General features: G+C 40.8%; 1 protein-coding gene across 1 annotated transcript; it reads left to right on the plus strand.

Moving 5' to 3' along the window:
* The first annotated feature begins 54788 nt into the window (after positions 1–54788).
* LOC137913938 (glutamate receptor ionotropic, kainate 3-like) lies at positions 54789–115087 on the plus strand. The gene is made up of 16 exons (XM_068757561.1): positions 54789–54903; positions 84962–85135; positions 85332–85589; positions 85677–85858; positions 87712–87765; positions 89964–90134; positions 91235–91378; positions 92861–92968; positions 95421–95534; positions 98359–98562; positions 104543–104766; positions 107943–108061; positions 111695–111912; positions 113318–113543; positions 113765–114015; positions 114893–115087. The coding sequence occupies exons 1-16, from the start codon at positions 54789–54791 to the stop codon at positions 115085–115087; spliced, it is 2757 nt and encodes a 918-aa protein (XP_068613662.1).
* The last annotated feature ends 29092 nt before the right edge of the window (positions 115088–144179 follow it).

The raw sequence follows: 144179 nt of genomic DNA on the forward strand, positions 1-144179 counted from the left end.
GACGCTTGCTCACAGACTCTCTGTTCAGCACCCCAACCAATCTCAAAGCCGGATATAATAATAATAATACATATTCTATGCAGTGTGACTGCAAGTCATCAAATTCTCCCAGAGGTCAGCACTTTTGTATTTTCCCCCCACTATGAGAATGTAATTAAACTGCGACTCAGAAACTTACTGCTCTGCACTCATGAAACCTTCTTGCTGCGAGGCGACAGCGCTAACCACTTCTACATATAATTTCACCTCATGTAACCAGCTGGTATAATGCATTTGATAACTCACGCAGACTTTGCAGCTGGATGTCTCTCTATCCTGAAACCTTGAAATCGGCATGGTGTTCCACCTCACACTGTGGACTCCTTGGTGTTTGTTCTGCTATCTGTAATGTCTATGTTGGATAAAATGCTGTTAATAAAACCACACTGTTCCCTTTCTTTTTGCTGTCCGTGCATTAGGCCTTACTGCTGAGATTTTTTGCTTTGAGCCCATTTAATCACATCACAAAGACAATTTACTCCTTCTTGCTCTCACCTATTTTTTTTTTTAATTCCCATTAAACCCTAGACAACAATGTTTTTTCTCAGCAACTTCTGCCTGCACTGAAGTAATAGGTTGGTGTACAGCTGTATGGATGCACATGTGAACACAGCTGGTGGTGTGATGTCGGCTGCCAGGTGGACATACTGTGGTTTTATACATAAAGTCAGTGGACTGTAAACTAGGCCTACATGGTGTCTCCTGCATGCAATTGCTTACGTTGCCTAGCAACAACATAGGTGATCCTATCACATCTGGAAAGAAAGGTATATCAGTAGCCTAGACAGATAATGCCATCAATTATTATTAAGGTCCCATTTGAAGAATTATTATTACCGCACGCCATCATCTCATTAATCTATGCTGCTGCTGCAAACCCAGTAACAGGCATAAATAATCTCCATTAATTCAATCTCTAGGGAACAAACAGTCAATTTACAAATTGGTCCATGCTTCCGTGGTGAATCTCACCGAGGGTTATTAGCTCGATCACTGAATTCAACCTTCTTCACCCCCCAATCTGGCGTCACAGCAGATGGGTGGAGGTCTGTGATCTGTTAAGGCAATTTTGTGCATGGTTGCCATGGCCTGTCCTGGTGTGACATCTCCTGCTGCTAGTCAGGCTGTACCTTGACCTTCACACTGGGCTGCCTCGGAAATGCACACACACACACACCCACACACACCTACACACACACACACATTACACTCTTGCAATCCATTGGGAAAAGGGACAAGTTAAACTGGGAGTGCAGTTTTGGTGTTATGTGTTATTTAATGCCCAGCTAGAGCAGGAAACTAACTGGCAGGCTGTTGAAACAAGGGTCAAATGTGGCACCCAAAATTAGGGTCCACTTGGTGTATTGGTATTAATGAGTCGTCCCTCGTTTATCGTGGGTGTTGCGTTCCAGGACCCCCTGCGACAGATGAAAATCCACAAAGTAGCCACACCATATTTATTTTACTTGTATTTTTAGCTTAATGACCCCCCCCCCCCCCCCCCCCCCCTTCTACTGTATGACCCTTTCCCACACACCTACAAACACTTTTTTACAGTATTCTAATAAGTATCAGTAATAACAGTAATATTTTTATGCTCTTAAACACTGTCAATGCTACCTGCACTCTTAATCCCTGCATATGAGTTGTAATACGTGTTTAAATTTGAACTAAAATAATATATTTTTACTTTTTTATTCTTCTTTGTCTAGAAAGTATTTATTTCATAAAAACAATAATGAACATAATGTACAAATGTATACATATCGCAGAATCCCGCTCTATATAAATAAATGTGCTCACGAGAAGCAGTGATGCCGCGGAAGGTGAGCTGCGATATAGCGAGGGACGACTGCACATGTGAAGCGATTTCGACTTTGGAACATGCAACCCCCCCCTGCCAATCCACAACCCAATTCCTATTTGTCGGGTTAGTGCAGGAGGACAGGCCATAAACCCAAAGAGACACTTTCTCTGTGGGGAGAAATCTTCCCTCATTACCAGCAGGATTGACACTAGGTTTGGCCTGTCCAGAGGGAGGCCTAAGCCAATAAGAGCGTAATTGAAAGAGGCGCTTGACTTCCCGTCTGTAACAGTTTACAGGCCAGCCCTGATGTACCTCTAGGAGCATGATGTTTAGAAAACAGATGGGCAAAGACAAACAATGTGAAAGTTGCCTCAAAATTACCCGGAAATAATAAAAAAAAATTATTCAGAGAAAGAGAGAGAGAGAGAGGGAAGGCATCTTTATCACTTTCGTAGAAGCGATAGCTCCCCTCAAACCCATGCCGATGTATCAAGCTGATATATGATTGACATTTTCTTTCCTTTTCCAAATGACTGCGCTTCTTAAAGCGCTGCACACACTTCTTAAAAAACATATACCAAGTACAAACAGAGGCGTTTCATAGCTTTTCAATATCCACAGAGCAGCTGTGGTCCTAAGCGTCAACCGCTGAAGCGAGAGTGTGGAGAGTTAGAGACTGTGTAGTCTCTTGTCTTACTAAGGTGTGTGTTGAGTCCCAGCGGCTAGACTTGTTACGGAGATGACAGCATGTTTTGTTTCACTACACAACCCTCGCACTGACAGTCTGAAAGCCTGGAGCCAAACAAACAGAGGCAGCCGCAATGCCAATGCCAGGTATCTCAAGATCTCCCACTCTTTCTGTCTCCCTCTCACACACAAACACACACATAAATATATATGCATGAAAGAAAGAAACATAACCACGCAAACACATTTCGATGTTCTACAAAACATCTGCATGGCTGCAGCACTTTTGAGTATTCCTCCTCATTTTATGCAACAAAACCTTTAAATGATGTGATTAAATAATCTCCATCTACTCATTCAGGAGCGATCGTATGAAATCAAGCAGTGAATTGCTTCCTGAACAGCTTCTACAAGTCGGCACAGATGAGCAGATGCAGGTTTATGCACCTTTTAAAGAACTAGACGCACCTGCGGGGCATCAATAATTCAAGCGTGCACTTCAACCCCAGGTATGGGAACGAGGCAAGAGAACTCGCACAGCTCTCCTCTGATTGACGCAACACTCAGCATGATCAAGAGACCGAGCTGCCAGAGTGAACGCACTTTACCAAAGAACAGAATGTTATTCTAAAAGTTGCAGAGCTCTACCCAGAAGCTCCTCAAAGTGCAGCTCTCTGCTATTGCAATAATGCAGTTCTTCTGAGGCGTTCCACTCAGAGGAAGGGAGGCAGCAAGTTAAAGGTTACACAAGGGGAAGTAAAGTTTGCAGAACTAATACATTCCAATGTTGTGAAGAGGGATTTTTCGTTTTCTTTTTTTTACAGCGTGTCCTAATTGAAGATTAATATATTTTATGCAAACTATTTGAGGATGCAAATACAGGGGCTCGTCGACTTATGACCGACGCGGCTTACGACAGTTTGACTATACGACCGCATTCTGTTGTTGTTTTTTTGTGTCTGTTTACGACGTGTTTTTACGACACGCAGGAAAGCAAGCGAGCGAATTGAGTGTACGACAGTTTCTGAGGTCTCACCCACGATGTCTACCGAAAGGAAATAGTCTCTCTCTACTCATTTACAGTATCATGACGCAGCATAATATACTTACAGTAATTGTACATGTCGGCTTACGACAAAACCCTCGGAACAAATTGCGGTCGTAAGTCGACGACCCCCTATCTGGCCCTCGTGACTTCCAGATAAGGCTCGAGAGCATAATGTCACGTTTGGAAGCTGTACTTCTTATGCAAAAACTATAAATGCAATCATATGAGAAGGCACATGAACGTGTGTGAGACGTGTGAGATGCGGTTTCTCACACATGAGGCGCGCTCGATCAACAGTTGCATGATGAAAGAGTTTTCTTTCCGTTCCCGCGATCTCATTCCTTTGACCGAGCCTTTCCTCCCCTCTGACTAACAGCGTCGCCGTAACAATAGCAGCTGCAGAGGAGGAGAATTAAATATTGATAGCATCGCATAATGAAGTCTTAATAAGAAGGATCCGGTCCAAACAATGAAAGAGGGATAGTCGTTCAGGGGTGGAGAAAGGTGTGACGCCCAGTGCAACATCCCTCTTGCTATTATATAAGGTCAACTCAATTATGTGGCAACAACAGGCAATTTATTAAATTGGCAAACTTAATAAACACAGGGAATGATGCTCCTGCCAGCGTCTGATCTATATTAAAAAAAAAAATTGATCTTGCAATTTATATTACGGACCCGACCCGGACAGTCATTTCTGACAGCAGGCAACAGGTAATGATCTACAGATTAAATGAGGCTGCCAAAGTGAAATAAAAAAGACAGACGAAGCTTGTAGGGGAGTTGGGAAATGGGAGGGGTTCTATTTAGCAACTTCTATTTCCACATTCGCTCAGAAAACAAAGGGAACAACAAAAGAAAAGTACCTCTTGAATTACTGGGGGAGCTGGCACACTTGTTTTCTGCAGTCTGTGTTGGAATAAAGGATTTGTCTGCAAATAATTTATTCCAGCACTCCCTTTGCCATTTCCCTCTCCTTCCCCCCAGTGATACACGGAGGATTTTTGTGGTAGAATTCCAAATGATAAATAGCGCACATTTATAAGAAAGTTGAGAGGGTGTATTTTAAAACACAGAAAGATACTGCATGATGCCTTTATTCACGTCCCTATGGGCGCCACAGCAACTGGGGATATGTTATGTAAAAGTGGTCAAAGCCATGCTAATGTGATTGTGAATGTATGACTTCATCATCTGTGCACCACACAGGTGTTGCATTGCGGAAAGGGCGCTTCGATTCATATGTCACCCTCAGCTAAAGGAGTCGGACCGAAATCAGGTCATTTTAAAATAATAACCTCGCTTAATGCTAATGGTTACAAATGTGAAAAAGAAAGGCTTTGTGTAAAAACAAAACAGAAAAAACCTCACCAGCAGACGATGTGGGAACAAGTTACAGATGAAATGCATTTTTAAATGTGATTAACTCGAGCAATTACAATTTGTGCTTTTACATTTTTCCGCTGCTCTAGCCTTTAAATCGAGCTATTTTGGAGCATAATGTTACAGCGTAATGCTTGTGGGAATGGGCTTGTCACCAACAGGGATGCTGTTGAAATGATGCATGTGGGTGTACACTTGGTGTATTGCTGTCTTCGCCTGGAGCAAGCGATGAGAATATCAGAATAAAGAGATGTCTCAGAACATTTTTTTTCTTCTCTCGTTCCACACTGACAAATACATACCAGAAGAAGGAATGACGAAACCAACCGCATGCAGGGAAACATACCCAATAGGCTGTGTGCATGTTAATACATAATATGATATTTAAATATGTATAATATATAATACTGCAGGATTATTGTGTCTTCTTTCGTATCTCCAGTTTTCTATCATAATGGGACAAAAACCGGCTGTTGTAAAACAGTATCACACCACTGGAGTCCTTGGTGAGCTCTGATCCGGTAGAGAAGCTGCACAGACAAAAATAAATGACTCATTGAAGGGCTATAAAGCATTGTGACACACATGGCTGTCGTAAACCAAGCATCCGTCCTGGGTGAGAAGTCACTGGGAGAGATACGGAAGTGTCTGCGCACTGGTAGCAAATGTAAAAGACATAATAGTCTGTTAAAACATGCAGTGAAAAGAAATGCCGGGGCGTCTGAATTGGAATAGATGTCAGACATGGCTAGTGGAGAGTTGTGTGACATGCCTCAGTATGACCGCATTGTCCTCCAGTCAGACGGCATGAGGATGCATAAATGAATGGCGTGATGACAATACAGTTTTTCATATCACGCCACACTCAGTGGAGTACTTTTTACTTTTTGGGCACATCAGCAGTCTAATGGATATAAAATTGAGCACTTGACAAGTTCAACAGTTTGAATTTTAGCTGAAAGAAAATCTGCCCGTGAGAGCCTAATAAGATGTTCTCCCAGCTCTTTTGACAACAAAGTGCCCCTTGATAAACAAGTGCCCGTCATCGAAGAATAGCCCCCAATTGGTGCAATTAAACCACTCATTAACACAAGATAGAAGGCCAGACAGAAACTGCTCTTCCTCGTTCAGCTGTGTAAATGATTAGTCAGGTTTAAAAAAAATACACAAAGCAGTGCCATGATAAAGAAAGACAGGAAGTTCATTCAGTGTCCATGGGAGTTTAAATTGAGTCAGTGACACAAATGCCCTCCTGTCAAATATACCTGCCAAAAGCTGTTGCTCTATGAGCAAACCAAGGAAACTTATGAGCCAATACGTTTGCTCCCTGGCCATCAGCAAGTTCACCTGCAAAGAGGAGCCTTCTCTAATCTGCATTTGTTTATTTATGATGAACAAACCGATGCCAAGGCAACGGTGCCAGCGAGTGATTTTAAATCGCAAGGGGGCGTTCCGCAAGCACAAAAGCTGTGATGTATAACAGGCTGGCCAGCCGATGTTCGGTGGCTCATAACAGAAATCAATAAATGTGTATGGAATCAGACACTGGAAACTTGAAACTTCTACTAATACTACTACAACTTCATTGTATTGTAAATAATCAATACAGTGAAGCCAGTCTGTTGACTGTAGATTTAATGCTTGGAATGATTTGTATATTTTGGACTCCACAGTTAAGATTCTGCAAAAGCAGAAGAAACTGAATGACTCAAGCCAATATTTTCACCTTTATTCCAAATATGGGTTATCGGCTCGTTGACAACTAGCAATCGGTATCGGAATTCATGTTACTACTGGCAATCTGCAGAAAATGAGCTGTGCAGTGCAGCGACCTGGATTAATAGAAACTTTTCTCATCTAACTTTGATGCTATCTGCCACACCTTTAGTCGTTTAATCTGGTGGCACCGCTTTAAATATTCATGACTCTGGTCTTTTGTCACAAGCATCAGGAAATCCCCAGTGATTCCTTTCCCCCCGCTTTTGTTCTGTGAATAGAGTCGATTCATGTCCCTTGGTAGTTACGAATGACTCCATTTCTTGTTGCCGTGCCTCCTCCTCTTAGCGCCATCATTTTCCTGTCTTTCATGAGGAGCCTATGAGCAATGGTATAATGAAGATATGGGATTCTCTAAAAGCACTTACTAGTAAATGAAGAGTTATTTAGTATTTACTATCGCTATCTACCTCTGATGCAGGTTTGTTGCGCTAATGACATGCTCTTTTTATTTTATTTTATTTTTTATCACCGAGCATGACGCCATCTCTCTCCTGGTCTTACTATCTACCCAATTTCAATTATTCCTTGCAGTAAAGTCCTCTTTTACAGGACTGGTGCCGAGCTCACACAATAGAGGATATTTCACATTACCTGAAATTCCTTCGGAGCCACAGAGCAGCTACAGCCTGGATGACAAAAGAATATTTTACCTAACAGATCAGCATTTGCTGAATTTCAAATGTAACTCAGTTTCAGGAATCTATTATCTGTTATCTTATTTATTTTGGCTCAGTACTTCACGCCATCAAGTCAATAGTGAGCATTTTGCCATCCATTCTCATTGGTTGTTTTTTTCAATTTCACCCCGAACTGACAATTTAATCATAATTCCCATTTTTCCCATCAACCAATGCGTTTAAAGAGTTTAAACCCACACAACAGCAGCCTCCCTCACCATAATGTGCTTTTTTACGCTATTGTCATCTCACCAGTTAAGTGCTCCAACTAATTTGCATGAAGGTTAGTGTGTCACTTGGGGGGCTGTGCAAACACTCTTCACCATTGAATGGGGGTGTGAATATGACATTTTGTTCTCATTTGTTTGCATTGTGATAATTTTGCATATGAGCAATTACAGCATCCGACTGTAGGAAAACCTCGCTGCGGCTCAAAACAGTTTTTCCAGCCTAATACAACACAGGATCAGTTATGAGCTCCCTCCTCCCTGACTCCTGCTTCCATTTCACAGGTGGGCTCCCCCTACAGCGGAGGCCGTGCTTGTTTTATACGAACACACCACTGACCCCGCTGACCACAAATCATGTTGAAAGTGAAGTGAGAGAGTCGTCTAAACCTACATCTCGGCAGAGGAAAGTACCTTTTAAGATCCGTCAAAGCCTTTGCTAATAGGGGCGATCCATCCTGGGCTTTCAGAATGTCACAACCCTGTCTCGTTCATTTGCATAACCTCTAAAGCATCCCAGAGAGTGTGCAGCGCATTGATTTACCCACTGGCTTGGGAGATGCTTCTCTTGTTGACACAGTCATCTAAGCGAGTGTGACTGTGGCACTCCTTAATCCACTAAACTGTGTGGAGAATAAGTACACTGCTGCAGTTTTACAACCGCATCATGAGTCATTGCCCCACACTCGGGCTCCCTAAGCTGCTGACTACTCTTGTGTAAATATTATTATTTGATCTTTGATAAATCATGAATATGTCTTGTTGCATCTCTCTGGAATGTTCAGTGCTCGGGCATGAAAGTCTGAACTGCGAATAGCTTTGAGACTTTGGGATCCAAGCTCAGTAATTTGTACGTCCATTAATGGAATATTTCCAAAAAACACTAGAGTGGGTTTAAGTGCGTTAAATATTATGTCTGTTTAAAAATAAAATAAAAAATGCAGTAGACTGATGGAAAGTGATTCAAAACGAAAGTAATTAACATGAATTTGCTCTTTTCTCTATTTGGACTGCTGGATTGAGCCAATGCCTGGCTCCAAGGTCAAAATCAGAATTTGAACACCAAGTTTTGAGTCAACATGGAAAAGATGAAGAGAACAGGGAGAACATTTGGGCAAATTAGAGCAATCGTTGCATGATTTTATTCACGTTGACAATTCTTTTAATTTTCAAAAAGCTTTTTATAAACAACTGCAGACTAAATCCTGTCAGGTCAAATCAGGTCTTTTCCCCCCCTGCCTCTTCAGCTGTTTCTTTTTGTATTTCATTGCTGAGTCAATAATTATGGTCTATAAAAGGTGACAAGAGACCAAATTTGGTCTTCACAGAAAATAAACCCTCTCTGCAGGAATCGTGAAATCTGATTCAAGTCTTATCTATAGCTATACAACTCAACCGTAATGACACTGATTGTATTTCAAGAGCTTTATTGTCACTCCTTCATGCATAACACATAAAAGACCGGAGAATAACCCTGCAGAGAGGGAGCTAGACAATATTGTTACCTTGACAAATATACTTGCTCTTAGGAATGCTTCTGCCTTACAACTCTGACATGCATCATAAAATCAGCCCGAGTTAGAAAATCCATGTTTCTGGTTTCTTTCTCGGTGCCCTGAAGTCTTAGAAAATAATGTTATCTTTGCGTTTGAAGTCACACATGAATGCTGCACTGACAGAACACACAAATCAGATTTGATTACCAAATGGAGAGTTGGATTTGATGTTCTAAATTCACCTCCACTGTGTGAGCTTTGCATAATGCTTAACTGCAAAAGAAGGGCGCATTAGTTTGAACATGAGGAGACTTTAGCAAAGAATCATCTCTTTCATTTTTTTATTAAAAGTTAAAAAAAACTCTTTTTTTTAGCTGACCAAAGACCAGTTTTTTGATCCAGACCTTTGTCCAGGAAAGTACAGTTCTGGTCTGGATCAAACTGAAGAGGCCAAATGTCCTTACCAAATGAGAGAAGTGTCAAAGAACACTTAGATGGTGCAGAGGGAAGCTCTTGCAGTTTGTATATTGTGATTTGATGTAGCCTGAAGTTGACTACCGGAAGTTTAATATATACTGCATTTTTCCAATACCATGAAAAGTCTCCTTCCTGGTTTTTCAACTGCTTGAAAAGTTGAAGTGGCTACCCCCCCAATGCCCCTCTAACAACCCTGCCTGTATTTAACTGCACTGTTTGCAGTGGAAATGCAAAACAGATCCAAGCTTTGTAGATATGGCTTCCAAACGTATTGCACTGAAGACTCTGGGGAGGAAAAAAAGGCTTTAGATAAAATCACCTCGAGGTGAGCCTCCCTGCCCAGAGAAGCCACAACAATGAGAATTCTATTAAAGAATCATGTTTTCTGGTCTTTCAACACCATCAGGATGTTGTTTCTGGCAGAGACAAGAACCAATGTATTGACACATTCCCCTGCAAAATGAAAAGCATTTTAAATCACCGAATTTGTTCCACTTCATCACTTCTTATTATCATATTACAAGCCGTCATTCCTGAGCGCGTCAGCTCGTCAGCGGTGATCATTTTGTTTTCTGCCATCAGCAAACGTTGTTGGCAGGTGAGTCTCCAGCATGATTAGTGTTTCGGGATGCATCCTGTTTTAAATTGTGTGGGTTTTTCACCGACAGGAAACACAACAGAGGCTACAGTAAGATAATGGAGCGGCAAAGTGCAGCATAAAGAAGAAGCATTTGAAGAACTTGTCTCAGACAGGACACCAGCAAGGCATCATTTATCAACACCTCCATCTGCCAAGTTATTAATCCCACAAGAAAGCGTTTTCACAGATAGCGATCACAATGACACGACAGTCTGGTCAAAGGAAATTAGAAAAGACACTCTGCTGGAAAGTTCAGTAAGTAAATCTGGCTTTTTGGCTTTACCTTGAAGAAAAAGTATTTTTCCTATAAGCTTTTATTTTTGTCAACGACAGCTCAGTCGCAACACTTAATGTCCGCATTGCAAACTGCAATGAAGACTTTTGACAATAACCTAACCATGCAATTCATTCTGCACGTCTCCATAACAATAAACCATTAGCATACACAATTGTGATGTATAATACTGAAATAAAATAGTGGCATATTTCATTTGCTTGGGGCAGCGGATCGATTGCGAGAGAGAGAGAGAAAGAGATTCATAAGGGGAAGGCGCTGGTCGGAGGTTTAAATGATGAAAATCAATTAAAGAAAAAACAACTGGGCAGATTATAGAGGTTATTAGGATGTGGAAAACGACGGGCTCCGTCCTTTCAGTACACATGGGAATATGGCAGGGGGCAAATGCTTGCAAAACACCTTAATGTCCAGTGCTGCGATTCATTTGCCGTACAGTAGGTTGTCCGCCATTCTTTTTCATGCAGTAGAGGGTGGTGTAATGTGAAGCCTCAAGGTTAGCAAAGCAAGATTGTGAGCAGGAGGTCACTTAATTAAACCTCTCTGGGTTCAGGAAGGCAGGGAATAATCTCCTGCCCCCCAAATACTAATTAGGTGCCCTTGAGCAAGGTCTTCAACCCCCCCAAGCTGGTCCAACTCATCTACTCAAGGGTACGGCGCATGAAGCTTCTCCCCAGGTCCTATCTGTGCGATGTGTGAAACTCAGTCCCCTGATTTCTCTGGGTAAATAAATAGATTTTAAGAAAATGACAGCAGCACAAAAAAATATTGGCTCCATTGTTGAACGCAAACAGCGCTGGTTTGGAAGAAATGCAATCAGAATCACAAACAATGGTGGGATATTAAAAAGCGAGCGCTGCTTTTGCCTTTCTTTATCTTTAAGAAAACATACATGCAGGGGCTGTCTGCAGATTAATTAAAAGCTTATGGAGTTGTGATTAAAATATGCACGGGGAGGAATTCCAACAAATAAAACGGACGGCTGGACCTTTTCAAGAAGATTCATCCGCTTTGAGGGAGTTATTTAACAGACAGGTGAAAATGGAGATAGCTGCAAAAAAAAACTACAATTAATCTTCTCACTGAATAAAAAGGTTTATAGTTTAATATACATTCTGCATGAACACAACAAAAGTGCCAATTGCTTTTGCAGAAAATATGCAAACTGTCCACTTAACTGTTAAATTATTATCCAAACGCTATATCTTTGAAAAAGGCAATCTTTGTTCTGAAACATGGTAGAGAATATCACACGTGGAACCAATGATAACATTTCAGATTAGTTGCACGTCAATAGGATTTTTTTCTTTCAGAGACATTTCACAATTGAGAGTCCTGGTTGAGAATTTCCATACTGTCCTTAACAGGTATCTTTTGTACATCTGATAGCGAGTAAGTGGCGACATACGCTGAATCAATAATGAGTGGAACTGGCACTCACCCGTGGGGCCAGGTGGAACTCATGTCATTTAACAACAATCAATTAAATTAGCATGATTACAGTAGCTGTAGCATAGCATTGCTGGCCAACCACCATCAAGCCAAGGATCAGGACAAGTTTGATTGTTGGGTCGAGGCGAGTTCATGCATTTCATAACAAGATCCTCTGTGGATTATGGCTTTACCATAAAAGAATCATCAAATCCTTTGATGAAATTGCAACAGCCTTGCACAGCTGGCTGTGGTGGCAGGAGTGGTCATCGGGGTGGGGATGTGGGGGGGTTGGGGTGGCAGGGATGAAGCGGGGGTGGGGGGGGACTCTGAGCTGAAAACACACCTCAGAGAAATCCATCTGTTCCCTTCATCAAGTCCTGATGGGCATGAATCCCTGTGCCAGGATCCTGCTGGCTGCCACTATTAGTGGAAAACACACACAGATTCACACTCCTACAGTAAGCATCACATGGCGACACAAGCACAAGCAAACATAAAAGCTCATTTACTGTACACAGATACACAGACGCCCTGCCGCTGGAATGGAAAATTTCACTCAGGGTCCAGCTTGATGGCAAATTTATGTAAGGACTAATTTTCCTACATCTCCATCTTTACTTTGATCAAGTGACCTAAAGACAAGCACGGCTGCCGCAACCCCGCACAGGAGGTAGCATCCGGCCTCCCAGCAGACAATGAAGAACCATTTGCTTCTGATGCAGCTTTGCCATGGTGCTGCAATGGCAATTCACCCAAATGAGAAAGCTTGAGATGATTCAGAGATGACAAGCAAAACTCCGCCTGTCATCTCTGGTGGAGGGAACACTTTCTGCCTCATCTTTAGTGGCTAAGAGGATCTGTCTCAGTGAGGTGCCTTTTGCTGCGAGTTTAAATCAGTGTTGACAACAGAGTACCTCCCTGGATTAGATCTCCAGTTTCATTACGACGGCCCTGATAGCATCTCCCGTGGAATTGATAGAAGGTGGCTTATTATTTTACACTAAAATGTTTCCCCTCCTTGCTGGAGTGGAATTCATTTCAAAGTTAAAAGAGACGTGTTGCCAGAATGTAGGACAGACCTAGATATTCCCTTTTGAAGCTAAGTGATGAAATGCTCCTTTTTAACTTACTTGTCAATCAGCATAAGTTGATGTCTCGTTTTTCAAAAGCACACACTGTCAGGGTGAATACCTTTGTGTTTATAGCTACGTGTTTGAAATATGTGGACACACACACACACACACCGCTTCAACACAGTACAATGAACGTACGTGCGCCCATGGAGTGTTAGATGGCTTATCCAGCCTCGCTGGTGTGATGACAAGTCGTCCCTTTATGACTCAAAGCACAAAGTTATTGCACTGATAAAAATGACAATTGCAAGAATTTTAAACCGATTGTCAAATATCCTTTTAGATAAAAAATAAATAAGTAATTCCTTCTATCATTTTCAGTTTAGAGTTTTTCAAACAATTTGGTGAGGAAAAGATGCTTGCTTAATGGCATTATACATAATGGATGTGTTAGTACAAACAAAAAGTGAGACTAAAAGTGCAATGTTTTAAATACACTTTTAGCCATATATAAATGAAAATACAATGAAGAATTCCATTGGCCAGCAGTGTGGCGTCTCACCTTAATGGCCGCATGCTACATACTGTACCAGGTAAAAGGCCTAAAGTGCAGCGGTTTGAGGAAATCAGTGAATTAATGAAGGTCGACCCCCTGAACCGTTCTGTAATTCACGGATTCAAAGCTCATTTGTGGGCTGTAATGGCAGGGATACCTGTCATAACACAAGTGTGACAGGGAAGCGCCTACGTCGGTTGGACCAACTCATGCTTGATAGTGCATTATCATTAGCAGGGAGCCACAGATTAATATTTCATTAGGACTATGGCTCGGCTGGGGCTTCCAGGCATACTAAGTGATGTGTTAGTCCATGCTTCACACCGATTACTCTCTCGCAGGGAGGGATGGGATACAAGAGATCTTATTATGATGGACAGAGCAGTGGAACAAGGTGTCGAGGAAAAAAGGAGATGTCCTTATTTAACGGTGAGTAAGCATGGCCAGCCAAACTGGTGTATCATAACTTTTCTGGGCATGGCCATAACAATCCATTATTGGGCTGCTGCGGATGGTGGGGAGGAGCACCAATCTGAAGGGGGTCACCCGTCATAGAGAGCAGCAATCCCTTTTGGATTAAAATCTGTGAAAAACAATGAAAGAACTGCTAATCCTGAATTTCCCCGAGGGTGAACACACAACATAAAAATAAAACAAGACAAATCATAAGCTTTGGTGATTATAAACTCCTGCACCAACTACTTACCTTTTTTTTTTTGGAGACTGTTGCGATTATGCAGCTGAAGGTCAGTCAAGTAATGCTAAACCTATTAGCTATTAGTTTTATGTGGAAATATTAAAGTTTTACATGGCTGCAGTTCTCTGGAGAAATGTTCAAGCAGATGGAGCGAGGGTTTAAACTCTAAACGTGATTAATGCACTTTCTTGGCAAAGCTGATTGCTACACTTTTCATGCATTATTGCCACCAACAAAAGAATAGCATTAACTGCAAAATGGCATGGATAGCAGAAACTGCAGAGTCGGATAAAACTGTAGAAAAGAATGCACATTATGTCCCCCACATTCTTGTGTATGCACAGCAAAAAAAAAAAAAAAAAAGCATAAAACAGGGCCAAAGCTTTTTGCTATATCTTTGCTGGAAGTCCTTTATGTAGAGGAGCATTATTGTTGTTTTGTAAATCTTTCTATGAATTTCTCCAATTTCCTTTGAAAGGCTGGTTTATTGTGACACTGATGGCGTCCGTAGGGTGCAGCTGAGATGTGTTCTGTGCATGTGGGTGGGGGTCAGGTAATACACGGAAGCCTTTTTTGTCCAGCATGTAAGGTGGAAAAAAAAAGCTAATTCCAAAACAGCAGCATGATAAAATGACAACAAAAAGAACCTTCCAATGTTGATGCGATCGCAATGAACGTCAAGAGCTGAAGCAATTCCCAACTGAAACAGCCGGCCCCTGCCTGCTGATCAAAAGGAATGAGTTGCCAGTGGCGACATAAAACAAAGGAGACAATGCAATAGCTTTAAAATAAAAAGTGAAAACTAGAAAAGCACTCGGAGAACGCAAACCTCCGCCAAACAGCTCAACCCCCTGATAACTGGAATTACACCATTTACATGGTGATGAAGTTTTTAAATACATCCACAGCTTTTCTACTTCAATGGTACAAACTTATAACGCACATTCATAATACACATTCATTCCATCTATAGGGCTGCGTGGCATCTTTGGTAGCTCGACTGATGCAAACACAAGCTACGGAACGCAGACAGCGGTTCTTTGATCTCGTGGTTTCTTGGCGGTACTCCTGGCGTCAGGCGACATCAGGAAAACTGCGACAAAACTTAAGCAAGTCCTTTCCTCTGCAAAGTGCTTGTATTATTTTTGACAGACTATATTTACACCCAAGTCTTCAAAGATGGCGTGTTTAAACCTCAAACTGTTTGAAATATCAAAGCACACTTTCTAAATGTCACTGTGGGCGATCTTCCTCTCTTTTGATGCTCTTTTCGTTCGGAACAGTAATGAGAGGTCTGAAGGTATTGCAGCGCTCTCATTTCAGAGGCAGTGTTCTAAACGTATGTCATTTCTCCCTCTTTTTGAATGCTCACTTTGAGGATATGGAACGGCAATCCTTATTTTCCTTAACCTGAATGCTTTTCATATTTAGAATGATGTAAATTCTTGGCTTACAGAGTAATTGTAGTTGTCGTTTCTTGTGAATTTCAAAAAGTCTCTCCCAGACATGTCTTTTACGGCAAATCATCGCGCATACAAGACTGGAGGATTCCGTTCCCTCTAAAGGAAGCTCATAACCCCGTTTATTTAGCAGATATTAGTGTAAAGGATGTCAATGAGGAATTGACACCTTTAAATCTCTTTTATCGCAATACGTTTTGCTGTCGCTCCGGGGCTGCTGCTGACAGACGGATCACAGTTATATAAAGCTGATGAGCTGAACAGCGGGGCGTTTCTGTAGAAATGCGAGCTGCACTAATGGCTGCCTTGACCCAACAGGGTGTATGGAGACACAAGGCAATCCATCCCAGAGCGATGCCAGCATTATATCATTTGGGGCTGAGACAACATGATTGCTACTCTGATGGTTATCTCTCTCACAGAACACTCCTGTCTCTTGCTCATTTATCAGTGTCTCCTCCAATAATTTATATTCTATACAGAGCTGATCCAACCCCCCCACCCTCGCAGAATATCTAATAGGCTTTAATTAAGCCTCCCTCATCTCCTCTTTACCCCTTTCCTGGCATCCGTTTGGGATGGCGAGCGCTGCAGATAAAAAACAGGGAGCTGATTGCTATGCAAACAATGACTTAAAGACCAGCTAATCATACCATCAATGGCATAATGAGCAGTTGCTGTGGAAATAAATATAACCCCTGTTTCCTCACCCAGAAAGGTAGGAGATTTCACTTTAATTGTCATGTCTCATTTTAAATTGGAAAATCCTATAATGTTGTCGGATGTGTCAGCCGAAGTCAGTACAATAAATAAGTCGGGAGGTCCAGGAAAATCAGCCACACAAATAATACTCCAGATGAGAATGAAGCAATGCAAATACACAAACAAATCCAAGTATATGAAGTATCAAATAACAGAGATGACTGGAGAACAAACAGATGAATGGCATACATGCACTATTCTCTGTGGTGTTATATCTGCCCCAGCATACTATGCATTATCAAAGCCAAGCTGACCTGCTCTGGATTCTTGTAATGCTGTATGAGCAAAAAAAAAAAGAAAAACCTCAGTCACAGGCCAGGGCAGCGGGTCATGTAGAACTGTGCTGCTGCCCTGGCCGAGCCTTCCCCTCAGTTTGACATTCAGCATGGTTCCCCCCCCCCATGCTCCCGACTCCTTGACCCTCTCGTATCCTTTCCCCCAGACATCTGGTGTCTCATTCTGACCTTGAGTTATTGAAGAAGACTTGCAGAATAACAGCAGGGAGGCATCCTCTGCTAACAACATCAATTTGTCATCTTCTAGTTGGACATGCCCAGAGAATGTGTGGGAAAGTTTAAATGATAATTAATTAATATGTAAATTAGGGAGTAATTAATTCACCTAAAGTGCATGTTTTTGGAGGCGGGAGGAAACCACGAACCCGGACACAAGGAGAACATGCAAACTCCGCACAGATAGGATTCAAACTCCGTACCTTCCTGCTGTGAGGCGATGGCGCTAACCATTACGCCAATTAAAAGTTTAATTGACTCTGTTAGTCTTCTAATCCGTATTACATTTGCTATTCTTCATTTTCTCACCTCCGACATTTTGGTTTATGTATTCCCGTTGGTAAAAATCACACAATTCACATTTAACCTGTCTCCAAATTACAATAGTTCATGTTTGTTTTTTTATCCTCTTGGCCCCCACCTGGCTTTGCCTGACAGCTGAATGGAAGTTATACCTGCATACCAACAGGTTTACCCATTTCATGCTCTTACAGAAAAAGGCAGCAGACGTGACATGTGGGGCTTTTCTCAAGCAACTTTTTCCTACATTAACACAAGCTCTTTCTACTTATTATCCCAAAGCCAGTTAAATTCCCAGGACAGTTCTATAACGCTTTCTGTGTTACTCTCTGCTTGGTTGATGTTATGGCTTCAAGAGGGCCCTCTGAAGTCCCATGCTCTTCAGAGCTGATGCAGTGCAGAGTTGAAACCATCAGGAAACAAAGGACTGAGGGAGCATAAGCTCCCATTTTCCAGAGCAAGTTAAAAGTAGTGCAACTCTTTCAAATGCTCAGAGGCCTATTTTAGATATAGCAAGCTTTTAATGTCTAATGCACACTGCTGGGCTCACTGACAATGTCGATGGTAAAAGATGAAGTTAAAAAAAAAAAGCAACAAACATGGAATGTTCCAGACTTTTAGAAAGAGAAATGTGCTGCCTGAATGATGCAAATGATGCAATTTGAGTGAAAGCACCAAAAAAAAGATCTACATACCTCACTCTCTGGTTTGCACTGGAATATTTCTTAAATAAATACAGCTTATTCTCATTTGACAAATTGTGTTGCTACACCAGAAAAAATATCTATTCATTTTCTATATGTGCTAAAGATAAAAGTGCCATGTAAGTACTGTACAGCAACATTCAGGGACTCTGCAGGCAAAAGAAAATTCATAATACGTTCTGTGCGTTGTATGCTTTTATTGGCTGGTCATAATAGAGGCATATCAAGAATCTGTGGGAGTGGGAAGCAAAAATATTGAACCACATTCTATTTTAAAGGTGATGACAAGATATTCTTTGCAAAAATGTCATCAAGTAAGACCAGTGTTTATAGCTCAGTGCAGCAGATTTAAAGGTTTTTCCAAGTTCAAGTGCAAAATTCTACTTTTAATTTTTATTTGCAGTCTCAAAATTATTCAATCACCTGATAAGCATTCCTCATGTAAAGCACATATTTGCAGACTTTGTTAACTATGTACTGTACAACAACCTTCCATACTAAAGCTACGGTGTTGAAAAATTCTGTTACATCTGTCGCTTGATCTGTAATGACAGGTCGAGATGGTTCTGACAGAGAGAGCTTGTTGTGATGAGCAAAACGGAGGCAAATTGGCAAATAGGTAATCTGTCTGGCCAGGAGAGGGCTCTGGATGTCAGGAAACTCACAAGGACTCTGCATAGCGGGGAACGTCGGCTGCATATAGGCCGCCCATCATCTTTATCATCCTCTCTTCCTTCCTCTACTTTTTCGGTGCGGTTTGTTCTTCTACACCGTCCACTTCTTTCCCCATTCACCTTCCTCTCCAAGCCGCAAACCCTGAACTGAGCATTAACACCCTGGTCTTGTCTCTGACTGCTGTTGAATATTTCAATATAGTTCGGCTTATCTGGCAACCCCTATGACCTGCCTGGATGAGCGAGGGACATGCTGAGATTCGCATGGCGAGCTGTGGAATGGATACTATACACAGTCATCTATAAGTGAAGAACATGCCTCGAGGTGAGCAAGCACTTGAATACCAGATCTGCCTGCGCTTTTATTTTTTTGTGGATAGTTACAGAATTTCAGCCTTCATTTTTGATATTCTTCTGGACATTATGTGGTGAAAACATTAGCTATTTTAGAAATGGAAGTTAAATGGTCATTAGCGCAAATGCTGCCTGTTTTTTTGTGCTATTTTTTGTGTGTATCATTGCGAACTTTGGAGGAAGACCTCTGAGAATAGGATGAAGGGCCTGGATCCCAGATCAAGAATGCAGCTGGAATATTTTTCTGGGGGGTGACTCCAACCAGTGGAGCAGAGTTAAGGATCATGGGACAGCAGCTCATGGGGAACAGGGAGGGTAGAGAACACCCTGCTGCTAATTGGTTTCTCCCCTCGGAACATTCATTGCTCCTCTACTATTGGAGAGCTGCTGTGCTCAGAGCTACAACTGAGAGCCCGGCAAAGCTGATTGGATTTTAGAGGGAAACTGTATCTGTTTCTTGCTGGGCTACAATCAATAATTCATAAGGCCTCTCCTTATTAGGGCTTCTCCTGACTGGGCTAGTCTTTCTAATGCCCAGCTCTGTGTCGGATGAGAAGGATCTTGGAAGGCAAAGCCGCACAGGAACTGCCAGCTCTTCTTCATTGCTCGTTGCTTATAGTCAGCCATTCCCGGGTTGAACGCCCACCCCTACACTCGCCGTTGACCGTTCCGCAACTCATAATTCCTAGAAGTTTTCAGATAATGAGGATGCTATAGTGCAATTGATATGTTAAGAGATGTTTGTTTTTCAGTCTAGAGATGGCGACAGACAGAAGATTGGATTTTGTTGCAGTTGCTATGAGTTTTTCTGACATACAAAGCACTTGACAGGACTGATTACAGATCAGCGTTTGTCTGACAAATGCAGAATCACACGGAGCTCATGGTGAGGTCTTCCCTTTTAGCCTCATTAGGCTGCAGCTGCAGCACATTAAGAGCCGATGAACTACTCATCTGCTGTCTGAATAGATCTAATCAACGACCACATAGCTCCTCTGGACTCATTTCTATCATTACCTCCGTCGAGACTTTTTTTTCTCCACACCTTGTTTGGCTCATCATGCCCTCATAAATTAAATTGTATGAACTTTACCAGCACCCAGAGATATTATTAAACCTTTAACCTGGTTGGGTTTGAATTCCTTAACAATTTTTTTTCCCCATTTAAAATGCCCCAGCGATTTAGTGATGAATGCAATTTTTTATGTAAAGTGGTCAATTTCAAAGTGGCATGGCGCTGAAGGTGACATACCAAGGCTGAATTCCCCGTGTTCTCTTAATGCAAGTAAAAATGACTGCTGTGCAGGTAGGAGCCATGATGCGAAACAGATAAACAGTGATTACGCTCAATGTGATAAATGAAAGGGCAGCTTGCCAACGTGGGACATTTTACTCACCATAGATCACAATTTGTAACTGATCCTTGCTCTGGATGCCAGAGTGGAGTGGAAGCCAGAGCGTCTTCATTTAATCAATAAGATTTTATGCAGTTGGATGCAACATTAAACAAGTGGCTGCAAAGCAAAATATCTGGCCTCTCGTGTGAAACTATTTCATTACCTTAATGATGGCAACTGTCATAGCATTGAAATAGGAATCACATTTCATTTCCATTCATCTGAATTTTTTTCTTGTATTTTTTTACAGAACCTTTTACACACAACAATCATTTACTAAAGTTGTGCCCTTTGGCATTTATGGATTTTTCCCATTTTTTATTTTTACAATTGCTACCTCAGTCTCCACCATCTTCCACCCACAAAATAAAATGCCGTTAGAATAAATTGATCTCCAATGGATTAAATCAATTTGTTCTAGGAAGAACTGAACAAACAATTGCGTTTTTCAAAAAGCTATTTCAATTTTTTTATGAAACTTTCTGGCCACATCAACCAAGTAGTGATAAAGCGGCTTTTGCTTACTGGAAAAAATATTGCCTTCATTTATTTTTTTTATCTCAATTTTTAAAAGTTGTAGTTTAGTTAATTCTGTGAGTGGGATATGTCTAATCTTTTTTTTAGCTTTGTGCAGTAATACATTTATGTATCATGGAATAAAAACAATATGTATATATATATATATGTGTGTGTGTGTGTGTGTGTATGTGTGGACTGATTGATGACCTCCTGCTTTCACAAATTGACACATTTAGGAAAAAAATAATAAAAGGCAGTATTAAATCCCAATCCCGCTTTAATTTTCATTTCACATTCATTTCATAGAGTCAAGTTTTTCCACCTCAGTGATGAAAACCACTGAAATAACCGCTTGTGGTCAATGCAAAGTAAATGCTCCATTTGCATAAATTTAGTGGGATTGTTTAGACATCATAAGAGTTGTAACTGTTTTATCTGCTCATCATCAATAGAATGCAAATTTAATGCCTTCATTGATTGCGCCTGGAATTAGATTTAAAATTATTCTCTTTTGCGCACCTTAAAGATATTCATGAAAGTGTCGAGGCCGATGATGATCACAGAGAAATCCCACTCCACTTACTGTACTTTGCCTGGCCATAACCGCAGCCTCTCTCTCTCCAAAAAGGAAAAGAGGATACAGCTTACTGCGAGTCAGCAATGAGGCTGATTTCGTCCTTATGGGAATAAATCCCGCTTGATTTCAGCGACAGGGGTCAGCTGTACCTGGAAATGCTACATGTCTGGAATCAAACATATTTATTGAATTCCTCACATAGGGGGAAGTAGGAAAAACTTTCCTCAGCTAAATGACAACTTGAAGTTTTAAGTGTGGAGTTCCAGCAGAATGTAAGAACGCAAAGGCACTTGCACTTCAAATGCACTATTTCTACTTTCTTTCTTTTTTTTTTGCCTTTTTTGCTCCAGGATTCTTTGTTGTTTCTGTCAAATGTAATGAAAACAATAGTATTTGTTGTTTTATTTCAACAAACAAATGGGGGGTGGGTGGTATGCATGAAAGGCTTTTTTTTTTTTTTGTGAAGATATTCCAAAATAATCTCAAACACGACAGGAGCTATTAGACGTTGTTTGCCATGGAAATTAATCAGGCTTTGTTTGTCGAAAGAACATTTTAATGTCTTATTCTCTTTGAAATAATGAACTGAAACAAGATGAAAACAAGCCAATTTCTAATTCATTCATTTTCCATTGGCCTATCACCCTAGAGTATTAGCAACTTTTTTAGTTCTTGTCAGTCCAGTAAACAACAAAACTGCTTTTGCTACTTACAATTATTTCTGTTTTTAAGGTTCTGTTGTTTCTGCACTCTTGTGTTTGTGTCATTATTTGTTTACAGGTGAACTCGCGCTGCATTTCATGATATGTAAACCGGAAACATCGATTGTGAGACTCTTGACTTTTTTTATCGCAGCATTCTTTGGCTATAATCACTTACATTAAATATGCTGATCTGCTTTTTTCTTTTTTGTTAACACCTGAGAAAGAGAGAGAAAGAGAGGGCAAGGGAGACAACGAGAGAGAATATTTCATAGTGTTCTTGGAACATTGCATATTGCATTGTGACAGCACTACATGACATTTAGGGAGAAAAACAATATGACAGTATGAAATCATTTTCATTTGTTGAGTCTGGTCCAAGCCTTCCTGCTGCAACAGATTAATACAGACAAATTACTGCAGGACACGATGCAAACTATTATGGGAAATCAACTGCAAAGACGCTTATGCTCACAGTAATTAAAACAAATATCGTGGGTGGCAGGAAGCGGGGGTGTAGTGTGACAGAAACAAAAACAGACATATTCTCCCTCACCCAACGGGGAGGGGAGATTGCTGCAGCTCCCTCTGCATCTCAGTGTGTGGCTGTCTGAAGCCTGTCTTTGTGGAATCTCCTCAGGACCAGCAGCAGCACTTTGAGCGCATTGAAAATAAAGAACGGGCAGCGTAACCTGCCCTCAATACGTGCAATGTCTTGCCTCACATTGCAGTAAATGCATAAATGGTTAAACAATGTATTTTCACTTAAAAATACATTATGGGGGTCGATCGGGGTAAGCGAGGTGGAACAGATTACCGACAGCCTGCTCAGACATTCAAGTGTACTTTGAAAGTAGCAGCTTAGCAATGAAGCAGGATAAAGAGATCTGATAAACTTGTGTTTTTGTCCAGACAATATTTATTTTTTGCCATTTGAACCAAATCAACTCAATATCACTCACTCTTGCGCTGTGAGAGGAAAAACTCGAGAAACACTTTCAAGCATTTCTTAGATTCCTATATGCAGCAGGAGAAATAAACTGCATTCCCATAGTAATCCCAAATCACCTACCTAATTCAGCACTTGAAAAAGCATGCCCTGTATGCAGAGGGACCTTGTGTCAGCTCTTTGAGGCTTTGACTTTGACAAATTGTTGAGCTTCTATGCCCTGACTGATCCATTGATTTCTCTCTATCAAACCGGGCAATTCACCCGTCATTAGCCTTCCATCATTGTTTTACGACAGTGGCTTTTCTCTGGCAGCGATGACAGAAAAAAAAAGCTCACGTTACACCCTGGCAGTATAAAGGTGTGCTGTTTAACCAGAAGTCGACTGCACATAGTCGCTTACTGCGTTGCCAGGAAGAGGTTTGTTTTGGTTCCCTTTTCATGTCAGTGCCTTTGCGTTGCTGTATGGTTCATCTCTGCTGTCACCTGGTTGTTCGGTGGGGGGGATTAGCGTGTATAAATAGCTTCACTTTCTGCAGATGTGTGTATTGTTAGTCAGTTCTGCTGTCAGAGCGTGTTTACAGACGCCCAACGCCCTCCTCCTAAAATCTGTGCTCCTCATACTGTCACATGTGATTGCCGTCTTCTGCTCGATGGCCCATTCACCCAACATGAGAGAGGGAGGAGTTGCGAAGCTCCCGAATCACCAGCAGTCACTGTCATCTCTGGGCAGAACTCTAGTCTAGAATAAGCGAAGGTAAAGATTGATAGGTGACATGAAAAAAATGTTGAATAGGGAAGATGGGGCTTCAAATTGGGAGAGGTCTGGATAGGGCTGGCATGACTTCAACCACAGATGACTAACTAGCCCAAAGGCAGGTAGAGAAAAGGCCCTGTCATAGTCTATTACTGTATCTCGCATCCGGAGGCAGCGTTACAGCTACGCAGCAAATGCATCTTTGCCTTCTGTGTCGTATTGAGCAGAGAGCGCTCCAGGTATATGCTACCGGACTTGAAATATGAGTTGTAGTGCTTTTGAAATCGCGTCGAGCAGCCGTTTATTTGTACTCCACGAGTAATAAGCACACCTCTGCACTTCTAAAGACATGTTTACTGTGGAAATAACTACGGAGCGCTACTAAAACCACTCGAAGTGAAAGGTGTCACATTATCGCTCCGAAGATTTCAATAGCTACACCAGCGCCCAAGCTGGATGTACTCATGGATGATTGAAAATACACTTGGAAAATCGGGACAAATGCGCAAAAACTTGGTCAGGGTCAGACCAATTTTAAATCATTGACCATAAAGCATTTTCAGAGACTTTCAATTGCGTGAGCCAATCTGCTTCAAGATATGCACCCTCCAATGCTGTGAGTTGCATCAATAGCACTCAGCCGATCACAACCCCCCCGCTGACAGAATTTGAGTGTTCATCTTGCTGCAAGGTGCATGTGTAATCCTCATTCAGCTGCAGCATTATTACATTCTAATCTTTGCTGTATGAATGAGGAAAAGTGTTTGTGCCTGCTTCTCCTAATCGCTTTCTACGACTCTCATTTTTAATTGAAAAAAAAAGTTACTTTGGCAGAAATGGGAGTTTTAGCAGAATGGGGTTGTACATTATTAAGATGTCCAATATGATAGAGTTTTCCAATTACTGAGGCTCTGTGTAGCCTAGGGTTCTTCAGTTGTTTGGAAATATTACAGAATCCTCTTTATGTAAATTCTGGATTCAACCGGCGTCTATTGGCATCGACATGGTTTAACGAGATTGCCACTCGTGGAAATTATTAAACCAAAGACTCTTTATAACATAACATGTTATATGATTTCATTCTCCGAAGTGGGCTTGGTCACCTCTCCTGCCCATAAGAATTATGTAAAAAAGCCTTTTTCATTCAACTGGGTTGACTCAGGACCTGCTACTAGTCTCCTTATCGAAGGGCGCAGTCAGTGGTGAGACACGCAACATAAAACACGAAGCAACTCTTTAGTAGACCTTTTCCAAAATGTCTCAGATTATGTTAATTTTAATTAACTTTGTATGTTCAAAAGTCATGTATTATTTTTCGTTCGGTCAATTGCCATATTAAACTCAGCCTTAAATGCTGTAATTTAACCAAGTTCTCCCATCCCACAGTGTCAGTCAGCTCTGATTGAGAGGGAATTTATTTGCAGTGAGCCTCAGTCTCAGTTCTTGGTCTTTCTCTGGCGAGAGCAAGCTAACTTCTGAATGCTAATTGAAGTTGCACACAGTTGCCAAGCAAATTAACTCCTGCAGTTAGACCACTTTATTTTCCGATGTCGTGCGCTGTTCACCAAACTTACATACAACACACTTACAAGCGACTCCCAAATTGTAAGAAAAAATACTTTATATAAGAGCAGGGCAAACATTACTTGAGCAAGCATGAAAATGAGCAACGTGCAAATAAGTAACCGGCATTTATCCTGCTTTTCGCTTAAGAGTCCTTCAAAAGAGGCTTAATCTGACAATATTAACCCAACGACACCCCAGACCAGGACTATAGCCACATTAGCCAACATTGCAACATGTAATTCTTCAAGATAACCTATAAAAAAGACAAAAAGTTGAAATCATGGCAAACTTTACACCACAGGCAATTACTAAACATCCATTCTTGAACTTGGGCCACTGCTGCCCCTTTGACAACAATGTCCATGCTAAATTTCACTTAGACCTTATAATGTCACACAGACACACACGAACACTTTAAATTAGACTTACTTTTTTAAATTTCCATTTCACACTTACAAAGGAACAGTGGTCCCTCATTATGAATATCTAATATCCTTTATGCTTGCACCTTAAGATGGGTGGGACTTTCACCTATACAGCAGGTGGTGAAGAGTCTCCTATTTGGCTCTGTATTTAATAGTGACAGAAATAAGCATAGGAAGGTAAAGGATGGACAAAGATGGAGACATTTCTGATTGTACCGTAATGTTTCAGATGTTTTCCATGCACAACATTTAAAAATAGAGAAAGGGGGACAACCCAAAACGCAGTATATGTCTCCTTTAAGGCATTTCATGAAAAATTGGCAAATCAATCATCCATGACCATCCAAGACCCAAATACATATAAAAGACAAAGGACTTGTGATACCCCACATGGGCACTATTACAGTCAGCTGTCTGTCTGCCTGAGGGTGTGCCTGGGGTGTAGCTCTGTATGGAAATGAAGGCCATACTTTCTGATAGTGCCGCTCTGGCACACTAGTTACCAATCAAACCTGGATGATTTTATCTAAATCATGTTGGAGGGGTCTCTCCAAACTATAAAGTGTCATCAGAATGAAACCCTTTGCATCAGCATGTGGGTAGCTCAGCTTGTCATTTAAAAAATGACACTGATTTGCATTAGCATGCTGCTGCATACACAGAATTATGCATGCAGGCTTGGCAAGACGTTCATGGAAGAAGAAAAATATTAGGAAACAAATGCAGAAAAACTTGGATAAGTTTAAAGTGATCAATGATACTGTGAACATTATTATTACACTGTCCACTGTCCAGCATTTTTTTTTATCCAGATGGGTGTGTTCACTGATCCATGAAGTGGACATTTAAGTGTCACTCCATGAATGGGAAGCTGATCAAGCAGAGGCTGTTGTCATGGCAACTGCCAGGAGAAAACGCATAGGGACACGGATGATTGCTTGAACTGAAGAGTGCTTGATTAGAGGTGGGGACCACTGTACAATCATGGCTTTGAGAGTCAGGTTCTCTGTGACAAAAACAGATACACACACACACACACACACACACACGCACACAAAAAACCCCACATGGGATGGTGCAGCTGCGAATCCCAAATGTACCGGCCATTTGTCTGATCGAGCCATAGAGTCGCCTGTCTTCACACATTTTGACGGTTCTATTTGAAATCTTAAAAAATGTAGATACAGGCGGTGTGGTGATCAGGTCTCACAGGATAGAAAGTAGACTTAGAAGCTGTTGAAAACAGTATATGATCGCGGAACGATCGTTTCCGGACATGGCATCTTTCTTCAAATAACTCTTTTACACAAGAGAGTTTTTGACACTCTTACCATTAACCTTGGACAAAGTGTTCTCCTAGACATTGTGTGAATCATGGAGGAAGACTCTGCCTCATGGAAGATTATGGCTCTAATAGTCCAGATGCCTGATTATTGATTATCACATTGAGCAAATAGTAGGCTTAATGTACCAAGCCAGTGGAGCAAAGCTGACATCATCCATGCGTGGCTCCCTTTCCGAGCGTGGCACATAGAGATAAATGTTCTCAGAGAGAAATATGCTTATGTTTGAGCCTTAACCCTGGCTAATGGATTAATTGTGGTAAATATAATTTTCTTCTTTTTATCAATTTCACACTGTATATATCAAAGCTGTACCTAAATCTGTTAACATCCACATGTCTAAATACCAAGATATGGAGCTTGCCTGTTATTACGCGGGGCCCGGCGTGAAGTCCACGTTGTGATGTCAGGTGTAGCCTGGGTAAAACCTGCACAACAGGCACTCAAAGTCAAAGGCAGCCTTTCGAGAAAGAAAAGTGGATGAAATAAAAGAGCAACGACAGCTGCTTTTGTCACAAGAGGTGTGAAATATTTTTGTCCATGGAAATGATAACAGTAAATCAACTCAATGATAGCAGAAGGGATGTTCTGTGTTGGTCTGTCTAGTAATAAAGGCTTTATTTACTCTCAAATAAGAAGATTATTTTTAGAAATTAAGGATTATGGCAGAAATGTAGCCATTATTCTGCCAAAATACATGTTGAGTAATATGAAATACTGACATAACATTTCAAGTGATTTGTCCTAATTTATTTGTCCAGGACTTCCCACAGATGCTCGATTGGATTGCGGTCCGGCCAAATCGACACTTTGAACTTGTTGTCTTACTCAAACAATTTTTGCACTGTGGTGCGCCATAATATCCTGCGGAGGCCACTGCCTTTAGGGAATACCTTTTCCCTGAAGGGGTGCACTGCAGCAGTGTTTTGTGGTATGTCAAAGTAACTTTCACATGAATAGCAGGACCTAAGAATTCTCAGAAGAACATTCCCCAAAGCATCTCACCTCCCCAGTTGCCTTGTTTTCTTCCCATAATGCAGTCTGGCACCATGTCTTCCCAAGGTAAGTGACTCACATGAACCTGGCTGTCTACGTGATGTGAAAAGAAATGTGATTTATCAGGCCAGGCCACCTTCTTGGCTCCTCCATTGCTGCTCGGTGCATTTTTTTTATTCTCCTGTGCTAATTGTAGGCGCTTTTGGTAGTGGACAAGTGTCTGACCAGTCTGTGGCTCCTCAGTTCGTGCAGCAAGACAAGATGCACTAACACCTTTCTATCAGAACCAGCATTAGCATTTTCAGCAATTTGCATGGCTCTTTCTGGTGTCTGACAATGCGGGCTATCCTTTGTTGTCCATGCACATTACTGAGCCTTAGAAGCCATGACCCTTCCACTGTAATAACTACATAATGCCAATTATAAACATCCAGATATTGCAATTTCGGAGACACTCTGACTGAGACGTCGAGATGTTCCAATTTGTCAAAGTAATTCAGATCTTTTCCTCCTTCCAACCAAATCTATCTAATTTCATTACACTATATGTATACATCCACATAACCATCGCCATATATATCTTGCTTATTTTTAATTTGTATTTTCTTTCTGCTCAGTCTCATTACATTGTCTCATATCTGCTAAAACTCTTGTGGTCCCTCTCTGTCTCCATCTAAATGAGTACAGGGAGTTGATGTATTGCATACACTATTCAGTAAAACATACAGTGAATGATCATGACTAATACATGAGCTTTTTCGCCAGTTCCTATACTAACTAATTTGTACAGGGACATCTTTACATCAAACTCTTGTTAATACTTTAATCCAATTAGTATTCACATCTAGGTATCGGCCTTGAATTGCAAATGTCTTAACCTTTACATATAAACAAAGGGGGCATGCTAAATATATTTCATCATCACATAGGAGCTGCAAATCAAATTAAGAACCTCACCACTGTATGCAACAGTTTATTCACAGTAAATTATTGCTAAATGAATTTGATTGCCGTTGTCCCTTCATAAATGTTAATTATTTTACTATTTACTGTCCTGGAATTTATTTGAGATCTTTTTAATCGGATATATCTCGGTTGTCAGTCATATCGTGGTTAATGCACATGCTAAATGTGAAAACAATTAGACATGAACATATTGTTTATGCCATTCTGAGCATGACACTGAATTGATATATATTCATAACTGCAAGCCTATTTTCATTCTCTGAACGTGTCGGTTGATCTTTCAATGTTTAATAAAATGCTGTTTGTTTATTTGAGACTGCAGAAGTAGGTCTTCTGTGTATTCATTTATTATCTGTAAATCCATTTTAATGAAAGTGTGATCGCACAATTACGCTAGCGGCTAATGCATCCCGAAAGACCATCTTCTCTGCAGGCAAACCCAGAGGTGTCAGACTTCATCCGCTCCTGTCCCGCTGAAGGGGACTTCACCTGCCTTGATAAATCATGGATTCCTGAAGGATCGGCCTCCAGTCAGTCGGGAGACAGAAAATAGCACGTTCCTCACATGACAAATGTTAGCCTACCCACGCACTACATTCGACCCTAGGAAAGATGGACAGCCTGCCCTGTTGTTATTTTTCCTTTGTTTTTTTTTTAAACAGCTCGCTCGACTGTCAGTAATGCTAACAATTACAACGTCCGCCCACCAAATGGGTACATTTCCAGGGGACAGATTTAATTCCTTTAACATGCGCGTGAATTGATTGTTAGCCTCAGAAGCATTCATTAAAGCGCGGGACATTTCCTGGCAAGCTGCACATTGATGGAGAGCAGATCATTAGCCCCCCTTTGGGTCCTTTTAATATACTCTTCCAACAGTAGGCAATTCTGCAGTGACTTGAGTAGGAGGACTGACTTGCAAATCAACCTTGTTGACCTGTAATTTGCTGTAAGGTGGATATAATCTGCTCTAAATAAAATGATACAGATAGATCTCATAACTTCAGGCTAAAACATATCATTAAAAGGTGTGAAAAGGGCCTTTAGAGAGACTGTCCTTTAAAAAAAAGCACTGCCCACAGAGACAAAAAATTAATGAACAGAAGCAATTGATTAGTAGACCAGGAACAGCAGGCCTCAGGTCACAAATCAAAAGAAACTCCTGATCACTTTTTCAACCAGTATTGATTTCCCATGATTGTAGATGGCCAAAATTCAATGAATGGCTTCTGATTAAACATCAGCAGCATGTTTGACAAAGTACGGGCGGCTATCTGCTGATTGCCATTTGTACTACTATGAATCCAGAGCTGATTTTAGTTCTGTGAATATTGTGAATAAAGTATAGAATACTGGTAGAGGCTATGATGAGGAGCTGCAGGTGTGAGGGTGAAAAGGGGTTTGTGCAATGTTGTGAAAGCCGAAAAACACCAATACAGTAGATCAAACCTAAAGAACAGGAAGGACTTGCACCATTTAGCATTGTACAGCGAGGACAGCGGCCAGTATTATTGAACACCTAACTGTCTAGTCGGGCATTTTTGCCCCCTCAAAGAGGATGTAAACGGATGGGGTGCAGTGGAAGAGTGGATTTGGGGGAGCCAACCGAGGCTGACTAATCAGAGGGTGTTTGGGAGAGCATTAAGACAGACGTGTGGAGGGGAAATGTGACACCTGGAAATTACACAATGTAATGGAATCAGCCAAGTGGTAAATGTAGCTTTTAAATAGGTTTTGTGTTCTCCATTAACTTGCCAGACACTGATTGGTCCTGACAGCAAGGAAAAGTGACGGTCAACTTGCTGCCCCCTCCCTCCAATACTGCCTCTACTGTGTGTGTGTGTGTGTGTGTGTGTGTGCGCACCATTACAACATGCACCCTTTTTTTTCTCACTGTGGAACAAAAGTCTTTTGTAGTTAGTGGCGACTTATGAGCCCAAAGGAAAGTCTGGTTGGAGCTGGGCAGGTGATGACATCATCGTTCCTGCCATTACGCTCAAATGCATCTCTTTTACAGCAGCTGCAGACTGCAGGTGGATCAGTTCCATTGTCTCCACAACGCTATTTAAATAAGTCTCCTATTATTCTATTAGGTATTATTGATTTCTATATCTATTAATGCACTATGTGCATACTGTTCATTTTGTATTTTGGATATGTATGTAATATGTAAAGCATCATGTTGACATTTAACACTTTCTATGTCCATATTATGAACAGCTGCCAGAAATATGAGTGGTGTTGGGGGGTCCTCCTTTCAATGCAAATTACAGAGGGAGAGAGAGGAGGGCTTCTTTGGGTATGTTTGAGTATGTGCCTCCCTGCTTTTGCATTTCAAATGAATAAATGATAAAAGCCCAATTTTTAGTCCGGTGGTGACTGCCCTCGCTCACTCTTTCTTCCCTTTCAGTTCCGTTACCCGCCCCCCCATTCCAGCTTTCCTCTCTTTCTTTCAAAGTTTGCTGTGTCTTTCCCCCGACTGGTTATTGCCCTTTTTATGAATCTACTTTTGCATGATATCAAAAGCCTGTATTAAATGGCTAATTTAAGTAGTTGTTGGAAACGTTGCTCTGGCAATTAACTGGATTTACTTGCCGCCCCTGATGATTTCATAGAAAATGCAGATTCTCAATACAGCTGACAATGATGTGTTCTTGGAAATCCGGGTTTTTACTGTGGATTCTGGGCCACTGTGCACGCCATTATTTCCACCTCTGCTCTCTTGCTTTGGTAGACCTGTGTTAAATGCTGTAGTAGGTGTGCATCAAAATAATGGCCCATTACAACTGTCTTTGTGAGAAACACTAGAGATTTGTAATGGTGGGATAGTGGGAGGGTGTGATTGAAAGCGTCCCCTACCTCGTGGGATGTGGGGGTGGAAAAGAGCATGTTGAAGTCAAACACCAATTACTATCGGCACTGAACTCAGGTTAATCCACAGCTTGATAAAGTTGTTTGTTTCAATACGTATTTATTCTGTAATATGTAAATGTTTTTTTTTTTTAACCCTAAAGATATGCTTTTAAACAAAACGAGAGACCAGATGAGAATCAACAGGAGTAGCTGGAGTTGGTGGAGTTTGTGGTAAGTTGTGGGTTGCTTCCGTAATAGACCAAATCTACAAATTCAAGTTGTGTCTGTGCACAATTCTATAGAAGGCAGAATACTAGCTGAAGACCAGCTGAAACATGCCTTAAAAAACATCACATTTATATTTTATTTTGCACTGACATGAAGGTGACACTAAAAAGAAGCTGATCGCTGTAAATCCTCAATGATACTTTATTTACAGTCTGTTCAGCCTCTGGAGACTCTGAAGAGTCACAGCATGACATCAATCTCAGTAACATTCTCTGATGTTAACTCTAGATGCAGTTCAGTGTGAAATATTATTTTGGGATAGTTCCCTGGATTTCTGTGGCAAATAAAACGGATAATATGGTGCAGAAAATATCAGTTTTACAATTAAAAAACATTATTACCGCAAAGTATATTTTGTAGCAGAGAGTAAACTAATTTATTTATTTTCATATATATATAATTTGGAATTTAACTTTTATCAGTTATTTCAAATAAGAATAAGCTTAAAATCCGGTTTGCAAACAGCAAAAAAAAATCTGGGACAAATTCATTCATTATTAATGCAGCTTTTATTTCCACATTTTCTCATTTGATGATCTGCTTCCTAAAATGGCAGCGCTCATTTGCCTTCATGTATTAATAATTCACAATTCGCCTGGGCATTCAAATGCTTCATAGTTGTCGTGTTGTGTAACATAACAGCAGTGATTTGTTTCACTGTCGCAGTCCAGAAATGTGTTTACTGCCCAAATCGGTTTTAGTTGTCGTCATGGAAATTTCTGGAAGCAACTGATAACACGAGAATGAAGAACTTTTTTGCGTTTAGAAGTTAATAACTGAAACACGTGAAGCTTTATGAGGATATAGAGATAAAACGTTAGTAATTTAATGCAAATATCATTCATTCTCGGTGGTTGGGTTCCTTTTAGTCTAAGGAAGCAGAGATCATGTACAAAAAAAAAATACACTCAGACTCGAACTGAAGTGGCTCATTTTATTTTCATAACTTTACAAAGCTATGCGAGTTGAAATTCTATTAGGCGCAAAGTTTAACACATTAAATCTTTAATGAGACTGGCTCAAATTTTTATCACATTTTCCTTTTTCAAAGCATCAGTTGAAAATCTATGAAGCTGTGATGTGAGACGAGTCTTATCGGGGAAGACAGATGGGATTGTTGATAGTTGACAGACATGCTGATATCGGATTTTGGGTTTTATCTTCTGTCCCTTCACAGGGTGAAAAGTTTGACAGGCTGCATCTTCAAAGCGACAAAAGGCCAGAAACACACCGTGCGCGGACAGATGGAGAGGCTGCGTTTTTAATAACCTCGGTGCCGCCGAAGGCCCACAATGATGCCAGAAACAGAGCTGCAGGTGAGGCACGCCACACCGCTGTGCCTTCTTGGCTCTCACATCTGTCGGGTGGCAAAGGTAAAACCATATTTTTTAGCATTATAAAAAATGCAGAACACATCTCACTTGGCCCTCCTTCAGGGGAATTTGCTCTTCTTGTTTGCTTTGAAGTGTTAATGTACCCTTTTCACGTAAGATTTAACAGCCATAAAGTCTATTGGTACAATCCCTTTATCTTAATAATCTGCTTATCTCTTCTTCTCCATCTTTTCATTGTTTGGGTCTCCAAATTTAGTCAACATCTTTTTCACTCATTCATTTTCTTCCGCTCTTCGGGTCACGGGACTGTGGGCGACAGGCGGGGTACACCCTGAATGTGTCGCCAGCACCACAGGGCCACACAGACAGCCCTCACACACTATGGACAAGTTGGAGTAACCACTTCACCTAAGTTGCATGTTTTTGGAGGTGGGAGGAAACCGGAGAACCCGGAGAAAACCCATGCGGACACGAGGAGAACATACAAAGTCTGCACAGATAGGATTCGAACCCTTAACCCTCTTCCTGTGAGGCGACAGTGCTCACTACTCCACCACTGTGCTGCAAACTTCGAATTCATCGTTCACCTTTTTAGCATCTTGAATTGTTATAAATAAATAAATGGATGGATGGATTGATTGGTCGATTCAGTTGAACTTGAACTTAATTTTTGTTGTTGCTTATTCTTCACTGCGGCAGAAAACAAGTCAACACATCCAACGTCAGGTCAATTCCATTTATCTTAAGTATCAAAACTCTGTCCATTTGACGTTCCCACAGTTTAACTTGACGTCTCACAAGCTTCAGCAAAGCTGCTCCAACCGACTCTGTGTCAGTTACAGTACGAGCCGCAGCTGACCGTGGGGAGATAATGTGAACGGATCTCGTCTCTTAACGGCGCACTGAATCCTAATGTCAACAGTCATGCTTGATTTTCATTAGCATTATGAATCACTGCCAGGGCTCGTCACAGTGTTACTCTAATGATTCCCCACTGCGTGGGTTAGCCTACTTAAGCGTAGCTGATCAGTCCCTTAACACAATCTGGAATCATGAAACGTTGTGCTTTTTCAATTTTTTTATCTTGATTTACAAGAGAAATATCTCACATACTGAGACACCCCGACTCCATTATGCAGCGGTTAAGGAGAGAAAGAGGGAGCCATGAGGAGGGAAGAACTGACTATTGACTGGCCGTTGATAAATAATGCATTACACAACAGTGGAATTTGCTGTGAATCGTAGAATGGCTGATATGAAGTTCTCAATGTTTAATAGGAACATTATTTAAAAGTGTTGATAGCGCACAGCTACACAAAATGTCTCGCAATTATTTTCAGCTACTGGGCTCTGCAATAATTTGCACACCCGTTAATGCACATAGGGATTACTGTGTAACACAAGTTGTATACTGTTAAATGCGAACAGCAACAAAAGGGAGAAGCCTCCAGCTTCATGAGCGAATCAATGAGGCTATACATTGGCTTAAAGGTGCTTGAAGCAAAATGCTGATGTCAGTATGCTAACACACCGAGCGTAATGTTAGGCAGGTATAAAATTAATTATGCTTAGGAATTTAGTGCATCATTTTGTCAAGCTAATGTTTGCTAATTAATCAACTGAAACTGATGGGAAGGAGGTTGTGTCTTCCGTCCCGTTGGTTGGTTGGTTTCTTTGTCTGTTTGTCTGCGTGGAAGTTGACAAAATGAAACTGTGAATGAACAGATGGAGCAGCGTTAGCGACTATACAGTCCAGCGACTCAGAGAAATAAAATGTTATTCTCCGGCTGATTCATGGTGGTTATATTATAAAGCATGAGTAAACACGCCTGCACACGTGCACGGCTCTGCTGAGAGGCACAAACTGGATTATGTGTTACGTTGGAGGAATTGCAGGTTTTATCCTGTCCCATGAAAACAAAGGACATGTAGACACACACACACACTGGTCACAAGTGACAATTATGACGACCATGAGATAATTCTAACACTTCTGGAAATCAATCTACAAATGTTTAGGATTACATATATATATATTATTTTCTTTTTTTTGAAAGTGTTGGACAAATAAATTCTGAGGGGATGGCAATGATGGAGAAAACCGACATTAAAAATAATATTTCCACCATGAACGATTCAAGTCACTCCATTATATTACCATATCAGCCAGGATCACAGCGATGACTAAAGACATCCACAGACACACTTGCGTGGCTACAAATATATTTGCATGTGTGACGTTCAGAGAGACTGTACTAGATGAATGAATTCATCTTTAATTTCTTCCTACATCCAACATGTCTGCAACACAGGCGTCTGCTTACTCGAGTGGGTGATGTGACCGACTTGTTAGCTATATTCTTAACACTTCCTGAAAGTATAAATAAGGACAATGTGGATGAGCGGTGGCCAAACTCAGGCTCATTTATGCACATCTAACAGGCAGGTTTGAGCAAAGAGCATGCTGCATTATTGATGACGTATCGCTTAAGGAGAAGCTGGAGGCCAAGCCTTGGGACGACATCTGCCGAACAGCAGCACATCTCTTTCTAGGCTTGGGTACTTCCCGTCCATGCTGGCGTCAAGGGATGCGAAGCCCGCCTATATTTATGAGGGGTTTCCTCGAAATTGACCTTCAATTTCCCTTAACTTTAATCATCGCCCAGTTGTCCTGTTAATTGTAATTAATTAATTACTATTGCTTCTCATGATGCCATTTTTATGCAGCTTTGTCGGAGAACACCCTGGAGGCTGTTTTAGAACTCATTATTTTAATTGGCAATAAACACCAATTATTTTTGCAGCTGCAACCCGTATTTTCGGCCTAATACAAACAGCAAATTGTGTTAACAAATGAACAAATGGCAGCGCAACCTTTCCTGGATTTCTCCCTCTCCATCCTCCAAGGTTGTAAGGAGAGATAATAATTACTGCTGAGGGGCAGGCAAGTTCATCCTAAAAGTCCCCGTCCACCAAAGGAGTCAATTTTGCCTTCCCTGCCTTAATAATAACACATTTCTGGGCTTGTATGTGGCCTTCCATGACTCAATAAAAAATAGATGAATAAATAATAAGCTCAATTGAAGGCACTTGGTAGACATTCATACTCCAGCTTCTTCTCTCTTACACAGCAACCTCCCTTTTCCCTGCTCACATGCATTATTCATATGTTTCGGAATGCAAGAATGTGGTGGGAAACTCAACTGATGATGGGGAAGTGTACACACACACCCACCCACACACACACACACACACAAAAGTATTGTACAAGTGTATAACAATTGTTTGACTAAATCCCAGCTACTTTGTTTGACTTTTTGCTGTTCATACATTTGATTCTATCATTACAATCACTTAAACACAAGGCACAAATGTTTTCATGGTGGCTAATAGTGCCTCAATTTCCACCTCCAGAAAATGATACAGCATTCTCCCAGTCATAAAGAAAATTAGATCGTCAGGGTAAATCGCATTAGTGGAGAAGGTGGACTAACTAAAAGATCAAACCTCACTGGAGGCTGGTTAATGGCCAGCAACCCACTACTATAATGTACCACAAAGAGACACGAGGTCTGGTATGTCAAGAGCTTGGTTAATTCGCTCCTGTGAACCATTTTTCTTTGTTTTTTTCATGTGCACATCTCTGGATGTGCATGTGTGAGTACATCTCTCATGCAATGGGACCTTGGAAAGGAGAGTAATTGATTCAGAGAATCTTTGAATCAATTCTTGGACAGCTGGGGCCGAGGAGATTAGAAGTGAAGCACAGGCGGCTCGGAGTGCAGTCAGACAGGCCCCAGAGCAAACAGTAATCTCAGGATTATAGACCTGGGGGAGATGTACCTGTTTTCTCTCATTTCATTCCCTCTTGCACTCCCGGCAGTGACAGTCTATATTCGCCGCTAACCACTCCCCCCCCTCTCCCTAAAAAATAAAATAAAATGCTGCACTCCCTTCTTCAATCTGTAGAGCTTCACAATAAAATGTGACTAAAAGCTCCTGCTGACATCGAGGTATGGTTGCTATTGGAAAATTGGACCATGAGGCAATCGGGGAGGATGCAAAGCACGGGATGATAGAAGATGTCAGATGACTTTTGACCTCTTTATTCTCTGCGTTTTACCCAGCTAAGGCACATTGCAAAAGTAGCCAAGTCAGAGGCAAGCGGAGATCATCTGGCCATCGAGCTCAAAGTAACCACTTAACCTAATGAAATAAATAAGGTAATGTGTTCAAAGGTCATTTGTATAATTGTTTTTGTGGGAATGAGAGCAGACAAATTATGCAGAATTTTCTCTGGTGGCTGGAATATATCTCATTGGCCCTCCCGATTGATTGAATTAAATCACAAGAATAAATCTTTCAGCTTAATAGTAGAAAACTGCCCTTAGAAAAAGGTAAGGAGGAGCAATTTTGAAAAGAGCTGGAGAATAGACAGCATAACATGCTACTTATTTGACTTGCACAATGTGCCATATTTACTGTTTCACTTCTGAATGCTTTTGTAATCCTGTCTCTAAGCAGCCATAAAAAAATAAAAAAACAGTCTAAAACCCCTAATTATCCAGTGCTTGCACGGTCCACTGAATGCATCTATACATTCTCACAACATGTCAAAATATTAGAGGGAAGGGAAACCCAAAATCCATTATGTCATCTCCAGTATTTTCCAAAATTTTAATTGTTTCTCAGGGGATTTTCTAGAACAATGCCATAGCAGAGGGTAAAATAATGGGCCATTGCACACGCACCAGTCACTCATACAAGGTATTCTCTCACCAAAATGAAACAAGGATGCAGGCATTTTTCAAATTACCACGTTTAATATTCTGGGAAGCCACAATTTGAATAAAGTATTTACAACTTTGGATACTATAATTTTGCTTAATAACCCCTGTAAAACAAGACTGAATATACTTTAGGGGTGTATTTTGCACCTGTTCATTTTAATTAATAAGCAGTCGGACAACTGTTAACCTCCAGAGCAGCAGCTCTGGAATGAAGAGATAACATACTCGCAAAGAATAACAGAATGCATAGCAGTACAATTTCGCTGACACAATCAAAAGTAGTATAGTCCTCTGGGACAAATCAGTCACCCACACTTGACGTATCCGTCTGCTCATCTAACTACCTCATGTGACCCGTCCCTTTTTGGCATCATCTACAATATTGAAGACATCTTTAATTTTGAACCAGTGGACATTGATTCTGATGAGACTTTGGACAGAAGTGACAGTTATGCTTTCTTCACTGATGCTGGAATTATTGTTCAATCAATCAATCAAGCAGTTGGTCAGCAGGAAAAAAAACAACATTCAAATGTGATACAATATTTTATCAAGCACAAAGGCCAATCTTTGCCCAAGCCCGGGTTGGTCAGATGAGAGGGTTTCCTGCGATTCTCTTTTGGATCATATTATTCTGACTGCTGGGTTTGATTTGAATTTGTCTCTTCGGCCTTTGGGACAACAGTCCAAAGTCATAATCCCTGTGGTAACCAATACTTCCAGCACCTGTATATATGAATCAAAAATCTATTTGAGCCATCCTGATCAGACCGAGAGGTCTTGACTGGAACTTTTGTGAAAGGCTCAAATGGAAAATGTTCTGCATGAGGAGATTAGAGGGGGGGACAATAGCTGGAGGAAGGATATCTCAGTCAGCATATTCTCACTGAAGACGATTTTATTTGAGGCCCTGTAACAAGATGAGACTTCTTTTCAGCTGTGTGGTCACATTGATGAGAAAGGTATCGCGTGCAACACACTGTCAAGAGTGTGACAGGCTCTTAAGGTGATTACTGGCTGATTAGCATTACAGTAATAACAAGATCATTACTGATATGGAGGAGACAGTTAATGACCTCATTTCTTGCCTGTGAATGAGATGAGGTTAAATGGATGATAATTCCCCTGACTGCTGAACTTACTTTGAAAAACTGTCATAACTCTATTTGTAGTCTCAGTCTGAGACTGTTAAATTACTGATGAAGGTATTTCAAAGCAGGGAGCAGATCTTTGAAAGTAATATGCATCATTGGTTTTATCCAAGAATTTTGCTTTATCACACCGAAATCTAGCATTGATCAAATTTAAAAAAGCATCTTCGGTAGAGCCCTGATCGTGGCTCTTTGAGGAAGTAATGCTGAATATGGATCTGTTGAGTTAAATATAGTCAGCATCTTATCATACCTCGAGTAACGATGCTGCCAGACTGATGTTTAGCTGTTAAACTGTTGACTAGATTAATCTTAGTTGAGAGTGCCAAAATTTAGGAATTCCACCTAAATCATTGATGGTTTTATGTTTTTTATTTCTTCTTTTATTTCTTGCGCCACCTACTGTATATTTTATAACTGTTCTTTAAAACACTTTGCAATGCTGGTTTTATGCAAATAAACCAAATTATTTGTTGATGATTTTTTTATCGGCAGAGGGCTGAGGGTGGCGGGAATTTCACAAACATGCGGACATGAACCAAAGTATTTAATAAAGGAAAACTATATTTAATGAATGTAGAATTCAAGAAGCTGAAATATCTGAAAGAGTTATCAGGGGAAAAGACTTTGGATGCATGGGCCATTAATGGCGGCTGCGGGAGCAGCTGGGGGGTTGAAATTCCTACCTCACTTCTCTAACATTGCCAGCGGCAGTCAAAAAAAATCTATAATTCCTAAATAAGATTCGCTGTTCTTCCAAATCATCGATGATAACTCCCACATCACCAATAACTACTGCAAACACTGTCCTTAGCCATACTCCCCGACATAAACTGATACAGTCCAAGATAACTCACAACTACACATGCAATCTATTTATACGCAGGAAGGAGTCTGGCCAAACATTGCTATCTACAGTACATGCCCATGTTTCCTGCTCTTTCTTGTTAACATGCTGACACAAATAAATAGACAGTGAATCTAGACACTGCAGATCGCTGCTGACTGCTGCATGGCTGACATTTGGCTCCTTTAATCAGTGTCTTGGAAAAGAGCAACTGCTTGGGATCCAACCTGAGCTGCTCCAGTCACAAAACATGAAAGGCAGGGTTTTCATCATGCAAAACCTCACAGGTGGAAATCCCAGATGATAGAGCATATGTTTAGTTTTTCTTTTTTCCATCATCAATTTGCATGGTTGTCCTTGCACTATTTTCTATTTAATCAGCCACCCCATCAGCAGATTGGTTAAATGAACTTCATACCGTACATGGAGTCACTATTAAAGTGTGATTTTTCCTGAGTTCACACAGGTCATTTGGACCCACGAGGTAAAAATCTCGCCCTTTGACTGTAAAAGATTTCTTCCAGAGTGACTGCTGAACATAAAGGCAACAAAGCACATTTAGAGAGAGAGAGAGAGAGAGAGAGAGAGAGAGAGAGAGAGAGAGAGGGAGAGAGAGAGAGAGAGACCTGAGCTCTCTGAAGCTCAGGTCAAACAGCAATACCTGATGTGTATGCTAACGGTGTAGAGTTATTTTCCTTTAAAACTCTATCAAACATTCGGCTGGACTGACAATAACCCTGTGTGGTTCACGGGTGACCTGTTGTTGTCATTGATACAGTAAATAGATTTCTTGTATAAAAAGACCAAATAAGGCACAGGCATCGTTAATGGACAAGTACTGTTATGTTTCTTGCTCCTTGTTTGTGTGCCAAATCCTCTCAGAAAGACTCTTATGAAACCCCAGTGCTTCTCACTACATTTCATTTCAGGAGTATGCATTCATGCAGCCCCATTTTTGTGTGCAATTTTCAGGATGGGGAGCACATTAGTGTAATTAGCAGGTGGCCCCCAGTGTTGATTAATGTGATTCGATACAGGGAGCAAATTCTGCCTGATGCCTAATATTTAGCTGATTCAAAAGACAATGGACATTAATTGTCATCGTTACTAATGCTTCTGGCAGAAAAATGTTCTCATTACCTATTCCCATCTAATTTACCACCGGGAGGAGAAAGGGGTGGGGGGGATGTGGAGGGGCAGGGGGGGGAAATATTAGAAGAGAGAACCGCCACAAACACAAACATGAATAGATGGATAGCTGGATTGACTGAGAGAAATAAATACAGGTAGATATAAAGATGTAGCTAGATATAGAGTGGTAGATTAAATGTATAAATGGAGGACCAGTAGAAATAATGATAGAGATGAAAGGTAGGCAGGCAGGATAATCTATATTTAGATTTAGAATGATCTGAGCTGTGAATCAGAGTGAAATTACACTGGTTCTCTTTGTCATGAGCGCAGCTTAATGACTGTAGTCTTTAGACTGGCAGAAATATTTTACATTCCAGAACAACAAGGTCTACATTTATCCATCATGATGCTCTTAACATTGACAGACTTTGTCAGTTCTTGTGGTTTCTTCCAGTCGGCCTTGAGATTCTCAAGATTGCACCACTCTGAGACATTTCAAACCCTTAAACCATGTTTTCTCTATGAAGCCTTCATATTTTGAGGCTGCCAGACAGGAACTTTTGTTCTCTTGAATTGAGATATCCAATCCCTATGCAGAGCTGCAAAGCTGCCTCTCCTTGAAATGATCGAAGAGCAGCACAATGTCTCGCTATCTAGCATTCAGTGGGAAAACAATAAACATGCCCTGGTGGGGTGGGGGGGGCAGAGCGATTGATAGGCATACAGTTTGGATCGCTCAAGCAGGAGCTCACTTTACCGGCTCTGTGCTTTATGCACTTTTGTGTTTATGAAATTTCGATTGACTGTTCCAGTTACACGCAAGGTTAGACCATGGCTGTCACACTTGATGCTCTGAGTCAACCTTTGTACAATTCATTTAAGTTGCAAGAGGTGAAAAATTGAAACACCTCTGCATTAGAAAAAAAAAGATGTAAAGGCGCCAGACAAGCGTTGGTGTTCATGTCGACTCTCGTCTATGGAGGTAAGAACATTCATGACTAGCCTGAGACATTCATAGACACCTTCCGTGCTCCATTCCATGAACGAACATGTAGAATTCTCAAGCTGAAGTCAGTGAATCAATAGCGACCTTGACTGATTGAGCAGTTCAGAATCTGACTGTAAGGACAATAAATTGAACTTTACTGGACTAAACTTAATGTTCAGTATCGGCATGCTCCTTAATGATACACAATCTTAAAGATGTACCTCATGAATATAAAAAAAAAACCCTGCTGCTAATTCATTTGTCCTTTCCCACAGCATGCAACACTCTCGCCCTCACCCTCTGTTTACTGAGCTAGCAATAAGGTGTTGATTGAAATCCCAATGACGATACAGTATACAAATCCCTCGCCTCTAATCCCCATTATTCAGACATATTGTATTGTCATCAGGCACTCACTGGCTGGTAAGTATGAATCCTTCCACCTTTAGCTTTGTACTACATGGATATTTGCTCTATTCTTTTCCTTAGCAGGATTCCCATGGGAAGAGCCAGGCACTACAGAGGAAACAAGTTCAGTTGTGCTTGACACTGTAATATGGTTGCTACAGTATGGAGCTCACTTGGCGAGCAAGGGCCTTGTACAGGTCTGGCATCGCTGACAGGGCCGACATAGAGGCTAATTAGACCATTGAAACATCCCACTGGTGAAACACATAAATGTCATGCTCTCTGAGTTGAAGCTCCAGTGTTTAAGGCTGCATCTCCGGTGGATCGGTTCTTTGTGGTTTATTTAAGGAAACGGAGGATGCACATTTGAAGATAAAGCTCAATTCCTCGGACAGTAGGCAAATGTGTGCAAATTATCGCCATTCCTGTTAACATGTCAGTGGTTAATTTTGAAAATGAATGCAACATAAAAATAAAAAAAAGCAAATTAATTAATCCATCCAAGTTTGACCCAAGTTTCTTCCCATATAATTTCAGTTTGGATTTTCATTGGGGTTGTATCGCACAGTCTCAAGAAAATGATCCCAGTAACTTTTTAATTTACTTTTTGGGGGGTGGGGAGTTCTTTAGATAGTTAGACAGTCCTGCAAGCAGAGCCAAATGGTCAGCAGGCCTCTTATGAAGCCAGCTCTCAACCCTCATCTCGGCGATACTGGCACAGCCGGACCACAAATTAGCCATGCCATGCTACCCTAATCTAAAATGACAGACTGGCAAAGTAAGAAAAACATGGAGCCTATCCCAGCTGGACACCCTGGACAAGTTGCCAGTTTATCACAAAGATACATAGAAGGACAAACATGGCCATGTTTATGGTTGCAGGATCATTAGGAACATGCAAACACAGGAAGAGCATGCAAACTCCACACAGAAAACCCCCAGGTCTGCAGATAGATTTGCATCCAGGACCTTCTTGCTTTGGGTGGACCAACGCTAACCACTGCACCACCATGTTTTTGTTTATACCTCATTTTTTAAAACGCCTTCCATAAACACAAGAAAATGCATTTGTTTTAAACTTACTTACTTACTCATTTTTAATCACAGTGCACACATAAGACAGGGAATGAGGATTGATGAATTGTAAATGCATGCATGATTGAAAGAGTGTCAAATCATGTTCAAGATAATAAAATGTAATCACAAGCAATGATGGATAGTCTTAAATGGTAGAGATGAAGAAATGAGAAACACCGCGCTTCATTAGGAAATTTGACTAAAACTCATTTCCATTCTTTTCAGGTCCCTCCCTCTTATTGACTATGCAAGTAAAAGAGTCAGAGACGCCATTTCCCTCAGGACCTTCAAGGGATGTTGCCATGAACAATAGAGGTTAATTATTTCTCATGAGACTTGTACTGGTCCGTGATGACTGCTCAGAGAGACTTATGTAGCTACAAAGAAGTGAGAAAACTTGGATATGAGGATTAACAACAGGAGCATCAGTGGAAGCACATGTCTTTGTCCATATTAAATAATTAATTAATTAAATACATATTTAATTAAGTTCCGTTCACTAAACACTGAATCACAAAAAAAAGTAGCAGATCCAGACTGTACATTTATGTACATGGAGGATTTTTACCTAAAGTGTATTCAAAATCAGTATCGCTAGTTTAATTGTTGTTTAATCGGACCAAAGACGTTATCTGAGAGTACCATGATAATTATCATTATCATCATTATTTGGCAAAGACTGGATTCAGGAATCTGCTGTAGAATTAACATCTTAGAGCTTTAAACCATCAGCAGTAGTTAACATCCTGATTTTGTCAAGAGCAAGAATTCTATGCTATCAATGTATGACGCAAACCTGCTGCCTACAAATGAAAAGACGTGATTCTCGCATCATCGTGTCGCAGCTGCTTAAAGCTGAATTAACAATCGATTCCTCCCTGAATTCTGTCAAACATTAAAGAGCATATGAAATTAGCTATATTTCCTATGAAATGGAAATCCATGTCTTGATTCTTCCGCTTGTTGTGATTATATTCTAAACCGACCGACAATGATAAACATAACTGGCAAAGCTGCTTTTTAAAATGCATTAATGTTTTTTTTTTTTCTTCTACTTCTGTGCTTTGATTTATTGCCGCTCCTTTAGGAGATGCTAAACTCCAAGTACATATTGGCTCGGACAAATAGCTTTAATGAACTTTATTAGAGTAGAGCAGATCATAAAACATCGAGCAATTAAGACGATTTGATTGAGCTACAAGCTTTCATTCATCAGCAGCACGGCCACAGATGGCACCGTCAGCGCTGCAGGTGGGTGACTTCGTCCAAGCAGAACACCTTTTCTTCAGAATTACATTCCAGGTCTCCGTTAAACAGCATCAACGTTAAATCTACAACCACACAGACAACACCACATGCTGTGACTCCTGCAACTCAATGCATGCAAATGTCAGCAAGGCGAGGTTCACTTGTAGCGATTATCCATGTACAAGATCTCTGATTAAACCCACACACTGCGCTGTACATTGATTAGAAGAGCAGAATTCAGAATGACCCCTGTCTCGCTTTACAATCTTTCTTCTTTTTTTAACCACTGATTGCTCCAGTAAATTTTGATGCCCATATTTCCAGTATAATTAATAATCAGTCATGTATGAATGTAATTATACATAAGCATCATATTGGTTGTCTTGATGGCATATATTTTTTTCAAGTCTCACTACAATGTTGTGTTTTACTTGTGCTATCTCAACAGAGGTTTCCCAGAGGTCTTTTTGATTCTCTGGAAAATTGGTATTCATTGGATTCTTTCAGGATATTAAGAAATTCTAGAGGGAAGAGAATGGATGAAAATGATAATGAAACATTGCACATTTCCTCATTCTTTGCTTTATCCACCCTAGTATCTGATGAAGGAGTGAAATAATTGAGTTCCTCTTGCAACATTTTTAATTGAACAAAATCTGATGTCTCCATGTATTAGGACGTGAGCGGCTTCAATAAGGCTGATTGGCATTAGCGTAAATGCGAGTTTGTGATTCCCAAAATGAAAAAAAATAAAAAATATACTTGTGTTAAATGTTGATCAAAACTGGCTGTGAAGCATTTGAGCCTTGACATTTTCTGCATGTGTGACAAGAGGCACTTGTCTGATGTGAAACTGAGTGACATGCAGCTGGCTGGTACAGTATGTGCTTCACTTCACACTCATCTGCTCCTACAATGATGGAAAGCACACACGCACACACACACACACACACACACACACAGACACACACACACGACATAAATGATCCTCGGTGCCTGAGGACTATGTTACAGTGGGTTCAGTTGTTCATGATGTCAGCTCTCCATCTATGCTATCATTCACTTTCTTTTTTTTCTTAAAAAGCCTCCCTGCTGCCTGCTGCCTTCTCTAAGCACTCCATGGCTTTACTGCACGTTATGTTTTTCCAATTCCTTATCATATTCAACACAAAGGATAATCCCTAACTCGCATCACCACATGCCACGATGTAGGTTTATCTTGTAACATTAATAAACATGCTTTTATGGTTTAAGGAAGCTTGTCTTTGCACAACAACATACTGAATGTAATCATGCAAGACTCCAGTGGAGAGATTAATTCAGGAAAGCATTTCCACTTTGTAACATAATTAAAAGTTGTCCAGGGGTAGGGACTGCTGCAGGGTGCAATTACTCATAACTGCCAATATGATAACATAAAGGTTTGTGATTCACATTATTGTGTGAAAATATAAACAAGTTCCAAATTTGTGAGCCTTTTTTTTGCACGGGTTATCTGCATGTGTGTTAATAACACACACATACATGCACGCACACACACACAGCTTAAGACATTACCATGCACTGATTATAGGTTGCAATCATGTGACTTTTGACTAATAGAGCCTAACTTTTTAAACCATTATGTCAGACAAAAATAACAAGCTTGATATCCAGTTAAAAAACACTTTGGATCCAGAGACAGTACAGAATTATATTTTGTTCTCTCTTATCTTAAAATATTTGACAAGCTTATGTCAATCTAACATTAACATTAAATCAGCGAAAGGCACACAAGGTTGCAAGAAATTTCACGGACTCCAAACATCTGTCGTTTCATGATATCCTCTTTGTGTTGCTCCATTTTTTTTTTAATGGGCCAATGATTTGGCAGACGCAAACGAAAACAAGGTGGAAATGCATTCTAAACCATTTATAATGCAGTTTTGAAGCCACTAAGCTCGTCCGGGTTGGATGCTGCATATAATTAATTCCTCATTGTTTGTGTTAGACAGGGTCACTGGGGTTAATTGAGTCTTACTTCAGAATTCTGGCTGAGAGCCCCACGTGCAGTCTTTACTGTATATTCATTTTTGATTACTATAAAGGGAGTAGACAGCCGGGCTTGCCAAGCCTAGCGATGGGCAAGCGCTGTGTAAACAACAACAAAGGCTGGCCTTGTTCAACTGCCTGCACAATTTTAGCTGACATAGCATCTAATCATGCTGTGGCTGTCAACGCTGCTCCCTTTTCGTCAATGGAAGATCGGCTACTTGAGTGAACTGAGAGGAGAGCGAAGACAACCCCTTAAAGAAACCCTTTTGCGTATTGACTGCTGGAGTATTTGCAAGGCATGTCATAATATCGTCTTCTCACTCCGTCTCGCTTTGAAGCGCCGAACGGACTCTCCGGAGAGAGGAAACATACTTAAAGGATTCTTCACTGATGAACTGCAAATCTATGAGTATGTTTTTATTCACACAGATTCACATTAGACAATCGTGCAAACCTGGGGCTTCACTTATGTATACTTTCTTTACACAAGTTCAGCGAAGCCACGGGTCCACGACTCAAAAGTGCAAGAGTCAGTGTGCTGAAAATGAGCAACATAAACTCTGCCTCATCAAACGTGCAAATAACACAATTTAGAATTCTTGGTGAGACAACAGAAGACTTCACAGAAGATTTCACCTGAGGGAAATCAATAATATACATTGATGATAAAAACAATATGTTAATAACAGTTTATTAAAAACATATATAAGAAAATGAATTGCTAGCCCGCTGATTATTCATGTTTATACCTTCGGGGTATCACTCTGTTTCTTCAACCTTTATGTTATTCTTTTATTTAAAAAGATGGATTTGGAGGATTATTTTGATTTGTTTTTATGAGCCACAAATTCAGTTGAGGTTTATGCTTTTCATATATTGCTAATTTTCACTTACTGAGTTAATAGAAAAGCTTAAAATGTGCAAATTCATATACCCTGAGATGAGAAAATGTGATAAAAATATAGGTCCAGAAAAATGACTATTTCCTTTTATCAGTTCATAAAATGTAATAATATATTGACCATTTCAACTTTCTTTAGCCATGGCCAGAGGCGATCCACTTTGTATGCACCTCACATTCACAAGAACACAATATAGCTCAGCAAATCCAAAGGAGAAGTGTTTTTTTTTTCTCTTCCCACTTGTGCGACCTGTATATATCCTGGTGGTCAAAGGTCAAGGTCAATGTGGACACACTTATCTTCGATAATTATGTAGGCCCCAGGATCACTTTGACCTCAGAAAAACATTTTAATCCATAATTCAGATTGCTAAAATGTAAAAATAAAAACTGATGACACCTGTTGGGATACCGAGTAGCTGACACTTATCTACACTACATCCATAAGTCGGTATGATGAATTCTATTCATCCAAATATTACATCTATTACCGTTTCGTAACCATATCATATGAGTCTGGACAAATGTAAATGCAAACTGAAGCTGGACTGGTTGGCAGATTGATCGCCACAAGACATTTGTTGTAGTTCCCAGAAGCAACCACTCACTTCACGCGCACACACACACACACACACACACATATATATATACACAGTATACACAAGTGTTGATTTAACGGTTGGAAAACAGCGACTGGGATTTTCTTTTACACATGCAAACAAATTGATTTACACTTTTAAGATGGCATTCACTAGTTATTGAAGACGAATGGTCGGGATGGTAAGGCTGAAAACTCGAATAAATCAATTGATGAATCAGGTTGGTCCGGAATCTATTATTACTCCGTACCTTTCTCATCTACAACCAGTGACTGAACCCCGCAAGCAGTCATTTCCCATCTCATAGACTGTCTGGGTGACTGATCAGCATTGTGATTGTCTACGCTTTCCCCAACACATCTCCACCGCATAGCGGCACATACATCTTGAGCGCTCAACGTCGAGTCAGAGCATCATAGAGCCCCAGTAAATGTTGCAATCGGCACAAGAATTGAGCCAATTCCTCATAACCTTGTCTGCAGATGGCACCTTGCCTTGAATCATAAGGCTGCAAGTTTAGCAAGTGTTCAATCAAACTGCAAAGCAGCCATGTTTCCACGGGTATGCATGAAGAATCGACATTTAATTATATTTGCATGGCCAGTAAAGCTGCACAGTTGTTGTAGGCCTCATGTAATGCAGCTGTCAGCAAACGCTGTCGTCGCAGCAACAGGTACAACCAGCAGCTTGTTTCAAAAGGTGTCGGCTGACAGATGATTTGGGATTATGAGGAAAACAAAAAGGCTTTTTTTTTTTTTTTTTACTATGAAGCCTTTACAAAAGATTCAGAATAAAAGAAAGATAACTAGATGGGTTTTTATTTCACTCATACTTAAATATAGAATATCTTTTTTTTATTCCAAACATTAATCTTCAATGTGCCTTCAAAATGATTTTTGAATTGACACTCTTTTCTTCAAAGCTATCAATACCACAGCTTTATAGTTTGAGAAGTTCACTCTGTGGCCTTTTTTTTTTATGCAGCAATCAACTTTTCCCTTTACAAAACTGAAGCCTCGGGATCACAAGAGTGAATCCAGTCAAAAAGATTTGACAAAAGGCATCTAATTTACACCCAGACTTAGACTTGAGTTACCACTGACTCGTTGTTGCAGGGAGATGTTCGATCTTCATCATTATTTTCTGTCTGGCAGCAGAGTTCTTTATGTTTCTTTTGAAGAGCAAAGTAAAATCGATTTGTGAAGATGTTTCAACGTTAGTCATTATTAAGGCTCAATCGAAGTGTGGCAATTTTTCCAAATATTATGAACAATCTGCATCTTGCATTGCCCATCCTCTCCAGCCAATCAGAGGCAAGCACTGAAAGGCAGTGTGGAAATTGATTGTCCCTTTTCTCCTCTTTATACAAAAGGGAAAAAAAAGTGCTGATCAATCAGACAACTAAGTACACCTCTTGTCAGGGTCTCCGGCTTCACAATGGAAACCTGATGTTTCTGGAGCTATTAGTTGTGGCCAACTTGCCAGAGCAGGCATCGATCGGATCGCTGGTCAGTTGCAAATGCGCCATAATTTCACAGGGAAAAAATAGAGCTGATTGTGCTGTTGCATAATGGAGGTGTGACCTGCTTGAAAAAGTGTCATCTTAAATTACTTTTTAATGCACTCCAAGCAGACAGACAACTTGAGTTTCAAAGGGTTTGACGCTGTTAGAAAACAATCACTCTTATGCTTGCCCTTGCATGATCACATCGTTATCATATTAAGAATATGGAGGATTCATATGATACATATAAAAAGGCCGGAGTGTTGGTTGGCTCTCTGCATTCTACCATCAGAGGGAGACAACACCACCATTTTATGTCTCCTTTTTTAGGGGATATACGAGTTTTAACAAGGAACTTAACCCTTGTATTATGTTGAAAAATAATTACGTTGTTTATGTTAGGGTCATTTTGACCCGCACTGTGTAAATCCACTCAAAACAGTAAAAAAAAACGCGTTAAATCAATAACATCTTCATTTTAGATTATATGAACATTTAGAAAAGAGACATACAATACATTTTTAATTCCAACACTATATTTAAGAACTATTTGAAGTTTTTTCCTCTTCATGAACACTTTTTTTTTTTCATTCAACTTGCTCCATTTCCTCAGATTTTCAATGTTCAACAGCTCTGGTGTCGCGGTTGTCAAATCGGATCACACGAGATATCATGTGAAATGTCTCCAGAGACATTGTTGCTCGAAGGATTGGCCTTCCATTCTCTTGATTCCACAGACTTGCAGTTGCTTCTCCCTTTGACCTGTAGACTCCAGCTAATACCAGAATTCCGATGTAAGCATGCAAGTCAGTCTGATCCAGTGGTTTCCATTTCTCTTGAAATACACGCCTTCCCTCCAAATTGGTCATGTCCAGTATAATCTTCTCTATTGGTGGGGATATGAAGAGCTGAAATGCTGATTGAATATCATCGACTCGTGTGACAGCAAATCTTGTAGGACCGGGAGTCCTTTTGATGACATTGGAAGATGACAGTCCACCTCGGCTTTGGTGTGGTGCTGTTGACCATTTTATATTACCAACTTTAGATGCCCATGTCCCCTCTGTGGATGATTATTGCTGCATTCCTTGGTTTTCATCTGATGGAGAGACAATGGCAGACTCGTCCTCTGAATCCTCCTCATTGGAGGAAAATTGACAATCTGGATCATCAATAACATTGTCCCCGGTCTCTGAAATCTCTTCCTCTGCATCACTAAAGCCAAAGTAGCATCAACTGTAAACCTTCTGGAGCTCATTTTTGGTGCGTTTGTCAAAGGGATGACATGAGAACAGTGACAAGGACAAGGGAGAAAAAGTTCCTCCTCTACTCACACCTGGGTCTCTGTGTTGAAATAGCTATTCAGAGGGAGTCAAAATACAAATAATTGGGCAATCTAAATAAAGGACATAAAAGACATCAATGTTTATTTTGGATCTGAACAGTTTCTTACCCTCATTAAAGTGTCCGGGTCAAAATGACCCCAACATCATATTCGTATACAAAGTCTGCACAGACATTATACTACACATCAAGGTGTCCAGATTTTACACACAAGTTCATGACCCAAGATGAGGAAAAGTCACAAAATTGTGTGACGAAAAATAAAGGATAACCAGTACTTTGGTCAACACGAAAACTGAAACGGGTCAAATTGACCCTTAACATAACATAAGGGTTAAGTATATATTTTTATACCTGGACCTCTTACACCCATGTCCCTCACAGTAGCCTGCCCCCAACCCTAGCTTTATTCCATCTCAACTCTAACACCAACTCATTTTCATCCCATCCATAAACATATTCCATCCCTAAACGTAACCACAACTCTCTTCCTATTCCATCCCTAACCCTCAGATTCAGCATCATAAAATGTGACACTTGTGACGTCAGCAAGGAGAAAAGACACAACTAACCAAATAACTGAAATGCAGTTTGTTTTAAAGGAGACATATTATGAAAAACTCACTTTTTCTATGTTTCTACATGACAATTATGGAGATTGTGGGTCACTACCAACCCCAAAACAGCAAAATAAACCATCAAGTGAAATCCTGCATAGTTTGTGTAGTTCTGTAATCACCTGCATCTGCCAGAAATCTTGCCCCCTGTGATGTCACATAGGGCGAAAGTGCACAAGATGTGTGTGCACGCAGCTGTGCGCAGGCAGGCAATAAACTTGGTTTCAGTTTCGTTTTCAGAGGCATTCTGACAGAGCTGTTTGAGACAGAAAAGAGGGAGACTGTCCTGCAGCATCTGTTTGCTACTTTGACAATACCCTTTACAGAAAAAAAGAGTATATTATGTGATCTTTAACAACCATTTAAAATATATTTAACAGAGACACCATACCCTGTGCTATACCTTTCCCCTCTTTGCATCACACTGGGGAGCTCTCATGCTCCGGGGTCTCATTCCCTCCACTTATCAGCCTTGGTGATTGAGAGCACAGACCACCATCTCTCTATAGAGGGCACCCACAGACTCACAACGTCTTGTTTGCTAGAGCTGTGTACATTTTGTATTTGAAAGAGCAGCAAGTCAATGAATCTCGATAATGCGAGAGCCAGGCCACATAACTCACGTTGATAGCCCTTACATTGTGCCAAGAGGCGATAAATCTGCTCTGGGAAACATGAATATGCAGTGGCAGTCGGTCTGGCTTGTTCCTGCTTGCATGCCCCCCCCTGATGCACAGTTTATTTCTCTTCCCTATTCTAAACAGGACAAATAAAACCAATGAGCCACAGCATTATCTCATCAAAAGTGTTCGATTAGGCACAAATGTAGAAACACTTTTATTTTAATATGCTAAAAAAAACTGTTAATATTCAACATGGAAAAAATAAATTTAAGGATTTTGGCTTATTAGGAATGTTAATGTGAAAGTATTCACTATTATCTATCTATCTATAACTTATTTTCTACCTTTTGTGATGCTTTAAGTTTCAGTTCTGTGGTTTAGCTGAAATCTGGAATACAAACCGGGAATTCTGTGCTTCCAGCTGCAGATTTTCCTCATCCACTGCAGCAGTGGTTAAGCAGCAATGAGCAGCACTCTCTTATGCAATTTTATATGTAACCCGCAGCTTGTATTTGACGCCTCTTTGAGAAAAATGAAAAATAGACAGTCAGATATAGGCAGCACACAGTCATGGTGGGAGGGCTTAATGTACGCATTGCCTCAGACTGAATGTCTCATATAAGCGATAAGAAGGCTGCTTTGTCAATGACCCGATCCCCAGATGACAGTTATTTCTCTCGTGCAAATAATTCATCTCATTCACGACAGCCGTTCACTTTCCGTTTTTCTTCCCTGAGGAAAAAAAGGAAAAAAAACCCCAAAACAATCGCAAATTCCATTTCAGTACAATAAATAAGTATTAGAAAGAAATCTCTGGCGCTCATGATACATCTAAACACTAAATCATAAATCTGAGATTAAATTAAGAGACGTACAAAGTGGACAACAACTGTAGATGCAGCAGAACCGGGTCATCATCGGGACTCCTTTCCCCTCCATAAAATAGTTATTGGACATAGTTGACAAGTATGCGTAACGACGCGTCCCTTCCGTGGCACCGTGGAAGGAGGGTCGTCAGACGCACGCAGCTGCACGGTTTTCCTGCACTACCTTTCCTCCCAGACAAAAACCCAACTAGATTGTAAATGAGCACTGCGTGACAAAGAGCCTTTTTTTTTTTTTTTTTGAAACAGATTTGGACGTTCCTCAGTCACCAGCCCCTTCCCAGTCGCCGTGCGTAACTGGAGAAACGCGTCGCGGAGAGTGGATCTCTCTTATCATTTCAAACAGTTTTAGCGTCGGAACGGGGAACAGGAGCGCTTTAACAGCTAGAAGCTTTTTCTGATTGTCCTCGGCGCTCAACGTGAGACGCTTTTTTTTTTTTTTTTGTCTTTCGGGCGACGGAACCGGCCGAAAGTTCCGCAGGCGCAGTTCTCCTCCTCTTCCTCCTCCTTCCTCCTCCTCCACAGCCGTGCGGGAAGTCGAGCTCGGCTGTTGCCGTGGTACTTGTCAGATAGATAGCATCAGCGGTAGGAGGCGATACAGAGGCTCCTGCAGGCTAATTGTAGCAGCCCGTGTTCGCAGGTGTTATCACCTATCCGCCCGTGAGGGACGGGGGGACGGGGGGGGCACGGGGGGGGCTTCATTCTGATCGAGCCGCGCTCTGACTTGTGCGCAACAAGGAACAAAGAGAGAATGTTGCAAATACAATGATCGCCTGTTTTTCTGAGACATCCACACATGCTCCGCGAGTTCAGTTTTTGATGAACATTTCTGAGTCGTCTTTGGAATAATAATAATAAAAAAAAGTGGATCCAGAGATTTTATCATCATGCGAAATACTTGGCTTCCTCCTCGGAGCGCGATTTGGGAATACTGGACATCGCTGATTGCATGTCTCGTTTGGATTCACAACAGTTATGGGATGCCTCACGTTATCCGAATAGGTAAGTTCACGCTTACATACACACACACGCGTGCGCGCGAACGCACAGGTCTATATTTTCACCTTGAAAGTTGCTCCACATTCAGCTAATTTCAGTGCGGGTCATGAAAACGATCTTTAAACGAGCAATCCCACCTCACTCGGGTTTATGTGAATTCTCAGATTTACAAACAAACAAACAAACAATAGCAGGGAACATTAAGAGGGCAGCGCGTAATTCCACACCGACAATGCCCGTTTCCAGTCAGGATGCGCGCAAATTAAATATTTGTTCCATTTTCTGTCGCCGGCATGTTGATTCTCTCCATTCAGGGTCACCGTCATGATTTATGGAAGCTATTTTATTTGATTTTTTTGTAGAGATTTGAATGACAAATTAAAGGCATATAATTATGTTACACGCATCGGAAAGTTTCGAACAATGTTTGCTCTTACAAAATGAGGAGGCGAGGAAAGTTTGGTCTAAAAATTCTATTATCCTCTCGCTGCAAACAAAACAAAGACGCCCACACTCGGAAAATAAAAGCGCTCTCCTTCATTCTGATCTTTCACACACGTCACTCAACAAATCTCTCACTGGGGGACAAAGTGAGAATTGTCATTCGGAACCTGGTCGTGCGTTGAAATATTTTTTCGCCGAAAAGAGACTAGAAGAGAAAGACGATCAATACGCTTTTTGTCACGAGGCAAATCATTTCTGACATTTGGCAAAGCGCCATAGAAGACAATTACTCAAAATGGCTTTGGCCCATACTAACACAACAGGCGGAGCGAGTCTTAATGGAGCTTTTTGTATTTGAGGTATAAATGATAGGTGAGGGTGGGTGAACGTTGATAATAATTGCACACTTTATATTCCTCAGTCGTCTAATAAAAAATAAAAAAAATTTAATAAGCAACAACACACCTTTTACTTTTATTATAGGCCAGCATATTATTTTTTTTTGGGGGGGGGGGGGGGGGGGGGTCAGGTTTAATCAAACTAAATGAAAGTTATGACTTTAAAGCTGTGGAGGATATCTCTTAAAAACACGAGTGAATTCTGTTAAGCTTTTTGTGGATTTAAGAGAAACACAGAATGAATACCCAAAACTGCAGGGCTGTGTTCGGGGTGCTGGGCATCATCTGCAGCTTTCTGGAAGGCCCAGGGTGTCCCTGTGATTGACTGCTGCTGTCTGACGAGCCATGACTTCTCTGACATTGCTGCAGACTTTGGTGATGTCTTAGAAAGAGCACATATCCTCAAAGCTCTCTTTCCACTAATATGAACTAAAATGCTTTGGTCAAAGGGACATGTTTTCCCCTCTTTAAAAAAAAAAAAAAAAACAGTGGCAGCAGCTCAGATGAAGACCTGAAATAGACTTGACAGGCTTTGTTTTTTTTTCAAAATGTCAAAGTGCTGAGACAAATTTACCTTGAAATGTGCTCCAGTTGCACTATTGCTTTTAATAGAATCTATCATGGCTTGCGATGCAGGAGCAGCTTTTTTTGTGTGTGTGTGTGTTCTTGAGATTGTTTTTTGACAAGCTGAGAAGAGGGACATGCAAAGAGAAGGTTGCTGAATTTGCCTCGCTGCCAAAAAAGAAAAAAAAGAAAATTCAAAAGGATTCATTTTAGTTCCTCCCCTAGAAAATAAATCCACTTGAAAATAACAAGAAACATGTGAGAATATTCTATAAGACTGCACTGCTACAGTTTTATTTTATTTTCATCGTGGGTCTGCTTGACGCTGTGCATTTAATATGTGATGTATGTGTATGTATAAGTATATTATGCTTACAGTCTGTGAGCTGATGTATTCATAATCTGCTGATTCACTTGTGCTCTTATTTAGGTGGATGTGTTGTAGACATTTTGCCCCCTCTAATATATATGTTTTTTATATACTTTGCGTGCATGCGTTTGTGTGTGCTCTGTGTCCCAGCCACCCTTCTAAAAACCAACAGAGGGCTCTCTCATAGTTGCTGCACAACGGCTCCCATCACTCCTCAGCACTGGTTACCAGCACAACCCAGTTAGAATCATGTAGGGGTGCAGCAGCGTTTGTGCGTGGCGCCCTCGTGTCTGTGTTGTGTCTTGGTTAGGCGGCCTGTTCAGTTCTACAAGTACACCATCTGGGTAATGGTGGGCATCCAAGGTGGAGTTGTTGTCATTGATTTTAGTGCTTTTACAGTGCATCGCTCTAAGTTGAGACCAGATGGTCACGCCGTCTCATTTTGCCACTTTTATTTGTCGGACGGAATTAAAGACCACTTTTCCTGTTTTTCTCCTCTTTCTGCCTCCCTTTAGTCTCCTTCCACCCTGCCTTTTTGATGTCCCCCCCCACCCTCCCCTGATATGTTTTTCCAACATCTTCGCTCATCTAGGAGCCATTTTAGCAGATACTACAGTGTTGTTATGATGAAAGTACTGGGGGACATGTGGATTTTCCTCTTGAAGATAATGCAATGTCTGTCGATAATTTGTCAGTTTATCAAGATGGGAATAACATGCAGGAAATTATTTTTTTGCTTTTCACATTTCATTACTTTCCTCTACATATTTTGCTTCCTCTCCGTTAATTTGATCGGGAGATCATGTATCTATTTCTATATTTTTTTTAATCCTCGACGCTCACAGTAATAACAGGTTATCAACCATTTTCTGTTGCGTGCCGAGATGGATAAAAATAATTCATCATTCGTTGTCTGCACACTCGCGCTCTTTCTGAGGTTATTCACTGCCTGCCGGGGATTTATTGAATAATCAATGACTTTATCTACCTAATACTTGAAACACTTAATCACTGCCAGTTAATCAATTTCCCTCACGATTTCATGTTGATTTCATTTCCTTATAGTTCCTCTTTCTGCCCTGAAAACACCTGGTTATAAGCATTTTATTACATTTCTGCAGACTTAATTTTTTTGTTTGTGTGAAATGGCCTCAGCATACCGTAAGCTGACAAATGTACAACACTTAAAGCTGTATACAGTGTGACCACTCACAGGCTTCAGTCGGATGCACTGGGATTTGTGGTCACCATTTTGGTTGAAGTCACAGAGCCACTTCAGAGGCTTGTCTTTATCCCCACACCAGCAGCAGAGAGAGACTGAGGACTTTTCATGTGATTTACTCTTCTGGGGAGCTGTGGAGAGTGCACTCTCCATAAGATCCTTCTCACTGGGGTTTGTGCAAATGCCTCATCTGAAATGACTCAGACATATTTCAAGAGTCTGCAAGAAAGCAGTAATGGGTACTTTGCAATACTTACTTTAAAAAAAAAGTCAAACCCAAAGAAACCCAAAGGGACACTCGTATCACGAATTACCCGCAGGAGGATGGCATGGCTGGCAAAAAAAAAGGAGAAGACAGGCGTGTTAAAGGAAAAAAAGTGTTTGGTAATGAAAAAGAAAAATGAGTGGAGATGTTGCACCGAAGTTCTATCAAATGAAGATGGCCATCGGTTGCTGAGTGCAAATGAATATTTCATTTTGATCTAAATTTAATCGCTCCCCAGACAGAGAGAGGATGCGGAGAGAAGCCTGCTGGCTGGAGGTTTGGGGAGTTGTCGTGGTGAATGTGAACAAAGGCTGGTAGAGGTCACAGAAGAACTTTATACAGGGGGGGGGGGGGGGGGTGCATTTGGTGTGTAATTCTATTATCTCTGAGTAAAAAGCAGAGATAGAAGGGTTAGGATTATGACTGCTGTTTTACCTGTGCTAACACCCCCCCCATTCATCCACTTGTACAAGCATGGATGAACAAATGTACTGCACAAAGAATTGGAAAGGTCTATTTTCTGCCTCTCCCACACTCAGGCATCTGTATCTTAGCTTCCCCACGCACACGCGCAAGGACACACACTATTTAAAGCCAAAAAAACATTTTCCAAAACATATGTCAGGTCTCACTGGGCCTCTTGTGCACAATCCAATTCCGCTCTCTCTGTCAGCACACTTGCGGCTCGTCATTAGCTTCAATCTCGCTGATGAGAAACGGCAGATGTTCGTTTTGTTGAGCAGAGGGGCCCGTCTCTTAACGTGCTGTTTCCGCACTGATCCTGTTTAGGCCCTTTAGACAGGAAAATTCCACTTCGATTCACAAATATATGCTCAAGGCCCGCTGGAGTCTGCGTTCTGTGATGATCAAGATTCTGTTTTTAAGTGTTGCTCATTAAGACGCATCAAACTCACTGTTTCCAGGTTAAAGCATTAAATAGATCAGATTTATGTTTCACGAAAAGGTGCAGCAAAGTCTTTAACACGACTTTCCATGTCAAGGAAGTGAAGGTGCTGAGCTTTGGTCGGTCATACATAATAATGATGATCCAATAATCCAAGCCACCAGGGGCTAATGGAGTGGATCTACCTACCAGTAAGATAATCCTGTGACACAACAGGGTCCTATCTATCCTCTGTTAGCTTAGCCTAGCCACTTCTAACACACCAGATGGTGTTTTCATATTGTACAAAGTGAAAGGTCTGCTGCAAGCATATGCTCATGATGCCTATTTAAATAAAGTTCAGAATGCCATATGGCTTCATATGTACCGGTATATCTATTGATTTTTATTAGTTGGTAAAAAGGAAATCAATTAGTTTGATAAATGGCTGATTTTAGTTTGTGGTCAACATTTCATTGGTTGTCAGCCGGAGTTAACCCTAACCCAAATTTATAGTAATACTGAATAAACAGGATAGATTGATTTGAAAAGACAATGCTATTGAATTTCTTTTTTGTTCCCAATATCAATTTTTTAATGCTGTGAGCACTGAGAACGAAATGGCCGTTTCATTCTTTGTGTTTGCAAACCGAGTGTGAAATCTCAGACAGATAATAATCAATTAAAATAGCTCAAATAGAAAATGTGAGCAAAAACCCACAAGAAAACCACAAATTATAAAACAATAGAAATAACTATTTTAGCAAAGACAATCAAAGGGAGGAAAGCCCAATTCAAAACCCACAAGTAAGCAAACAGTAAGGTTCTTTTCAGACACCGAGGTTAAAAAGAAATAAAAAAAATAGAATTTAGATCCTTTAAACGTCTTCACATGCTTGATGTAGGTACATAGATCAGGAGCAACAGGCTGATTGATTTCGCTCTCAATCTGCCTGAGTCCTCTTGTCGACCCATGAGGGACAATGTCATCGTAGCAGGACATGTGCTTTCAGATTTGCCAGTGGTTTGAAATTCATGGCGTGTCAATGTTGGCTTTTTCCCTGTGAATGTTTTTCCACCAAGGCAATGAATCAAATTTCATGCTCAAGCCATTTGTCTTTATTATGCCCTTGTCCTTTCCATTTGACTTTCCCATCTCAGCTTTCCTTGGGGCTCTTAAATCGAATAAAGTTAAAACAGTTTGAAAACAAAAAAAAGCTCGATTTGTGGGTCATTTCTCTCTCTGAATCATTCCAGCAATATGGAAGTTAATTAGAATGATCTAGTAGGCCTTAATTTGGTGAGTACGTTTTTACATTTCTGCAATGGGAATAATTTTGTCTTTCTCCTCCACACTGTTGGCAAAACACACACACCACACACACACCACAGGCGAGGCAAGTGCTGCAGCTGAAGAGACATACTGCGAGAGAAAGAGTGAGGCTGGTTACTTACATAGATTAAGCTAAGGGACTCTTATTTAGCTTGTTAATTAGCTTGAACCTTTTGATCCCAATTCTAAAACCTGCCATGTTGCCCCAAGACTGATAAAACTAAGCTTTATTTCTGTGCCTTTCACACACCACTGCATTCGCCGGCTGCATTAGCTTTCCTCTCCTTCTCGCCGTTAGTGTAATCCTTATCTATTCCCGGACGCTATGTGTAAACTTGGTCACCTCCAACACCTCAGTTGCACATTACACGTGCATCCCAGTAACAAGACCTTTTCTCTTTAGATGCAATGAGGAATTGGCATGGAGGTATCAGCCACCCTGCACATGTTTCAATTCTATTTAACTTGGGCTCAAGACAATGAATGGAAGGCGGCACCTTTTCATGCTACCCTTTTAATCAAGCGCTCATTGTTATAAATGTCAGGTCTTTGGTAATGTGATTCCCTCACACTGCTGTTCCATGACTGTTGGGAGGCGTGTGTGCTTGAGTGTGTATTTAGGAAAGAGAGCTGGGGGTGGCGGGGGAAGAGGAAGTGTGAGTATGTGCATGACAAGGAGATGTATAAGGGGAGCTGGCATAGAATCCCTGGAGCACAGGGGTAGAGCCGGAGTTACTAATCAACTGTGAGAGAGTAGGCTGGAGAAGACTCACCCTTTATTTTCTCCCCGAAGAGAGAAAGAGAAGGAACAGATAAGACAAACCTCTTCAGGCCAAAACCACTACAAATGATCACCAAAAATATCAAGACAGAAAGAGGCATCTTTTCCTCCACATTTTGCCTCTCACATCCCTTTTCACCCTCTTCCCTTTTCATCGGAGCAATAACAAATACGACCGCAGGAAGTGTATAAGACTCGGGGGGAGTTACCTCTCTGGCTCATGTGTTCATCCCTCCACTGATGGGTCGCCTCGAGGTTGAAAGCCAATGTCAATTTAGTTAACAGACAATACCCAGAAGATTCCACTCAGCACTCGCGCCATGTACGGGCAAGACAATAAGGGATGGACTCTCCTGTCTCTGTGAATGTTTTACTGGCTGCCGATCTACTGTCCAGGTTGTCCCTGGAGAGGAGTGTGGTTAACCGCAAAATGCTCCCCCCGTGACATGTTGGAAGACAGCTTGTCTGCACGTGGAAAGCGTCAGATATATGGAGCGAGGGAAGGATGTTGTGGGTGGTTTGTGGCTTGTAGTACAGATTTTAGTGAAGCCATTAGTGATGCTTGTATGAATAGCGTCAGCGTGGACACTCAGTTTGACCTTTGTGAAAGACTCAGATTCTTAATGCCCATTTTTCTACTTTTCATTGTTCACTTACTGCCTAATATACAGTATACCACTCACTGACAGGTGCCAATGTAGTAAATCGCTGTATATATATATCATATATGTATAGCTTAGTGGTTTGTTTTTATTGCTGTGCCTCGCGGAAGACTGGGAATTTCCACTTCCATTTATTTAAAGAGTCATACTGGCGCTTGGTGAAATGTATGACCAGAAGGACATTGCCCACTGGCCTCACTGAAATAATGCTCAGTTAATGTCTTACTCCGCCTTCCTCTGCACCGCTCACATATGGATTGCTTGTCTGACACAGAGGGTGATTTGTTCAGATGTTGTTCTGACCATTCCTTTTGTATGGAGGACATAAGCTACAATTCACAAAATAAAAAAAGAAGAGTTTCTGAAGAAGGCCTGAAACGATTTATCGAAGAGCGAGTCAGCAGACTAGTCCTATAGGGGTACTTCAAGTACACCTTTCTGGTGGTATTCGGCACTGGATTTAGAATGAGGCATTTGTCGATGTTGTGGCGCATATTTGTGTTATCTCGATGTTGTCAGACTTTTTCCTGCCCATTTTCCATTTCCTACTTCTTGTACCCATCATCATAGCCTTGGAAAAGTGTGTTCTTTTGAGAGGGTAACATATAATCTTTTGTTTGAGTTATCTTTGAATTTCTTTTTTCTCTTCTCTTACCATAAGATTTGTATCACATGGCATGTGCTCGTCGCTTTAATCCCTTTCCAGGAGTAAAACGAGAGCGTCCCCTCTCTCACATTTGTTGACCCGACCGTACACATTGTTTTCTTCGATGACTTACATTTCAATTTGCAAACTCAGTCATTGTGGTTTAATGAGCGACTGGTTGGAATCCATTCATGTTTTTTATTAAGGTATTAAATAGCTTCAATAAACCAGAGGCAGAAGAAATATCCTCACCTTTTCTCCCCCCTTGTCTCTGGCTTTTCATGTAATTTGATTGCAACCACTAAGCACCTTTGACTCCTTTGCATCAGATGATTCTCATGGACATCTGATTTGGTACCTTGATTTGAGAGTGGAACATCGGGGCAGGGGGTAGAAATAACAGCACATGGAAATGGGCTGGTGATTGCCTTTCTCCTACAGTGTGGCGACGGAGGACTCGAGCCCTTGTGCCCCTCCTTGGTGGTTGATTAGCTCTGCAGCCCTGCAGCTCAGGAGTGACACAGTAGCTCATCGTACCCCGCTCCGCCCGACAGGCACCCTCCTTGATTGCACAGCGCTTCATAATTGTCCCTCCATTCTGCTTTTGTGTCCGGTGGGCTGCTACCTCATCTGAAAATGTGTTAATGCTCAACTTTTCCTAAACCTTTCACTTGTCGCACCTTAAAAACACGATCTTCTTAGATCCAGGTGAAGTCACTGTGATGCTTGTTAAGATAGACGATGCATACTATTCATCATAAAGCTCAATCATTCAAACGGGCCATTTTTCTTCATTATACCGCATTTATCAGTTGCACAAATAAGGAATAATGAAAAGGTCCATTACAGGTGCAGGTATCATAATGAATTGTACGGAAAAACATTTATGTCAAAGTGGGGCTTTTTCTAGCTCCCTCTCTCTGTAAGTATCTGCAGCTGCAAATGGGGCCGGTGGAATTTCTCTTTCAGTAAGGCAATTGAAAAGGAATTGCCATCGTGGCATTTCTAATCATTGAGTTGGGAGACATGATTGAAAGTTAAAGCAGTGAGATGGCTGATCTCTGTGGTTTCTGGCCTGGGTTATTGATTCATGTACTGCAGCTAATGTGGATAAACTACTATCAGTGGAATTCATCAAATTGTATTAATTATTTTTGTGTACTGGTGATGCATAAATTGGGACTGTAACATTTTAGGAGGATTGACAACCCCTTCCCCCCCGCATCCGTTTTTTCTTTTCTCTTTTTTATTAATGTGGGGCATGCTCAAATCACACAACAGTGACAAAGAGTATACCCTCTTCAATCTGTAGGAATACATCCAATCCATTTGAAATCTGATAATTTAATCTAGTTGAGATTGATTTGTCTGATTTATTATAAGAGAATAACTGAATAAGAGCGATCAACTTTCTATAGACTACCGGCATATTTAATTTCAAGGTAACAGAGGCAGACATTAGTCTTCATTATTTTCTAGGTTCTAGGACATGCATTTCCAGCTATAATAACTGCATTCTAACTACTGATAATCCATATGCAGAGATAATTAACACATTTATTATGATTAGAATTAAATACCTGTCCACGCATCCATGAGTAACATAAGCGAAACCAAAGGTGGTGGTCGTTTCCACCCACCAGCAGCCGCTGATCTGACATGACCTGCAGTCACTCAGATCAGCGGCTGCTTCTCTCCCAAACCAAAACACCAGAAATAATATCTCTCTGTTGATTTCACTCCAAGCAGATATCCCCTGTAATCCAGACAAAGGCAGCACATGCAGAGTAGATTTTAATTATTAAATATGACATCTGTGTTTTGCCTGTTAAATTGCACTGCTTTATTCCAGTTATCTCACCTGCGACATGTGCGCAAGACATGAGCATAACAACGCGACTTTATTCCTCTACGTTTCCTTGCTTGCCTGAAATAAAGTCGGAGTCGGTGTCAGCCGAGTACAAGGTGACATAATTTACTGTGCAAGAGGAGAACTTGTGCTGGAAAGTAAATCCACCATCATCCCAAGTGTCTACATAAGAAGCAGAGGGCTGTAATAGATGGGTGACTTGTCATAACGTTACACACTTGTTCAGTGCGAAAATGATTCAATGTGTCCGCGGTGTTTCAAAAGGGAAGCTTTAGAGAAACTGTTGACTGTGAAGGATCCTCCAGACTGCTAGAAACAGGGCAAAAATGATGTGTTGCTTTCTGAAAACTCTTCTCTTCTCTGTCTGCATTGGTAAGTAAGTGTGCAATAAAAAGAGGCACTGCAAGATATATTGAACATTCTTCTTGTCTCTGCTTCTGGGCGATCAGATTAGCAACCTTTTGATATTTATTCATTTTATCCAAGGTATTGAAATAGCCCAGTCCATGCTTTATTTGCTTTGCTATAGTGCTAAGTCAAAGACTATTTGTGCTGCTCACACAACTAATGTAACCAACGCCAACAATGTTAGCATCTGCCACATAGTAAACACAATGCTGTAGTACATTGTGTACACTGTACATCGTGGTAGTCGCTGAGTACACATTAATGTTCTTCTGGTGTCCAGAGATGTGGAAAATCTCAACAACGGTAGGTCTACGTGTCACATAATCACATTAATCAATAACGATCAAGAGCCAATCTGTTCCTAACTTTGCTAAAGTTGGATGTTGAATATTGGCTTCCAGTCTTAAAAGAACTGGAGATTATTTAACAAACATGGTTTGTCAGTTCCACTTTTTGGATTCGGTGCAGAGCGTAGCAGTTCATCATTGCGGAACAGGTGGAGGTTTAATGCTTTCTTGTGAACCGCAGTAAATCCCGCTTGTCACATTCACCTCAACAAATCAGCCCACTGTGAGTGCTGCTGTTGTATATTCTCCTTGTGTGGATTTTTACACCAACAGAAGAGTTAGCAGTCGCTTACATCAGCGACGAAGGCCGCACAAAGCTGCGACAGGAAATATTGTGTTTGCCTTAGCTTGAGTTTAAAGGCATCAGACCTCGTTACATCCCTGAGCAGAGCAGATGTCAAAGCGAGTTTTATATAAAAAAAAAAATTCAAGGAATGAGTATCTCAAGAATTGCTGAGTTTTCGATGCTTAAAAATAATTTGAAGTCAAAATTGAAAAAGTAAGATATGCTTGTTATACGTGAGAGGTTAAGCCTCCATCTCTGATTCCTAAGAAAGAAAAAATAATAATAGAAGGTGAAATGTGATTTATACTCATCTATCTATCTTCGGTGAATTCTTCCTTCATGGCCTAAATAACCTTTGAAATGTGAAAACCGTCCCGGTTGAGCGTCGCTGTGGAGGCAGACTCATCTCAAAGGAATGTCGTGTAAATCTGTCTGGAAATATACACCCGTCTATTCATCCATCTATAGTTTCAGAAACATCAGCATCATGACAAATCTGTCTGTGATCAGAGCTCATGTCTCTTCACTATCGGATCTAAACTGCAGCAACACAGTTTTTAATCGCGCTAGTATTGCAGAATATACGGGGAGAAGATGCTTAGTTAGCATTTCCATCCTCAGTGCATTTGCAAACTCTGGCTAAGCCAGCAAGATATGTCATATTTGTGGCTGAGGTAGAATTGTCTAAACACAATAACAAACTTTAGCAATCTAAAACTTCCTCATGGAGGAAGTTACTTAAAAATACACATAAACTCTGATTGACTTTTACTTTTCATGGTTGGTGTATAAAGATACCAAGAACAATTCAGAACATTTTGATGATGATCCAGATCATCATGTGGACTGTGTAAATCTAATAACGAGGGGAATGAGCTGCTTGGCAGAGGTCTACGCTCTCCGACTGTTTTTTGAGTTGATATTTGATTTCAAGAGACCAACAGACATTTCTAAAATCACTCACGTGTCCACAGTTTGTTGCTGCCCATGTAGAGAGAAAAAAGAAGTATATACTAAATATTATGTAGGAGAGAGAAATGTAATGAATAAATAAGAGGCTATTCAGTGGTGCAATGCAAATTAGTCTTGGATTCAGTTTGTTGAAGGAATGGGGAGAAATATGGCTACAGAGAGGAGGCAGAAAATGTGATGTGATTTCCAGCATTCGTTTGCATCACACCATAATCATTTCTGTGTTTCATGCCCTATAAATGCGAGCCAGACCTAAAAAATTCTCCCACTTATCCCATGTGCACAATTTGATTCTTGTGGCGTCTGTAAGCATTCAAAATTGTTATTTATTATTATTATTTTGTTAATTTGAAAGAAATAGCTGCAAGTGCTGATTTTGATAATAGTGCCAAGATCTGGGTAGCTTTTTTAGTCGCATTTCACAAGGACTTGAAGCGTGAATGGTGGCTCATGTTTTATTTTCAGGATGTCTGTGTAGCCTTATGGCTCTCTTCAAAGACCCACGAAAAAAGTGTGCGAATAAGGAAAGCGCAGTGTAAATGGCCCTCCTAATGACTCTCAGCAGGACTACATCTTGTATCTTTTATGAGCCAGGAAGAAAGCCGTGCATCATTATACAGTGCCCATCTGAGATCCACCGGCAGCATGATGCGACAAAAAAGAAACCCATCCTTTTAAATCGGGCGTAATGGGACACATTAGCGTATCGTTAGCCTGTTAGCGTGCCTGGAGGTCAGTCACTGGCTGCCAAACTCTTGCTGCTGCAGAAAAAGAAGAGCTCGCTCTACGGCTCTCTTCATTTGTGAGCAGATAAAACACAACTGAAAAAAATGCCTATATGACATTTTCAACAATTTTGTTGGGATACAGATTAACTATACTGTGGGATTCTGCAGTATGTTTAAATTTCTATTATTTTCACTATTTTATTCATAAAATAAGCCAAAGAAAAAAAAATCTAATTGGCTGCATGGTAAACGTCATCATCGCCTTCATCGTCATCATTACTGCACAGCAAATTCATCATCATCATTCAAGTTTCATTGCAATGAGTATTGCAATGCTCACACACCTCTGTAAAACTAATGGAGGTAAAGTAGATTTCTCGATCGATGGAAAGCTCAGCAACAGATGATGTAGATGATGGTTGATGAAAGGCGGTTGTGGTCATGGAAACTTTAATAAGGTGAAAGAGAGGTAAAGTAATGAGTGGTGTGACGGCTGCAGTCACCTGGTGTGATCCGTCACTCAGTCTATTTCACTCACCTTCAAAATAATATGCACCATCAGGACCACTCTATGCTGCATGATGTGAAAATAAAAGTTCCCAAATCACAATCATGCAATATGGGATGGGATATTCTTAGATTTCCAAGGAGTGGCGTTTCAATGCATCACCCCGCAATTTGCTAAGGGGTGGAGTGTGGTGGATGGGGAGTGTGTGTGTGTGTGTGTGTGTGCGTGTTGTGGGGGTTGCAAAGGCAGGGTCTAGTCGGCAAATAATGGGAAAGTCATCTGTGAGAGATGACTATCAATTAAAGGCACTTAAGGTGGTAATGACCAGCAAAGAGTTCCTAATGAGTATATGTGAAGGTGGGATCACATCTCTGGAAGTCAAGTGCAGTGTTAAGATTCTAGTGGTATGCTAAAAGCCATGAATGCACACAGGACGACTCATCACACCATCAAGGTCATTAAATGCTGTAATCAACTTAGCCAGCACTATTTCAGGGAGAACCAAAGTTGCCTCAGTTTCAGGCAGCAATGAGAAAGCATGCGCTGTACGGCAGGTGATTATACTAATTAGTTCCCTCTGTCAGCTAGAAGGCATGCTAATCAATGAAATTGCCTGTTGCAGTCTTTCGCTTGGATTGAATACCTGCACACTCGTGGCCCTTCCTTGTCACATGGTTGCTTATCTCTGCCTGTCAAAAAAAAGGTTTTTCGACATTGAGGCGATCTTAGCCGGTTCTGGAGCTGGCTGCTCCAGAATGTCCTGGTTATAAATAAAGGTTCAGAAGATGTTTAGTATCCTGCCCATGATTTGAAGGCTTAAATAGTCACTGCGCATCAGGTGCTCCAAACGACGCAGCCCCACCCGCAGAGTAAAACAAATAACTCGGACGACCGTCACTAAAACCAGCACATTTATAACCTCACCTGTAAACTCTCCTAACACCTTTGGGTATTATCTCCATAGTAACCCCATCAATGATGACCCCAATCACCTTCTGGGAACACAGGTCAGGCAGATATTTTGCCAAATCAAATGTACTTCCTGACAATCTCACACAATTTCCATGATCCCCGCATCAATTGAGATCTGACTGAAATTCGAACATCTTCCTCTGTTCGAGGGACAGTGTGCAATTAGGGAATAAACTAAAATAAAATCCAATCCTCACTTGAATCTAAATCTGCAGTATTAACACTGATCTTGATAAGAGAATGAAAACATTACTTTGCAAATGCGTAATAAACTTGTCTAGACACTGGCATCATTTGAGCAGATCATTTCCAACACTGGTCCTTGTGTTAATGAGAGCAAGGCCCACTGTGAAAAAAAAGAAGTTTTTCCAATGCCAAAAAGTGTAATTTCTCAACTATGAATAGAATTTTAATAGTAGTATTTCACCTTGTTTCCCTTGGCAAAGTAGAAACGTGATTGAGTGTGGCTCTGTCTTTTGGCGAGGAGAGTGTTTTGGAATAGAGTGCAAGCCGTTATTAATAAGCAGGTGATTTATGTTTTTTACACACTCGTTATTGTGAAGATGGGGTCCAGATAGTATTAGATATCTCTTTCATATTTCCAGTGGTCGTCAAAGCAGATTAGAGATCAGAGCAGTGGGTGGTTTTGTACTCTGAGCATATTCCTCCATGATTCAAATCACAACATAGAAAGATTGCGGAAATCACGCGCTGGAATGGATGGCAAACAAAGTCTGCAGCTTCCTGTATGGCAACAGGAATATAGGTTGTATGAAAAAACAATCATTTAAATTTACGCATGCATTACCATAGAAAAGCCAATAGCCCTAACCCCTGCAGAACACTAATGTAGGAGCAGCTCTCATGACAGAACACAACTTTCTAAAAGATTTTCCCGACCAGTTTTCTATTTTTGCTATTTCAATCAAGTTAATTTGTGTAGCACGGTGACGCCAACAGTATGATGGCCCACATGGATCACAAATCCCTACCAATTCTCCAATAACAACGTATTGTTTTTGACAAACTGAGCAGCAGTCCCCTACATCAGGGTCACAATGGAATTCCATCGCACCGTCCCACACCTTCCGTGGAGAGGCCTTCCTGTGGTTGCCTCTCCTCTTCCTCCTCCCACTGGCAGAAGGGCAGGCGGTAATTAATTTCCACATTTTAACTGGGAGGCAAAATGCTGTAGTGTCCTGGGACTAAGGCGTGTGTCACCAGCCTACATTCTGGATTCAAGGGATTAGGATAATTAGCCCCCGGAAGAGTGGGCAGACAGATGGAGAGAGGAGATGGTGGCACCTTGTGGCCGGGGAGGCTGATCCCTCTTGTTTATTTTTCTTGGAGTTATGGGAGCGCAGAAGATAAAAACAATAGTTTGCTGACAGATATGGTAAAAACATTAACACATATATAAACATAAATAGATTTCAAAATACTTTTTCCTCAGGGTAATCCATGAAATCCATAGTTTTCACACTCCAGTGGGCGACTGCTGCCATCCAAGGCGCTGCCAGGCCCATAGGGAGCAATTTGGGGTTCAGTGTCTTGCCCAAGGACACTTTGACATGTGGACAGTCAGAGCTGGGATTTGAACCACTGACGTACTGATCTCTGGACGACCCACGCTGGCACAGTGTAGGCATATATAAATTCGGTGCCTTATTATGTGAGTGATGGCTGGATGGGATGTCTCCATGGAATCTCTGCTTTGCTTCCAGGATGCCTCAGTCACTTAATGGACTTGTTGCACATCACGGATTATGCACAGATTAACTCAGACTGCCTTTGGTATTAATATCGCAAGATTAAAGTTTTTTTTTTCTTCATTCTGTATCATTGCATCCCAACACATGTGGTGTTTGGTGTCGGGAAGTCTTGCTCGGTAGAAAAAAAGAGTGATTTTCCTGCTCACTCTGGCTAAAAACTGTGCTGATAAGAAGGGTGAGCGTGAAGGTCAGAGGAGCTGTGGGGTTTAAACCCAAGTAGAGCCTCTGGATAGTTCTCATCTTTCACATTATAGTCATGTTGTGGTAATGTGATCTGTTAGTGAAATTAAATAGCTTAATATCAGCAGAATTAATATTTTGTTTTATACTGACTCACTCCCATACAGACAGACACACCCACCGAGAGTTCTTCAATTCCTCCCTTTACCAAACACTGCAGCAGCATCACTGACAGCCCTAATGTTCCATGGCCCCCGACATGTGTATGCCTTAATGATTTTTAGCGCTAGCTGACAGCCTCACTCATATCTTTTCTTCCCTACTGTGTTATGGTGTTTTAACGCTCCCTCTCCCGACGAGAGGCAAAGAAAAATAAGTGCGAGTTAGCTCCGGAGTCTCCGGCGTAGTGGCCATGACTGGGGCCGCCATCTGACAGACTGCAATGAGGGGCCTGCAGTCATAAATAGGTTTGACTGGTGAGGGGGGGGGGGGGGGGGGGTTAGTGAAGAAGGGGAGTAGCAACACTGTGAAGGCTTTTGACAGGTAGACAGGATGTGTGAGTAAAACTGATATTTCTCTCCTGCAGAGGAGCCTGCGTCATTTCGGGTGTTTCCATATATCTGCTACAGTGTTATGCTTTGTGGATTTCAGGTTACACTTTTAAAATGTCACAGTAATTGCAGCAACACGGCGGAATAGCTCTCAACGGTATTTAAAAAAAACCCCGGTGTGAATGAAAAGAGCGCCTTTGACGAGACATTTTCATGTCACTTTGACCCGTAATTATAGTTCACGGTTAACAGCTGCACATAAATGAATTACTGTCTAACTTTATCTTTAATTCAGTTGACATTTGGTCCGCGTTGAATTAAAAATACGGCCGTTTATTTTCCGTTTGGGGAATGTTGAGTGCATTTTCAGGGGCTGCATGTCAACTCCTGTACCTTTAATGATCTTACTCTCTAATCTGTTCAATCATGCTGCATATGGAATAAATATCGGTTCTCTTTAACTGTGAAGAAAATGCTGACCCGACCATTTTCCCCCCATCTTAATTTTGTTTTACGTGAATGCTCTCAAAGGCAAATAAAATCTGCTGCTCGTGTCAGATTTCAAACAGTAACTTCAAAACAGAAATTAAGTGTAAATGTGGGTCACCAGAAGGCGAGGGGGAGGCGGGGTGCTGAGTAAGCTGCATTGTTTTTGGCCTCATAGGAAAACAAATATGGGAAAAGAAGATGCGCTAGACCTCATCTGGACTTTGTGGTTTAAGGATCACAAACATCCTGTGTAACATACCAATCATAAATCTCTTCCACATCTAGAGCACATGCATCATTCTCGTACATGCTCCAGTCTAAACTTAGATTCATCTTTTGGGAAATGCATTTTTTTGTCTAAACAACAAACACCTGGTAGGAGCAAGAGAAACGTATAGATTCTACACACCAGACCGCAGCTTGAAAGAAGAATAATTATGTCCAAATTACCTTGTAAGCAATCATTTAATTATCGTTGTCATATTGAATAAGGATTAATTTGCAGGGAAATATTACACAATGAATTATTGAATAACTCATCTCCCCAGCTAAATTAATCTTGAGGATTGATGATGTGGATGTAACCTGTGATCAGAGTAACATATTTCATGAGTTGCTGGTGGCACGCTGTTCATGCACAGGGGCATTGCAAAGTGATGACTTGATTTCGACTGACTGTCCCCATTTAAATCAAGGTTAAACAAACAACAAACGGCATGTCGCTGCTCGAGTGTGCAGTCGCGCAGCTTTTTAATTTAGTCTGTTAATGCAGAACAACATCGCCCGACACATGCATACATAAACTAGTCCTGCAAGATGACTCCAGACACCTAATGTGATTTAGTATGGTGTCTTTTAAAAGATGTCTGGGGCCCGGGTTCGGCGATGCACGACGGGCACGGCGCCGTACAAGTTGATTTTCTGTGGGCTGCCATTCCCCTCTCCGCACACTGTAGCAAAACATTAAGGACAAGGTAGAGCAGTTCATATTTAAGTTACTTCAAACGTATTGGTGCTTCGGGGCCGTCTTTAATTTGAATGGCAACATAGCTCCTTGACTCCATCCGCTAACTGGCTTTACAGTATATCTGCTTTCACGTTTCAAGTGCTGCCGCTGGAGTGACTGCTGCTAACCTAGTGCCGCGTGAAAGTCCTCAGAGAAGTAAGCGTATCACGGTTGTTTCTCTGCGTGCTACACCCTCTCGGTTGGCTCTCTTCAGGACAAGGTGCTGCGCTTGCTTTGGTCTCTTGATCCCACAAGCCCCCTTGAGATTGGCCAGACGGATTTAGTCCTTGCCTCCTGGCATATGGCATTTATTATCCCGCATTAGATCCGAAATAAGAAAGCCATTACACTTTCCTCCATGTGTGTAGGAGGCTGTGGGATAGGGTATTACCAAGGTTGGAAGATGTCAGCAAAAGTATAACAGTAATCACCACCTGTATGGCTCTGTCGCCTAGAAACGGCAATGCTCGGTTCTTTGACGAGCGTGCTTTGAGATTAATTGAACGATGCGACAAATGATGCACAAATTTGTGCATGTTGTAAAGTCCCCTGCGCTGGTTTTGGTGAGTACGTCCCCATCTCGGTTATATAACACACGCAAATACATGCACCCGTGTGAGCAAGCTAGATGCATGATTCACATCCTACGTGTGTCGTGATGCAAGAGGTTTGACATTTGCTGTCGGGGACAGACTAAAAAACAAAGAAAGTGAAGATGATGACTGCAAGCTTGTAAATAATGATGTAAACAAGTGGGGGGCGATGTTTCATGGGAATAGGAATGAATATATCACGTTGTTAGACTTCAAGGATAGACGGTGTTTGCGGGTACTTTTCATTTTTAACGTTTTGTGCCTTGGCAGGTACTTTAATCAGCATGTTGACGATGTTGCTGTCGTGCACGTCTAATAAAATGCCTCCTGTTATCGAGGTTGACCAGTACGATTCATGCAGGGATGTTACTGTGGCGTGTGTTCTGTGCGTTTTCCACTTCGGATGTGTGTTTTACATTTAAGTACACATTTCTGCAAGTTCATCCTTCCACTTAAGGTCTTTGATATTTCACATTCCATGTAATCTTTCTGATCATTAAGAAATATCCTGATCCAAACCTTATTCGTATTCATCAAAATGCATTTTGCATGAGCCGGACGAGCAGCAGCAGCAGCAGCCTCAGTAGTTAAAAGATGGAGCTAAAACAAATCTGGTTTGATATAAAAGAAACTGGACAAAATGCATCTCAGTACAAGGCACCAACCGACTGGAATAATCTTCCACTTTCCATCTGTTTCTTGATGTCATTTCCTTTGTATAAAAATGTCTTATCCAATTATATAAAAAGAACATCAACTATATATAAACACAGCTTTGGAAATGAATTGTATACACCTTGTGATAGCATCTGCCTGCATGTGTGCGTAGGTTTTTATGTATTGTATGGTTGTACAGGTATTCGTATACATTTGTATATGTATTTGAGTGTATTCACTTTTGTTTAAAATGTACGGGATGGGTGGGCAAACTGGAGTCTTGTATGTTTGAATAATATTGTCAGTATGTAATGTTTGTATATAACTGCTGCTTATATTGTTGCTTTGAAAATGACCCCCCCCCCCCCCCCCCCCTTGAAAACAAGATGGATCATCTCAAGAGGTTATTCCTCTTAATAAATACATATATTAGTAAAAGCTGCTAAAAGCTGAGGGAGAAAAGCGGCATTAAAAATGCGACCTTGATTTGACACCAAGCCACAATCGTTGTGGCGGACACACGGAAATTGCAGCGTTTGCACTTATTTTTGAAACATAAGAAAAGCTGTTAGCCACGTGATTTCAGCTTGTAATGAACTTGTCAGCGTTAAGGGTTAGAGTTTGTTGGCTTTGTTTTGTTGTTGTTGTTGTTACTATTATTCAATTCAGCACCTTGGTTGCTCTTCTACCCCCGACTGATTTCTCGAGTCCCTGCTTGGTCGCTTATTTTGCTTCTGGAACACATTTTTTCTTCTCCCGTTGGAACCCAGCTATCGAATTGCCTCTCATTCAAAATAAATAATCTGCTCCCACAATGCTCCTACTGTGTATTCCCACAAATGCTAAGCAGCCAAAATGCCGTCGTAGCAAGAGGATTATCTATCCTTTTGCAGCAGCCCATCAATAGTATTAGGCCTGCCAGATAAAAGCGCTGAGACTTGACTGCACAAGAAGGTGAGGTTAGCATGAGGTATGGATTAGACTGTCCTGCTCTTTTTTTTGTCATTCTGATGATCACTAGATTGTCTAATTAACTTTTTAAAGGCATATCATCACCATTATATCAGTAATATGCTTCGGCTCAAACTGTTGGCTGGACATGAAATGAGAAATTGTGAAAAATTAATGATGCAAGTTTTTTTTAAACTATTTTACGTTTCTAACCCCAAATTGAATAATTTAGTCATCAAGAAGATAATTCACAGAAATGAAATAATTTGAATAATTAGGTGTGTCATTAATCGCATCACTTTTCCTCCTTATGAAGTGAGTCCAGCCAAAATGTTCAGTGGATGGGCTTTATAAACTTGGCTCACACGGTGAATAAAGTACTATCAGACATGGTGAGAGACCTCATCAGACATCAGACCTGAATGAGCACTTAAACAAGGTCAAACATGTAATAATGTCAGGACTCCTTTCAAAATAAAAATCATAAAGACAGGTTTACTAAAAGTTTTCATCATTCATTCACTAAAAAAAAAATCTATATGGCTCCTGTGGATGCTTGACATTATGGATAGCTTTTTGACCTCGCTTAGTTTGACAGAGGTTTCAATTGTTCAGTGACATCTGAATGTCCTCAAAACAATAAATATCCGTTCTAAATTCCTATCTCACAGTCCGGATTATGCTGCAAACAGTCGGTTCTACAATGTCTAGTCTCAAAGTTGACTTAAGTTTGATTGTAAATCTGTTTTCCACTTCAAGCAGGTCAGTATTTCCAGTGTGCTTTCCGGGTGAGTGGCTCAACATGATGGGAGTCTGTTATGTAGGCCACTCACAAGGTGCCCATGTGTGTCTTCTTTCGAACAACAGTGTTGGGTGATTGTCAGTACTCCCACAAGGAGCTGCTTTAGCAGGGTGCCATGCCCATGTCGAGGATCAAAGTGAACAGTGAAGACAATTTATGCTGTGCAGCGTGTGTGACGATGACTTGGAGGGCGAGGGTGGAGTATGTGATGTGAGGAAGCAAATTATCATGGCGGTAAGAAGATGTTCCCAAGGAGAATGCATTTACGCATTTTTTTTTATCGGCTGTAAATTTGTGTTTGGAACACTTGTTTTATAATTCAGCTATTTAATGCAGTGTGAAAAATATTGCCATTGTGAGCAAAGATCAGTGATGATTGCTTGCCACAGCTGTCAGCTGACCAGATAAGGTAATGAGGAGAGACACTCGTGTGAAATTGTTGGAGCGAAATAAAAAATTCCTGAATATTGCGTTGAAATGTAAATGCCAAGCCTTCACCAGGATGAGTCGGCATCCTTCTCCATGCTCTAATCGGCTTTGAGAAAGACGGTGCGATGCGCTCAGGAATAATACTCGCATTCCGTGATAAAACAGGCCATTTTTATTATAACCATGCGATAGACAAGCAACGTTTGAAAATAAGTTAAATATAAGCAGTGTGCATTTTGTTCGCCGCACTGAGAATATTGGGCTCACACGCAGGATAAAGTGTTTCTGTAACGGTTTGCTCACACAGTGGCTCTTTTCTTATCATTCTGTTTTGTCTCATCATCCAGGGAACAACCCTGATCTGTGTGGGAGCTGTAGAGAGATGTGTTTATTTAACGCTTTGTTTTGAAGTAGAGATCAGAAAGATCTCCACGTGTGCAAATCAAATATAGACCGTCTGGCCATGGGTAATGTCTTTCACATGGGCCGTCAGTCACATGGATGCATCATACACGTTGATTTACATACACCCATGAGGTAATGTGCTTTTAAGTCGAGTACTAATGCTTCTTTTGCAGCTTTTAATATGACAAATTTTTACAGCACTGCGTCGCAAAAAAAAAAAAACGCTCCTGTAGTAACTTAAATTCAGATTCTATGAATGTCGTATTTCCTTCAGAGAGTATCAGCTAATGTCCCTCGCTTGACTGGTCCCTCACATTCATTGCTCCATGCTCTATGCTAATCCTCATGAGTGCAGAGCCATTCTACGTGCCCCGAGGGGAGTAATCTCCCTTCTCATACCGGGAAAGTTGGAGAATGTGGATAAAAATGAATGCCGAGGGCTTCAATTCAGATGTGTTAAGATTGGTGTTCGTCCAGAGGAGGTGAACATTCTTGCAGACACGGTGAATTTCCATTTGAGTGCTTCCTGTCCCAGAAACTAGGAAGAGATGTCCCAGATGATCTGACCCTCATTTGTCTACATTTACATTGCATGTGTTGTCCGTCAGATATTAAGTGGGGCAGATTTATATATAGCTGCACTTGCACTGACTTTGAGAAACAGGGTGACTCCTGTCCTCAGACCCCTCATCGACCCCGGCTCGGGGCTCATGTTCATCTACTTAATTTTTTTTATATTAACCGAGTTCAGAACAAAATACTGATGCGTCTGCCTCCTGGTGTTTCTGTCTTGCAGATGAAAACGCAATAAATGCCTGGTTGAGACATTTCTTGCCTTATACGAAAAAATAAGACAAGGGATCATCAATGTTAAAGTTCCTATTTTAATCATGCCCCCAGCAAAAACATTCCTTCCTGTGGGTGGGGACGATAATAGCGCTGTCAAAGAGTTTTATATGCCGGCAAACTCTTGTTCTCATTATGTTAAGCATTAAAGCAACTAAGTGGTTGTCAAAACTGCACGGTAATGCGCTGACCTAAATGAAACAATGTCTTTCCATTTTTTGTATGGACTTTGAGGCAGCTTGCAGGGCTAAACACAAGCCATTATAATAATTGCACCTTTAGTTGTAAAATCAATGCCAATTAAAGCACACTTTTTTTTTTGTCTTTGTGTGAGTGTGATCCAGAGAGTAGTTGACTAACCCTTCACTTCAGAGACGGAAAATCCCAACCGTGGTGCTTTAACCCCCAAGGATAAGTCATTTAACCTGCAACAGGTTTGTGGCAGTAAAATTGAGATCCTTCCGAAGCACCACTAATGAAAATGAAGCCCCAGAGCCCTCAAATGACCCATCACAAAGGATATAAACATAAAACTCCACGTCGAAACCTTCAAGGGAGGTTATTACGCTCAGCCTTCAGTGCCGCCGTTTCACTGACACTCATCACAATATATTGATTGCAGCATAAAATGTAAGAGACAGTAATGAAAGAATGAAACACAATTTTGTTTCCAGTAACTTCACCCTTTCGCTATCAAGTAATAGTAAGACCAAAATAAATTCGACTTCTGAGGACGCGTGAGAATATAAAAAGTGATACAGTGGAACCTCGGTTCTTGAACATAATTTGTAATACTGTTCGAAAACCCGAAACTATATTTCCCATTAGAAATAATGGTTTTGGAGTCGTCACACTTGAATGAAGGTCTCAGACATTTTTGGGGTCTGTTCCAAGATAAGGCAAGCATGGACGCTTCAAAGCCGGTATTGCATTCACAAAAAAAACGATTGAATGTTTTTTTATAAGTTACTGCGCTACTATTATTACAATTACTATTACTATTTTTACTATGAAAGAGGAAGCTGTAACAGCACGGCTGGGGAGTAAGCCTGTTTGTGGCCATCAGAGTGCTTATTGACAAATGTTGCCAAGGATACAATATTTAACATCATTGTGCCTTCATTATTTGTTTGAATCCATTGCCAAACACACATGCTCATTATTGAAGATGCACCTTCACAAGCTTGTGTTTATTCACAGTCTGGAGCCTTTTGGCCACACCATGGTCCCACTATGACAAAGTGCCAAGGCTGCAAGTCTGCACATTTTCTGCCACTGTATGCGGACAAAAAAAGGTGGCAGCGGATGAGAAGATAGATGGGGTGGGGGGTGCTGATGGACACAGGTAGCTTGGCACAGAGCAGAGCTCCCAGCTACTTGGCATTATTCGCCATTGTTCCGTTGTTGTTTTCCTGGCAGAGCGTTTGATTGAACCGGTGGCGAGTTGAGGATTTGGCATCGGGAGGGTTTTACCTCTGTGGTAACAATGGGCTGCAGACAGGGGGAGGTGGGTGTTTGTGTCGCGTATTGTAGGACAGGATTGTCTAATGGAGGCTCATAATGCATTGTGCAACGTTTCTGGAAAGGGATTTGTGGTTTGTAAAAGAGCATCTGAATCCCGCCGCTTAGTATGTCTAATCAATTCTGTGTCCTCAGCGGGATGTCCCGCCATTGTCCTCAGATAGTATGAGGCAGTTTACCTTTCAAAGGGATTAATTTACACAGGTCTTACAGAGCATTCTTACAGGGGGGCGGTGGCGATATACTCTTTATTTCTGGATTTGGTTCAAGAGGGAAAATAAGAAATTTTCATTGCGAGCACGCCCTGACACCCCTAATCATGACCGGGGTGCCCGGTACGGTGGAGAGCACAGGCCTGCGTCCTGACAGATTATTCATCGGGAATGTTTGGGAATGATAATGAGATCAAAACACCTCACTAAGCTGGAAAGAGCGGGTGGAGATTGGAGAGGGAGAGCGAGCAGAGGAGCGGGTGAGCGATAGCTGCGATAAATTGCAGAAGCAGAACCACTTGAGCATAAAATTAGATTTTACAAATGTGTTGTTACCTGACAGTCTTCTGACAGAGGAGATATCACAACATTATAGGGCTGCATGAGTACTACTAATCGTATCAAATAAATAAGAACGCCTCTCAGCTGTGATGGATTTGGACGGTGATTCAATGTGGACAGTAAGTTAGAGGGCGAAATAACAGCATTAAAACAGCTGTTCTCATTATGTACTCAAACATTAAGAGCCCAAATTCAATTTATATGATAATATATGGTGTGATGTAATAGCTGTACACTTTATGACCCAGTTTCCCACAAACACTTAAAACCAATGGTTGCTGATTTTCTATTTTAAAGCTTTTTCGGAATTTACAAATAACCATTTTTAACGTGAGTGACATTGACAGTCTTTCATCTTTGTAATATAAATAATATAGTACAATCTTCAGCTCATCCAGAATGAGAACGTTTACATACAAAGGATATTTAGCAGGCTTGGGTCTATTGCTAATATGTGATTGTTGTATGGCAAGAATCTCACTGCGCGCACACACACACACACACACACAAGATTCTGACCTCTTGGAAGTGTGACATGCTTTAATTTGGTTTGCTCGAGTACATTTCCATGTGGTATTAAATCCTACTTATCTCTTTAATTAACTTTAATGTACCCTCTGTGATGAAAACAACTTCATTTCACCCAATTAAAACCAGTTCGAAAAAATATGTGCATTTTAATTACCACAGACTGTCCTGTCTGCAACTGGCTTAAAAGATAGATTTATTGAATATTCCATTGTCAATGAAAGACAAGAAGCAAAATGGAGGAATAATTTTACTATATCTATTTGTGGTCTTTTCCTCTCAATCTGAGATTTGAGCAATACTGTGCTCACATTAGAGTAGTTCTAAAACCGTTCACCAGATGAATTTATCATCCCGGTATTTAAGCGTATACATCAGGGATCACGTGTTACACAAACGTGTAAATGCTGTAAACACAGACAAACACATGCCGTGACCTACAGGGAGTGGCCGCTCTTGCTTTTAACTGACCTGCATGTGTTTGAACTGAGAAAAACAAACGGCAGAGGAGACCAAGACAAGACTGATCAAACCTGGGGCTTTGTCATGAGCTAAATATGTAGTACCGTTTATTCCTTGTCATTTCATCCATCAGATGCTACAAAATGCTTTTTTATTGTCCGGTCTTCTCTCTGCTCTTCGTATTGCCTGGCATTTAGTCCACAAGTGTTGTGTATTTACCCCGGTTAATAGGGGAACATATTCTTCCTGAAATTGGCTGCATTTTTCCAATGTTCATAGAGTGTGTGTGTGTGTAAGTGCGTGTGCAGGTCATTGTTTGGTGCCATCATTGTCAAACCAAATTCAGTTGCACATCCAGGGAAAAAAGAAGCTATTCACAAGGAGATTGGGAATCCCAGGAGTGAAAAGAAAGTACAAAAGAGCAATAGTCTGAAATGCAGTGGGTGAGAATACAGTATCCAAGAGTGTAATGAGCTGATTTCATTGTTTGGGCATCTAAAACGGTGTATCAGATAAGAAATTTGTAATACAAAGCTCAATGTATCATACAATAGCTGGCAATTAAGCATATATTCAACAACTCGATATACAGCACCTATCTTTTCATATACAAACACCAAATTATGGTGCTTGTATATGAAATCATGTTAAGAAAGACAAGTGAGGTAATGAAATCATATTTGTTGTTGTGAGTTGGTCGTACCTGCAGCTAAGGTCAAATTCTTGCTTGGCAGAAAATAACAGAAAGGTCTTCGATCTTTCCGGTCTGTACAAATGTCTTTTTCCAAAGGGCAATAATGTCACAGTTTTTGTCCTGGCAATAAAGACAGCAGCTACACAAAAAGGACCTTGGAGAGTGAAGAGTTTTTTTTTTTTCTTTCCTAGCTTAAAAAACAAACAGTGTGTTACTGTTGAAAGGACAGGGACAAATGCGCTTTTATAAATCTGTGTTTTTTTTTCTTTTTCAAACATTTGCATGGCAATCATTGTTGGTAAAAAATAAATAAATATATATATACAATGTAGATGTCATAATTAACTGGAAAACTGCAACATATTCTGCTCCGCCATCAAATCAAAATCAAGACATTTGTTAAATCAAAAAGCAGAACGTTCAAACCAAACGCCGTCCCTGGTCTGCTCTGAAGTTACGTTGTTTTGGCAGTCGCTCTTTCACTCCTTGAAGTCTGACGTCTGTAAATGCAGATGTGAAAACAAACATTTTCTGTGCTACCCTGATGATTCCGACTGAACAATCGAAGCTGACTCACAGTCAGCCTGCTGCTATCTACAGCTGCAGCAGAGAGCTGGTTTATGCTTGTGCTCTTTGCCTATGTTGTTTGCAGCTACATACCGCCCTTTCATGCTGCAACATGAATTTCTTCTCTGCAACCTGCCTCTGTTTGTCTCTGTTTGTCTCTTTGGGCCTCCTCTCTGCACTCAAAAACGGTCTGCTTCTGCATAGATTATCCAAAGTTTTCATTTATATTCAGAAGCAAATTATGAAGATTTCAAATACAAGTTGCAACCTTTATACATCTACCATGCTCATCAGCTACAGGAGTCTGAATAAGTTGTATTAATTGATTTAGCATTGATTAGCATTTAGCAAATGTTTTCCACCAATGGCTCTCCATAATGTCGCATGTCTCATTTTTCGGTTTCATTTGCGTGATCTGTTTTCTGCAGTTTGAGAGTTGAATTTGGACCATTCTCTACTCACACACATCAGTCTGCGGTTTCAGCTGATCCACAAAGCCCTGAAAGGATGAATTATGGCAACAGCTGTCATCGGTGTATGAGTTATATATTGTGGAAGGGACCTTATAGACTAATTAAAGACCTTTGTGTTCCTGTGCGTCGGAGGCATGCTAATTTGAAAGATTTGACTGAAACTCGCCGGAAAAAGTCTGAAATTCATGCACTTCAATTTACTGCAATAATGAGCATCCAGTGTGGTCGTTTAAATGGGAGCTTGTAACCGTGCTCTGTAATATTCCAATATCAATGATTAGAGTAGATTTTAAGTAGTGCTGCAACAAAAAAACTGCCTATTCCTTGTTTTTTATTATTATTATATATATACAGTTGGAGCTTGTATAAAATCGGCAAAGCAAATTATCTGCAGGATTTTCTTCCAAGGAGCAGGCTTCCCCCTACTTATTAAATTTGCCAAAGTGCTTCTGAGCAGTGCACATTTTATCCTCTTAAAAGTCAAATTACTATATACTCCAGCAATTACTTAAATGTAGTCTAATGATATTTCCCGACAAAACGGTGGGATTCATTTATTTTAATGCGACACATTCCACCGGGCGGTTTATGCATCATGTCCCCTTAACAATGCAGGGGGGACTCCGAGTCATAAATAGTAAGATGAGACTGACTTCCAGAATTTCTATTTGCACACAGAAACAATAGCCATGTGATTCTGTGATACAGTCGCCGGGGGTCTTTTCAGGGGCATCATCAGGTCAATAATGTGATTTGTGGTGCCAGCTCCCTCCAGGATTAGAGAAACAATGCCAGACTTCTGGTAGCGTTTTGTGTACAAGTGTACACTTCGTACTCCTAAAATGCCACTGGAACACATTGAATGAAAGCCTTTTCTGTGCAATTTTTATACAACAATGATGCTACTGTGAAAAGTGATAACTATTCATAATGTTTTAGGTGGTGTAGCACGTCTAATGTCAAATTTATTTAAAGATTATGTTAAGAGGTATTTTAACCTCGAGTTGAAGGTAAATATTTGAGTACTGAAGTCTGTATTCTGCAATGCATCCGATTCATTTCAAAATGAAATCAGCTAACAAAACAGACGTGTTGAATCGACACAAACATCCAATAAATATACAAATAAATACAATTAAGTGAGAAGTAATATGTTTCTGGTGTTTTTTGCACATGGTAAATACATTTTTTTTTAATTATCAATAAAAAGTCAGAAGTACAATAAAGTTTAATAACAAGTTGGCTCTAGATGACTCATATTGATTATAAACTTCTAAAGAGAGAGCTGATACAAATATCTACAAGACATCCACTACAGACATTTAGTATTCTGAGATGTTGTGCACACAATGAGGTTGTTATTGCAGCTTGAACGATGCCTATAAAAGCCTAAGTTATATAAAGACATTTGCAACTTTTGCAGTGAACTTTTCCTTCTTTCAGACATTTGTTTCCTTTCTTATTGAAATGACTAATGTGATGAGCGTGGAGGCGGACGTTTCTCCATAAGCTGATATTCCTACGGGCAATTTTAAGAAGCTGTCTTAACTGTCTTCTTAAACTTAAAGGCTGCAGCCGAGCCACAGAGGGTTTCGTTGTCTTACATTTGACAGTACGGTACATGTTTTGTTTGTCACTTTACCAATTTGTACACACACAGTGTGTGCTGTTTTAATGTTCAACATGACAGTTAAATGCTGCAAAGTTTTCCTACTCCTTAATTTTGAAACTGTTATTACCCAACTGCTTTGCATTTCTTTTTCAAATGTTATTAAAATGTTAAAATGTTAAAAATATAGATTGAAATAGCATAAGCTACATAGTAAAAAAATAAATGCATCTAATGCACATAGAGTTTTGTCTCATGGCTCACATAAGCAGAAAATGTCCATTTTGGGCTGACACCAATGTTTCATAAGCCTTTCCACTGTCCAATCCTAATGACCTGCCTATACTATTGGGTATATCTAATTAGAGTTATATTGATTAAACAGTACAATGGAACCTAATCAAAACATAATCATTTTAAACTAGCATTAAGGGAACACATTTGGATAACTGTGAATCTGTTTTTCCAGCTACATGTCGGTCTAACGCTGCACAATCAGTAGCCTCTTTTCTTTTAACCCCTTGCATTTAAATGCCAGCTTTTGCCGAGCACCATCGCCAGATGTGTTTGCTGGAATTTTGCAGTCTTCAAGCTACAATCACTATGACATCATTGGGGATATTTGATAAGACTTTAAGCTGCATCAAGAGATATAGAAGTCATTACACACCTGTTTTCACAGGCTGAGAAGTGCTTTCCATGACAAATAAACTGATGTATGAATATGTGGTATTCCCCCTTAAGTAACCTTAATAGAGTTTTCGATACTTAACTTTGGGTATTTGAGTGTTATTGTCAGTCGTGTAGGCGCAGTTTGTCACGGAAAACCCCATTTCACCCATCAAAATGTAAAAAGGAGTCATTTTTCCTGTATACCACAGGATGCACCGGAATGATGCTCAAAAGAACACACCTCCAGCAACACTTTGAAATGCATATAAACATGTTTAGTAAGCTCTAGTCTACGCAGTGTTTCAGCCCTTAAAAAAAAAGAAACCATCTGACCCACCATGGTGGCATTCCGGTCAAAGAAAAGGAAATCTGATTGAAGAGACCAGATTTTTTGTGGTGTTTTTAGCCTGATGTAATGGACACTTACACTCTTTAAATCCATTATGATGTTGGACTTCAAAGCAGATGGAGAGGGCCGCTCCGTGTTTTCCTCGCATACTTAATGCCCCCGCCTTTTGCGACACTCCCCAGGTGTGAACGTGTCTCATTTCTGTCAATGTTTCGTTCTTTCGCTTGTGGTTATATATGCGACCGATTGTCACGGGCTTCATGTCTCTTGCTTTTTTTTTTGTGTTTTTCAGGTGGGATTTTTGAACAAACAGATGGACCTGTTTCACTCGTTTGCGCCGAGGAGCTTGCCTTCAAATTTGCTGTCAATAACATAAACAGAAACAGGACTTTGTTGCCAAACACAACACTAACATACGACATACAGAGGATAAATATCTACGACAGCTTTGAGGCTTCCAGGAAAGGTGAGTGGCTCGTCCGGTGTTCGTTAACGGATTGTGGTGTGAAGGAAAATAAAGGATGGTTAGTCGTGATGCTTTCTCACAAATAAAACGTCTAAATACTTGGAACAACTGTTCAGTCGTTACTAAATAACACCCCAACTGAACCGGTGACATGCTTCATCCTCAAGCTATCATCTTTCTTCTTGCTCTTCTCCAGCCTGCGACCAGCTGTCTTTAGGCGTGGTCGCGATTTTTGGGCCCTCGCACAGCTCATCGTCGAACGCCGTGCAGTCTATCTGCAACGCGTTGGAAGTACCGCACATCCAGGTGCGGTGGAAACACCACCCCATGGACAACAGGGATAGCTTTTATGCGAATTTATACCCAGATTATTCTTCGCTAAGCTACGCTATCCTGGACCTGGTACAGTTTCTCAAATGGAAAACAGCCACTGTCGTGTACGATGACAGCACAGGTGAGAATCGGATCATTTACTCGTCATCTTCCATTTTCCATGTGAGCCTCCTACCAGTAGTGCCGTTTCCCATGCCCCATCCAAAAGGTCTTATAAGGCTACAGGAGCTGATAATGGCGCCATCCAGATACAACATCAGGCTAAAGATCCGCCAGCTTCCTCTGGACACACAGGATGCGAGACCCCTTCTCAAAGAAATGAAGAGGAGCCGGGAGTTCCGCATCATCTTTGATTGCAGCCACCAAATGGCTGCCCAGATTCTCAAACAGGTTAGTGAGCACGTGGCAAATACATGGTCCTCGTGCGCACAGCTGGCACACAAACCAATCAAAAAAAAAAAAAATACATAGAAGTCGACAAAGAACTGTCAGCGTGATGCACAGCGCAGAGAACGGCGTTTCCCGTTATTTGAATAAGTCAGTCCTCCCAAGTTCGTGAGATGTAAGGTGACATCTTTAAGCTCCAGGCCAGTCTGCACATCTCGCACCGAGGAATTACTGTCCTCTTGGGAAGTAGCGAGAAAAGGATTCGAGACAAAACATGTTTCCGACAGTTTCCTTCCAGGACCTCTCAGATATGCTACAGCAAAGACCACGGCTTTTAAAAGAAGGGGCGATGAGTAACTGGTTCGGACTGATGTCAAAAATACCACGACTGCTGTGCTTGGTTAAAGAGACTGTGTTTTACTTTACGAGACAGTGAACTTGCACCCTTCTTTTCATATAGTAGTTCGCTGTGACACCCATGCTATAGTACCGGTCTATCACAAACAGCATTATAAACAGCCCAAGATATTGGCTTTATTGATTCACAATACCAAGAAAAAATAAACAAATTGTATTACTAGAGGCATAAAAGAAAATATTTAAGGTATGTTTTGTTTATTATAGATATATGAAAATAAAATTAATTGCTTGCTTTATGACACCATGCATATTATTTAATTACTAAGCTGTATCATTGCTAAATGGACTGCAGCGTCTCTCAGCGAACAAATATGATCGCGCAATAAAGCCGTCTGTGAAAGTCACCTAAAATGACTCCCTTACTAAAAGCAAATTAGAAATGAATATCACGAACTGCTTCACACTTGCAGCCAGCAGCAACAAAATTTACTAGCGAGATTTGCAGACTACTCAATTTAGAGATTTACGCAAAAGGTTAGCTCTATCCAAGACAGTATATGAATTTATGTGTAATGTGATTTGAATGCTGCTGCAGGTGTATAAAGAGAATCCGAGGTGACTGTTCTAGAAGGGTTTTCATATCACCATGGAGTTACTGCATTTTGCCTTGGGAATATTTCACTTGTCATGCCGCGATTCTCAAAGAGTTCACCTGCATTTGACATTTCAACAGGTTTGCTGGGAGCATCTCTCTGTGGTATTTTAAAAGAACGCCGTCTACCCTATGATTTTAAGTATCTGCCATGATCCCTCCCCTGTTGGAAGAAGCATGGACATGTGAAGGATTGCTAAACTAAAAGGTTGATGAAGAACCCGGGCTGAAAAATAGAGTTATACCAGGCTTTGAAGTGGGAAAAGTACTTCAATTAATCAAAACCTCCCAATCACAAAAGACAATATCACACGAAGTTTCAATGTCATGTATTTGGCTTAATGTCTGGAGATGGAGACGTAAATATGCCTCCGCATAAGCGAAGCATCTTATTCACATAACCTTGGCTTTTTTCTTCTTCTTCACAACAGATGGTACAATTAAATGGAAAGCACAGTCGCCATGAGAATACGGTGCCTTTGAATGTAGATTGAGCAAAGCCAGTGGCGGTGATGGAGTGTTTGGATGCGGGACAAAGATTTCTGAGCTCTTTTGATTGAAGCCTCTCCTTTAAATGTGGGATAACGTCAGATTCCCCGAGCCACTGCTCGCCATTTAAATGCATAGAAACGCATCGGGTACTCTTTCCGTTGTGTAATACTGGTGACCACATATGGTTTAGAAATTCCAGCATGTGAGACCAGAAAGTCTCACACACACAAAAAAAAGATATACGATCATTGAAACGTGTTTATTGATGCAGGATTTGCTTTAAAACACACACTGACCCCGTTTCTACCCCGCCTCTCTTCTTGTGTCCCATCTTCTGCCTTTGTCCCTTCAGGCCCAGACCATGGGGATGATGACAGAGTACTACCACTATATCTTCACCACTCTGGTAATGTACTATACTCGTTCATGCAAATACCATCCTCCGTCCTCATCTACGCCCCCGCTGGAGTTTCTGATGAATAGCGGCTAATTGCCAATGAGGGCTGGATCCGGTCCATAATATCAATTTTGTTTGACAAGCTGGAGGCATAATGGAGTCTTCTGCGTGCTGTAGTAAACACTCTGCTTCATAGTAAAATCATCAGAAGTCTTTGAGTTTTAGGTGGCAGCACAAAAAACAAAACAAAAAACAGCTTGAGTTTCAAAGTTGTTTGTAATATTTAATTAAACGTACCGTACAATCTGTGTTTGACAGTAAATACTATGGAAATATGAGTGAATTTGTCCCACCTGCAGCCTGACATATCTAATATAACGCCTCAGTTCAGGGGTATATCTGACTACCGGTATGTTTTCAGTACTGCCACGTGGAGCCAGTACACCCCCCAGTCATGAGGTTAATTTGACTCTTAAACCCACTATTGAATCAGTGATATATTTGTAATCTGAGTTTGTTCAAGTTCCCCTTCCGCTCCGATGAAATAATATTCTCTGACTAAAACAAGCAGACCCAGCAGGGAGCCGTAGCAGCTCTTCACTTCGCTATCGGGCGACAAACAGACTGAACGGGAATGAATACCAGCATGATCTCTGCTGTTCCTTTCACTCCCTGTTATTGTCTCTGTTTCTGCCCCCCTCCCCCCATGAACGCCACACACTCCTTGTCTGTCTGGAGTCAGTCCGCCTGTTATGATAAGGTGACATGACACTGAGGTCCATGCATGATGTGTGTCATATTTCACGCTTGACAGCGCAGCAGTGGCGACGGTCTGCCATGCGTTGTGTTATTAACGTGTCACGTCTGTCGCTGTAGGTAAATCCAGCGCTTCTTCACTACAAGTGTGGAGAAGGAACAAAGAAACTACCAAAGGAATAACTCAAAAAATTATTTTTGATCTGATTTTCTGCAGCAACGGATATCTTGATACAATCAGAGTATCTAAAGCTGCAATGTGCCGTCATATAGATAGACGCGCTATTGAGTTCCTACCTGGTGGCTAGACTTGATGCAAAATGATGAATGCCTTCGTGACATACATGGCAATACAATTTCCTCTTGATGGAATCCACTGATGTCTGTGTTTTATCTTCTGAGGTGGGGGGAAATGCCATCTTATTAGAGTGTGAAAAGGCAACAGCAGTGTGGTACGGAGTAATATCTTCCCTGTCGTTTAGAATGAGTCTGTCATAGCTCCTGCTTCTCCATATTTGCCTCCAAGACCAATGTGGTTTTCCTACACGCTCAGACATGTGCAGCACGTTCCGTGTGCAGAGTTCAGTGTAACAGTTAGTTTGAATCCTTACTTTCAAAAGCAAAGAAAATTGCAACATAGATTTTCTTTTCAATATCTTATTGAGTGACATTTGATTCTATTCAATAAATGAGAGGATTGTGATGCTTTCTAAGCGTGAAATAAACACACACACACAAAAGAATGTTTTCAGTGACTGGCGGCGACTTCTTAGTAAGTGTCTTACACACTATCGTTACCCCAGCACTAACCCCACAGGGTGCTAATGAAATATCTATGTTCATCAAAATGTATTTTCCAAAGCCCCTGGCCCATCCTGGCATGACATGAGTCAACATGTGACATCACACTTCAGCTACAATGGATGTCCCAGAAATTACAGCAGTTCAAATAGATTAGATTTTTTTTTTTTTTGCCTCGAAGTTGCCCTGGGAATTAAAGTGTTGAATTATTAATACCATCTAATATAATTGTTGTTTTTCTCTTATGTTTTCTGAGCTACAAACAATAATTAAAATATTCCCAAATAAGAAATCTGCACCTTTTTCACATAAACATGATTAGGAAATACAAAATATATCCTGAGCATGTAATTTGTGCAGCATAACTGAGGTACAAAAACAACAACAATTTGTCAATTCTTAAAGGATTTACAAGCAGAAAAGTGTCTCAAATGGAGACTTTTTTTATATATATATCTAACTGCAGCGGATTCTGTTTAAAAAACTTTTTTCCCTTTGTTCCACACTCTTTAATCTTAATATAGCATCTCTTCAACCAACCCCTACATCATTTTCTTTTCATGTGAGCAGGAAGTATCCAGGAAAAATGCTTAAAACGAAGCTCATCAAAGCTGACAGAGTAATCCATTCACTCTTGTGTCTCTCAAAAGGACCTGATGGCCATCGACCTCGAGCCGTACCGCTTCTGTGGCGTCAACATGACTGGCTTCCGCATCCTGAATGTGGATAATCCCCAGGTTGCATCTATTGTGGAGAAATGGTCGATGGAAAGACAGCTACCACCGAAACCTGACTCAGGCCTGCTGGAAGGCATCATGACGGTAGGTTTTACTACTTTTGTGTTGTTCCTTTTAAACACGGTCATCAAAATGTCGATGTAAGGAAACTACATTTATCTGTCTTATCTATTTATCAAGGCTTTTGCCTATGGCAGGAAAATGTTTTTAACCCTAAACAGCATTCCTATAATAATAATGCATGCTATCAGTTCATGTAATTGATATATTGGCCCAGATGGATGTATCAAACATGAAGGTATTCAAGAAATCTAATGGTAGTATAATAATATAAGTCAGAAAATCATTTAGGTATCTTTTCAAGCAAAAAGCTGAATCTACAGCTCGAGGCAAGATCTGTGAACCGATGAATGAAGAGGAGAAAAAAAACAAAAAACTCCACCTCATCAGAAACATCCCGGCCTCTTGCTCTGGCAAGTCGATAGCAGAGTAAGATATTGGCAAGAGAAGCACAAATCCACAGGGTTATGTATTATGCTTTCAACAGTCCAGACAGAGGTGATATAATGGCTTAGAGAACATTCATTAAGCCCTTTCGCACCAATTATCCTTGAACACGGCAGTCTCCCAAAACACTGCTTCAGACCAGGTGTATCTCGTTACAGCCAACCTTTTCAAAGTAGCTTAGTAGCATTGTGCCCACTGCCTGAGTGTGTTTTAAATGAATGAACGAAAGAGAAAAAATATACACAGTCCAGATATCAAACTCTGCACCGATTGTTTGGGATGAGATGCTAATGGCAGGGATTTTGTCCCAAATAATTTTGCCACCCCGACAGAATCAGAATGGAAGGTTTCCAGTTGCTGGATTCATACCGCCAGTCTGTCGAACTGCCAGAGTAGTGATTACACTTTCAAACATGACTTGTAGGTTTTTTTTGCACATATCCCTTTCATGTGCCAGTCCCATAGATTTGATTTAACAACTTTGTTTTTCTTGATTTCTTTTTAAATTTATCATCCAGCATTCAAAGTAAAGGATTGCAACCTGCTGTTACCATTTAACATTTCAATATATTCAACATTTCAGGGCTGGAGTTCCACGAATGGAGAAGACTGACGGAGATGAATGTGTTTGTCTTTCCACAGGCATTAGCTGAAATAATGTTCACCCCTTATTCCAGACAGATGCAGCTCTGACCTATGACGCAGTCCACATTGTGTCCGTGTCGTACCAGCACGCTCCACAGATGACCGTAAACTCACTGCAATGCCACCGCCACAAGCCCTGGAGATTTGGAGGGCGCTTTATGAGTTTCATCAAAGAGGTGACGGGACACGTCTGGCATTTTGCTATTTGAACCAAGCGGTATTGATATTACAGGATATTTACCGAGTGGCGTCTGTTACGGGAAGTGCGGCGATGGTGCCGTCGTGTGGGCTTTGGGGTATTTGCCCAGCAAACCAATCATATCAACGTACAAAGCAAACCAAATATTGATGGACACATCAAAGTAGCATTGTTGTCAGCTTTATAAATGCCCTGTATTCGTAACCTATTTCTAGAAAACAAGTACTGTAACCTTTTCAAAACACAACTAGTCTAATCGGCTCTTATTTAATCTAACACGAAAGCCTGACAGAGGCTCAGAATACACAAACAAGCCTGTGAAAACTGCAGTAATGCATTATTTGGCAGATTATGGGTGTGTAGAGATGCAACTATTTGCACATTGATTTTTATGTTAGAGCTGTATGAACATGCCACCCACCTCAGTGGTGAGAGGCCAGATAGAATGAGGTATGTTTACGAAGGGAGGTTGGAAAATGGAGATGACCGCACTCTTCTCCTGCATCCAGAGCCTGCAAAGGACATGCGGCTGAGAATCTGTTGTTGTGAAACCGAGTCGGATTAGACGAACTTCTGACCACGCAGGAATGCAAACAATCTAAGAGTTAACTAAAACAGGTGTAAACAAGTAGGAGAGTTAGCATCACGAGTGCTTAAAGATCTCTACTGCTACTGTACTTTCGTCTTGTCCCGTGAGGGGTCGCCACAGCAAATCAATGTCCTCCACTTCACCCTGTCCTTTGCATCATCCTCCCCAACACCAGCCACTCTCATATCCTCCCTCACTACGTCCATGTATCTTCTCCTGGGTCGACCTCTAGCCCTGTTCCCTGGAAGTTCCATCCTTCTCTACCCCCATTAAAAGGAGAAGAGCAGGACTGTAGGAGAGGCTGATGTTGTTCTGCCGGTATCATGGAATCCTAATAGGGGGGCAGTTGTATGTGTTTTCCTGCTCATGGGGAATCGAGCGAAAGGAGACGGTTGTTAATTAACTCTGCAGGCTAGAGGGGAAGTGCGTTGGAGGCGTTGAGTTGTAAAATGTAATTAAAAAAAGGATGAAATTCATCTTGTATGGTTTGCCTTTGTGTGTTCTTGGTGTGCTTGTGTGTGTGGGTGGGTGTAAATTTAAAAAAGAAATTGCATTATAATATGTGGTAAGTGTATGTTTTGAGTATTTTTAACAGCCATTATTTGCAGCTGTTATTATCGTTAATGCGAATGCAGTTTTATCCAACATGTTGCATAGAATACAATAGGTGCGACCAATTATTGGATACACAATAAAATGAAATGTAAATTATAATGCACACAATCGTTGAATGTGATGTGCTGAAAAGAGTATTTCTTACATGACTGCATTAGGTTTTAGGAGGCTGAAGTCTTTAACATGCAGCATTCTGTATTTTATGAGGATGACACATTTAAATGTATATAAATATTTAGTACGTTTATCTTTCAGTCCCACTGGGATGGTTTAACCGGGAGACTGTCATTCAACAAGACGACTGGTCTCCGTACAGACTTCGACCTGGACATCATCAGTCTGAAGGAAGATGGACTCGAAAAGGTAACCCATTGTTTTCCGTGCTTTCTTTGCAGAGAAGGAATCTATAACTATGTATAAAAAATGTTTAATGGAATATTGATTTCAGATGGAAGATTCGGATTTCCCTCTCGATGTGGAACAGATGCAAATTTGACAGTATCATTTACCTCCTAACAAGAGGCAAATTGGCTGTTTGAACATAAGCATGAGTTAGTGGATCATAAAGCAAATTGGATTAGGGTACACATTACGGTGTTAATTGGAGCCTCTCTTAATGATAATTTGAGGTGATGCCCAAAATGCTGTTTGGTGGTAATGAGCTGTATAAACATGCTTTACAAAAAAAAAAAAAAATGGAGACAAAGGTTGGTAGTGTAGAACTTACTTTATTATACTGGAAGGCAAAGTCCCCTCTGGGCTATAAGAGCTTTTCTCTACTGGAGGGCTTTCATACAATATGAATACATCAAATAGGGATAAGTCCCATAATGACTTGCTCAAATACTCCCCACAGGCTCAACACTACATTTTATAATAGCAGGGGCTTTTCAGCTTGTAACCCTTCTGTTCAAAAACGGCTGCTTTGAAATCATTTATCTTCTCCATTCCACTGGAGTCGTGTCCTGCATCCGGTCAATTAAGTGAAGCATGGTGATCGTGTGAAAACCATTTGATACAATATTATCATCTTCTCATTGTGTCTCCAACAAATCCTACGTTCGAGCATTTTAACGTTGATCCGGATTGCTGGATTTTTAATATATACCCCCCCCCCTCTTCTATATCCGTGGAATCGGCTTTAACTGTTTGAGCGGGTTAAGATGTGGCCGTTTCTCAACTAATCCAGCCTAATTGAATATTAGCCCAAGTTGCAGCTTGTGCTGGTATTATGAACAGATTCTCAAAGTGCCTGCTTTCACTCGACATCGGAGGGCTCGGGCGGGTGAAATGCACGTGGCGCTCGTCGTGTTGTTGCGCGAGTAAATAACTTTCGAATCAAGCCCTTTGCTAATCATGTTTAATGAATTGAGCTAATTGTAATTGGGCACAATTAGAAAGATTTTTTTAGCAGAGCATTAAGTATTGAAAGATATTTATAAATCTCTCTCCTGGAGTTCCTTTTGTTTGTGTGTGACAAGCTGTGACTCATGTACTTTTCAAATTAGAGCTTATGCCCATTTTTTTGGGATTTAAATTGATTCACCTCAAGCTCAAACCCCAGTGACTATTAACAGCTGTGTCTGTTGTAATAAGGGAAGTAGGAGCGCTGTGTGGAGGGCGAGGAGGCGGCCACGGCCTGCAAACAGAGATTTTCACCGACAGCCAAAGGACTATTTCTGCTAATGAGATGTTCCGGACTCGTTTTCTGCAGTGAGCACAGCTTCTTTTTTTGTCTGCTTGGCTCGACACACACAGCATAACTGTGTATGTGTGTCCAAGCTATTATTTTTTACAATATTTTCCAACAGCCAACCCCCTTTATTACCTCCATCAAGGAGGTTGTGTTTTTACCAGCGTTTGTTTGTCTGTCTGTTAGCAACATAACTCAAAACGCTACGGACAGATCTCAATTAGATTTTCAGGAAACGTCGGGATGATTGAATTTTGGTGATGACGCCCTTGATTCTGGATCACTTTGAAATTTCTGTGAAAATTGGAGTAAATGGAGGTTAAAAAATGTGCTCCACCGTATCCCGGTTGATTATTGGCTGATGCTAAAGGAATGTGACGCAATTGTGAAGGGTGTGGCTCTCCATCATACCACTGCATTTAATCCGGATCGGTTCCAGATTGCGTATATTATTATTATTATTTTTTTTAAATAAATCAAAACTATCGGGAATTCCCAATGGGAAATCCCCTGCTCTATAAATTATGCTTGCTTTCTGATAACACTTTTGTGGTCAAAAAATGTGAGTAAAATAAATGGAGGACAATAATTGTGTGTGTAAATCACAGTAAAGGGTGACTGAGGTGCTTGGCGGAGGGCAGTGCTCTCAGAGTGCTTTTCTCGTTCAACTATATTTTTAAAACAATGTTCGGTTTATTTGAGCCTCGCATTTCTTTTCGATGAGCTTATTGTAACTTGCACCGTAACTATACACAAATAACATAATTTTTGGTTGGTATTAATATGATATGCCATTGCTTGTATTTTTAAATTGATGGTGCAAAATATTTTTTTGCTTTTTTTTGCTTTTGCTTCTTACAGGGAAGTGATGTAATCAGTTTGCCTTTGTTGTTCCATTTTTGAGTGTCAGACTACGTGTACTGCTTTAACACAGTACTAAGTTAATGCTTCCCGTTTCCCTGATTTGTCCATCATGATTTATTTCAAGGCGTGTTACCCTATCCCCTTGTGTTCTGAAACGCTGTGGCCTTCTGATATAAAGGTGACTGGTTGTTTGTGAACCTGCTGGGGTCGCAATCCCATGACAGACACAAACAGCTACGTGTTTTTCATCTTCCACAGGTGGGGAAGTGGAGTGTGTCAGGAGGTCTCAACATCACAGAAGTACCAACGCGAAAAGGGGTGAACATCACCGATTCCCTGGCCAACCGCTCCCTCATCATCTCCACCATCCTGGTAGGTGACCGGTGGAGGCTGGTGGAGAACAACATCCTCCCCTTCATGTTTCCACACAGATATTTCAAGCTTTCCGAGCTTTCCCGTAGCGATGCTTGACGCTGCCTAGAAAGCTTCAGCCATATTTCATGCAGAATTTGGATTGGTCGGTTCATATTTCTTTTCTCGATGCTCTCATTGAACATATTTTCTTAAAGGAGTCACTATTAGATTTAAAATGGTAAGTGTAAGGAGTGAATTCATGCTAAAATAAGATGCAAAAACTAGATTAATTATGTCTCAGGCATGCTTGCTTGCTTTTCCCCCACTGTGGGGAAGCATCTGCATTAGAATTAATAGGCGATATTAGTGGCTCTCTCTCATTCTCTTTATTACATTAGTGGAAGATAACGCCACATTTTGTTTTTAGGCATGGCTTGACTTCATCTTCCTCAAAGCCTCTTTCCTTGTAATGTTTCAATTAGCACATGTTTAATATCGAGAGTAATAAAAACATAAATGCAAGCATCTATGAGAAACGTCATGGTAAATTGTGCTGTGTAAGAAGAGGGAGCAACGGTAACTAAGAGGTCAGGAGCTTAGCAAAAAGTCACCATTAATGATGCAGTTTGGAACATTGCATCACGATCGTACAAATTGACGAATGCCTGGAGCAAATAATAACTAATGAAGGAACAGAGGGGTTCAATGTTCTATTCTCAAGGATGCAGATAGCACAAGGTGATCCCTCTTCCAACTCCACATTCATTTGTAGACCTCCTTGTATTTAACACTGTGCCTGGATGTTGATTGTCTTTGTGAACCTATCAGGGGGAAGCTGACACAGATGTCCCCTATTTCCGGACAGATGTACAATCCACAATGATAAACACTATCATTATGACAAGTGAGGTCAAAGCATACTCAATCAATGCCTATCAGGTGCTGTCTATGTTAATTCTGCCTCCCAGAAGATAAATGGAACGAGAATTTAGTGTAATCTGGAACCTGCAACAGGAAGTGAAAGTACTGTATTTGCTGACTTGATGTTAGTAGAATTGTAATAATAGAATTTTCGGCACCACTGTATTGCGTTTCAGCTTGATTAAAAAAAAAAAAAAAAAAGCCTGATAGAAGATTTGAATATTTATGACATGTTTCCTGATTTCTTGTTTTGTTGAAAATCATTAGTTAAAGCTGTCTGCTTTCAAATAGCTGAAGACAGTTTCAACTTTAATATCATTTGCCCCTCTTAGTATAATGACATTGCATCAAACTGATTCCAGTGATGCATGAACGAGACGTCTGACAGCTTTATAGTGATAACTTTGAAGAAGAGATTAAGACACTTAATGTGTTTTCCCACTTACATTAATTGTTTGCACTCCATTGCGTGCGATTTCTCCGCACAAGCCCACCTCCCCTCCTCTTCCTGTTATGCACGCCCATGCTGCGACTGTGAGCATGGTACTGGTATAAACACTTTGATTTGAGCCCAAACCTTGGGGAATAGCAAGAATTGGAAGGCTCGAAACAGATGGTAAAGACTTTTTCCCCTTACTACAAAAACTTTTTTGATCAAATTAATTGGACAACTTGAGCAAAGTTTGTGGCTAAGCACTCGCTTCCTAAATTCGTCGTCATAAAGTATTCATAACTTGATTATTTATTCAAAATGCCATCCTAATTGTAATGTCAAAGTCGCTTCATTTTTTGATAGAAGGCGATTAGAGGCGTTTTCATTTACTGTATATTTTCGGAGCACTAAATAAATCATGGTTTGCTTGCTGTAAATTTGATTCACACTATATTCACTAGATTATAATCGCAAAGAAAGAGTAAGATAAACTGTTCACATGCCCTATTTTTTGTTTGCGTCTACCTCTTCTTTGTCCCATGATGAACACTATCTTGAGGGAATAAATGGTGTGACTGCCAATTTTGTTCTCTTTGAATGGATCTACCGGTACTTACTTATTCACACAAACAGTATTTTTTTTTTAAAGAAAGGGGTCACCTTCATAAGAGATATCAATTACACTGCTTCTGAGCTTAGTTTGTAAATTGTACACACGGGGGGGGCGTTGGAGGCGATACATTTTATGATTGCCTTTGAATAAATGGACTAACGTCTTTTGAAATGCACAGCGGGATATTAAAATCTGTCCGGGAAAATGGTAACAGGCAAATAAATAAATAAAGGACTCATTTATGAGCCGTTCTGTGTTAGTCATTGTCACTCTGAGGATCAGCTCTGTTGCTCTCCCTTGGTGGTTGGCATCATTAAAGGAAGTCAACATTGTGTGCATGTTCCATTTCACTGCTACATTCTGTTCCTAATCAAGCTGATATATCCCAAATTATGAGCAGCCAGGCGGGACATTACAGGCCAGTAAAGAGTGCCAGCCATCTGGCCATTAAATGAACTGACCCGTGCACCGACTCATATATATCTACATATACGGTGTATATATGTATGTATATGTCAGCACACGGCACGGAGGTGAGGCCAAAGGTGACAACCCGAAAGGAACTTTGATAGTATAGCTGTTCTTTCTGCACGTGTTTCAGTCACCTTCAATCTGCACTATAAACACATTCACATGCAGTCCAAGGTCTTTGTTTTATATAAAGACATCAATGTGAGAAAAACCTCCAGTCTCCTTTCATATTTGAACACGCTATGTCCCCACACCCTGAACTCCAATCTGCTGTCACTGCCTGTCAAACGCAACAGCGACTCATCAGCTCAGATAACTTTGCTTCAATTAGATGCGTGTCCTGAAACAAATTGAAAAAGCTGACCTCGCCATTGCTTTTCATTTGATCTTTTGGGTCTGTGCAGGAGGAGCCATATGTCATGCTTAAGAAGTCTGACAAGGCGCTGGTTGGGAACGACCGTTTTGAAGGATTTTGCATCGACTTGCTCAAAGAGCTTGCCAACGTCCTGGGCTTCACGTATGAGATCCGTCTTGTGCCCGATGGGAAATATGGCTCCCAGGATGAGAAGGGCCAGTGGAATGGCATGATCAGAGAACTTATAGAACATGTGAGTAGCCTTCTTATCATTGCTTATACTATCATACTAACCATCATCTTAATTTACTTTCAGGAATGTTTTATATATTAAAAATATAATTGATTTTTTTCACCGTTGGTCAAGCACTATCGAACTATAATGTGAACTATTCCTTCATTGCTTCCCGTAGCCCTGTACTTTTGCTGCTCCATACTATGTCTTCACATCAACACAAGAACAGAGGCATGCCATCAAAATGAATGCATGATATGTCCTTTGAGCAAGCAGGGATATAGTTATGATTGAGTACAAGACAGGGAGAGCCTGCAAAGCTGTCAGTTTGTTTATAGCACAATTATGTCAAGGTTGCCTAAAAGTTACACGTGTGAGACAAAACACTTCTTTCAGCTGGATAAACCAGAGATATACCATATATTCTAAAGGATGCTCGCGAACATGCCTGCAATCAGCTTGCTGGGGTGTGATGCGTCTCAAAGCCTCAGCGGCCATGAAACAGTCTCGCATTGAAGTGATGGCGGCAATTCTCTCCCAGCATTTCATAAGTGCCCCTGTCGATGCTCTCTCTTTGTCCTCAGCCCCATCGGGTCAGCCCTGTGTACTCGGCTGAAAACTTGTAATAGCTTAAGTGGCATTTAGTGCGGGGAATTGCATATGACAAGAGTCAATGGCATGGTGCTGAAAGGGTTGGGAAAGGTGGGCTCCCAGTGCAGCACTTTGTTTCTCCACCTAAGCTTTTTGCTCGATCCATGCTAATAACAATAACCTTGAGGGGGACAAATTGATTGTTAAAGGTAGAGGATGCGGGCAACCTGGCGCCACATGGACATACATGGTTCCAGCAGTTAACAGCACATAGCCTCTTTGTTTTAGTCCAGTCTGGTCTAAAGGGACGATCTACAGGGTACAGGGTTGTGTGAATTGGGATATTTTAATTCAATTAATATAAATGCAAAGAGTGATTTAAATTTTGATGAATATATTAAAAGAGATATATTCAGAGTGCGTATGTGTTTTATCTTTTTTGCCAGCTCTATTGCCTTTGTGAATTGCTGCAGAAGAGCAGATTAGAATCTATACTGCTACTTATAGCCTCTTATCGCTCGGCTGAGAACGGCTGTTTTTTTTTTGTGTGTGTGTGTGTGGATTTTTTTTTTTTTTCTCCGTCAGCGATCTTTTGCGGTTCAGTAATTTCCTTATCCCTGTTGGCGTGGATAACCTGCTCGTGACTCAGCAGCAACATAAACTTTATGACGAGCTCAACAGATCTGAGCCTGGAAAGACAGAAGGTCAGAGTGGCTGCAAGTTGCCGGTTTTCTAAAAAAGATTTTCTGCTTGGTTCCAAATATAAGGCTATTTCTAACATATTGTATGCATAAATTGCATTTATTGTGCACGCCTTATAGAAAGAGATACCGAGGGAAAATGGCCACTGTCACAGTTTTTATCTGTTCAATTTGTATTCATAACTACTCCCCATTAGCCTCTTAAAAACCCATTGCTCTTTCATTGTAATACAGATAGATAAGATATATAACAATTGCTTGGGTATCAGTGCCTTCACATGAAAAAAAGTCCACAAAGATAATGTTTGAGGAAGAAAACAGGAGAAAACAGTTGGTTTTAACTGATAAACCAGCTGTGAAACTCAAATCTTATGGATTCACGCTATCATTTCACAAAACGCAGCCTCATAAATCATAGTTGCAGCACAGAATTACATAAAGGGTATCATTTTAAAGGGGCATTTCACCCCCAAATCAGTTTATTTTACATTTCACGGAACATTTTGGTGTAAGATTTTTTGGAGATAACATGTTGAATAAAATGCATCAAAGGGTGAAAAAATAATAAAAATCTGAAAAACTCCACTTATCGAGCTTAATTGCCTCTTATCCTTGAATTGATGCGCACTTCCTTCAATGCAGTGATACTGAAACAAAATACCTGCTACCGTACATGAAATTTCTCACAAGGTCTGTGGATTATCTTGAGAAACTGGGTCACATTTTCATCTCTGTTGAATTTTAGAAAGTTTCTCTTTTTTAGGTTCCTTGAGCACCATGAAGAATTCAACATGTAGTTATATTTGACAAAATGGTGATAGATCTCAACTTTTTGGATTTTGAGAGCAAATAGTCACTGAGAGTATAACACTATAACAGTTTTATATCCCCCGTAAATATATCAGGAGAATTGTTATCAGTAAAATATGTATATATATATAGATATTCCCAGACCAGATGGAATATGTAATTCCTCCAGGGAGCACTGGGTTAACCCGGATTCTCCTCCTGCTTGGACGTACCAAGAAGAGGTGACCTGAAGGCATCATAATCAGATACCCGGACCATCTCAACTGACTCATTTTGACACAAAGGATACGTTTAATCTACTGGATCTACGCTCCAAACAACATATTTTGAATCTTACACCATTTTGTTTTAGAGAGAGTTTGTTTTAAGGTGATTCCAACTCTAATCTTCTCCACAGCATGTATCCAGTATTCACCACTTTGAGGCTCCCCGAAGGAACGGCGGACATGCCACATACTATAAATTTGATGTGCGGTGTTTGGGGGATGTTAGTGGGGGTGTCGTCTTCAGATTGACTTTCGTTTAAATTAGGTGTGAGCTGTATTCATCTCTGCAGGCCATTGATTTTTTTTGTCACACGGAGGAGATGCTGCTGAAGCACAGTCATTTTCTTTTATGCAACACAACTTAAACTATAGTTCTGAACGAGAAGTGCTGCCAAGTGCAACAATTTAGTATTGTAGAACATACAGCCCATTATTTTCCTCTGTATGGTCACACAGGAAAGCTTTAAGGAAGGCGTGCTGAGCTGCACAATTTTGTCATCAGGTTAAACCCATACTTAGTATTTTTATTCTCATTTAAGAATTTATTTTTGTTGGATTGAGGAAGCACACACAAGTGGACGAACATGAATTTGACTCCTGTGTCAGACAGCACGATGGCCCGACAGTGAGAAGAACTGACCCTTGCCTTGCAAGGGCAAAAGTTCAACTGCTTCAACAGCAAACATGTCTGTCTCGCTTTCCAAAGTCGCAGTTTCACCACATTGTTATCACACAGCTTATGCAAACCCAAAAATTCCTGATTACATTGTGTATTCTTCATCATTAGCCATTTGTATATTTCGATGCTAGACTGCATTACGACGGAGGATTCAGGCATCTTTGCTGTTGTGTACAGAAGTGTCCCACTGAGCATCCATTCCTCTCTATTGATTTTGTATATGCGTGCATGAGTGGCCAATCAAACGTTTATATATTCCCACAACATCCCTGCGGCAGAAATTTCCATTTTTTGGTAACTATTACATGGTTCAGTAAAGCACGTTTCTGCAGATGCAAAATTTTTAAGTGAATTCCCGCTGTTGTATCCATTTTAAATATTTGTCTAAAGAAGCAAATAAGCAGCACAACAGCACACACACACTGGCAATGTGCTATAAATTAGGATTTAGATTGCAAGCTGTAAACTGTATATGTTGCAAAGTGTGCGAATGTTTGTTGGTGGATAAAGGCCTTAGCTCTATTTTGCATGGAATTAAATGTGTGTTTGGAGCTACAGCGAAGCTAGACACCATAGTTCCATTTTGTCTTTCGACAAAGAAACACAAAGAATGAAGTAGCTTTGTGCTAATTCTAAGTTTGTTCAACATGTAAAACCGCTATTTTTGATATGCATGAATCGCGTCGGTTGCAAGTTCATGAAAACCTCCGGGCTGTCATCAGGTGAGGAGGTCCGGAGGGAGAACACCGCTAAGCCCACCATCTGCAAACCCAGATAACACTGAGCCATGTGGCACGCAGCAGGGCACTATCAGGTTATCTTGCTTGTGCCCAGTCTGTGTGCCCAAGCAGGAAGCAGAACAAGGACATGCAGCACGTATATTAGCCCACTGCGGGGATGTCTGGAATAGCATGCCGGCTGATCTTCCAGCTGAGTGGCAGGTTGGTTCAAAGCTGCAGTTGGCAGCAGAGAATAGAGGGAGCGGTATGCTATGTACAAATTTGAATAATTTAAGAGACAGCAGATGCATCGCAGGGAGCACAGCTTTTCACATCTTTCCATTTCCTCTGAGGTCACCGTGTATTTAGCCATCGTGGTGCTGACCACAGGAGAATCTGCAGCGCTGCACTCAAAGTGGAAATGTTTTCTTTCTGACTTTTCTTTTTTACTATGCGGTTGCAATCACATGAATCCCGAGGAGGTGTTCTCCAAGCCACAGAGAAAGTTGAATTCCCATCAAGAATAGCCCGAGGGTCTCGGAAAGTAAATGTTAAAAAAAAAACAAATACGAATGGAAATCAGTCAAGCACATACCTCTGCCAAGGCTAAGCAATCTGACGTGTGTCCATCTGGCTCTCATAATAGAAAAATAATAGAAAAAGGAAATGGTCTGAATACAAAAATGACATTTGCATTGTCATAAAATAGTAGACATAAAACATCAAGACTAACATTGCTTTTCATCCTTATACAAGTGTTCCTGTTAAACAATAGATTCAAGGTCCATAATTGAAACAAGATGCAGATTATAATCTGTATCAGCAGCAGTAGTGGATTTAATAGTGTGAGGTCAGACTACAGGGTAGATGAAGCTCCAGGGTTATTATTCTGTCTGTGTTATGGATGCATGAAGAGCCATGCTTTAGACATATAAACATGCAAACAGACATGGATGAAAACATGAAACTGTAGCCAAAGCGCTGGAATATTGTTCACTGGTAGATTGCTTTCTTTTTATCTATTTATGGGTGTGAAGCAGCAGATTCACTTAATCTGTAATTCATTTGTCATGGCTTTGCATAATATAATGATGAAAACTGGTCTTCATTTGCAAATTGTCGTGGCAACAGGCCTTGTTCCGTATGTATCCAGGAAAGAAAGCCTCCCATTGAGAGTGGAGCCGTTTCTTAGAGGAAAATAGGGCATCCAAGTGTGAAACAAGCAGCTGGTTTCATTAACCTCCTGTCCATCCATGGTGCAGGGGAGTTGTGTGTGTGTGTGGGGGGGGGGGGGGGGGGGGGACACCAATCTAAATGACAACCTTCAGAAGATACATTCTTACACATATAATAGGTGACTGCAACATATTTGTCATGCTTAGCCGTGTCCATTGCATAAAGTTGGATGATGTCATATGTCATTCCGGTGACACTAGATAATGGCTTTATGGAAGGAACAGCATCCAATGCATTGCAGTGATGTCAAATATTTCCTAAAAGGCACCATAGACCGAAACATATTTCACTTTCACATGATCAAATTCACCTACACATAAAATTGTACTGAAAATGTCACAGCCATGTATCATCGTGCTGCTCTAAACTTTCTATAACATAAACGAGATGTTACACAGCCCTGTTGTAAGTTCACAGTGCAAAAACAATAGTGCACATCGTCAGTAGTGACTATGTTCTGAATAATACTGCATGATAGCACTGGCCATCTTCCAAATATTACTAAAGCGTGTTAGGATGCTAAGTAGCAAGAATCACAGATAACATAACAACTCTACCAAGTAGGCAAAGTCTTTGTATGCACTAATCTGTTTGTCTGTAGTTTGATAGAACTTCATAGGTTATTGAGCAAGATCACGAAGAAAACTAAAAATAGTGAGTGTTCTTGAAAATATATCAAACTAATAATACCAGTGTTATGCTGTAGGGGTACGTTTATTTAGTCGGGGTGTCGATGACGAGGATGATGAGAGTCAAACATGTGACAGTTGGTGAATCTGAGCTGATTGAGCAGCATTTAAAGCTGACTGAGATGAAAAGTCAAGCAAACAGAGATATAAAACATGAGGGAAATTTGAATTTGTATACAATTAAGTTATTTTTTAAGACATTTCACTCAGGATTTAGCCCTTCACATGCGGGAGAAGCTGACATTACCTAAAACAAAATCAGTTTTAGCCTAGACAGTTTAAAAATGTATTTTTTTTTCCATTACAGAGAGCAGACTTGGCAGTAGCTCCTCTCACCATTACCTACACACGTACAAAGGTCATCGATTTCAGCAAGCCCTTCATGAGCATGGGAATCAGCATCCTGTATCGCAAACCCAATGTCACCAAAAATGGCTTCTTCTCCTTCCTGAACCCCATGACTCCGGACATCTGGGTCTACATTCTCTTGGCCTACCTGGGGGTTAGCTGCGTCCTTTTTGTCATTGCAAGGTAAGTTCACAAGTTACAATTTGTCCCAGCAGTCCTACTTTTCCCCAGCGGCCTCAAAATACACCTAGTAATTTACTCTAATAACGTTGCAGACTCAGTTGAACAGCCAGTTTTTCCATCCTGTGCTCGCTCCTGGTTAGTAATCAACACAGCTATGTCTGCCCGGGCTTTCAACCGCCCAGCAGTGGGAGGAGGAATAGAATAAAGCCCTCGGTTGAGTTGCAAAGTCTCATCCAGGCTGCAATTTCTTGTTTCCTGTGTGATGTCTTTGGAATTGGCAAGGCCTCATTAAACAATATGCCATTAAAAAAATGTACTTGCTGAGCCAAAAAATGCTAACAGCTCTAATAGCAGTGTAAAAAGAATAACATACATACCTGAAGCGATGCTATTTATAGATGAGCCATTAGCATTTGCATTGAAAATGAAATTTCAGACAGTGATAAGTCACAATTTTTATGGATGGGGATATTTGATTGGCTGCAAAGCATCTCGCTCATTTTCACTCCTTGTCCTCGTTTCTATGTTTGTTTAAGTCATGAATGTGATGAATATCCTGTTAACACCATTGTCGGCATTTCCTGCAGCTTCTCATGCAAAGTGGTGCTCAAGGAAGTTCTAGAAAAGCAAGCTTTGATAGGAATTCTGGGGCTTGAGAGCCAACAGCTGCACTCCTCTATCCTCCTCATTTGTGAGAGACCAAATCAATTCTGGAGTGGCTTCACATAAGAACAAAATCATCTTAAACTCTTGCATCAGTTTTTTTTTGGAAGCTGGCTGTTTTCCCAGAAGTGCATCATGTGAGCATAAAACAGACACTGAGAGGGTTACTTCAGCAAATGCTGGACAGATCACTGACAACAATATTCGTGAGAAACACTTCACTTCTTTGCTATAAAACACAATCTTTTAATTCATATATTTCGACAGACACATTTTGGTTGCAGAAGGAAATTAAATGTAAAATATAGTATACTATAATGCTTATGTGCCTGTGAAATCAAAAAGCTCTTCATTTTCAGATAAAACAGCCCATTCTTTCACCCTTGAAGTGGTTTAAGGGCCTTAAGGGAGAGAATATATAATATATGTGCTTTAAAACTCAAAACCGGGAGAAATCTATGAAAAAATATAGAGCAAATGATTAATGATTAGAAGGTTTTTTTTAATTGTGTATTCTTCTTCAGAAGGACCTGTTTGCAGTCTATTACTCGAACATGTTTATTTTGTGCAGTACTGTTGGCATACAATATCTCAGGACTTATGGTTTGGAAACATTTTCAGCGCGCTTCTTGTTCTTTTTCGTTCGGTTTTTCCCATTAGGGGTAATAGCGCGATTTAGGAGGCATTTCTGTACGGGGACTGTTCAGCACATTATATCTCTGCTTGCCAGGTAAACCTTTTTAGAAATTAACAAGGGGAATAAATCAGCACTGTCACATTGTCTGACACGGTCTTCTAATTTCACTGAGCACAGTGAAGGAAAGGCTTTGCTCTTTTCTTTTGAGTCCAGTTCATGTGTGGTTCGGACGGGCAGAAAGCATCTCCTGTTTTTAAACTGTGGTTTTTAATTTAACATTAAAGGAATGCATAATAAAACCGAGGGAATTAAGTGAAATGCTAGGAAGTACCACATTTGTACAACCGTTGCCTGGAGCCTTTCCGGCAAATATTATAGCCACACGAGTTAGAAATAGGAAGTGACACATTTCTGGAAACAATAGTAATTTCGCAGTAGGAGTTTTAATGAATAAAAAATTCAACTTGCACAAGGTGGGATTAGCTCAGTGGACATCTGCACTAAATTCTGTGCAACCTAAAGGTTAAATCTGTGTGTTTTCCCAAAGACACAAATGCAAACATGTGTCTGCACCAACAGCAGTACATACACAAGCTCTGGTCACTCCCAAATTATCCATTCGATTCCATGTTTCTTTTAAGAAGGATTACCTTTCAACTTTCCTTCTCCTTCCCAGTTATCAATATCTGTGTGTGTGTGTGAAACAAGGATGCCTTTATTTGTGCAACTTTAATACATAGTTGATATTCCAGCAATGGCTGGAACAGCCTCCATTACGGAGCCGCTCGATTAATCAGCAGTCCTTTTCAGGGTTTGATTAAAATAGATTGCCGACAGAAAATATTTCTGCACCATGTAATTAGATTCAAGCGTGTCTATCTCTTAAACAATATAAAATCCAATCAATTGAGTCGCTCTATGTTGTTCTTATTATGATCCTTCAGAATATGCACTTGGAGATTCGACACTGTGGGTTCCAGTAACGTGGAGTCAGTCTTTTAGTTTTTTGTTGTTTTGTTCTGCCATTTTCACATTAAATGTTATGAAGGCAACAGTTTTGCCTCATTTTGAGGAGATTATCAGATAATTTATTTCCAACCTGCAGAAAACCCAGAATAAACGTCATTGTGACGTTAAATCGCGTCTTCCCTCATCAACATGGACGTGCAGCATTTGCAGTAATTGTCACCTTTCGAACGTATGATAGAATTGAGAGGATGTTTGACGATAAATCTAGGCCAACGCCATTTAGTTGAAGTACATTGATGTGAGGTGACAAACTTTTTAAACCGTGGCGTAAAACATCCCGGAATGTACGGTTGCATCATTCCCAACACGCTATGACCACACGGCACACACTCTAAAATATTCAGAGCATTTTATACTCAACAATTGATCAAACTTTTTAATTTGAGAGCTCATAGTGATGAGCTGACAGAAAGCCCGACTCTGCACTTCCCCTCAGCTTTATAGGGCTTTTTAAAGTCTTTCAGCTCATTGGTTTGGTTTTTACGGCTTGCAACTGTAAGGTTTGGTTCACTCTTACTGCTCTCATCAGTCCTTTTCTTTTTAGTGCAACAGCTCAAATAAACCGACTGTAGGAGAGGACTTCTCAACTCCATCTGGCTCCAAATGAGTGCTTGTATTGCTTTGGACCTGTTAATTTGCAGGATGGGCTGCGACTTTATCTGATTCATATCGGTCGAGTTTACAGCTTGTTTCACTGCACCGCAATTTTTTTTTTTTTTTTTTAAAGCTGGTTAAATGCTGCTTTGTAGCTAGTTTTCTATTAGTGCAGGCCATTAATTTGTGTCTCATTTGAGTTAATACCATTATTTGATAAAGATTAACCTTCAACCCTCTGTCTCATTTACAGGTTCAGCCCATACGAGTGGTACGACGCCCATCCCTGCAACCCTGGATCGGATGTGGTGGAGAACAACTTCACCCTCCTCAACAGCTTCTGGTTTGGAGTCGGCTCCTTAATGCAACAAGGTATGGCGGCTCACGCATTCCACCCAGCTGTCAAAAACAATACCATCACACCACTCCTGTTTTCCGGTGCACCGCTAGCTCCCACTTCCAGCTCCTCTAACTGACAAGCGCTCTGATTTCCATTCCGGAACTGTTTCAAAAGATATTTATTTACCTGTCAGGAACGACAGCAGAGCTCAGTCTTACACGACAAAAGAGAAGCATGTTGTCACGTGTTTTAAAAAAAGAGAAGAGCTAGTGCCAGGCGCTTGTCAGAAATTGTCAGCCAAGAATGGAAGCCATTGCTGCATTTATTTCTGGATAGCACAGCGGCCGGCCCCGCTCAAGACCTTTCTGCATGCTGGGACAAAGAGGAATGAGCAACAACCGCCATGCTAGAAATCGCTGCTGTGATTTTTGCAAGGCTGACTGAACAGCTGTAGAGAATCCATTCATGTTTCGCATGCAATTGTCCCACCAATGAAATCACACTGCAACCTTTTTAATGCTAATTCCTCATGTTGAAACCAGTTGAACAGAAGAATGAAACATGTTTCACTAAAGCCAGAACTGGAGACTTAATTCTACCCTTTGACTCAAAAAATATTTTTTATAAAAAAAGAAAAAATGTAAGGGCTGGGAATCAGTTGAGAATGGATGAGCTGCCAATTTGTAGGGTTTTGGTATGAAAAAAAAGAGGCACAACAAAACCCAGGAAGAACTGAGTCATTAAACGTTTAACCTCACTGTAACAAGGCTTATCAAGGAGTCCTAGAGAGACACGGCAGAGGGATCTTCGCCTGTAAGGACGGAGATGTATTCAGCAATTCATTAGGAGCTCAGCACTCTCGTGAAACTGCCTAGCAGCTCTGCCAATTTGCCGGTGAAGGCAGAGGGTTGTGAGGGAAGCGCCAGTGTGCCGGGAGGAAGAGCAGAAAGAGAGAATCAGAACACAACGAGATAGTTAGTTGTCTCCATTATTAAACTCAAACGTGGAGAATCCATCATTATAGTTGGCTCCGTGACTCACATCGTTGTCTGCATGTGCTGCAGTTTCTCAGGATTGTGCAGCTGATTTATGTTTTATAACAAGTTTATCCATATCTGTGCATAAATATATGATGTTACCACAAGGAGGTTCTCCCCCCCGAAAAAGAAGTGATAATAAAATGGAACCGTTTCAAAATAACACTGTATTTCTGGCTTTCCATGACACCTATTTGTAGAGTACAGTACCTTGTAACACATGCCGTGTGGTGATATCTGCAGCTACACATATTTTGTCTCCGTCACATAAACAGACATCCTCAGCTTGTCTGCCAAACACAGTGACAGCAGCTGAGACAGAAGCCATTTCCTTGACATGTTTAAAATGCAAATGGACGTGTTTGAGGAGATCCAAAAAAAACCCGTTGAGCAGCCTGTCTGTGGGAGTGAGTCAGTGAGGTGTTATTGACAACACAAAGAACACAAAATGTGAGGATGTGCAGAAGCAGAGGCTTTGTGTACTTCAGAAGTGAGGGTCACAGTAAGGTTTTCTCACAACAAACATATGCCTGATCTATTTCCATAAACTGATTCCCTCACATAAAATCATTTTGCAGGGGGGGGGGGGGGTTGTGCATTTATTCCCGCCACTCTCATTCTCTTCTGACTTGATTTAATCAAGTTGGCTTCCACAGTAAATGTTTTTAAACTTAAATTATTGCATTTTTTGCTTCTTCATGCAGGAATAATTCATGGTGACATTTTGCAGTGGGAGGAAACACTCCAGAAAATGGGCTTATCATGTTTAGCATGCTGCAGCCTTTTAATTTTTCTTTTAAATGACATATAAAAAACAACAACATTCAGTTTGCGAAGTGTCATTATGATTCTGTGAACTCCTCTAAATAATTATTTGCTGTACTGTTAATGGTGCCTAACGAGTACCATTCCCTTATTGTATAAAGTACTCCCGAGAGGGGATCCCTCTTTGGGGGAGATGAACAGGTGAGAGGAAATGTTTCCATGGCAGTCAGAAGTTTATCTTAAAAGCATTGGCAGCAGCATTGCTCTAACCACCAATAATAGTTTAAACATATTTTTCAGCATGTCTTGGTAACCTTAATCAGTTTATGAAATGAAAATCCCATGTGCTGATGTCTTGTGTTGTTTTTACCACATTCATGTGAATGAGGGGGGGTAACCGGTATTTGGTTACCGAAATAGCATCAGTGTCGTCCGTGCTGAAAGAGCATTTATTTTTTTCTTGCTTTATAAGTTAGGACTCCTTCCTCAAGGAAATGTATGGCATATTGACACCGTTTTATTTCCCTGGCACCGCATGACTGATCTGCTTTTTGTATTTATTAGAGTCCTGATGCGGTGCAATATACTGTTCCCCGCTGACAACAGCACTTCATAGTGTGGAATTCAATTGAGGTACCCCGTTGCTTCACTCCATTTTTAGTGCAAGTACAGAATGAATCGGGATCTTCCCTCTCTGAAGTCATGGCGAATTAAAGGATGCTATTGTCTTCCCTTGTTTCCAACCATGTCTTTGTCAAACCACAAAGGACAAATCCAATCAAATTTTGTGGAAGAGGTTAAAGAGCTGACCACTCTGCCCCCCCCCCCCCCCCCTTGCGTGGGCTTGTTACTCTTTAGAATTACCCTCGTAAATCTTCTCAGTAAAGTAACAGAGTGCACAAAGCACAAGGGTATTTTAAAGGTTGTCAGAGATGAGATATAAAGTAAGTTTAACACCAGTCAGTGAGCCATTGTAAACATAGTATTACTCAGCAGAGGACCACTCAAAGTCAGGGCTGGTTTAGACGGATACAAAATATAGCTTGCAGAAAACGCTGATTTTTCGTTTTCGGACACAGACTGTTCAGATTTGTTTGCAAAATTCATCGGTGCCGACTCTCGGCAGCTTTTGATGAGATACGTTATTTACTACGTGCCTTGGTTCATTAACATTTTCTTTCTGTGTATTTGAGCTCAAATCCTGCATCGATGCTCTTTCTTCCCAGTCACTGCCGGCTAAACCCATTCCAGGAAAAACATTCAATACCAGACGGAGATCAACTGCAAATACTACGATTTATCACTTGATAAATCCAAACTGCTATCTCAATGCCGGAAGTGCTTTGGTAGTAGAAAGCGGTTAAGTGTGATTGCAGTGGTGAACAATTGGTAATTGCAGCGCATGAAACAGACTCTCAGTGAGACGCTTCAAAGAGAACAAACACTGAATTGCTAAATTAAATTGTAAAAAAAAATTGTGAAGGATCTTAATATTATTGTAGATATTGTATACAATTATTGTTAGTAATGTAAGCTGGATCTCAAAACAACTGCAAAATGAATGGACTGTTCAATAAATGCATGGGGTGTGAGTGAAAAGTTAGCATTGTCAACTCGGGGGGCTAAAATTAGAGCTTTTTATATCGGATGCAGAATGTTGCGGAACATATAATTTCCTTTCCAGAGTAAAATTGGCTTCATTTTCTCTTTCCTCGCTGACGGGACCTTGATCAGCACAAGCAGCACTGCCAAAAACACGTGCAGGCTAATCTACAAAAATGCTGATTAATTCACTTAGCGCTGGCAGGTACAACTTGATCTCGTCGACTGCTAAATATCGTGTGTGATTTGTGTCACACGCAGGCTCAGAGCTGATGCCCAAAGCCCTCTCTACCAGGATCATCGGCGGGATCTGGTGGTTCTTCACGCTCATCATCATATCATCATATACGGCTAATCTGGCAGCCTTTCTCACGGTGGAGAGGATGGACTCACCCATGGACTCGGCCGATGACATCGCCAAGCAGACGAAGATCGAGTATGGCGTGGTCAAAGATGGCGCAACCATGACGTTCTTCAAGGTATAATAAAATTGTTTTTGTTGGGTGGAAACTGACTGCAAAAAAACTAGATTTAGTGGGGTTGTACATACAAAATATATAAAAGGTCAACTTTACTCTTAGATCTTAATTCCCACAGCAAAGTCAAATTCAGCTTTTCGTCTTCTTCTACTCTGATGCGTTTCTCCAAAATGAGTTTCTACTCCAAATGTTCAGACTTTGTCTGCAGGGCTTTTTTGATTTCATTTTCAGACTGGCTTTAGATTCTGCTGATGAATAACTAATGTATCCGTTAGTTTCTCCATATTTTGATTCATATTTTTAAATATATTAAAAAAGAGAACCTACCCTGATTTTTGAAGTTATGTGCATTCAAAACAAAGGTGTCGTCTACTTACTGTATCCCAATGTGTTCCCAGTCAATAATCACAATATTGTTAAGATCCCTCCTCTTCCGTGCTTCATCCTATTAATACAAAGTGTCCTGGGATGATAATTAGGGAATCTGGATCCGACTCCACTTGTCGATGTTTTGAAAGGAAAATCAAACCTTCAGCTTGCTCAATAGCTGTGTAAATGAGCGTTATTCTAGATCATTCTGTGTACTTGGATAAATTGCAGTTGTGTTTCCAGTGTCAGGAATAGAAGTAGACACAGGTGCTTAATTACCTCATCAGTGTGCCATAGCTCAAGTGCCCTCTGCTCCCCCTGGCTCACACAGAAAGGCCTAATGATTTCGGCTCAATGAGGCAGAGAAGCATGATAAATACTGAGGAGACTGTGGGGGGTGTAAACGATGAAGGCTTTGCAGATGTATGCAACTGGAGGATTTGGTCCTAATCCTTACGTGACATAATGAATTGTGCATGATTTTTGTTCTTGAATCTATGTGAGTGTGATTTGAGCTCTATTCATTCCTCCAACAGAAAAATTCAGTAACTACCCTAACTGAGATGCATGCACCTCATAAAGATTGCATGAAATCCCACATAGCTTAATGCAGGACTAATGGAGGGGCATTCTAGTATCGCTGCTTCAGTAGCGTGCAGGAGAATAGATGCCCACAACGCTTCGATTCACTGTCCTTTAATTGTGTAACAGTGGAGATTTGTGGGAGCATGCAATCACATGAATCTGTTTGGTCATTGACTAAATGATGTGGGTTTCTTTTTGTCCTAAATACCACACGTGATTCGAAACAATCCCGATAGTTCTGATGCTAATCTGCTCATCGGGGATGGGTGGGGGGGGGGGGGGGGGGCGCGAGGAGGATCGTGTGGTTTAGCTGCAAGCGCAACTTTTGCAATAGAGAAATAACTCTCTTTTTGTGCTACTTTATCCTCACCTGCAGCGAAACAGATGTTCCAATGAGGTCCAAATTTATAAACCCAGCAAGTTAAAACGGTCTCTTTCTCCATCCCTGCAGAAATCTAAGGTGTCTACTTTTGAGAAAATGTGGGCCTTCATGAGCAGCAAGCCGAGCACATCTTTGGTGAAGTCCATAGAAGACGGGATTCAGAGGGTGGTGAAGTCTGACTATGCCCTCATTATGGAGTCTACAACTATCGATTACATTACTAGGAGGGACTGTAACCTGACACAGGTGGGAGGGCTCATTGACAGCAAAGGCTATGGCATCGGCACTCCTCTAGGTAAGCCATGCGAATGACTGGAGGCCAATTTTTAAACTACGAAGCCTTAAAAGAAATCTAATAAAATAAACCTCTTTTATGTTCTGTCTTTGAAGGATGAGGGTTAGAGATTGCTTTTTAGCTACCAGCCACAGAATACTTCAACATGTTTTTAAGCCTTATTATCACAGAATCCAGCTGGTGTTTCTTCCAAAGCAAATGAGGCCTTATGTTGCTTCCAGGCTCCCCATACAGGGACAAAATCACCATAGCAATCCTGAGCATCTTGGAGGATGGGCATCTACACATGCTGAAGGAGAAGTGGTGGAGTGGAAGCAGCTGCTTGGATGAAGAGCGTCGCGAGACAGGCCCCATGGGTATCCAGAAACTGGGTGGCATATTCATTGTGCTGGCATCTGGCCTAGTGCTGTCTGTTTTTGTGGCAATTGCCGAATTCATCTACAAGCTGAGGAAGACTGCAGAACGCGAGCAGGTACTCATAAATTATTTAGATTTTTTTATGAATTTATTGGTTAATAATGGAATTCAATATTCGGAATCATGTTTTGATAATGGAAGCTTAATTCATCCGTTCCTACGCGCCAGATACATTTCCCTTGTATTGCCTGCCAACACACCCTTCACGTGCCTAAATTTGCACAGTCTTTCTGCTATGGCAGGTCGACCCAAACTGAGCCTACACGGGTAGACTCCGCCTTCGTTCACTCGTGTTCGTTTGTGTGCGTTAGAACTCCGAAAATTTGTTCGACTTCTGAGGCAATTTAAACGCCTTTTTTTTGTGTTTGAATATCGAGTTGTTCCATAACCGAGGTTCCACTGTATTGGCTCTTTGGTGCTACAATACGTACAGCCTTTGCGTTGTATTCGTGGGTTTTAACTGAAACAACTTTCAAAGCGTGAGCATGCCTTTGGATAATCCCTGCAAGAGCTCGGCTGTGACGCCACAATATTTGCTTATTTTAACAGTCATAATTGCAAATTGGAGCAAAGAGAATGAATCAATTATTTGTCATTGGATTTGTTAGAATAGCATGAAAACTTTGGTGTTGTAATTCACTAATATGAGTCATGCTAAGTGAGCAGCTGCGTGCACGCTCACGCGCCGTACTCCTTCATGTGTGGCGTTGCCGTGATTTGACTTTGCTGAAAGCCACGCATGCATGCGCACACACACACACACGCACACCAGCAGCAATACAGCATGAATGTTACGTTCAAATGCATCCTGTGCTCTTTAGACTGTCGACACTCTACGCTGTCAGAACAATTTAATGCTAAGGCATTTACTCCCCCCCCCCCCTCCTATTCTCCTTCTCGCTCCCCTCTCCGTATCCTCCCTTTTTGCCCAGAGGTCTTTGTGCAGTGCCATGGTGGACGAGATCAGACTGTCGTTCACCTTCGAGAGGCGGGTGAAGCACAGACCCCGGCCCCCAGTCACGGTGAAGACGGATGCGGTGATCAACATGCACGCCTACAACGACCGACGACTCCCGGGAAAGGACAACATGAGCTGCAGCACTGGGATGACTCCCGTGTTCCCATGACAATATGCTCTCCCCAGGGCAAGAGCATCTTGAGCAGCGTGTCGGGGGTGTTGCCAGAGACTAGAGACAATGGCATAGATGCAATCACAAGATATTCATTTAATCACAGTGATATGGGGACACTAACTAAACATGGTCAACTCAAAATGGCAGCATCGGCCACACAGGTATAACAACAGATCTATGCCATACTGCCATGCTCCAAAACCACAAGAATTATGTGCGAGAGGTTCTGGGAAAATTGCACACCTAAATAATCAGTTTCACGTCTGATGTTTACGTGTGCAGCAGAAAAACACAAGAGAACGCACGTTGTTTCACTCAATCAGTGCAAAAACAGAGAATTATTTGGGACTACACAGACTGAATACTTTAGTAAGAATGGCAATAAATGAAAGATATACAGCAAAGAAACTTAATCGCTCTGGGGATCAGCTTAAACGATATCTTACGTTCATCCTGTTGATTTACATAAAACTTCTGAATGGCCTTTGACAGCAGAAAAAAAAAATGACCTCAAAGGCATTGTCGAGGCTTGAGGGGCCATCTTTGAGTCGCCGGCTGCAGGATACTTTTGGAAGCATGGTTCACAGGGACAAATATGATAACCTGTAAGAATATTCATTCTGTGTCTGCAGTGTTGTTCTTGGTGGAAACCCATAGCGAGACAAAAGTTTTCAACAGTAAATATATGTTCGTGGAAGTTATGTGAAATTCACTTCATTGTTATACAGAAGCAATTAATCATCGATTGAAAACAAGGACGTAATGTGGACCATTCCATCATGTTATTATGGGAATAGATGTATTGGCACAGAAGTACAATATGTCAATATCATTTCCTACATAATTGAATTTTAATAAGATAAACTGCCAAAGATCCAGCCATTGAACAAAACTACACACAGTGTAGTATGAGCCACTTCCTGCTCACTCAGCTTTTTAAGGAGCCCTTGTTTTGTGTTCAAAATTCAATCACGGTGGTTTGAATGCTACTCTTAGCATACCTTGCTATGTAACGTTTTTTCCAAACAACGCAAGGTGATATGCATCCAAAGTGAATTGTATTTGACACACACTGAATTGTAGTTCCTGGATTTGCAGCAACTTTTCATCTCAAAATGGTATACAAATTTGAAGACAAAACAGTCATTGAATTATCAGAATGGAGAAAAAAAAAGATGTTTTCTTAATAAGATGTCTCTGAAAACATGATCTTGCACGAACACGAAAAGATGGAGCAATTATACGATCAATTTCAAATGTTTGTGCAAACCTGTGATATGAAATACATGTACAGACCGAGTTGGAAAGACGATGGCGTGTTTCTCTATATATCTTAGCTTGATAAACTTGGGTCAAGGTAAGGCTGTGGTCTTAAAGCTACAGTGCAGTATTTGAGCGTGTTTATTCTGACCCATCAAACACATGTTGGACGTTGTGTGGTTACAGGACTATTGATTGTCCCATTTACTTCTGCACACATTTCTGAACAATTATTTAATTTACCCGATGTGATTGAGAGGACTTTTGGCAGGAAATCAATTGTTCTGCTTTCTGAGCGTCATGGAAACTGGGCATCTGGTTTAATGTGCGTGGACAGAGTAAATCTGTACTGGGGTGTGAACACGCTGGAAGAAAATGAGTTGGACAAACAGAAGACCAGTGATGATTCGGTGTTGATTTTTATGCGTATTGGGTACGTTTACGTCCTCAGTAAGCGACATGCTGTGGGAATATTCAAGGAGTCTGTGAGGCGCTCTCACCTGGGATCTGAACGAACAGCAACGCTGAACGCTGAAACCTCCGTGAGGTTTACATTATCGTTGCGTTGACACAGAAAAGCATAAACTCTGTGATTCAAAGAAATTCCAATCTGTAAAAGCTAAATAGAGATTCACTGGATCATTGTTTATCTATTCCCTTCCGCAAAGTACAATATGTAGATAAGATCAGAAGGAGAAAATGTATTTTGCTAAATTTCTATGGTTATAAATTAAATCTGTCAACATTTAAATATGGTAGAGAAAGATGTTATTTATTTCAATAGAGAAGTGTCTTTAACCTACGTCCTCTCCCGATTCTGCAGCCCCACACCCTGTCCATTTATTTAAGAGAAATTAAATATACTAAGTACGATAATCTTCTGTAATGACGACGAGTGTATTTCTAAAAGTGAAGATGAACTGGAAATGTTGAACTTCCCCAACCAGTGCAGGGAAAATCCCTGAGATTAAGTTTAAGTTTAAGTTTATCTCCTTTAAATGGACCTTTGCTGTGCTTGAAATCTGGATTAGGACCTAGGATCTCCAGTGTGGCCAATATGTGGTCATACTATAATACTGTAGGCCTCGTGTACTGTAGCTTTCCAGACGGGAAGGACTCAAGTCTGCTTGTGTATCACCTCGGAAATAAGTAAAAGAGAATGACAATTTTATCATAATCAAAATTAGGTGGAATTTCTATACTGATTTGGCTGATTGTGTTAGTTTGTTTACTGGATATACACTATTTTGGTTTATAAATTAATGTGAATAATAATGCAATTTTCCACAAAATTATATAAAATGTGAAAGAAAAGTAATACAAAATATAAGATACATAGCCTGTGTTCAATTAGCGGTGTGTGACTTGAGTTTGGATTTTCCAGCAGTCACAACAGTATGATGTTTTATGAACACTTTTCTTTTATGTTGCACAGCTTCTATCATTTGGCAGAAAAATGTTGAAACAATATGAAAAATATATTGGTGCCAACCAGGGTTTTCTTTGTGGACATGCAGAATTTCTATGAATATAGCTTTTGTAAGGTTTTATATATAAAATTAAAAAAAATATCTTCTTTTCTTAGTAACTGTATGTGTTAAGAGAATATTAGAACTGACATCCGAATAAAACAAAGGGAAATTCAACTAAATATTATAGAAAAGCTATTGAACTATTTTCTTTTTAACACATTGTGAATAATTCAATTGTACAGTTTGCTGTATGGGTTATATGAAGTTTTAAATAAAAAAAATAAAATTTATTTCCATCTCTTCTTGCGTTACTGATTGGGTGATTCATACAGTATATTTAAGGCAGGAACATATACTGAAAAATAATTGAAATAGATAGAAAATATAACACACAATCATTATTGATCTTATCCAAAATAATCATTACAGATTACCTTCGAGAATTACTTTTTTCATACATCCATGTGTATAAATCTCTTATTGAAATTAATTGAATCAACTCAAGATCATGCACCATTACAGAAAATGTCACTTCAGGGATTATACATTATGTCTGTTTCATAAATATTATGATATATAGCATGATTACCACAGTTATAATCCAGATTAAGCAAAACAAACATCATTATTCTGATTAGATAGGGGAAGATATATGAGAAAACAGCTGCCAAGATATTCAGCAGGATACAGATCTGTAACTAGCTGATGCGGGTGGCAGCTCTGTGTGCCGAGACAACTCACGGAGGAACCCTTGATGACTGAGCATCCGAGAATTACTAAGAAGTACCTCACAATAACAGGAAATATGTGGCACCATTAAACCTCGCCCATGGAACGAGTTCACCCCCCCCCCTCCCCCTCCCCCACGTGCTGTTTTATATGACCAGATAAGAAAAAGGGGATATGCACACTGATTTTTTTTTATGTCAGTCTAGTCACATAGTCAAAAACAATGTTTCGATTTTGCATGCAGCTGCTGCTGCGTGGCCGAGGCTGCTGGAGCAGAAAGGGAAGCACATGTGCGTCAAGTGGTGTTCATGTACGTGTCATGACACGAGGTAGCCAATCGACTGACCTTGGAGGCACTGGGATGGCAGACGTGTGTTAAAATAGCAGGGGGGACCCCGGGCCATGGCATTGTGGAGCGGCGCACACATAATGAGCGATGGGCAGGGGCCTTGTGCTAATGGGGAGATTTATTATCTCTCACTATCAATTAATCCCTTCGGACGGACCGGAGCCAACAGCAGCGCATCAGAGGCATGTAAAAGAGAGCGGGAGAGGGGGGATGCAGAGGGATGATGGGAGGCAGCCAGATGTAGAGAAGAAGATGTGAAAGGCAAAGAGAGATGGAGGGAGCAGGAGGGTGAAATGAAAAAAAGATGAGGTGAGAAAAAGACAAGGAGACCGAAGCAACGATTTGGAAATGATACCCCAAAAGATGAGCGTGCTCTGCAGAGCATGGACAACAGGTTATAGACGGGGAAGAAAGAAAAGGCTATAGCTGTTTATAGAGGATGGAGAAATACGATGACATGGAAATCTAATAAGGGAAAAAAAGAGTGAAAAACAGAAGACAAGATATCTATGAGAGACTTGGGGAACACAAAGCAGAATTCAGAAGGCAGATACAACACCATGATCTACTTTGGAGACGGGCTTTAAGAGATTAGGCGTATGCTCACTTTGAAAACGAGACATGATAATAGCGCAATAATGTAGATAACAATCTCGGAAAGTAGGTCAATGAGTATAAACTATTTTAAGAATTGAGCCCCTTTGAAAATAAACGACACCGTCTCTAAATGGATTTTAATGAAAATAGTTATTCCATTCAAGGGAAAATTCTATGTGGCGGCGCTCAATTATGTTCGAGTGGCTTTGGAAAAGGGGCATTTCTCTTTTTTTTTTTTTCTTGATGGAGGGTCTATCATGATTTAATGCTAGTGGGCCGCAGCCTAATGTAGAACCATTTATCAGGAGCGATTCTGCATCGCAGTCCCTGTGTTATAGGAAGCAGGCCCAGTGAGTAACAACGGGACTTCACAGTGCCTTTATACTCCAATCTCATGTCCTCAAATGTATTCTGTATGTTTATACTGCATTGTGTACCGCATGGAGAAAGTACAAAAAGACACTGACCGGCAGCGTCTTTGCTATAATGGCGGCTGCTTCGGTCTGCTTCTCATGTAGGGTTGTGCCGGTTTTCATACTCTGACATTACATGTCCAGACCAGTGCTCATGACCTTGACGGAGTCGTGAGTGGGTGATGTTCTGCTTGACATTCCGGGGTGATGTGATGCAGCACAATGGTTGTGCATCGTTGACCCAATCTGGGAGTGATTGGAAGCCCAGGCCTTCCTACGCCCCGTTTCTTTGGGTGCGGACGGCCATCTCAGCAGAGCGGTTTGGCCTGATCAGATGGCTGATGTCCGCTGAACCGTATTATAAGCATTGTCATCATCCCAGCAAACTGTATTCCCACCAGGAAATGTAGGATTTATTGCTGGAAAAGGATACAGCAGTTTAAATGTGTGTTCTGGAGGAATGAAGGCTACTTTGGTGAAGAAGAAGAAACAGCAGAGGGTAGGGAAAGTTAACTTTGATGTTATAATTAAGAACTGAGGACACGTTAAACTCAGCTGGTAGATTGTGGGCTCTGATTATTTGTATTGTCTTCATTTTTTTTCAGGAAAACTGTGTCTGCTTTTACATACACAATTGATTTTTTTTTTTAAATGCAGCGCACCTTCCGGCTGCACTACAACTCTGTTTCTATCATATCACCTCCACTGCAGCCACACATGTGAATGCAGGCAAATAACCGCTGTGGCGGTGCTGAATGTCGGCAGTGCAAGATGTGGCGCACAGCGCACACTTTCATCAGTTTGCTGGTTACATCCGTCCAACTGACCGGATAGATGCACCCTCATCTGCCTCGAATTGTAAAATCTTTCTTAGCCATAGATCCACCTCAACACAAATCTAAAGAAAATACAGTGCAAATTGCTTTTTTTTATATATATTATTTTCTGCACTGAGCGATAAACGGACAAACAAAAACACAAAAAGGGAAAAATAAACATATTTGTATTTACACTACAACATTTTCACTTTCATATTGTGCAATGTGCCACACGTGGATTAAAAGACTGACAATAGACCCTGAGCACTGCCCCTCCAGATAACAGTAAATACAACTGCCCCCCAAATAACGAGATTTTCTCAAATTTACTGATTTGTAACTTTCACCCAAATTGTGTGTTCACAAGTGCAGAAATCAATCAGCACAGACCATGGATTATTGAGTTGAGCTGGTTGAAAAGTTAGCAGCATGAATGTTTTAGTGGATTGACTTCAAAAAACAAAAATGATACTACATGTTATCCAGTCATCAAAGGCTGAGATTCCTTTTGAAAGCGTCTAACGTCTTGTTGAGTGCAGTTTCTAGATGAAACAGGGGGGGTCTGAGTCATTGTCATTGATACCGTTGCTTTAATGGAAATGATGGATTACAACTGGATGAAACCTGTCTTAAAAGGATGCTTCATCCAATTTCACAGCTGTCAAAGCTCAGCGCGAGGGGCATTAGAGGCAAAACGCGGTGTTGCTTTGCCGAGCTTAACTTCATCAGCAGTGGTGATAGCTCCGTTCTGTCCTTAAATCAAGCCTCATACATTTCTGCAGCTTCGGTGCAACACACCTTCGTTTAATGCGATGTAGCCATTTTGCCTAGCTCACTGCACCGACTGTACAGCTCACACAGCCCAGTCTACGTGATCCTGGATGGCTGAATGTAAAACACAATGGCTGCCAAGTATTCTTTATTTTGGTTTGGATTTGTTGTGTGAGGCTCTCGTGATCAAACAGGAAGTCCAAACTGCATTCCTCGCTGTACCTGAGGATGTACAATCAGTGGTTTATCCCAAGGTGTCACGCAGCCTACAGCAATACTGTTTGATGTTGGCCCAGGACTAGGCTCCGTTCATATCCAGAGAGGGATAAAGTTCACCGGCGGATGATTTGCTATTCTCTGTCAAATTCTGTATTTCCATTCTTCAGCAGCTTGGGAAGCTGCCAACGCACAAAACATGTAAAATATCTGTACAACATGCAAAGAGCGGCTATGAATAAAGATTGCGGCTATGAACAAATCATTGCCTTTCTGCAATGATTTGTCTTTTCCTTGAATGTTACGGGTGAATGGGCATGAGCAGACTTGTCAGTTGTAGGCTAAAAGTACATTTTCAGAATTGGCATATTCAGTATAGTGATTTGATCAAGGTGATAAGTTCAATGAAGGCTTTCATTTCCACTGAATACACTTTTTTCTTCTACTTTTGCAGAGAAAGCAATTAAACCAGAAACTAAATAGTCTTTTGCTGCTATAGAAGAACATGGAAAATCCTTGCAGTGATTTAAAGAAAAAAAAAAAAAAAGCCAGACAGTCTGTCTTCTCTCTCTTGTCTCTCTTCTATAAGAGGCCCGTATATGGCCTGTCCACAGGGAAGATGCTAGCGGGTTTCTGGATGAGTAGGGCAGAGTTTACGGGCCGTGAAGGCCAATTTCAGCAAACTACAGATGGAGTCCACAGCCGCTATGTCACCTTCTTCCATCCATCGTTCACCAGTTGAAGGAAGCCACTATCGTCAAGGAAGACAACCTCCTATTCAGCACTACTGACTTGGATTTGTGGATCGTAAACTGCTCATTAATATTAAACAAGGAAGTGACAGTTGGAGGGACTTGGCATGCACTCTTGGTAAGTCAGGCAGCATAGCAAGTGATGGCTGGGGCTTTTGTTGACTCCAATATGTGATGGGTAAGTAGAAGAACTGGAGCCTGAGAACGAGCTGTGGCTCGCGAGTTTGGAGATAAAGCAGTGAAACAGAAAAAAGAAAAGATACCACATTTAAATTTTACAGCAAAGGTATACTTGTGTATTTTTTACGATTACTCTTAACCGAAACCCAGCTCCTTTAAAAAAAAAAAAAAAAATCCATGTTTATTTCATTTTCCCTGTATATATATATATAAAGTATATATTTTGCTCAGGAGTGTGTTGTCGTACTTAAACTGACACTCTTTTTATGTAAATAAATCAAGGTCCCCCTTCAATAATAGAAAAAAACAACAACATCTGTCATCCTGAATATTTAACAGATTGGATGACAATGAGTTTGATTTATTTACCATCATTCATTTATGCATGATTAGTTTTTCAGAAATGATATTCGGATGCATCTATTCACAGTTGATTTCAAGTCTTCCGGATATGATATGAAATATTTGCTATATTTGTTATTTCCATTTACCTTTTGTTTTGCCAGGACATTCCAAATGAAATACAAGATTTCCTCTTCCAGGAGGTCTAGGCCATGATGACAGCACAGTGTCAAAGAATAAAAACCACACAGGATAGAAATAAAAGAAGGAACAGACCTCAACAGGGTTTACCTCGTTTCTGTGGGCACGTCGACATATTTTTCCACATGACAACATACTTTTGAGAACAAAGAGATTCACTGCAGCAAAATACATCATTAAAACATGAGTCTTCCCTTCAGTTTTTATGGCAGGTGACTTCTGTTGCGTTATACGCACACAAAGCTACAAAAACGTTAATGTGCAGTCAGTCGAACTAACAACTTACGCTCCTTGTTGGGTTTTATTTCTGGCTCATCCTGCCTGCATTTATGAGCAGGGCCAAATGTAAAGTCATATTTAATTGCAGAGCATTATTGCTTAATGAGGCCTAGTTTCTATAAGCCAGTGTTTAATATATAAAAGCTAAAGATACAACACATATAGCGGAGTTTAAATAAAGTTTTCTGAATGCTGACTTAGGTGAGTAATTCAATTCACAGCAATGGATAAAAAAAAAAAAAAATTACTCTACAATGATTCCTGAACAAATTAAATATATATATATTTTTTAATTTTCAGTCGATGGGCTGTCACAGGTGTCAGATGGCCGACTTACTGGAACCTTTCCGAACCCTCAAATCCAAGCTTGCAACAAAGGGACTCCAGTTCTAAGAGAGGATTTTGGATCCCAAAAACGACTCCGGCACTAAAAAACCGTTAGGAACTGTTGTCTGGCACGAAGTGAATGGCACGTGTTTCATTGGCAGTTTGTTCCATTGCGTATGGGAAGTCCTTCAAAGTCAGCCGTTGTGCCGCAGGCAGCATTCTAATGAGGTCATCAATAACCTGCAACAGCTGCTCAGAGAGAGAGACCTCATCTGTTAAGCTCTATCCACCAGTGACTCTGCTGTAACTGAACAAACCACTCCAAAAATAATGAGACGCATTCCATGGAACATGCTGCATTACGTTACGATGATCCATTAATTGGTGGAAATGGAGATTTTTAAAGTAACAGTAGCGACAGTTGTGTAGAATTCTGCAAGTAAATCACTCAGGAGCCATCAATTAGTCCGAAGTCATAGTTTGTATGATAAGACTCTAAGACTAAGACTATCTGTTGCTATCTGCAGATCTGGCCAAGTTAGAAACAGCTTTAATGCAGGTAAGTGCTTTTCTGTAGTTAATTATATACTTTTATTCTTTTTAATTAGATATAGACAACAACATGCACACGCACGCACACACACACACACACACACAAATGCACAAAGAAGTCTCTGAGGCACGGCACATGATGTGCAAGTCATAAATATCCTAATAAATAAAGTGCAATTTTAAAATTATGATTCTAAAGTAAAGGCACTTTAATCCCAAATATTAAAAGCCTGATAAGCTGCATCAAACACAACTTTTATTATTTGATGTATAAAAATACATTCTCGGTTCGACTGAAATGAATTTGTTTTACTACGGCGTCGCTAGGTGGGAGACGCCACACGTCAAATGCAGCATAGTGTCATCTCGATCACCCCCCCTTTCATCCCTTATATTCATGAGAACAAGTGCATTAAGAGCAGCATGTACAGGTCTTAGTGTTTTTCTTTAGACATCAAAGTGAGACAAGCATTTCCAGCTCCTTCTCACTCCCGATGCATCAATTATGGAGCGGTCCTTCACCGCCACATACAGCAAGATGCGTTAGCTACCATAGCATCAGCTCTAGAAGCACCCCTCTGTAGATATTGCCGTAGAGGTGTTTATTTAATTGCCATTCCTGCCGCAACCCTTTGCATTTATTCGGGCTTGGGACCGGCTCAAGGGAGACACTGGTTGTGCTACGCTAGCTCCGTGCTACCTATGAGGTGTATATAAAATCTAACACGATCTACTTTAGTTGTTTTAATTTGGTGTAAGTGCAGCATCTTAATGTCAAAGTGGGTAACGCGTAAATATGTCATAATGTGAGTAATATGTAGCTGACACAAAAGCTGTATACATTTTTATATTGGAAATGTTTAGCAAGGTAATATTTAATGTAGACAGCAAATCTCATATTGTCCAGCTTTGTGTAATTCAAAAAAAGTACAAATTGGACTTCTGTGCAGAAAAGGCAAGGCTCAGAAATGTGGTTTGCCTCCAGACAGGAGAACATTTGCCACTGCCGTCACATTTCATACGTTCTCGGTAGATTTTTAGGGTAACATATATTTCCACTTTGCAACTCCCCAGCTTCTGTGATAAGAACTTTAATCTGTACAGAAAGCAGGTCTTCACCGCTATCTGCTATATCCATTATGAGGCCGTCTGTGCAGTGCAGCAGACAGTGAGGTGCTTTCAGACGAGAAGAGATGAGATATTCAATTTGCTGTGACTAATGCTACTTCCTGTCACGCCCACTGACAACTCCCACCAAGTTTCTGCAACTAGAGTCACAGCAAATCTGTTCACACCGGACCGTTGATTATACGGCACCCATTAGCTGTCTCATCGTATTTTTAGAATAGTATTATTAGTGAATGATTATATTTTGTGGGAATTTCCCCATTTACCAGACATAAAATACAAAGTTCACTATTCCTTGAACGTTGCGGCTTACTGTGACATTGGACAACATGAAAAACAATTCTCTTAAGCATCTTTTTCTCTGTAGTTCTGCCAAGAAGGTTCACATGGAGAGGGTGGACAGATTAGGAAGGGGTGATATCTTAGGCTCGCTTTGAGTACACCGAGGGTGGCAATATAGATGCAGCAGATGCAGCTGGAGCGTGGCCTCACGGTCACAGATTAAAAATGGATGCTAATTATATTTTGGGAAAAAATGCAGCAGTACTAATCCAGTGCAGGTTGATGAATTAAATGGGATTTCACAATAAATGCATGCAGTCTTCTCATATAAGACATTCATGCAATGCCTATTCTCCTGCTAGTGCCAGTAAATATTTAAGAACATTATATTTTGTCTGATCATTCAGACTCTCATGCTCTATTCTCTCCATTTTACCGTGATGAATTAATCACTTTGATTATGCATTTATCTACCGAATTAAATCTACTTAGCCGTGCAAGTTTTCTCCAAAATGATGTATTGCCTCTTATAGAATAGATGGACTGATATCTATTTGCTGTTTGCGTTCCCCTTCATTGTCCTCATTCATTAAGTTTCACTATATTGTCACGTCTCCCTTATTTATTTATTTGCACGTTCATTTTTTAAGATGCGTGCAATAGACCCGTTCAATTAAGTCAGTGGACTCGGGCTATCACATGTTAAAAACGAACCCCTGTTTTGCTAAGAAAATCTCATGTAAAGTTCAGGCAAGTAGCGGCACAAGCTCCTTTTCTTGACGAACATTGCAACATTTTGAAAACGCACAAAATCACTGTTGGCAAAAAAAGTGAACGCAACATGCAGCCTGACCCGTCCTTGTCCCGTCTGTAACTTTGGCAATAGTTAACATCATAACGCTGCTATTTATGGCACCTGTTAAATAAGGTGATATCTCAGGATCGATTTCAGTGCCACTCGCGTTCCCCCTTTGGCACTCTCCTCCAACACACGTTGCTTTTGATAACTCAAGCTGTATTGATTTTTCTATCAGCAAAAAAAAAGAAGAAAATAGTCTGTACAGAGGCATAAACAAAATAATGTTTACATCCAAATTCCTTTTCAGATCAATATTTAAATGGTTTTTTTTTGGAGGGGGGTTGGAGGGGGTTGGAACACCATCTATGTAATTTCTCTATAAGGCTACATCATTTCCATAGACAATGCAGTCTGGTTGTGTCATCATCATCCCATGTGCTGAAGTCATGGCAGCAGAAATAGTGTCACTTCCCCAAGTGCACAATCACCTCTTATGCTGCCACGTGCACAAGGAGAAAATGTGTTTTGACGGAGGAACAAAGCTGATAGTATAGGTGGTGACGATGTACAGTACGATTGGTCGCCCTGCCACTAATAGAAATACGGAGCATACAACAAATGCAGTAAAGGCAATTGTAAGGGTGTGTCTGGAGAGGTCTTATGGGATGGAAGAATGGAAAACGATTCTGGGTGGAAGCGGAAGGAGAAGAGGCATAACATTCAAATGGTAGATTTGAATCTAGGTTCCTGAGTTTGGGAGAAAGTGACAGAGACGAATGGATTGCGGTGCCTGGTGTGATTAAGAGGCTGCACTAAACCTGAGATTATGTGCTGATATCTGCTGGGAGCTGCTTGATGCTGGCTGATCATTATCAATGAACGCAAGACAGTGGAGAAGCCATTTACAGTCCTCTCTGTTCACGCTCCATGTCTGTTCTGGTTACGTCTGGACAAGCAACCATTTTTTCTACATTCCCCTTTTGCAAGAATTTTAATTTGCTTACGGCTGAAAGTGCATTTACTAGAGTATGATGGCGCATAACCGTACAGTTTACCATAGCGTGCCATGCGATGCACAGTGGAAGTGCAGGAAATGTTTCTTTTCTCTATTTCTGTCCACTAACGAGAAATCCAACTTTGTGATCTGGCAAAGCAGAACCTAAAGATTCATGGAGCAAACACGGGCTGTGGTGCATGAAACATTGCTGATGTTCTTATGCATGGTCCTTAGGCCTCACTGCGGCGTTGCGCATTTTAATTTTAATCTTAATCAATGTTCCGTGCTCTAATGAGAACACTGGTTTTTACACACTTGTGGACCTGTGAGATCAGGATGTAATAAACGTGATCACAGTCTTATTAGCCTTGGGAAGGTGAGCACGGTTACACCCACTTCATGAAGACCTCAGCATGTGACTCGGCGACTGAGCTGCCACAAGAAAGAATTGCATTTTTCAATGAGTTTAAATCAATTTAAAATTGCCGCAAAAATCATTAGTGGGACTTGAATGCGGCCCCAGTGGAAATGTGACTCCTGTCAATTCACTCCATATACTTTTAAACTGATCTAGTGGGACTCCTTTACTGTGAAATAACAAGTTTACTCATCGCAACAACCATATGTCCCTGCGTTTCTCTGGGGACTGCGTGCCCGGCTGCCCAAATCCCATTTCCTTGCCATTGGTTTCAAACACGAGAAGCCTGACAGATATATGTTGTGCCACAAAGATGGATCAAGATGAGGCACTTCATCATACCTGAATAAAAATCCATGATTCTTGTGCAAAGTTTCTGCTGATTCTTGTGAAAATATAATCTTTTTGAAAGCCAAACAACAATATCTGATGTGTTAACGGATTTATTAAGCCATGCTATCGATGATTGTAAACTCTGAGGAGCAACATCTGTGGTGATATTATAACTTATTTCTTATCAGTCACCAATCACATTCACCCATCGGAAAAAGAGGTTCGAACACAAGTTCGATAACGTGCAGGAATGTCTTTAAACGATTCTCCTATCCAACACCTCGATTATAAATATAACAGGTATATTATAATTTTACAAATGATAGAAATATGTCAGAAATTTGATTTCTAAAGGTCCAATGTTGAATTGCATTCAACGTTATTCAGGCATAGTGGGTGTCACGTTATTTTACTGTATTGTGTGCTGGTACACAGGGTTTAAAAGCAACCCTCTTATTATCACTAACCGTCCGTGTGCCAAGACTTACAATATGATTTCGAATTTGGAACGAATTGCATAAATGAGTGGGAGATCTAATTTGTTTATTTCATTTCCTTGTGTTTATTATTGAATTACACACAACCCAATTAGTAGTGTGCGTTACCCTTTCTTGCAGTTTGATTAAGCAAACAAAACATTGAGGCTGATGCTCAGCCAAATTATGTTGCATTACAAATCCTCCAAATCACAGGGCTTTTCATTCATGCTCAAACACATTTCTCTGCAGAAAGTCTCTGATCTGCTGGCTGGAAGCGAAAACGCCTTCATCTGTCAGTAGTTTTGGATTAGAACTTTAAAGACTTGACCTGTTCAATACAAACGTCACACTGGTAGAAGAGTACATTTACTTACTCTTCAAAGCAAATTATTCTGCTTTTTGCACGGCTAAATTGAAGAGTTGCAGGTGTTAACTCTGAAATCTTTCATACTCTTCATGTTCGGTGAAAACCATGCCTTTGCAAATCTGGTGATATTGAATATTTCCAACAAATTTAAGGATTAAATGTTTTATTTATTTACTCTACTGCATTCTGTAAATAATAACATTAAAAAACAAATGCATCCAGACATGCGCTGGAGTTGTTTTTTTCTTCACAATTTCATTTCCCATTTGTGGAGCCCGTGTTCGTCTTTGCGTGACCCCTTGATGTGCTGGCGACACATTCTGGATGTACCCCTCTTCTCGCCCATAGCAAATCCTGTGGCCCAAAAAGCGACAGAAAATGGATGGATGATACTTCCTTAATGTTTCCAAAGCACACCTGAACGCCCTCACCGATGCAAACACCCTCTGGATTTTGTGTGGATCCAGCTAAAGCGCACCCTTCATCCATTCCACAGCTTACCCCCCCCACCCCTGCGCTGTAAGTCTCAGTGCGTAGCTGTCTCTGTGCCGTGGATACACATTTCTAGTGGGTCATCAGTTATGGAAATGGAAGCGAATGCATGGGAGGGAATCCTAATGTTACCATTAGGCTGAATTCTCCCATTGTCATCCCAGTTATTCCTGTAATACGTCTCCCTCCTGCTGGATTGTCATGACAACAAATATTTGAATAGAAATGACCTCAATTTCGAGGGAACATTTCATTTGGCTGAAGAGAGTGTTGTACATAGCTAGGAATGGCAATATGTCAAGCCTGCCAAGCTGATTCTCACAGCAGCTAAAAATGACACCGCTTACGGCCAGCACTGTCACCGTCCTCCGTGCGTCCCAAGAATTTTGGATGTCACTACAAATGATTTACAGGGTTGCAGAAGATGTTTTGTTTTGTGTCTGACTCTGATTATATTCGCCATTTTCATCCCCCCACCCCCCGTCCGCCCTGCCCCCCCAACCAAAAGCCAAGCTGTGTTTTCATTGTCAATCAAACTATTTCTTGACAAGGTTTCTCATAAACACCGCTAGAGAACGGCGACTATTAGAACGGTTGAAGGTCATCACTTCCTGTTTTGTGGAAAACATGACAGGTGTCATTTATTGCACAGTGACAGGTTGCAGCCGGCTCTACAGCAGAATTGTTTTAACATGAGGAGAATTAAATACTTTCTCCAGCCATCTTACTGGGGTAAATAAACTGCCAGGACATATGATGTATGATCACAATATCACCGTTCCTTGTGACAGAGGTCTATTCTATCAGATCAGGGTGACTGTAAAGATGTTTACTTTTCTTGTAACCAGTTTTAGTGAGGGTTGGGGAGGGACATTAACTTGGTCTGCAGTATGGGAGAATGGCTGCATCAGACATCAAAACTCTTGGCTGATTTCAGGGGTAGTAATTACCATATTTTTGAACAAAATATCTACCTGTCGAACGATTCTCTTAAGCGCAAAAGCATGTGATGTACTGGACCACCCAGTGCATCACACGTACAGCTTAATTAATCAAGCGCTACACAAACGTTCAAAAAAGAAGCAAATTAAGCTAAAAGTGCTAACTATTGTTCTGTCAAAAGGGGCATCAGGAGAGAGACCAAGCACACAATGGATGAGAGTGGGACAGCATTTATTTTCAATACTTAAGTGCAGTTTCAAGCAGCCGTTCCTCATTGGAACGCCTCACTGTATCACTCATTGCTGCCCCTCAAGGCTCAGCATGATTGAATACCCCATATGCTTATCTGGAGCGTCCCCCTTTCTAAGTGGCACCACCCTTGTCCTTCTCATCATGCATCAATTTGAAAGCTCATTTTGGCAGTCATGTCCCAGACGCCATAGCATGAGGGCTTTTACTTTGGCTTAAGGTGACGCATGAGTTTTATTTTGTTGGGCTTTAAAACACATTTTGTACCAAACTCAAATCATTTCACTTGATTGGTGGCATGTCTGAGGATATGACCCAATTGACCTACTTTAAAGATTACGATTTATTTTGTTGACGTGAGAATTATGTTCAGTGACAATAATTTTTCACATGTTTGAAAGCTTATCGATACTGAATTTGTACAAAGCAAGTGTCGGTGGAGGGTCGATATTAGGTCACGCTTTCAGGATTTTAGATCTTTGCACGGATCAGTTTGCCCACTGATGTCCTCAAAATTGTCCCATATGGTGTCACATGAAGGCACCAACATCACCATGCACCGAGTAGGCGGTCAGACAAGGTCCTTTTCTTTTACAAAGACAGCAAACAGCCTCATCTTTGTGGTTAATTTTGTTATCTGCATCATGCAAATACAGACTGTCACACCCCTGCTACGCTCAGCATGCGAACTGAGCTCTGATTCTTTTGCGATTCTGTTTGCGATATCCGTACCGACTCTACCCTCATGGTGATATTCCCTCCCCCCGCCTCGGCTCTCCTGCTCCCAGTCAGCCTCCTGCTGTTGTACGGCCATTTTTAGCCCAATAACTTCCTTGGCAGTAAGCTCCTGATGAGGTTGGTCAGGGATGAAGACTTCGATTAACTCAAATGTTGTACATGAAGGAAACCGCAGACCCATAAAGCAAGGTCTTGTCACTCTCCCAGGTGAGCTCTAGCATGAAGAGCATAGCCTCTCACTCCTCCCCCTGGCAGATTGGCCTTGAAGGTTTCAATGCCCGAGTGGGACGGTATACACAGAGAAAGATTTTACTCCTCATTTCTCCAGCTTTCATAATTTATGTGCTGTTCAAGATCTTATACAACAAATTTAATGTGTTTTCTTGCAAGACATGGTTGCGTCATCAAGTTTTTGTTTTGTTTTTTGTAGCCTCCAGCCAAAAAAAAAAAAAATCTGTCTTCAATAAAGGTTTCAGAGAAACAGTTTGTAAATATTTGCACTTTACATTTACCAGTGGCATCACTTTCATGAGGACTACTAAAATATGTTGTTTTAGTCAAACATGTCTCATGAGCATGTCTCTGTACACTGAAAAAATATGATACAATAAATTTACCAGGAATCTCTGCTACCTCAAGGGTTGGTTTGGGATTAAATTGTTTCATTTTATTATTGGATTAATACATGTTTAAAGACAAAGACACTTTTTTTGTGCTAAAACTATAACATTTACGCCATTTAGCCGAGCGTAATCTTTGTCAAGAGTTAAAGTGTTAAGTGAATAAGTAATTTGCATTGCATATTAATTTATATTTGTGGTCTAAACAATAATTGTGTGGGAGTGGATTACCTTGTCATATCCATACTAATATATGCTAAGAAAACTATAAACTATTTTCCGATTCACTCCCCTTGGGAAAACAACATATTATATAACCAAAAATGTCTTCCAGCTTCCCGTTGACTTGCGTAATGTGAATATCCTTGGACATTCCACCCACGTAAAGTACTGAACGAACTCTTATAATTTGGTTGATAACCTCCTGTTTTGTCAGCAGTATAACATTCCCGGTGAGGTGGGACGGAGTGTAAACAGCAGTGATTAAAGCATGTTATCTAGCCTGCCTTTTGACACTTGTATATCCCAGGCTGGGTTAAGAAGACACATACTGTCAGGCAATAAATCTTGGTCATTTCCCAAGGTCTAACCCTGTTTACAGTCACTGTGCTGCCTCCCACTGTGTGTGGAGAGTCACAACTCCGTTGTTAACATCAGTTTTGGCAAATACATCGTTAACCCTTCTGTCTAAACAGTTCCTTTTAAATCAAATTATGCAGCAGCAACATCTTTGCAAAATTATTTCAGCATTATAAAGCTGTATCCAAGCAAAAAATAACAACTGCCAAATATACACAATGCACCAATAAACGCCTAAACACCAAAAGGAATCATATTCTTTGTTTCTTTGTTAGGGTTGCAAAGAGAAGGCTCTACACAGTCGTTTCTATACACAAAGAATGACCAAAATTGGTGTAAATTAGCATTGAATCTGAGGTAAGACCAATAGTTAAGCATCTGTCCGTTGTAACAGCAGCTTTTGCATAGACATGGACTTGGGACTGGGACAGTGGGATAGACATTACTCTCTTTGACACATGAAATTGCACTGATGAAGAATTTCATTTAGAGCCACACTACATGGTTCTCTTTAAAACGCCATCTACCTACGACAGTGTCTGCCTGCACGTTCACGAGTCAGGTTAATGGGCTATTTAATCTGGCCACAGAGCTGGGATGAATATTATGATTAAGAATATGACACCTTGAGAAAGTGAGGATACTTGTTCGTTGTCATCTCGTGTTAAATGGTTGTTTCATCACTGTCGGCGGCACATTACGTGATCCCGCCCTCCTGCCACGCTGAGCTGCTGCAGAGGAGGATCATGACGACAGACTCATGTCATTGGTTTAATCTGTAAAGGATATCAACACAGTGGTATGTGTTTATCCAGAAGATAGTGTATCACCTCCCCAAAAAATGAAAATCAAACGTCCCCCTTGTATGTGGCTCAACTCGGAGGCACAGAAATGCATCTGACAAGAAAGGAAGCCATTAAGTACCAGATGCCCAGCTGGGATTGAAACACTCACTGCAATTCATCATGTTTCAAGGGTGCTCTGCTGCCGGCCATTAGGACCACGGAGGGTTTAACCACAGCTGACTTGTAGTCGTAAACTAATGGTGTGGATATGAACAAGCAGGTTGTGTGTTCTGTGATGGAATGCCCAGAATTCTCTGAACGTCTGTGCTGGTCAGTATTGGATCATTTAAATGTCAAATTTCCTGTAGATTGTTCTACACTGCGCACTGGGTCAAAATCAAAGACCATGTCTTGGGCTTTTAAAAGGAGTTCACTGGCGCACCACAGCAGAACGTACCGGTTTGACATCTGTCTATTTGAGTAATGTATTGCAACCCAAAAAGACAATTGAATGGAGTAAGTATAACCCCTTTCTGTGCCAGAAATGATTTGGTAGATTGTAATTGAAGATCTGGTAATTATGTTTTTGTATACTATTTCATACTAGTATGTATACTAAGGAAGTAAAATTAACCATATTTATAATGTGATACCGGTATTCTTCACAGAAATGTCACAAAAATAAAAAATAAGGTAAGAAATGGAATGCAGAATTGTCTGAACTATTTTGGCCTATAATACTATTGTTCTATACAGCTCAAATTACCTTGTGTGGTTACCCAAGGCTATCCGAAGCTGAGAGGTTACCATGATGGTGCTACGTCTGTTAAAATAAAAAACTAATAAGGGTGAGTTAAGCCGAGGACTGTAAAACAAGGTCACTGGGGACTCCATCTGTCTCGTCCCACAAGAAGAGAGCGAAGACACACAAGCCTGGCTTTTAGAGGGAAAGTATTCACAGAGCAAGCAGTGAATGGAGCTCTGTCAATCTGCCAAAGAATCTTGGGTGATTAACATTCGAACTGTCGTGCATCAAGAGCCCCCCCCCCAATGTGAATGAATGGTCACTCTATCAAACTCATTCGGGGAAACATATTCAAGGATGCCAAGCACAAATTGTCCAGGACCAACTGTCAAACATGGGTAGAGAATGACAATGGTCGCCCAAAATAAACAGTCGTGTCTCACAGATAACTCAAATTCTTCATTAAACAGTTTCCAGAGCCAAGATAAGCAACGAGCTTCTTAAACTAATGGAGCTGTGTCGTAATAATAACCTTTGTAGCGCCAAGGTAAAGCCGTTTGAATATGGTCATCACCTCAGAGTAAATAACGTCAAGAGACAGACAGCTTGGCCCTAGACCAGCAAGAAGCAAACACAGACGGTGGCGTTTTTGGAATTTATATCAATAAAATAGCTTTTTACAGATAACTTAATAACTTAATAAAATAAGCAATGGCGCAGCACCTGATAGCAGAAGGATAGCATTCAGCATGCATAAACATGCAGAACAGAATAGTATATAATAGTATATAGTGTGTAAAGCGTTAATCTTCCTGACTGGCCTATGCTAGAGCGTCACAAACAGTTAAATATGTAATTCCTTGCAATGGTTAATCTAATTTACATACAGGCATTACACATGCACAGTAATTATGTTATACATGCTTAATGGCTCCAGGTGAACGCAGTTAGCATTCATTTTTAAACATCAGGATAGACAGATTGTCTCTCCTCTAAGCAGTAAACCGTTGGTGTCTTTATAGAATCCTTTGTTTCAGGAGTATTTAGTGGGACCACTGTCGTTTCGGTACAGGAAATGCCCCCGGTTAGCGATTGCTTTCCCCATATTTGCTTCCCCCCCCCCCCCCCCCCCCATTATTTTCCTCTCTACAGTTAGAAATCAGCTCGATCTTATTTGATAGACGTGTTTACCCAGGCTCTGGATGGAATTCATTAGCCATAATTAAGCGTTTACTTGATCAGGAGGGTAAAAAAAAAAAGAATTATGTAAAGTCAGATTAAAAGGGAGCTGCGTGAAGCCAATGAAGAGATTATCAAGCGCTGCCAGGCAAGCAAGCTGCCTTTGGAGTTGGGCCCTCTCTGATCACTATCTCGTTAGTACTTTATTTGTCAAGCACAAGCTAATGCCTTAAAAAGCTTGGATTTACCAATATTCTTCTGCAGGAGTACAACTCTGGAGGTATTGACCGGGCCGGTGGAGTTATGCATTCAGGAAACAATTAAACATGTCGATGGATTGTGTGAATCATTTCTATACATTTCTATATATGTAGGAGTTAATTTTTAATGTAAAATTCATCAGGCACTTTTTGGAATTTTTTGGTATCCATCCATATTCTTCCGTTTTCTGCTTTACAGGTCAAGCGAGTTGCTGGAGCCTATCCCAGCTTGCTATGGGCGAGAGGCGGAGTACACCCCGAATGCGCTGCCAGCACATTGCAGGGGCCACACGGAGACAGACAACGGACAATTCAGTGTCCGAGGAGGAGGAGGATTTGCAGGTGAGAGGAAGCCGGAGAAAACCTACGAGGACACAGGAAGAACATACAAACTCCGTACAGATAGGATTCGAACCAGGTACCTCGTTGCTGTGAGGCAACAACGCTACACCACTACGCCACTACCCTCACTGATGTAGTTCTCACTGACTGGGTTCTGGCATGATTCTGTGCACAGCGATTAATGTTTAAGTGTGATTTAGGCGTAAAATGTCAAACCTGTTGATTTGAGGTCTGTGAAGTACAGCCTGCCAGAGCGATACTGGAAAGCAGGCAGGAACCTATAATGAAGCCTGTGAGTTATGTCGAGCGGATGGAAGCTGAGGCATGCCGGCTGCCGGATGACACGCATAGCAGCCGGGCGAGGACGGTTTAAAGATAACTGGCTTTTAAAAAAAATGAGAAACAAAGACGCTGGATTTAAAGTAAACTTAAACTGGAGAGCAGCTGTTGAACTTTTAGAAATTTCTATGAGCGATGAATCAATTAGTGTATTTTTATTTATTTTTTTTACCAGGAAACCTGATCACTAATTATCTTCAATAAGTAAACCTATCAAATAGCACCCTAATTTCAATATTAGTTTAATAATGTAGCTTGAGCATGGAGGCTGATGATGTCATCATAAAGGGGTTGTAACACTGTCTATGAATCATAGTAAGATAATAATAAAAATTAAGTTAGCTTGTACTTCTTTATGTAATATGGAGATAACACTAGAAACACTTCTCACATTTTTCAAAGACATGCTTTCCTGCATGGATGTGATTCAGTTTACAGCATCAGTGACGTTCAGATCAAAATGGTTCCGAGTCGTATTTTATATACCATATTATACTCACACTCACGACTTTTTAAAACACCAATGTACCAAACTAAGAAGCAGCAGTCAGAATATGACCATAAATCAGAAGTTACTGAGTCACCTTGGGAAACAAGTTGCAGCTGTATTTATGCGTCTCATGACAAATGCCAGACAGAGAATTAGAACTTCCTTGTTTCTAAATTACGCCATATGGGCAAACGATATGAGTGAAGTTGCTCATTAAACTTTTACAGATTATAAACAGCTGCTGAGACACTTTTAAGGAGAGTATTTGTGTTTCCATATGTAATAATGTAGAGCTCACAAAGCTTTCTCTAAGATGATCACATGAACCAAACACAATGAGCTGGGACACAAGGGTACAATTATTCGTTTCCTGACTGAGGAAATTATTTTATGAGCATAATAGAAAAGAAAATGTTTAAAATACAATTGTTTACCTTCTGCTCGTGAAGGTAGCTACTTATATCATTAGATTGTTTTGGTATGGGTTGGACTTTTCTGGAGATAGAGAGGCAACAGAGGCAGGCCAAAAGGTTCAACATTATTCCAATTTTTTGCTCTGTACAGGATAAGCACAAAATCTAATATTAATATTCTCCATTTAAAACAGTGATGAATATACAATGGAATACAAACATGTGGCGGAGAGACAGAGAGAGAGAGAATGGCAGTCAGTATGTTCTTGAAAACGCTCTAGGATGAACCGGTTACCACGATTAAGTACATTGATCTGCTTTACTTTTTCTAATTTATTTGAATTCCAAATCAACAAAAGTCATGACATCACCTTCACTCGTCATGCTGGTGCCCATTCCATGAGATGAGCGTCTCCATGGGCATTCATTTCCCAAAAAAGCTTTCCTTTTGTGCAATGAAATGCTTGTCTGCATGCACATTCAAATTCTGCATGCCACCAACCCCCAATGAGCAAATTGCATAATAATATTCACTGCGTGGGAAGAAAATAAATCTGCTTTCTCTTGAATATCTGCACATCAGAGTGAATCCCTTTGGTTATTGTAATTGCAAAGTGCAATAAATCAAAAGAAAAATTGGATGTATTTGCACTGTTTTTTTTCTTTTCTCTTTCCCAGCTGAATTTTTCATTCGATGCTCCTGCTGATACAGCTTTTCCCGAGACAACAAACCCTGGACAATTCTGCATGTCTCAGCAAATATGTGAAATTCACATCAGGGGTAATGAAGTGACTAAAATAGAGTGCAGCCGGCCACATCATGTCATAATGTATTTCTTCCTGGAGATCTGATTTTAGTGGCGTGATTATCATACTTTTGAATACCTTATGACAAAGGTCTTTAAGCTCCTCCAGATGTTTCCACCCTGGTGAACACAGAGTCTCCTCATATTCACTGTGAAGCATACGATTGGCAGGCACGTAACAATACACAGTAAAGATAAGGCTGGGTCAGTGTGAGCTGCAGGGGGAACCACAATGACTTCAGTTGGAGGGTGATGACCAGTAGGCCTTAATGTGACATAAAGCGTGTCACCTTCACTAGTAGGGGAATTCATTTTCCCAACAGGCTATCAAATAACCAAAAGAACCACATCCCATTCAAACCTATCGAGCACATTTAGCTTGGAGCAGTTACACCTCACTGGAGGTTAATAAAAAGAGCCATTCCATTCAAGTGGGCTGTCATTGTCCAGCTACAAAAGAATACAGAATACAATCTTTGTATTTTTTTTGTCGTCATGTTCGAAAGCATTCCTTCTGAATTCCAAAGAGGATCCCACGTCACTGCAGTCAGCAAAACCGGATTATGCGGAATTAAGTCTGCATTGCTGCAGGGATACATGTCATATTAGGTTAGGTGGCAAAGGAAATGCATTGCTTGAGGTTTTCAGGCTTTGCAAACATTTCATGCATTCATGGGGTTGCGGCAGAAGCAGTAGGGTGGAACCCAGGAGAGCTTGCTGACCTTCCAACTGCCCCCCCGAAGCCAGTGGGCTGTCACTATTACTCAAACAAAAATAAACTCTCCAGCTTGATTTGTGTGCATTTCAGGGATGCATTTCAGTCTTTGATAACCGTCAGCATTTGCTCAAAGAGTTGAAATGAGGGCAGGCTCTTAAAAAAAACAATTATATTACAATGACTCAACAACTCTAGCTCTGCAAATACGCAACATGTTGCCTGTCCTGGGTAAACATGTTCCAGCTTGTGGCCTTTATCACAAAAGCACATTAACAAGCAGCCGGTTTAAAAGGCAACCAGTGGCATGTTCAAATGAACAAACAAGCATTGGGTTTAAATTCAGGGTTTCTACAAGTTCCGCGACTCGTTAGACCTTTTATAGTCCATTACAAACACAGCTTCAGACCTGCTTCACTCCCAAACTAGCAACAAAAGTACTTTACAAGCAATAGAAATGATAATGAAAGTCAAAGAACTGCCTGCAAAGTAAAGGAGTTTATTACATGGTATTGCTCCTGATGCGACCACAGAGTGACATAGGCTTCACGCCAGTACACCAGTTACAGTTTAATGGGATTTACTTTTTTTTTTGCATATATATAATAAACTTTTAATCTTTTTTCCCCCCACAACTTTTTGTGCCTTCCCGGTTTTGGCTGGAATCAGGAACTGCGATCAAGACACGGGCCTCTCATAATTAAGAACATTCTCTGGTTTCCATGGGGACCACCTGGAGCAAGATTGTCAGTCTCAATTACAAAAAGGTTGATTAGTATCGAGGTACTTGTACAGGAGGAAGTACTACAGCCTTTGGAGCCACAGGCAGCTGTGTGACTGAGGGGCAATCAAAGTGTGTGATTGCTGTCATTTCATAAGAGCTCTGTTTGTTTTAGAGTTTAGCCAGCTACTTCAAGCTGAGAAAACGTTCCCCCCCTGCATTCAAATAAAAATGCATTTGTTTTCTTTGTGTAGCTCACATTTAAAACTATATCCTAAACAAGTATAAGTTAGCACAGTTGTAACCTAGAGAACCTTGTGGGATTCCAGACTTAAAGGAATCCGTAGACATCACCGGAGGAAAAAAGCTTTGACATTTATTTATTGTAATTTTTTTCCCTGCATGCTCCGTTTAACCGAGGGGAAGGATTCTCTATCCATCTCTGTCACCTTGCATGGGCCAGGCAGAGGACACAATCAGGCTAATAACAAAATTAGCCTTGACCAAATTACTTCTGCCTTGGTGGATAATGATACTGAAAAGTTTTGAGCCCCCCGGAGCGAAGAATGCACATTTCCCGGATGTTCACAGAGCAGTTGAAGTTAAATTAACTTTGAAATCGCATGCTCACAGATGCTTATGGGTCTGTACCCCTTCAGGCTCCCTCAACAGTCACCCCTCATAACGCAGTCGGCGATGCACCTTAGCGGACCAAACGGCTGCGTGACATCTGCACCGTCAGCATACTTCCACTGCCATTTCTACTTGCCTCAAAACAAAATAGATGGATCGACATCATGAGGTCTGTGACAAACCGCGTTCCACGTTTAACCTACTATCTATACAGGCAGCCTCTCGGACAAGGACACACACGGCATAACAACTCTGCTACAGTATCTGGGATCGGATCAGGTCATGCCATGGCTTCCGTCAGGGCCTAAGGCCAATCGAGCGCCCACTCAGACTTCACAGGCACACAGCTCTCAGTTTCCCCCCGTGGGATCTCATGCTCTCTGTCAGGTGTCAGGTGGAATTATCCATGCTCTTTAAAGGAGGACTCCATTGTTTGTGAAAGCCCCAGTCATTTTCACACCACATCTCTCACTGCAAGGAGAGATGGGACAAGAATGGTTCTAAAGTGATCCAATTCTCTGTTAGTGAAAAGAATTGCAGGGGAAAATGCGTCTCAGTGCAGTAGATCCATATACATTCGGGAAATGCTACACGAGTTGAACAGTTGGATCTCCCACAGGTGAAACTGCACAGTGCGCATCCATCTGGCACATTACCAGAGGCAATCAACCTAACCAACCTGCAAATCATCAACTGGCATTTTATTAGTACACCTGTCAGGATTGAAGAAATCTTTTTTTTAAATCAAGCAATGGTGAAAGTGCTGCGGTGCTCTCCATGGTGCTGATGCCATCGGTCAGAGCAGGGAACTGCTTCCTTTTCTTCTTCTTCTCCCCAGTAGATTGCATACTAGCAAAAGTAGACAAACCAAATGTTAAATAGTCGCAAAATGCACATTAACCCCTTCATGAAAGGATTAATGTGCATGCTTGAAAGGCAGGCAGAGGGAAAGAGGTGTTGAATTAATTTACCCTTCTGCCATGTCCCCCAACCTGGCTGGCATTTTTATAAAAAAATCCCTCCGAAAAGTAAGTGAGAATGTATACTATTGAAACCTCTCTGCTGTGGCTCTGAATGAATGCTCGAGTCTCAGATGAATCCATCACAAGTCTCCAGAACAGATCTACAATTGACCCAAAAAAGTATCAAGAGTAAAAATGAAGTGGGGTTTTTTTCCCCTTTCACAAAAGGACTCAGATGTCCTTGTGAAAGGAGAAAAAAAAAAGGCCTGCATAGAGATAACCCATAAATTGAATAATGATAAAACTGTGTTTAATTCTGTGGTTCGTGAATTCACAAGGTCACCTTGTTTTTGAAAGCAACGGAAATTCATGTGGCGGCTGCTCATATCAAATTCCAGACTCTGGCACTATCAAAAGATCGACACCAGCTCCCTTCCTCCGGGCCATTTTGCAGCTCCACATGCCATTGCGCTTTCTACTTAGCACTCATTTCTCCGCTCACTTCTCTCGCTACTTGATTGACCTTCAAACTTTGGAGTGGTAAACGTTGCAAAGTCACTCCCAGTCTTCTGCCATAGGCTGAAACACTTTTGGTATTGTACTTCTAGCGCTTTCATGGATCCATGGAGGTCTTTTACAGAGAATTGTAGAAATGTAGTGTCAACATATGAAAATCCAAATTCACAGGCACCAGTAGACTCCTGCTGGGGGTTTACACTTGTAGCTAGTCAGACAGGTATCACAGCAAAAACGAGAAAAGCGTCCAGAACACAAACCTCCACAAAGCAGCTCATTCCACTCAGACGGTGCAAAGATAAAGGTCCCCACCCTCCACCACTGTGTCAAATTCAAATGAGATATTGATGAACACATTTTGAAGCTCCATTGACTGCAATGTTAATGAAAAATTCAAAGTGATCCATAATCCAGGATTTCTTCAGGACCACTAACAGAATTTAATATATTCCTGGTAAATTTCCCTAAAAATGTCATCAAGATCCGTTTGTAACTTTTTTTTACAAACCAACACCGGCACAAACACAACCTCCTCGGCAGAGGTAATAAATACTTCTCCTTTTTTTTATTCTAAAATTACAATGTGGCAATGGAAACAAATGTACGTGTATTTTGCAAGCACTATGTCATATTCAACACCTGCAATAAAGGCAAATATTTGTATTTTTAGTATTTCATTTTAAAAACTTTACACTTCATGAGAAAATACAATTATACCAATTTCTGTTGGCACATGCATATTTTCAAAATCTGAAAAGAACAGACTATTTCCCCTTTAATTCATTTGTTTGTCAAACACTTGGTGCAAAATTCATAAAACCACCTTTAAAGTGGTGCATGGATATTTACAGACAGTTATTTTGATGTTTGCCCTTGTACAACATCCATGGGGTTTGATCTTTCACAGTGTTTACAGCAAGAATGCCATGATGTATGCGTCTGCTAGCCAAAGCTTGAAAAGGTAATTAACAAATGATGATTTGGCTACCAAAGCATGGCCTTGATGGGGGATGCATTACTTTCATGACGCCCCACGGCTAGGCCGCTCACAAGGATGCCTCTGAATAGAGTTAGATGAATAGACTGTGACTTGGACCAAGCAGGTGGACCGACCACTTCCCCCACCCAGTCCCCCTGCTGAGTTAGACCTACACACACATGCAAATGTGCAGATGCACACTCACAATTGAGGACATGCACATAGACCAATGCGCACGTACACACACACACATCAGCCTCAAACGAGAGTGTGTGCAGCTGCAAAGTGAAACATGACAAAGAGGAGGCCAATTAGAGGCCAGACAGATGACTCTGAGAATATGAGGCCCAATCATTTTTCCTGCCATGGTTCGAAACCCTGCTGCTCCCGGCTGCTGATCTCCTTTCCCGCTCGGTTTGTGATGCTGTCCCTGATAAAGGTTTGGAAAAAGACAGTGGATGCATGAAGCTCCATTTCAATCTTGTGTGAGAGAGAGAGTGTGAGTAACACAGGGCAGAGCTATAAACCCACTTCCAAACTAAAATATAAAAATAAATTATGTCATGATGCCGACGTGTCCTATATGTGATTTCTTCATATAATTATACTGTCAAGATGTTTGATGGAATAATAATGAAACCGATTTGCTGGTCATCAAATGATACCGAAACTTCCCCAGCAAAAGAAGTGGCTCCTCGACGAGTGTCAGTTTTACAACATTTAATCAAAGGGCACCAAATGTGCATAGTAATACCACACAAGTTAATGTAAAACAAAATATACATCACATTTTTTTAAAAATGAGCAAGTGCATTAATTGTGTATATAAAATAGTAACCACCTTATAGCCACCCGGTATAATGAGTGCATGTTATTAAAAATGTATCCCAAGCAGCTGATGAAGGGAAAATCTCTACACTTTGATAAATGAGGGGCGTTGAACTAATATGCATGTTGTTAATAATCACTATGGTTGCGGTTGACCTCTCTGGGTTCTCCTTTCGCTTTCATTTGCTTCTATAACATGGGCTCATCCGTTTCTAGATATGACACACTGTGCTGTTTTGTCAAAGCGGTTGATATAGGATGATTCGGTTCTAAGCGAGTCCTCTTGCCTGTCGGAGCACGCAGAGCTGCTTATCACTCCATCCTGGTTGTCACTGGACTGCTACAGGGAATAACCTTGAGATCCGCATTGTCATAGCAGTGGGATTTATTTGTTTCATCCGTCATATCGTCATAGAGAACATTAAATATTATAAGGCATATTAAATAATATTCCTTTTAAAATAGGAATATACAAAACACTACTAACACTAATAATAAGAGGTCACTACATGCAGTAGTTATAAGTAATAGGCCTATAATTAAAAATATATACATTACCGTATGTTAACAGCGGGGTGCTAATCTCTATCATCAACTCTAAAACATAAATTGTGGACCAACCTTATTCATTACCAAATAATATTGTTGCCAAAACCAAGCCAATGTGTTTGACATCATGAAAACCATCCGAC

The sequence above is a fragment of the Brachionichthys hirsutus genome, unplaced genomic scaffold, assembly GCF_040956055.1.
Source record: "Brachionichthys hirsutus isolate HB-005 unplaced genomic scaffold, CSIRO-AGI_Bhir_v1 contig_762, whole genome shotgun sequence".
NCBI classification, from domain to species: domain Eukaryota; kingdom Metazoa; phylum Chordata; class Actinopteri; order Lophiiformes; family Brachionichthyidae; genus Brachionichthys; species Brachionichthys hirsutus.

What these genes read in the sequence shown, in the direction of transcription:
- LOC137913938 (XM_068757561.1), top strand. Translation starts at nt 54,789, where the DNA reads ATGCGAAATACTTGGCTTCCTCCTCGGAGCGCGATTTGGGAATACTGG. An exon ending in TTATGAGTTTCATCAAAGAG is followed by an intron (nt 91,379 to 92,860) that starts GTGACGGGACAC and finishes TTTATCTTTCAG; the next exon opens with TCCCACTGGGATGGTTTAAC. An exon ending in AGGAAGATGGACTCGAAAAG is followed by an intron (nt 92,969 to 95,420) that starts GTAACCCATTGT and finishes CATCTTCCACAG; the next exon opens with GTGGGGAAGTGGAGTGTGTC.